The sequence below is a fragment of the Corvus cornix genome, chromosome 2, assembly GCF_000738735.6.
Source record: "Corvus cornix cornix isolate S_Up_H32 chromosome 2, ASM73873v5, whole genome shotgun sequence".
NCBI lineage: Eukaryota > Metazoa > Chordata > Aves > Passeriformes > Corvidae > Corvus > Corvus cornix.
In genome coordinates this window covers 105,449,410-105,592,770 of record NC_046333.1, presented here as the reverse complement: position 1 = coordinate 105,592,770, position 143,361 = coordinate 105,449,410, and the positions used below count along the sequence as shown (strand labels likewise).

General features: G+C 40.0%; 3 protein-coding genes and 1 long non-coding RNA gene across 5 annotated transcripts; 2 read left to right on the top strand and 2 right to left on the bottom strand.

The window, feature by feature from the left end:
* Nucleotides 1-22,322: 22,322 nt before the first annotated feature.
* CLUL1 (clusterin like 1) lies at nt 22,323-37,416 on the top strand. Its single transcript, XM_010396430.2, has 9 exons — nt 22,323-22,416; nt 23,341-23,450; nt 24,759-24,907; nt 26,613-26,780; nt 28,643-29,087; nt 30,354-30,491; nt 33,582-33,796; nt 34,902-35,072; nt 36,884-37,416. The coding sequence occupies exons 2-8, from the start codon at nt 23,348-23,350 to the stop codon at nt 35,067-35,069; spliced, it is 1,386 nt and encodes a 461-aa protein (XP_010394732.2). The 5' UTR covers nt 22,323-22,416; nt 23,341-23,347; the 3' UTR covers nt 35,070-35,072; nt 36,884-37,416.
* A 1,776-nt stretch (nt 37,417-39,192) lies between these two features.
* TYMS (thymidylate synthetase) lies at nt 39,193-47,695 on the top strand. Its single transcript, XM_039550093.1, has 7 exons — nt 39,193-39,403; nt 39,700-39,773; nt 41,009-41,183; nt 43,334-43,435; nt 44,642-44,817; nt 46,136-46,207; nt 47,054-47,695. Exons 1-7 carry the CDS (start codon nt 39,235-39,237, stop codon nt 47,189-47,191), a joined length of 906 nt encoding a protein of 301 aa, XP_039406027.1. The 5' UTR covers nt 39,193-39,234; the 3' UTR covers nt 47,192-47,695.
* A 7,111-nt stretch (nt 47,696-54,806) lies between these two features.
* On the bottom strand, nt 54,807-64,077 carry LOC109144214. Its single transcript, XR_002044823.2, has 5 exons — nt 63,654-64,077; nt 62,621-62,715; nt 58,756-58,929; nt 58,351-58,433; nt 54,807-54,970 (listed from the first exon to the last, which is right to left on the bottom strand). It is a non-coding gene; the product is annotated as an uncharacterized LOC109144214 (long non-coding RNA).
* A 4,611-nt stretch (nt 64,078-68,688) lies between these two features.
* On the bottom strand, nt 68,689-119,745 carry YES1 (YES proto-oncogene 1, Src family tyrosine kinase). Of its 2 annotated transcripts, none has more exons than XM_039548646.1 (12): nt 119,409-119,745; nt 85,747-86,019; nt 81,490-81,589; nt 80,721-80,819; nt 77,592-77,695; nt 77,357-77,506; nt 76,978-77,133; nt 76,524-76,703; nt 74,209-74,285; nt 73,728-73,881; nt 73,059-73,190; nt 68,689-72,271 (listed from the first exon to the last, which is right to left on the bottom strand). In XM_039548646.1, exons 2-12 carry the CDS (start codon nt 86,009-86,011, stop codon nt 72,063-72,065), a joined length of 1,626 nt encoding a protein of 541 aa, XP_039404580.1. In that variant the 5' UTR covers nt 86,012-86,019; nt 119,409-119,745; the 3' UTR covers nt 68,689-72,062. The 2 variants fall into 2 exon arrangements, with proteins under 2 accessions (XP_039404580.1, XP_010394666.1); XM_010396364.4 differs by lacking the exon at nt 119,409-119,745 and adding an exon at nt 107,388-107,477.
* Nucleotides 119,746-143,361: the final 23,616 nt, after the last annotated feature.

Genomic DNA, 143,361 nt, shown 5'->3' with positions numbered 1-143,361 from the left:
GGAACATAATACCGCACCTCCAGAAGCAGGGCTTGTTTTCCGCCTTCACTGATCTGAACTTGTGAAATACTTTGGATCTTCTATATCATATAGCAGGGTCAAGCATTTTAATTTATAGAGGGTCACAGTCGCTACTCCCCTTAAACACCAATGGAATTTTTCAATATCCTTGAAGTAAATCCCTTTTGCAAAACAGTAAATGCTAGTATGACAGTATGTCAAACACGGATTTGTTCTGAGATTATTTACTTACAATTAGACAACTGTGCTGGCTCTCAGAGAGACTAGTCAGCAAAATCAACATTATTTGAAAGAGCAGCGGGATGGCCAGTGTTTTAGAATCCAAGGAATGTGGTTTTCATAAATTCCACAGCCTGGTGAGATGCCACAGAACCAGCTAATTTGTTCTTTAAAGTTTTTGGGGGGGACGGAGGGGGCTATTTTATGCGTATCTACATTTTAAAGGGTTTCCATTTTGTGAGAAAAAAAGCTCTCCATTTTAAACCTTGTGAGATGGGTATTTTCCCATTAAGAACAAAGTATTTTCCATACTTTTTTTTTCCTTTGACATATGTGTATGTATACACCTACACAGCCCTTGGGCAGGGCAGAACAGGGAATCAGCTAGTAGCAGCTGCCAGGAGTGAAATTACTGAACACGAAAGGACAGTCTGTTTGCAGCTCCAACCTGTTTCATGTCACCATTAGGATTTTGGCATCTTGCAGTTCAGACTCTTCTTTGAAACTGCCGTTTCTTAATAAGCATTCCTTGTAAATCCTTGCTGTGTGGTTTGTTCATTCCTGAGCTGAAAACAAAAGGTAGAGCCTATAGTTACGTGCAGGGGGGCAGTTTTTACGCAGACATTCTTCCTGGTGTATGTTTTCAATAAAATTTTAATTATCTCCTTTGCTAAAGTGGCATGTTTCTCTTTGTAGACACAGTGTAATTCAGCACATACTTTTAAAGCAGGGCAGGGACAGCAGAGAAGTTGCAAAGCCCACTTGGGAGTTCAAAAATGGGTGTTTGGACATCTTTTACACACACATTGAAGGGCTGGCTTTTGGTTTAGCACAACCCAACAGAGCAAAGGCAAAACAGACGTTGAGAGCTCTTTTCCAGTGCCAGGGAAAGCAGCAGACAGCAAATGGGAGAGCTATTGGGGCAGAGCATCTGCATGGGAAAATAACAGGGACCACCTGGGTGCCTCCCTTGCCTGGGTCACCACTCAGGACACATGGACTCTCTGCTGCTTCTGCTACAGCCTTCAGAGCAGCAGTTTTGGCAGGGCCAACCTTCCCAGGGATCCCTGGTGAGACCCTTGTCCCTGCCCACCTCTGCTCTGCTGTGTGCTTGCTTCCCACAGCAGCCCTGCTTCTCCTGCCTCCTCTTTGAGGATAGCCCTGGCTTCTCCTCTTTGTGGCCACCTTGCAAAGCCCTCAGCACCTCTGCTGATCTACCCATACCACCATTCTTTAATTTTCTCTGCAGAGTCAGGAGTCTGTATTCAGTGTATGAGAGGCTCCAGATATAAGCAATATTCTGGGCATTGCCACTATTTTTCAGCTTAATCAAAAAAAGTCCTTGAAATCACCCGAGTCTGATTACAGTATCCCAATAAGTTTTATTTGCTCTGTTAAAAATTTGCCTGACACTTAAAATCTAACTTCAAGATAGCTTCAGTATTTTTCATTTACCTCCTAGTGATGAATTCTGTGAGGAACCACATTCTCTTCCTTTGTACATCCATCACAATCAGTGAGGACTTGGCTCCAAATGGAGGAGAGTAGATAAATGTATCAGCCAGCAATGCTTCACACCAGGTGTGTCAGGTAAGGAAGTACAAAAGGGAGAGGAAATCAGAAGTTTTTTATGTATGTTACAAGGTGCTTTTCAAGTTGATCCTAAAGGGTAAAAGGGACAGTGAAAAAGCAGATTTTCTTACAGATTTACACATTTGTATTCACATGATAAGCTAGGTACAGTCTTGCTGAAACATTAAAGAGGTTTTTTGCACTCGGTGTTTGCATAATGATTTGGAAACACATGCCAGAAATGGTCTCAAGGGAGGAAAAAGAAACAGTAAACTAGGAAACCAGGCTCCTGTTAGGGCAGCAAATTAGAATATCTGAAGAGTGACAAAATTCCAGTGCCAAAACAGCTTCATTTCACATCAGGAGGAGGTTTCAGGAAGATGGAATATAACAAAGGCCTAAGAGAATTTCTCCTAGTTTCTGTTAAGCTTTTTACAAGCAGCCCATGCGCTATGAACTGCTTCACCAGCATACTCCCTTCCTTTCTAGTCTTCCCCATTTTCTCAGTTTGTGCCTCCACTACTTTATTAATCCATTCTTCAGAATATGCAGGTAGACATTGTCTACCACCTTGAGCATGTGAAATGTCAGGTGCACCAGAACCAAACCACACACAAGAAGCAGACCCAGACCAGCACCAGAGCTGGCTATAGATGAGAGGGGTTCAACATTGCTGCCTGAGATCCACTCATGCAAGCCGACTGCACTTCACATGAGGAGATCTGGGGGTACAGTAACCATCAGGACAAATTTTCCCTTCAGGAAAATTAGGATCTGCTAGTGCAGATCTCTTCTTTACATTGGTTGGTTAAGGGAAGGGGGAGAAGGAGGCAGATGGCAGCAAGGAGCAGAAAAGCAGGAAAGAACATGGGATGTTTTTTGCTCGGCTCCATCCAGTAGCCCTGCCCTGGTTCATTTGTTGTGCAATTTAAAACTGCCTGTCAGCAACATTATTTATGGCAATGCACAGGCTGAGTCTCAGAATCAGGAAGCCAAATCCAGATGTCATTCCCTGATGACATTCTCCACCCAGGCTATCACATTGTTAGCCTTATTTCTTAGGAAAATGATTCCTACGTGACTTTTGCAGCCTGTTTGTACACAAATCTGGGTGACAACTCTCAAGACCAGTGTGTCATCTTTTCTTAAGAACTTTGCCATGCAATTCACCCATTTCAACCAGATTTAGCATAAAGACACAGGGGCTCAAAGTTGTTGAGTTCCCAAACATTTGGTTGAACCATTTATCCACATAGGAAAACAAGAGCCTGAGGAGCATCTGTTCCTGATGAGAATGCGGACAGAGCTCAGCCTTTGTTCAGTCTGAAGTGGCCATCCAAGCCATCCCCTCATGCACATTAGCTGGCCAGCTGGCATGCAGGCATGTCCTAGCCAGCCACAGCTTGTGCTGCCCAGAAGATTTAGAGACACTGAAACATGCTGGAGGGGATATCCATACTGCAGTGGTGGGAAGCATGTGAGATGTGAGGGGAAGGGAAGGCATGGGGCAGAATGGTCTGTTCATGAAGACACAAAGAGGAACTGGGGTGATTCACCAAGAGGCATAGAGGCTATGGGGTGCAAATCTGAGGTGAAGCCCTTCCAGCCCTTACAGAGCACCTCATCCATTCCATGGCTCCTGGGCTCAGCATGACCTGGCACACATCCAGCTCAAGTGTGAGACAAGTGGCAATACCTCCAGAGCAGAACTGAGCACATTTTGTGACATTTTGTGACATTTTGTGTATTTCATGGCCTGGACAATGCACTGGAGATGATGCATAAATTCACAGATTCAAGAAGATTTAGGAAACAGGACTTTTGATAAAACAAAGGATGCAAAGGAACCTTCAAATTGGAAATAGTAATAGGAAGGGTCCAGAGACATGTTGATAACAGTGAGGATTGCATTCCTTATAATAAACAAGGGGGCTCTGATTTAATCTATGGAATGACCAGACACAAAAGGAATTCAAGAGGAATTTTCTCCCTGCAGAGCAGTGGACAGAGCATGCAGGAAAAACAGTGAAAGTAGAAAAAGGTGTAAGCAAGCATGGACTGAAAACTATTGTGGAATTTATCTAGCAACTCAGAAAGGGGGACACTTTATTAGACAGGACTCCCAGCTTCCTTCTGTCCCAAAATGTCTCTCATTTGCCATTAGCAGCTCAGCAGGTACTGTATGATACAATTACTCATTAGGTAAAGGAATTTCAAACCTTTGCCCTAAGAGGAGGCTAAACTTGTCACTCAAACTCAATCCTGCATCTTTTGATGAGCCTGAGGAATACTCAAACAAGGATCACAGAGCTGGGCTTTAGTTTTGTTTTGTTGCCAAGTGCTCAGGGTTTGAAATGGAGAGTTTGCTCCTGGTTGTAAGTCTGTGTTACACTGCAGCTGTCCTGCATGCACCATCCTCCTGCCTGCTCCATGGGCTGAGACAGACTACTCTTATCTGCCTAAACTAATTTCCCTCATGAAATGCATCAAATACAGCCTCCCCTTTTCTAACAAAATCATTAGCTGTGAGTGTGATAACCATATTTTATATTCTGGGCAGAAGGGAAGATGTGGACAATGAGGTTATAGAGGTTTGTGGCCATGTCTGCACAAATGATTCATCTTTTGTATCATTATACTGGTATTGCTGTAACTTTTGTGGTTTAAGGGTAGTATTTTTTTTTTTTTATTAGACTGAAGGACTTAATTAGAAAAATGGGCAAAGCTTTTAGATTTGTGTCCTTTTTTTCAACTGTGGCAGCTAGACTAATAAAAGATGTTTCCTCCCTCTACAAATCTAACTTTTCTGATTAAATCTCTACAAACTAAATACTACATTGATTTACAGCACATTCAACATTATCCCTATGTGCCACTCTTTTCAATAACTAATAAATAAAAATATCAAGTTAATGTACATCCAAGGCATTTAGAATAAAGTCTTCAGATTAAACAGGAACATATGTAGCTCACATATCTTTATTTGAATAAAGTATATGGAAAAACTAACAAAGGTTACTATTTCAACTGATCTGTTTCCCTCGGAAAACTTTGCTGAGTAAGACACTGAAATGTTAAACTTTGTTTCTCTTTCCACTTCTGTTGCTTAAGGAATTTTCTACAATACTGTGGGGTGTGTGTGTTGGGGAAAAAAACACCGCTTTAACATTTCTTTGTAAGTCACTTTGATTCTCTTTTGTTATGCTGGAGATTTACTGTTTCTTTTGACATCACAGTGGCTGTTTTTGCAAGGGACTGCTTGGGACAGCAGCAAAGCAATTCCACTTGCTTCCATCCACACGTACAGAACAAAAAGCTGACAGACACCAAGTAGTTTTGACAATTGTTTGGTGAATAACAAGGAACTAGCAAAATTGTACAGAATTTTCAGGAAGGGATTAAAAAAAAGAAAAAAAAAGAAGGGGAAAAGTTATCCAGGAAAAACACCACTTAGTTTGTGACCAAACCAAAGAGCAGCATCTCAGGTTTCTTTGGGAGACCACTGTCTGGGATCAGGTGCTCTTACAGGATGTAGTCTGCAAGCCAAGTTTTCTCCCCAAGGCTTGTCAGCAGGACTGTTTGCTTTCCTCAGTGGAAATACCACCCAGAGCATCCAAAACCAGACTGAACTTACCACCTCTGATTTTTCCAAGGGTCCTTCAGTGGGCAGAAGGACTATTTACCCTAGCAAAGCAGGTTATCTGTCAGCAGGCAAGACACCACTCTGCAAATACCTGCCCTTTTACAGCAGGGTTACTTTTGTGCAACTCTATGGTTTCAGATGATTCCCACAGAAATCTCCATCAGGAGATTCCCCAGATACTGAACTAGTAACATTCTCTGCTCAATATATTGAAATCCAAGCCTGAGCCTGGAGAAAGGGTACTTTCCACCTCTAAATACTCCATTTTGTACAACTGGTTAGAGGCATTAGGATTAAAGTCCCTCAAACTTCCCTAAGAGGGTGCTCTAGTTAATGAGACATACACTGAAAAAATGGAAAAGCAGATCCTAGTTTTTGGAAAAGCAGCCCAAAAACTTTCAGAAAAACGTGTATTACCTCTACGATCTAAATAGACAGAAAGCCCATTCAGAAAAGTGGTGAAGCAGGTGGCCTTAAACTTGGACTTATGGAAAATGTGACAATGGGAGCAAATACCTTTATGTCTGGCATGTTAGGCAATGTCAATTTTCCTGTCCTGACTAACTGGGAAGAAGCTAAAATTAAGTGTGAGCTGGGTGTACTAAGCAGTTATTGCTGTATCAGAGTCAATACTCCAGGCAAAGCAGAGCAGGCCTCATCTCTGCAAATATTCTGGGTTACTTGAAGAAGAAACTAAAGGATACAGTGAATGTCTCTGTTCTTCTCCAATTTATGCTTGGTACATCATCAGATAGGAGGAGACATTTACTTAGAATAGGCACTTGCTGATAGGGTATGTTCCTCTAGTCCTTTCTCAGATTTGTTGTGCTTGGTGTTTTGGTTGTGTAGGATTAAATAAAACTAAAATGCAAGATAATGCACCATATATCAAATGCTTTTGAGGGACAAAAAGCATCTACCTTTGTGATCACATTGGCAATGTGCAGACATTGACTGCAGTTTGCTATCATCAACACAAAAGCATTTAGAGACAGGATGGTGAACAAAACACATTGTTTTGGGAAAGAACCCAGAAAGAGCTAGGCAAGAGGGATGCATTTACCTGTATAATGGCATTTGGTCAAAAACTCCTCACCCCTTGTCAAGACAGAGTGCTCCTTCATAGGTGGGAGCGCAGCACAGTCTCTCAGCAGTGGGTAATATCTCTATTGCCATTCAATACCAGGCTGCCACCTTGACTCAAAGCATTCTCTAAGGCCTAGAAAAGGTAGGAGATCCCATATGCACTTCTCCCAGCCCCAGGATTTCCCCAAGGAGTTCTTCCTCCCTGGACAGTCTCATCTTTGCCATACAGACAGGACCAGCACAGCTTCCTTTGGCATGGAGGGGTTACCTGCAGATCTTGGGGTGAATATTCCTGCCAGTGAAACTGCAAGATGATTTATAGAGAACCTTTGTGAAAAACCTTTGATTGGAGAGGCTATGGGGATATCTTGCAAAATCTGCAGTGAAAAATGCAGCCACATAACTGGGTTCCTAATATAAATGACCCCAGTTGCATATGCAAATAGGGTTTTCATATAATCCCAAAATGAGAGCTGTCTGGCAATAAGTCTCTTTCATTTTACTGTCAGTTTCTTGGCTACTTGGAACACAATGAATAAGAAATGGAAGAGAAAGACCTTGGAGGACCCAGCTGCAAAGTAAGAAATAGAAAAATTATGTGCTAAGAACATAGATTTGGTATTTCTGGCAAATGTCCATATTTAAGTAGACTTTTCACATAATATGGATAAGTGTTGTGAGTTGTTGACAAAATTAATTTTTTTCTGTTTTATCCATGACATGAAAAATCCCTTTTCTATTTCTTCAGTAAGTCCAAACACCAAGGATAGCAAATGCTATTTAGCCACAAGCAAACATTACAAACATTGAGTAAAGTACACTGGTTTGTTTGTTTGGGGTTTTTTTTGTGCAAAGAGCAACTGCCTTAAGTGCACATAACTGAGTGAATACAACTGCTTGGTTGCTCCCACTTGGAAGTCTGTTGCTATACATTTCTCTTTAGCATTGACTAGTGTTGAAATAGGTAGATCATAATAGGCTTTATTCTCTAAACTGCTTCCTGCTCTGACAACAGGTGTAAGTCAAGAGATATGAGGGATAAGAGAACACTTTCCATGGCTATTTCAGTCCATGATAATGTTTGTTGAATTTCCAGAGGAGGATGCTTCTGATGAGGTTGCATATGTGAAGATTCTTCTGGCAACAACTCATATTGGTTCCTCACAGCAGAAGTGAAAGCATTTCATTGAAGAAGCTTCTGTTGAAATGTATCTATACTCATTTCTCTGAACAAAAAAAAGAAATATCATGTATTAGCTCTGAAGCTAGAACAGGAAGGAAGCTCTTCCTTGAGCTGAAAGGAATGGAAAGATAACTTCCCCATATAAAACTCACAAGAAGGAGTGAATAGATAGTAGCTATCAGCAAAATTAAGCACATATCTTTCATTTCCAAACTCACTTCTGTTCTTCAAGAAAACTGGAAGTGGGTTTTGGACACAATCTGACAATTAAAACAACCACTATTTTCTAATTCTGCTGTGTCACAGAATAGGACTTCTTATTAAAATTTCTTTGGAAGCTGTTCCATTCTGAATTACATGGGAGTGTGTGCACTTCTCAAGTGACAAAAGGTCCTAAGTCTGTTTGCATAAGTGAGAACTGAAGCCTGTCTTAGACACCACAATCCTTGTCATGTGTAGCAAGAACAGAGATTAGCTGTGATTTCAATAGTGTAAGCCCTTTGCTAACACAATGACCTGTACGAAAAGTAGGGAGCCCCTGCTACTTACTAACATGATAGCATCTTATTAATCCACCATGCCTTTCCACATGCTGCTCTTTTAACATACATGTTTCAGGCAGATGGGGAATTGTAGTCTATTTTTTTTCTCTTAAATGCCCCCATAAATTATGGGACAGATTTGATTTCCTCAAGGTCTCAAGTCATGGCTATTTACACCTGTAAGAAACCATTGCAATAGAAGATTGTACTACTAATGAGAAAGTGGCAACAAAGGACTATGGCAACTCTATTAAATGATTTTATTGAAACAGTGAGATCTGAGTGCCCTATAGCTCCCCAGTATTATGACAGTTGTTGAGAAAATAGGGATCATTTGTCCCTTTGATGCTTCCACATTCCTAACATGAGGCAATGTTTCAGTGATATTGTTAATATTTTGGAGGTATGCAAGCTAAAATACAGGGTTTTCTCTTAGACCCTTGTACTCTGGGTGGTTCACATAGCTCTTACCTAAACCCCAGATACTTGGGACCTTGGGGATGCTTGTCCTACTTGCTTATCTGTATGGTTACAGCAGGATGTAGATAGCAGGTTTCAGTTGCAGTTTGTTGCCTTGGCTGGTGGCTAAAAGCAATGTCTGAAATTAGTGTCAGGCCTTTTTTCTTAGATAAAGATTTCGTTGCATTTTTGTTTGTTGGACTAAAGATTCAGAGATGGAAACATTTTCCTAGGAGAGCTCAGAGGTAGAAACTTCTGCTGGAGAAGAGCTTTCATGAATAAGTGCCTGGATTTTTCAGTACTGCTGATGATCACCTAGAGAAACCATGTGCAGAAATACCTAAACCTTGACTCCCTCTTGGAGCCATAGGCAAACACTTATCCATTAGAGCCGGAGAGGAATCCATCACAAAAAAGAAAATTAGATGCAAATGTTGTCAGTGGATGCCTTAAGTGGATTTAGCTTCTTTACACAAGGCACTGTTAGATTAAGTGACTCATGTTATGGCTGAAGGAAATGGTGGATAATGGCAAAGTGTGAGCTCCCGTCAATCATGGTTTGGATGAGGCTGATAAATTTGCATTTACTTAATCTGAAAATGTAACACCTGATTTTACCTCTCTTGCAATTTTATATCCTTCTACCACAGGACTGACAGAAATCAAAAGTGTATCTGTGTTCCCCAGTAATCTTAATTGCATCAGATTGCATTTAATGTCTCCACTGGCACATAGTTTAACTACAGTTATGGCCATATTCCATGAGAATGTCAACATCACTTCAAATTCCACCTAACCAATCCATAACAAGGTTGTCTGAAAAAGTCTCAGTTTCATTAGCCCTTATTTTTTTTAGCCAGGCACAATACTCCTTCCCAGACTGAAGATATAGAGAGTAAATGACCATTACTGTATTTTCATTTTGGAAAGATTCATCTGCTGTAATGTGTTCTGTATGGAAATATGTACCTGCCCCCAGTATTCCAGACAAAGCTTAATGGAATAATGATGCCACCTTGGCTATTAATAGAATGAGTTCAGCTGATTAGTCAAGCTTAACCTACTTGTTTTGACAAGGTCTTCAAGTTAACTTCTGTTTAAACAAGCATAGAAAGCTTCTCACTGATGTTTCTTAAGTATAAACCCATATTTTTTTGTAATGGCAGTGAAAAGAAATAAATAGCTCAGAGGTGCAAAATAAACATTTAAAAATATATTTTGCAGTACAGGTGACCCCTGTCTGCTTTGTTTCCTCAGATGTAGTGAAAAATATTCAATGCACTTAATAACAGGAGGTGATCCAGCATAAAATTCCTTTGTTGCAAGAGAGCAAGAAATATTATTTTATACATTTATAGGTAAAAGGATGGGTATTATTTAGTCTTAAAAATGCAATTTAATGGAAGGAGCTGCATTACTACCAGGAAACCATGAGCTGCATCTCTATATAGTAAACTTAATTAAATTTTAGATAGTAAATTCAATTAAACTGATCTTGAAGAAACTTAAAGTCTAAATGTTAGCCCAGGTCAGATGCACAGAAGGTACTTAAGAAATCCACCCCTACTGAATTTACCTACTGAATTAAATGTACTGGCCAGATACTTTGTTTTCCATCAGTTTTCCTATGACTCTTTCTCTGCTATATCCCCCTCCCTCAGACAGTGACAGCTACGGAGACAATTAAGCCCTTAACGGAGGAATGTCACAGAGGCAGGAGAGGACAGGAGCCCTTTTATTTGGTAATGTGTAACAGTGGCTGGCAGAACAAGAGTTCCCCTGGAGCTATGGCTCTTAAAAAGCTGCAGATGAGTTCCTGTACAGCTCCTACAGCTGTTCCTCATCTCTCTTGGTCTCATCACCCAATTAGTGAAAGATACATCAAGCCGTGCTTCCCCATGTGTGTTTGAGCTTGCACCTATGCACGGATCTTCAGAGCCAGTACCTTGACCATGTAGGCTCTGTAGGTTGTGCAGGCATGTCAGGGTTGGTTAGACAGGGGAGATGGCTGGCTGATGCACATCAGTGCCTAACATCAATCTGGAAAGAGAGCACAGCCTGTGCCCAGAAACTGGAAGTGAAGACAGCTCTGATAAGTTACATATTGCCTTAGCACCCTCGTCTGCAATGAAATCATTACTCATGAGTCTGAAAGACACAGGGCTCCTTAATGATCCAGTTCTCTTTCAGCCACAGCTCTGGACTGTCAGACTGAATCTTGCCTGTCTTGACTTGTAGTAACAACCAGCCCGCTGGGGTAGCACCAAGGAGCATGGGGTGGCGCCGAGCAGCTTTCAGGTCTGGCGGTACAGGGAGGAGTGCACAGGAGGAGATGTCTGTGCAATCACCCACAGGCAACTCAGCTCCTGGGAGAAGCTTGCTGGAGGTGGTTCCTAACATCTGGATTGAGAAACAGCTGTGATTTGCTGATCTACATAATTGAGATGCCTCCCTGGAACTAACAGTCTCCAGAGGAAAATCTGCATCTGAGCAAGTAAGAAAACCAGGAAGGATGTGGTATTGAGATACGTGGAAGTTGGGTCTCCCATCTCTTTGTCCATGTGCTAAACACCTTTCTTGTGTACCCTGCTTCTTCACAGGGGATTTATAACAGGCAGCATGAGTGCTGCAGTCTCCTGTGATCACCATGTGGAAGTTACTAGCTCATGACCAATCCTGTGTCTCTGGTTATGGTATTTGAGCTGACAGACATGCATCCATCTCCCTGTCAGTGCAGTTCTTGCCCAGGAAGCATTTCAGATCCTATGTCCTGTCTCTATCTTCAAACACCAAACTTGCCCTTTGGATTCTATTCCAGTCCAACAGTGCCAGGATATGATATTTAGGCTAATTTTTTGTTATTTTGAGCTCTTTGTGCTAGCCCACACTGTTCTGCTCTCTCCTCGGCTGCCAGGTCCTATGGCAATGGTCCAGCGTTTCTCTCCACACTCCTGTATCAAATGCTCAATTTCCCCTGCTAAGCCTGTTCTTGAAAAAGCCTGTTCCCCCTGTTCTCTAATCCATATCTATTTGCTATGAAACTCCATGGAAAAGCTTTTTATGTGTATTCCTGATAAATGTCTCTCCCCTCCCAAATGTTACTGTGAGTAGTGAGGGGGAAAGGAGACACAGAGGAGGCAGGGATAAGGAGAAAAGCAAGAAATGATAATGGAAATATTTTACATTCCTCCAAATGCATGAAACTGTGCCTATCATTTCAAAATTAAAAGTGGGATTCAGCTGCCTTTCCCCAGAGTGTTGTGAAATGACAGGCAGCATTTTTACAGTTTAAAGAATACTAAGACATTTCTAAAATATATCATATAGTAAAGGCGGCCTTCACTCGATTTTTTTGCCAAGATAATTTTCTGTGACAGCTAATTTCTTGTTAAAAAGCAAACACATCACTTTTACTTGCCTTGAGTACATGCCTCTTGCATAGATGAAAACTGGTTTTCAACTGTATGTGCCAAAGTTATAACTTTTCAGCAAAATGCAACAATTACAAATAATCTAACTGAAAACAAATGCAAACACAGCACAACTCACAAACAAGCAGAGGAAAAAGAATCCCTGTCTTATGAAAACAGGTCATTATATCAGCCACAAGTAAATTTTCCAGGTTAGTCATCTCTCTCAAACACACAGAGTCCTGCTATCTGCCCAGTTACCACATTTTTAGCTCACATGTACATAATTAGTGTTTCATGTTCTCTAATGCTTCTCTATCACACCCAGTGTCCAGGAATGTAGCCTCCTCTGCTTGACAGTGCTTGAGGCTGAGCCAGACCTTGGGCTCTCACTTGTGCTCTGCATGGGGTCTTTGTTATCATGCCTGGCTAACCATCTACCTCCTAATTTAATATACCCACTTTGAGAAAACAGACCCTAATCTTTATACTCTTCAAAATTTTTGGTCTTGTGGGAATTTTGAATTGCCAAGTAGAACAAGGTTATGTCTCAAGTTACCTTTTGCTCATAAAGTCCTGAGCTTTTATATTCCACAGATGGAAGGTGTAGAAGACAAATCTACCCACAAAGGCACAAACCCACCATATGCAAATCTTCCTTTATGCCTATGCATAAAGATAATAACAATGCCAAGCTGAAGAGGTGTGTTATTGTAACTTGTACAAAGTGAAATATTCCTTATGTCCCAACTAACATTCCTAAATATCTTATTATTTAAATGGGGTTATTTTAATGGCAGGCACATAACTGCTTTTTAAACAACTCTCTTAAGACAATGATGACTTCCATTTATATGCAAAGATGCATCTATTTCTTACTGATTCTATATCACTGCATAAAGAAGAACAGGAAAATCACACCTCAGTATTTAACAAAAAGCCCAACATTTAAACAGGGATCACGTCTCTGCCATGAGAGACTTAGGCATATTAAACGTTGGTATTTAGGGTAAAAGTGCACAGTTAATTGCTCCCAGCACTCTGCCATGTCTAAGGTCTAAAGCTAAGAGATTTCATAGTGAAACTTGCAGAAGCTCTGACTTAAAACTGCAGAAAAATATTACTGCTATGAACTAGATCCTTAGGGCTATACCAGATGTGCTTCTGGCCTAAAGCACGAGTCTTTTCTCATTTAGAACCCAGTAAATTACGTGGGCTGATCTCAGTTTCGTTTTGGGAAATGGACAAACTGTGGTGAAAGAGCTTTTTTCCAGTGGCTGAATCTGTAGGGCCCCATAGCCAATCCCAAATTTCCCCCCCATAAGTAACTATAAATACTTTTAACTTCAGTAGACTTTTCATACAGAAAGCTGAGAAGAATATCTCCTGCTGATACCTACAGCTAATTAAGCTTTCACACATTACATTTCTGTGAGGATGCTGTTACAAGTCCTTTCTGAATAACTCTGCTTGTGGTCATTTAGGTGTAAGTATTTACTGCAAGCTGAGCCGCATTCTTTTTGGACCCCCGTTGACTCAGGCATAGTCTGTACATTGAGTCGAAGTCTTGTTCATGCAGAGTGGAGTCAATACAAGTATTTCCAGGGACTCAGATGGGCTTTGATGGGCCCTAGCCCAGGACAAGAGTTTACAGCATTTGGAGCCAGAAAAAACTGAGCGAGGTCATCTGGTCTGGTCTCTAGCTAACCACAGGATATGCAAGTTTTATCCAGATATGACAGTATTAAAATAACATTTTTTTTTGCCTTAGGAGATTAGAAAGCGTGTGCCATGGAGAGGTGAAATGGAGGTGTCTCTGTCACAGTGTGGCACCCTGGCTGCTGGGACTTGCTCAGGAGAGAAGCTCCTGGATGGCTCCATCTCCACTGACAGCCACTGAGTCACAGAGGACTGTGCAGCGCAGTACTCACTTCCTTCCCAAATCCTGAAGGAAGCACAGGATTGTCCAACTGTGCCATGAAATGTAATGAATGCTGTTTCCTATCAAACTCATGAACAAAAGGGGTAAGCACAAGTCAGGCTGACGTACTTTAGGGCCAGAAAAGACTGCAAATAGCAGCCACCTTAATCCTCTCATGATGGGTGTGTATGTATAGTACAGTATTAAAAAGAAATATGTCCAGACAAGTAGTACTTCCAAAAGCAGCAGATGCTTACAAGAAATACAAAAAGCAGGGAAATATAAAATCATCTGTCTCATAATCACTGGTTTAAGAATCTTTTGAGCTGGAGGTTGGATGTGGACCAGTATGCTGCAATAAACTGGTGGAGGTGTCTCTTCTTCAAGAACTGCCTAATTTTTTATTTTTTAGCTCCTTGAATTTACTCTCAGAATCTGGATTAATCCCCTTTTTCTTTTAATATATTTAATGCCATCATAAGAACTCTGTGTGAGGGTAAATCCACTCCCTTCTCATAAGCTGTCTCAATATTTTCCTCACAGCTACAAGGAAATGTCTTATTTCAAGGCTGGATTTTTCCAACTCTAACTTCCTAGTGCTAGATCTTATCATGCTTTCGTCAGTACTTGAAACAGAGGATGGAAAACAGATTTTTCTCCTTTCCTTTCTGTGTTGTACTGTATCCATTATAAGTAACAGCCATACAGATTTTTAAAATCCTGATCCACTGGACCATTTAATCGCATGATTTACTCAAGTACGTAAGTAATCCCATTGACTTCCATGGGACTGCTCTCAGGTTAAAAGTTAAATGCATGGTTAAGCGCTTTGCTTGAATAGTATTGAAGTTCTTTCTAATTTCTCATTTATTTTCTTTCCTTGCTCATGATACTTGATCTGTACAGTGTTGGAAGCACAGTGTTTGAAGTAAATTATTCAGTATGGGATCACACAGGTTACAACACAGCAATTTCCATTGCAGCTTTTGTCTAGCACTAAAGGAATTCTGACTGATGGATACCAAGGGCTTTTTTTGATGTTATTTTCTCTGAGGAACTAATGCTCTTCATTCCTGCCAATTCCCTCTGCTGCCTAGTTTATTTGTTCAGCAATGCCCCAAACAAGAAAGGTTTCCTTCAAACAATAAGCTGCTTTGCACTCTGTGTGTGTGTGGTTTACTGAATCCAGACCTAGTGAAAATGTACTGGTCTTCAGCTGGTATGAATCAGAGCTGTCTGCAGAGACAAGGGAGCTTCGCTTATTTACATGAGCTAACGATCTGACCTGTTGTCTACTGTCTTAATATATAAATGTGTCTATGTGTGCAGCTAAATGTGTAAGACCCAGGCAGAGGAACAGGCCTTCAACCATCTGCTCTGGGGATATGAGATACAATATTGGAGGCACAAGGGCAAAGGGTAAATGAAAATTCATTTCTTCCTGAGGTCAGGTATGGAAATGCATTATGTGGTATTGTTCCCCAGCACCAATAGCAAAATACTTCTGAATAATATTTGCAACATAAATTGCAATGTACCATGGACCTTTGAAAGTTTTCTAGCACCTAAGGTGTTTCAAAGGCATCTGCACTATTTATGAATTTTTAGTAATGGTCACTGACCATTCCTGTGTCCTACATATACGTGACCAGGGGCTCTGGCTGCTTTTGCAAACAATGTGAAGCAGCTATTTCAGATCAGTCAGGCTTGGAAGTTAAGTGTTACCCAGCTCATGGTTTAAATTACTTTCTGAAGATTTCTATATCTGGTCTGTTGATCAGACGCAGAGACAAACCCCTTCTACAAGGTGCTGAGAATATACAGTGAGATTGCTCCTTAAAATACAGTACTGTCCCAATATTCCAGATTTGCATACCCCAAATATTCTTCCAGCAGGTGAAATTTCATGGATTTCTTCATTTGGACAGAGCTTTTCGTCCATTGTGCTAAATATTCACTATAAGCCTATCTTCTAGGATTTTTCAAAACATACTTTGTCCGCAGGAACAAAATAAAAACATCAGCATAAGAAATCCCTACAAACCACTGTCCACAAAGTAGGATGTGTGATACTGTGCTGGACACTATAATGTAACTGACCCAAAACCTAAGTGAAAATCTAGCATGATTTTGAAGTGTTAAGAGCCTAATGCTAACTATATTATTGTGCTCTGTAGGAGTTTGCCTTCATCTTTTATGAGTTTAACACTTTGATTCAAGTTTACAAAAAGGATGATGACTTAAACGTGGTAGCTGCCAACTCAGCTGACTGCAGGTTGTGGCAGAAAATGGTGGACTTACAATTTGGATTGTAAAAAATGTGGATTTTTTACAACTTGAAATAATTTCTATGTTTGTTGTGCTTTAAGTATGAAGGATCAGACCCTGCCAGCTTCCATGCAGGATAGATGTTGCACAAATCCATATCCAGCAGGATATCCAAGTATCCCATTTTGGCCTGTACCATACATGCCACAGAATCACAGAAATCACAGAAGGTGATTTGGGTGGGAAGGGACCTTCAAAGATCATCTAGTCGAACCTCCCTGTCACAGGTAGGGACACCTTCCTGTAGATCAGGTTGCTTCCTGCTAGCTGAGGTGCATACACTCACTGTGCACACTCAAATCTGGACTGGTGAATTCCACAATTCCTTTCTGTATGTTTAGCATTTCACAGTACCTGCAAATGTATTAAAGTGTGGGGAAATCCCCCCATCTTCCCCAGAATGGCTTCATACCAGAGCAGAAGGAAATATGAAGAACAAGAAAGGATTTCAAGAGTTATATAGTTGTCCTGTTCTGCCACATGTGCACCTTCATGGGCTTCCTACATTCTTTTTGCTGCAATAACTATTTGGCTATTGCTAGAGGATATGGATATGGATTCATATACTTCCAGTTGGAAACACTCTTCTCATCAGTGTCTCCCTTGGTATTTTGTACTTTGTAGTCTTTCTTATTTCACCTTCCTTTTCCTTTCTGCTTTTTTTCTCATTTGCTCTGAACTCAATTTTTCTTTTTTTTATTCTCCTCCCCTTTTTCAGGTCTCTGTAACTGATGTTTTTTCACAGTGCTTTAAAAAGCTTTGAGTACTGAGGCAGATACATGGGGCAGGGTACCAGTTATATAAAAGGACAGCTGTAAAAACATGTGCAACTGCAATTAAGCAACAACTCTTAGAAGCATGAAGTCATTAATCGTAATTGCAATAAGGGTTTTCTTAGAAATTGTCCTTAATATTTTAAATGGAGAAAATGTCAGCTTCAGGCAGCATTCCAGTTTTGCTTCCTCCACTTCATGCTACTGCAACCAAGGGGACAGTGTGTGTCCAACTATGAACTACGTTGAGGAAGCTTTATATTCAGACATCCTTCTTTGGGCTTGCTGTCCCATAGGCACTGGAGCACGTTCCACTTTAAATGCAGCAGAAACAAGAGGCCAAGCTACCAGGCAGATATTATTCCCCAAGAAAGCAATTTCCAGTTTCTTCATTGAATACTATCCTGAGGCCCTATCCTGAGTGCCTTCAATTCCTTTTCAGCAGGTTAGGGCAGCTACCATCTTCAGGAGTTATTCAGCACCTCACAAACTGGTAACTCAGTCCTCTCAATTTCATTGAACTCTGGAGTTGTTTTCAATAATCAGTCACTCTTTTAACTAGGTGATACAGAGCTGAATGACAAAGATGTGCTTAAGCAAACCAGATGAATACACAGAAGGAACCCTGTTCCTTTCAGTTGCAGGCTGAAAGCTGATATATTACATGTCTGCATGCAATAAAATTTTTTTGTTTTAATGTTCCTAGGGAAGCTTGAAACTAAACCCTTGCAAAACATCTGGTTCAAAACTTCAGCATTTTAATATTAAATGCTTCCTGAAATCTGTTTGTGTAACTGTACCATGCAGGTTTGCTTCATAGCTTTCTAATAAATTGTTTCTAACTCATATTGTTATCCTTGCACTGACTTTGGTATCTCCTGCTGATAATATAATGTCAGTAATAGTGCTTCTCCAAGTTCAATAGGTAGCTGATATCCTAAGCACATGTTCTGAAGACAACTGCATAATTTTAGGTTTCAGCTTTGTATTGCCTTTCATTCAACTCTAAGGTTTCAATTTTTTGTTCCTTGAAATGAATTAAATTTTTGTTACAGTTTTGTCTTCCCAAATATAGTCTTCAGTATCACCACAGGTCCCTTTTGCAATGCCTCTGGATAAGGTGGGAAAAAACTTTATATGGCCCTGTGAACAACAGCTGTCATGTTACTGCTGGGGCTGGTATTTAGAACTTTGTGTCAAAGCCCTGAAAGGCTTGGAAAACAAAAAATTTCAGCAGTGAAATGAAGATTTTTTCCACACTGCAGAGTCATCCTTATCATCCATGGATAGACGAGCAAAAGGAAATCAGAAAATGCATTTTAAAGCTAGCTAAGCCTTGTGAAGTTGCTCTTGCTGACCCCAAAAGCTGTAGCTTAATAGTTCCAACTAAAGCCACATTAACACTCAGTGTAATGCTCCAACTTTTGCAGGCTGATTTCTGCCTTCTGCTGGCTTCATGCTTGTGCTGAGCACAGCACAGAGTCCTGACCTGGCATTGCCTGACCCTCCTCCAGACAGGGTAATTGTGTCAGCCTGACTCTGAGCTTCAGGGCTCGTGAACTTTGGGATCCTGTCATGCTAACACAGCTGTGCTACTTAGGGGGCCTGAGCTGGTATTTTTGCAAGATGTGTAGCTTAGACTAACTGTAGATATTCAGCTTAATGCAGCCTCAGCTCCTCTGTCTGAGGCCTTCCAGCATGACTGAGAGCACCCCAGGAACATGCCTCTCTCTCTGGGCTAAAGAAGGAGCCTTGATTCCTAACTCCAAGTAATCAGGTAGAGCTCAAAGACTGAACACTAATTCAAGGGAGCTCCAAGAGCCTTTTAAATACAGGAGAAAGCAGAAGCTGCTCAGGGGCTGCTGAAGCACTGGAAAGGATTAAAACAAAACAAAACAAACGTTTACAGCACAAAAGTACAATTCCATACCCTTAAAACCCATACTAACTTTTAGCAAAGCTTCGTGCATGCTTTAGATTAGCCATGTAATTACACCATAACCGCCCCCCCCCGGATTTAATTTCAATTGAAAGCAGTAGAACTAATAGTGTGCTTACAAATAAAGCTAATTAAGATTTTGTAGAACTAGGGACTATTTCATACAAATACCAAGAGGTTTAATGTCAGTGTATAGCACTTTCCATGACTCATAGAGTCTATAAATATGTACAGGTATTTTCAGCCTGATCATTACATGCCTGGCCTAGCTCAGAAAGAAATGTGTAGGAAATGTGTAGCATAGTAGGAAACAACTCTTATAAACAGAAAATAATAGTGTAAATATCTAACTGGAACAAAATCCTATAGCTGATGTACAACACAGGAAATTCCATTTCAACATATTTCTTGATGCTTAATCCTGCCAGGTGGAATGGATCAACAAAAAGGGAGAAGTCACAGTACATGGTGAAAAAATGTTACACATTTGTGGAGGTCGTCCAACGGGACCTAAGAAAAATCCACAAAGCAGCTACAACTCTCATTGCTCAAGTTCAGCTAGGTTCAAGCTCAACGTCTATATATCTTCTTACAATTATTTACTTTTCAATTTATCAGTATCTTGCAAAAACATCTATTTTAACTGAAATTCCCTTTCAAGCTATTTTCCTATTTTTTTTTTTAATATATACATATTATTTCAATTAAAATAGAGTAGCAGTGAAATAACAGGGGTAGGAAATTGGGGCAGGGAAAAAGGCACTTTTTACAATTAGATCCCATTCTTCAGACTGTCTCTAGTATGATCCAATATTAGAAGAGTACCTTATTAATTTCAACAGCATCAATAAGCACTGAATCATCTGCTTGTATAAGAGTGGGAAAAAATTAAAATGTCAGCACAATGTCATGACATGCTATACTATAGCTGATCAAAGCATTCAAATTCAGAGGAAAATAAAATATTAAGAGGAAACTGTTGAACATGGCAGCTGAGATGAAAAACAGAGATCTCCATAATAGGTCACTGCAAATCAGATTTGGAAAGCTAAAAAAGAAGAGAGTGGATATTTCACATTAAACCTGAAGGTATTATTGATGAGATTTTTTAAAAATTAAATTCAAAACAGAAATGAGAGAGGAAAAGCTTTTCAGAGTAAGCACAATTAACAGCTGCCTTTCAGGAACAGGGTGTTGTGTTCTTAAGTGCACTTCTAAGGTTAAGTTTAAGCCCAAGATTAAATTTAACAGACATACTAGCTCTATCAGTTTTGCCCTTGGGTTCCTCACACCTCCTCTTTTAGCCATCAGATATATATGAAATAACAGGAGAGCAAAGAGCTAGGATTTTGTGGTTTTGTAAAAAGAAATAGATAACATCCAGCAGTGCCTATTTCCATGTGGTTACATAATGTCTAGAATAAAGTGTGAGGAGTAACATCTAAGACGGTGCAAGACACTTTGCAATGTTCAAAATTAACTGAGTTGAGAACAGGAGCCCAACACACACCAGGACTCTACGTCTCAGCATCAGCTTAAGGACTGGCTTTGCAAGGTACAAGTGTGTACTTGACCAGAGACTCCCAAGGAGACCTTCAGAAAGCAGACAATTCTGAAAATAAGTGGTGGGATCTGTGCCAGAGATCCCCCAGCCTCTTCCCCTGGGGCAGGAGTGCTGCTCTCCCTCCCCACAGGGCTGGGGCCACCTGCTTTCTCACAAGCTCCTGTGAACTGTGAGTGACGTGTTGAAATAACCCTTTTTACTCTAGATTGAGTAAAGCTTTCCCTATATAAAGTCAGACTCAGAAAGACCAGCAAACGAATGCTACTAGTAAATGAATATTAGCAAAGAGAAATGTCAAAAATGAGTGGACAAGCCCTTGTACTGAAAGATTGAAGTCTTTGTTAGATTTCATTACACATGTAGGCTAATAGCACACATTTCACAAGTGTCTGTATTAGATTGTCTTCCTTTATGCAAATGTATTTTCCATTTTCACTCTCCTGAGCCAAGCATGAGGTTCAGAGGGAAAGAGAGATTGCCCCTTCTACTTCAGCCCAAGACCCAGGCATCCTTAAGAAACAGTCTGGCCAGGGGATTGCGAGGTCTGCAAGGGTGCCTGCTTGGTATTTCCAGAGAATAGAACTTGAAATGTTTTGGGTAGTGATGAGTCTTGGTCAAGGGGTTAGCAGCAACTCAACGAGCCAGCAATTCATAGAGATCACAACAAAATACATATTCCATTCAATCCATCATATTCAGAAAAAAAACCTGTGGAGCTATCTTAATTTTTAGTGCAAATTGGGGACTTGCAGTTCCCATTAGAGCTAACAGATCCTTCACTCTTCCTGATTATGTGTTTAAAAATAAATCCCTCAAATCTCTTGCCTAAGCAGCATTAATCATGCTAGATCTTAGCCATCAATCATCAATTGGCTTTTATGAATGATTAGGTAAACAGAATAGAATGTTTTAAAGTTGCTGTCACAGACCATGGGCTACAGACACCCACTCTCCCCACCTCCTCTTCGATTACAAGGGAGTAATATTGCTGAGTATCACAAAGTGGGATATCATTTGCTAACAATATCTGTCTGTATTTTATATCAAGCACCTGTTAGTATTTAAATATCTCATTTCAAAGTATCCAAAACTTTGTACAAGTCAGATCTCAGACATATTTCACAGAGATGGAGAAACTGAAGGAAATAGCATTAAGCGGGCAAACCCTCAAAACAAGTATAATGATGTACAAAATGCCAAAAATTGCTTATCTCATTCCAGAATCTGCTCATATGCCAGCCTGCATCTGGATTCCTGACTTTTTTTCAACTGCTGTAGCTTCAGAAGGTGTACAAAGAAGGCCCTTACATAATGCAGTGGTTTTTTTAGCAAGCTAAAACTATGCTGAAGAGATTAAATGTTGAGAGCTATTTTTAGCCAAACTAATGGTATCAATTTCACTAATAACATAAGCTGCAGGTGTCTCCTAAAGTAAAAAGCAAGACGATGGAAGAGCTAGCATGACAAAAGGCTACTGACTACAGAAAAGTAGCAGTTCCAAATTACATTAAATTAGGCAAGTCTGCCCAACACTCCCCCTGGTGGTTTTGCCCACAGAGATGATCATGAAGTCCCAAACATGCAAAATCCTCCAGCCTAATGACTAAATGTCCCGTTAATAGGATTAAGTACCTTCTCATCAGATAAACAGAACATGGCAAAATCCCTGACACTCCCAGAAATTAGATCAGAACACAGGCCAGCCCCTTCCTGACGCAGGGAGCAATTTTACAGAAGAGGTGTTTCAGTATTAATGGTAAATATACTTGTTTTTTTTTACTTTTCTTTGGTCATGTGTTTGTATTTCTTTGCAAAGTTAATTGTTCTTTCGCGATAAATGCAAAGGTATAATATGCAAGTAACTGTAGAAGTAAATCCAGGCTAGAAACAAATCCAGGCTTTTAATTTACATATGCTCTTTCGGCTGATAATTGCATCTCCAAGAAGGCTATATTGGCTAACTACAAGGCACTTGCATACTGTGTTCACTTAATCAGATGAGAACTATAAAGTGCAGTTGCATGGTTTCTGAAAAATAAACCTTTTGCCTCTGCTCTTAGGAGGGAAATAAAGAAAATGGCATTTCTTTCCCTTATTTCGCAGGAATTTCTTTCATTTGTTGATCAGTTTGTTTACAAAACTAATCTAGTTGCCAATTTCTTGGCACACCTATTGCTGCGTCTCTTATATTAAGGCTTATTCTGAAAGAAATTGCATATTTGGACACAAGAAAGCAAACAACATTCCAGAAATTTCCCTCTTTGAAACTGGCAATAGTGTTTAGCATGGATGTATTTATAATATGAACTAAGGACACAATATGAGATCAGTAATTAGTGTGTTTCACAAAGTAGAAAAGGGACAGACTGAGCAGCATAAGCTTTTGGTTTTATATATACATGTCCTGATTCTGTTAATCACTGTGCAAACTCAGTGGAATTCATCTAATTAATCGAAATAGATAATTACAAATGGGGTCAAGCGTCTTACTCGTGTTTTCACCAAGAGTAGCATTTAGGTGCATGCTATACACCTCAGAAACTATAGATAAGACAAAATTAATGGGATCTTGTAAGATACTTAGTATTATATTTAGTATTTATATTTACTTAGTATACCTAGACATTTGAGCTTCCTGACAAGGTTTACATGTAACTGCACTGACCTTTTTCTTTAACAGAAAGAACATGAGGTCCTCTTGGATACTTATAATACATGTGCTGTGTCTGAAGGGTCACCAGTGCGTACCGATGAAGCAGGAGGACATGAATCTCCGGGATAACCTTAAGCGTACGTATGGAAGCCGCTGGGCCCAGGTCTCCAGCTGGGTAATGCATCTTGATTTCCACACTCACTGGCATCAAGAAGTTCCACTTCCATGTGTGGAGCTTAGAAACCACAATAAAGCTGGCTGCATGAATGAATACATGCACACACAACAGGAAGATAAGAACAAGCAGGATGAGAAAGCAAAGGGATTCACAGATAAGTATCACCTGCCAAAAAAAAAAAAAAAAGAGTGTTTACAGGATTTTTATAGGTTATTTGGTTCCTTGCAGATCATCAGAATATAAACCAAACCCATAATTCAATTCAACAGATTTTGAACTATTTTGTTTGTTTAAATTATCTTTGAAAATATTTACTCTACATTTACATACTTCACTGAAAAAGGTGGCTTTACAAACAACTCCAATAAAATTACTTAATTTAGAAAATAGCAGCTGCTCTGCACACACACACACACACACACACACACCTCTAAGCATGGCTTTATGGAGGATCAGCCATTTAACAACCCTGTGCTTCAGTCTATGTTAATAAGATTTCTGTAATAAACAAAAAAAGAGTTAGGGTTAAGGAAGAAAGATATAAGAGAAGAAGTGATCAATGTGTTTTTGGCAGTCTCAAGGTGATGTGATTTTACTTGTTTTCTATAGGTCCAGTGATAGGGTATTTCCACAAAGAAAACAACTACGGATAAAGGATAGGCAGTCATGCAGATCTTCAAGGTGCAACACATGGCCCAGCCCAGGTTTTCACCAAAACTTTATGGTCATTACTTCACAGGAAGTTTAGAAATTGAATTTTTATGAAAACAGGTTGAAGGCACCTGTAATCTGCATTATTAAAATGTAAAGGGAAGCTGTCCCAGGCTTCTACCAGACCAAAGATAAATATAAAGGTTATGTCATTACAAAACTGATGAATGATCCTTGGAGATACCCAAAACCGAGGATGATGACCTGTGCAACCTGCTGTAGCTGACCCTGCTTTGAGTGGGGCGGGGAGGCAGACTCAATGATCTCCAAAGGTGCCTTCTAGCCTCAATTTTTCTGGGATTCAGTAATCAGCAGTGGGACAGCTGAATATATATACTGAGTTACATACAGATGATCCTTGCAAAAGCTCTGGGCCAGATTCTTATCTGATGGAAATTGTCTTGTCTCAGTGTTACTCAGCATTCGCTATCTCAGATTTGGCTCTCCCACTGTAGGGAAACACAGAGCGATTTCACTCTGCTTCAGCATCAGTGCGTGACAATTTGCAATAGTGTTAAAATCTGATTAAGTTACTATATAATTTGGCTTTTTTTAGAATTATCTGAAGTTGGAGAGAAGTATGTAGATGAAGAGGTGAAGAAAGCTTTGATTGGTATTAAGCAGATGAAAATTATGATGGAAAGAAATGAAGATAAGCACATAGATCTGATGAAAACCTTGAAGAAGAGCAGTGAAGAAAAACAGGTAACATAAGTGCATACATGTTTGGTTTGGGTTTTTTTTAATGTTTATTCTGGAAAGAATATAAACCACATTGTATGTACAAAACAAGCAGAGTACATCTCTTTATGCAGTCATGGGATCAAGAGAAAATCTGCTTCTGCCCCTTTGTCTCACTAGCAGAGGAAAATTGCACTTACTGCTTGTTTCTAAAAACCCCTGCTTCACTGAATTCACACCAAGGCAACTGCAGGCCACTGTAGAACAGTGTTTTGTGCAGAAGGTCCAGCAGTTCTGCCTTCCATGTCTCTACACTCCTGAGGACACACGATGTTTTCCAGCTTCCTTTGCAAACTTCAGACCTGCAGGAGAATATCAAAGCCACAAATGATAATGTGCTCTAAAGAAAGTACAGTGAATCAGGGAAATTTCCAGTGTCTCAGTGCAATGCCTGGGCTCAGAGCCACGTGCTCAGATGATCTGAAGAAACAGAAGTTTACTGTATATTTTAAAAAATACAAATATCCTAACTTTGTTTCAACGAGGCTGAAGGAAAATTCCTTTCTGGCCCAACATCTGCTAGTTAGTTTAAACTATTTGTATTAGCAAGCCAAAAAGTACCTGACAGCTTCCTAACATCTTAAGGAACACCAGTGCACTCCCACCATCAACACTTTTGTCAGATCTTAGTGGATGATTTCATTTACACAGGACTTACATCCACAGTGAGAGTTCATAAAACACTGAATAAATGTATTAGAAAGATCAGAAAATAACTAAACATAGATTATGAAAACTGCAGTTACTGTGTCCATCAAGCACATTCTGACAGAAGTTTTCTTTTATGTGAGTCTTTTCCCTATTGGAATGCTGACAAAAAGGAGTAAGCCCCACCAATTAAAAGGCTTTTGTCATACTTAGAGATAACCTGGAACATTGTTTGGAAACCAAAACTATTAAAATATGTTGCAGCTGGAGAGAGAAATTGATGATGTGCATTCTACTTCAATAGGAAGAACTTCTCTCTTTCCATTGTCAAGTCTATTCCAAAAATGCTGCTTCTGACCTGCTCAGCTTTGTGCCCTAGTGGATGAAGTAAATAGAAGCAGCATTGTAAAATGCATCTTGTTTCCCTTCAGTATGGAAGGAGTGCCTCACACTTCCACAAGAGCAGGAAAAAAAGCCCCTCCCTACAGCCTTTTGATTCATACGCTCCCAAACAGCATAAATGCTATACTTCTATATATTTCTGCATTAGAGAAAGACTTTATGTATGGCAAGGACCTAGCCTGAAAATATCAATCCCTTAAGGGTAAGGAAAAGCAACAGCAAAGGACTATTTGTGGGACAGATGAATACTGTTCAGATGATACGGAGAAAAAATAACACAAGTTGAACACATGACCGTGTGGGAGGTTGAATTCTTACACAGAATGATGGGTGAGTTTTTTTCTTAACATCAAAAATCCTGGTAGACTGTAGAGATCTGTTTGTTTCTGTAGGCTGTGCCCCCTGGGAGAACAACATCAGAAAAAACCTATGAGGAAAAGGTTTTCAATTTTCAGTTCCCTCCATATGTGACTGCAGCTGAGAAGACAACCTACCCTAGTGGTTAGAGATTAGCAAAAAGAGGAGCCATAAATAGCCAAAATGAGTGATCAACACTGGGATGAGTACTTAGAATACTCATCTGAAAATTGCCCTCAACTGAATCTTTTTCCTTACTTAGCAAGCCTTGCGACTTATGGATGAAGTAAAGGCGAGATTGGAAGAAGAGGAAAGACAATGTCAAGTATCCTTGAAAAATCTATGGGATGAATGTGAATCTTGTTTAGAAAGTACCTGCATGAGATATTATACGACTTGCAAACATGGTGTGTCAACATTTAAGAGAAAGGTAGGAAGAAACTTTGTATCTGGGGAATACTCTTGAGTTCACCCAAAGTTTGAGAGACAGCACATCTTATTTTCTGAATATCCAGATCTGCCAGTTATATAATCTTACTAAAATTAATTTGATTTGGAGGGTCTGGAAATATGAAGTTATGTGGTAGAGATTACATGTGATTATGGTCATTGAATGCTGAGCCAAAATGAGTTCAGTTGCACCCTGGCAAGACTCCACGGAAACTGATTACTCCCTTGACTCCCAACAGATTCATTCCAGATATACCATATTTTCTCTCACAGTAGGACTTGCATTAAGATGCACGATAACTGTTTGTGAAAAATACCTCATAGATTCTTTATGGTCCGTCCGAAAATCAGTGAAGTTAAAAGTGTAGCTGTAGTTAGCAAAATTACATGGGGAAAAAAACCCACCTACTTATTACAACGTCATTCTTTCCTATATTTATCTTAAATCAACTCTTTAAGTAACAAAACCAGCTTTAAAATGCTTAATGTCTTTTAACAAAGGAACCTGTCAGCAAAGGAGATTCCCCTAATTCTAACAGACAGAAAATAAGCTTTCCTGACTGGCACATTATTATTACTAAAAGACTTAACAAAATTGTAATCACATATTTTTTGTTTGGGCATACGCTTTAAGTGCAATGAACTTCAGAAGCAAAACTGTAATTGCTGCATATTCTTAAAATAATTCAGGTTAAAATGTGGGAGATAATAAATTTAAGACTATTGGTGATACTTTTAGCTTTTTAAATACCACTCTCAGATACCTCATACAGATGTTTTGGACTTTCAAGGGTTTGTGGATGCTGAAATTATTGCAGTAAAAGTTACACACTGCATTGCCACTGTCTTTGACCCTCTTAGTAACTTCCTCCATGAGTTATTTGGTTTATTTGAAGCATTCAAAGTAAGAAATGTGTTGTGACCCAAGTAATTGCGAAAAAAAAAGAAATAGAAAAGAAGACAAAGATGATAGCTGTGGCTGAGTACACACAGACAGCAGGAGCAATACTGGCTTACGCTGTTCCTGCGGTGTTGTTCCACATTTCACCTTCCCTCTGAGCTGCACTAATGGTCAGATCAAGCTGGTGATCTAGTTTTTTTAAAAAAATTAATATGTATAACTGTCTTTATCTATATGTGTATCTGTCTATATCTGTGTATATCCCTCTGTGTGTGTTTTAGCGGGGCACTTCTTAACCCTCACCCATTTCGTAATGCCATGGAGTGTGGCTCAAAATCCACTCCATTGGCTCAGGCCAAATTAGTGCTTGAAAGTAGGGAGCAGGGAACCAGTGGCCAAGACCCAGGAACAGGGAACTCTGTATAGAATTGACACTTGGCCTCTTACATGGTAAAACCACAGACTCAGAGCCACTGCTTTATTGATTTTGCTGGTTTCAGCTTGCACAAGGAGGTGAGGATTTGCCCATTGGTGAGAAAGAGCAGGCTTTTTACAAATCAAAGTGAGAACAATCACCTTCTGCTCCCTACACCGCACATAAGCAGACAGAAATGCATCTCACATCTTTCCAACATAAAGTCCAAATTGTCGGTTGGAAGAAACCCAAATGCTGATAATAACTTTGAGCCTCTACAGATTAAAGGGCAACTGGCAACTTTTTTACTCCAGATCTGATTTGGAACTAATGATTTCGAATGAATGCGCTTCCCCTCTTTGGGGTCTAGTGTCTTAAATTACTTCAGAGAATATGCTGTGTTGGCAGTTATTAAGAGTGCATTGTTTCTATGAGTATTTGAAGGAGAAAAATTAGAGACACTTACCTGAGAAATGAGAAACTGGTAACTTGTCAGGCAGCTGATCTGTCTCCTTCTTACACACAGGTTGAAGATTTTTTGAGGAAAATACCTCCACTCATATTTACTTTTCATGAGGATCAAGGAAGAGAGATCCAGTCTAATGAAAAGCCTGAGAAAGAGGATACCCAGCTAGCAAAGATGGAAGATTTATTTAGCCAGCTATTATCGGATGTAGGCTCAATATTTGACAGAAGTTTCATTTTTTTCATGCACATGCAGAAAGAATTTGACCAGTCTTTTCAGACGTATTTCATGTCTGACCTGGACTTGAGTGAGTCCCCCAGTATGCCAGGGTTACCTGAGGTCACTACCAGAAATGACGGCTCCCAGAGAGGCTGGGGCATGCCTGGCTTCTTACAGATAGTTTTTGATTTCAGTAGGACGGTGTTCGAAGGTGTCAGTGAAGTGATCACCGACGTATTTGATGAATACAGAGATCATAGAAGAGATGTGCCAGAACAAACCAAAGGCAAGTGTTAAAAAATGAAAATTGACTGCACTGTTAGTGACATCAACCTCTTTGGGATGGCTAAACTACAGTGAATGACTCAGTTTCCAGTATGCTAGTGTGAGATACGTAAGGAAGCTCTGGAGGTTACGGGTCAAGAATAACTATCAGTTAAATGCACAAGTAGAAGTCACCTAGAAATCTCATAGAAACGTCGCAGGGGACTTACAGGTCCTACACAGCCTGATTTTCATGGCAATTCTCAAAGAATTTGCAGGAGTTCCTCAGGAGCACTTAAATTCTGGGTGGATGCAGGTTTTCATAAGGGTGACTGACAAATGCAATCTCAGCATTTGTCAGGATGTGATTTGTATCATCTCTTATTGACATGGTCATCAATTCTAAAAAATTAGGGTAATTCTGTGAGATGACAAGGCAGATCCCTGTCCTTGCCAAATGATGTTAAGTTCAGCTTGACAGCTCCAAGTCTTGTTCCAGGCTACAGCAGCAATGTAGTTTGCCAATCAAATACCAGCCAATCAAAGATCAGCCATCAGGTTTTCCGGTGACCAGAAAATTCTGGGCATACCATTGGTGATAACATTCAGTGAAGGAAAAAGACCATAACCAACTTTTAGAATACAAATAAGCCTCATATTTTACTATTGCAAACAGGACAAATACATGCTGGTCCTTGTCTACAAGGAAATCAGAGTGAGAACATGCCATAACTCTGAGTGGCAGGTGACATAAGCATTATGTAATCATCAGAAAATACAAAGTTAAGTGACTCTTGAACAGTGGTTTTTAGTTTTTTCTGCATCATAAGCCATGTTACCTCAGAAATAAGCTTTGGTACTGTGTTGTCATCTAACTGTATGTGATTATGAAACATCCTGACTTCTAAGGGTCAAAAAGATCTTACCAGAACTCACATGTTGTAGAAATAATGTGTAATAATATTAGCAATTGTTTGGATATTAGTGGGGGATATTGGATATTTGGATATTAGTGCCTTTATAAGGGAATATACTACAGCGGCATGAATTCCTTGAAAAGAAACATGATTTGTATCTTCTCCTGACTTCTACTTTTTAATAATTTATTCCTTTTATTTTTGTGGGGCAAGGGGAGGGGAAGAGGAGGAGTAGGGAAGGAGGATTTATGCAAAACACTTTGGATTAAGGGCAAGAAATTATATTCTAGCAGTCAGGCTCGGTAATGAATGCATACTTATAAAGACTCTAAGTTTAATGGCAGTCTAAAAATACTATGACTTCATTCTAGATCCTGACAGAAGTGGCATGTTTTCAAAAATTGTGTCAGGGCGCCAGAGACTTCAGTGCAGTGAGCTTCGGGAGAACTCCTCTGGATGCCCACAGTTTCATGAGAGATGCCAGAAGTGTCAAGACAATCTCCTGCACGGTAAATAACTATTTTGCCGGTTTTTGTTTTTTTTTGTTTTTGTTTTTTTTTTTTTTTCTGTAATGCATTGATCAGTGGTTTATAAATGTTGAAGTTTTAATTTTCTACTTTAATTTTCATATTTTTGGAATTAACATTTAGTCACTGAGTTTTTACTGTAACTACGGGTACAATAACCATTCCTCATTCCAGATGATTTCAATTAGCTTTCCCCACTGTCTCCACAGAGTGTCAGTATAGCTCGGTTGTTAACATACCGCTGGTGTCCCAAAGAGACGACCCACAGTCTCTAACAAAATACCTACATGTTTTGTTAGAGCTGCCATCCTGCAGAGAAGCAAGATGTCAGGCAGCAGTCGATCTTTGCTGGGTGCAGCAGTGCTGAGCAGAAAGTGAGGAGAAGCTCAAACTCCTGACACTCACTTCTCCTGATGACAACCAGGGGTGACCTCAGGTGTCATTCAGCTCCTCGCAAGGAAAGCAAGTGCTGAAGAGCCTGTAATTACTTTTTGTTGAACCCTGTCCACAAAGAGAACTGACAAGAAGGACAAAAAGGGGGCTTCATGTCAGTATGAAAGGAGATGGCAGAGCTCTGTCGGCACCATCCATGGGCACCTGAAAAACCTTCAGACTGATCACCTAGAACTGCTGTCAGGACTCCCACTGCAGGATAACGTACCTGTCTTTCCAGAATTATTTAGATCTTAAAATCCACGGAATATGCTTAAACCTAAATTTCTTCAGAATATCTCCAGTGTGGCAAACATTAATGATACAATGAAGTACTTTTAAAATAATATCATATCATTATAAATATCTTTTTATCTACACCCACATATTGCAGATACCAGTTTGTTACTGTACTATCAGCTTGGAGATGCCCCTTGATAATCCTATTTGACAGAAAAAACCCTGAATTTTTACAGAGCAATTTTTGTATAAAAATTTTTCTTGTTTAAAATCCGTATTTTAGTAAAGAAAAAACCGGCCATCTTCCATTCTGAATTCGTGGCAGATGATACTAGTCTCATACTACTGTCTAGCTATTGCAAGATAAATATTAGGTCTTAACACTCAACAGGAATACAGGCTTCCTTGTAATAACCTCTATCACAGAATCATAGAATAATTTGGGTTTAAAGGGACCTTTACAAGTCATCTAGACAAACTCCCCAGAAAACATGGCAGGGACATCTTCATCTAGATCAGGTTGCTCAGAGCCCCACCAAACCTGACCTTGAATGTTTCCAGGGATGGGACATCTACCACCTCTCTGGGCAACCTGTGCCACTGTTTCACCGCCCTCATTGTAAAAAACTTCTTGCTTACATGCAATCTAAGTCCACCCTCTTTCAGCTTAAAATCATTACCTCTTGTCCCCAGGGCCTGATAAAAAGCTTGTCCCCATCCTTCTTACAGGCACCCTTCAATTGCTGAAGGCCACAAATTATATTCAAAGGCCACAATAAGGTGTCCCCAGAGTCTTTTCTTCAGGCTGAATAACCCCAGCTCTCTCTGCCTGTCCTAATAAATAGGAGAGGTGCTCTCACCCTCTAATAGTTTTTGTGGCCCTCCTCTGGCTTTGCTCAAACAGGTCCATGTCTTTCTGTGCTGAGGAGTGCAGACCTGGATGAAGTACTCCAGGGGTCTTAAGAGAGAAGAGTAGGGGGGCAAAATTACCTCCCTCAACTGCTGGCCACGATTCTTTTGATGCAGCCCAGGATATGTTAGGCTTTTCGGGCTGTGAGCACATATGGCCAGTTCATGTCCAGCTTTTCATCCTCCAGCACCTCCAAGTCCTTCTTGGCAGGGCTGCTCTCGATCTGTTCATCTTTCAGCCTGTGTTGATACCAGGAGTTGCAACAACCAAGGTGCAGCACCTTGCACTTGGCCTTGCTGAACCTCATGAAATTCACCTGGGCCCACTTCATGATCCTGTCCATCTCCCTCTGGATAGCATCCCATCCCCCAGTGTGTCAACCACACCACTCAGCTTGGTGTCATCTGTGAACTTGCTGGCAGATCCCACTGTCCGTGTCATTGATGAACCCATTAAACAGTACTGGTCCCACTACAGACTCCTAAGGGACACCACTTGTCCCTGATGTCTATCTGGGCATTAAACCATTGACCACTACCCTCTGCACAATTCCTCATCTGCCAAACAGTCCACCCAGCAAATCCATATCTCTCCAATTCAGGGAGAAGGATGTTGTGGGGGGCCATGTCAAAGGCCTTACAGAAGTACAGATAAATGACTTCTTTAACCCTTTCCTTCTCCACTGATGGAATCACTCCATCACAGGAAGCGACTGGTTGGCCAGGCAGGACTTGCCCTGGGTGAAGTCGTGCTGGCTGTCTCAAATCACCTCCCTGTCTTCCATGTGCCTGAGCAGAGCTTCTTGGAGGATCTGTTCCATGATCTTTCCAGGCACAGAGCTGAGGCTGACAGGGTGGTAATCCTCAGGGTGCTTCTTACTACCCTTGTTTAAAAATCAGTGAAATATTTCCCTTTTTCCAGCCACCAGAGAATTCAGCTATCTTCCATGACTTCTCAAATATCATGTAGACCAGCTACATCAGCCAATACCCTCAGGACTCATCAAGTCCCACAGCTCAGATACGTTAATGCTCCTCACGTGGACTCAAAACTGATCTCTTACAGTGGAAGGAATTTTGCTCCCTCAGTCCCTGCCTTGCAGTCTATATACCTGGGGCAGATTCAAAATGAAATATAATTAAATATAATTTTAAAAACCCATTATGTGTAAGGAAACTATGAAGTTGCTATATGTAAAATTTACCAGATCTTATTTAGCATTAACAGAAAATCTATTGCCATGAAATACGATATAAACCTTGAACTACTTGGTAAATCACTTTAATACAACAAATGGGATAATGCATCCATTTAATCATTACGAGCCTAAACTAAATCTACCAAAATAAGTCAGAAAAATTATTCTCCTTTTTTCAGCATTATTTAAAGACCAATCCAAACCATGCCCCCTTGCTAGACTCTTTCTGCAGTTTTCATTCCTTCAGACAGAAAAGATGAAGTACAAGACATAACACTGTCTTTTCTAACAGATTGCCCAAATGTTCCTGAGCTGCACATAAAGTTTGATGAAGCCTTTAAGCTAGTTAATCTCTCAGGGGAGCAGTATGAACAGATTCTCCAGGTGGTTCGGCATCACACAGAAGACACTTCCTACTTGTTGAACAAAATGAAAGAAAGATTTGGGTGGGTGTCTGAGTTATCCAACATGACCATTGGACCCGAAAACATTTTCAACATAGTTAAGGTAAGGGTTGTCTTCTGAAGGGAGCTATTGCTGCCTTTAACCTGCATTTTGCTTGTGCTTACACTCCTGTGGGTTGTGGATGTTTGTACATGTGTAATGTTTGGGTTTACAACACAATGTTCCTACTCATCTTGAATTTGTGTATGCTTGGTAATCCCTCAGTGAGCTGAAACTCCTGAGATTAGAAACCATTTTGCTCTAAATCCTTTTAGTCTGATGGATGGCTGACAGGCTAACCTGAATCACTGTCTGATAAGAGTAAATTGACACTAGCAGCTTTGACCGGCCTCAGATTACCTTCACAGATAAATTGCCCTGCAGCAGTCACTAACACATCTATATTGGATTGATGAATGTCTAGCTATATAGCTGTACCTAGATATTCCAAAGTTCAAAGAACGCAAATGTTATACAGCTTGTTGCAGTGGAAGCTGCACGTGCTTGACAGCATTGGTCAATATTTCATAAATACATAATGATTAATTGTATCTCACACACAAGGATACATTCAACGTAAATTCAATCCATTTTCTTTGGGCAAGGGACAAATCTTATTCTCTCTTCTAACTCAGAAATCCACTCACATATAGTGAATTACTACTACTACTACCAGAACTTTATACAAAATGATGGTACAATCCACCAAAAAAAAGCACAAAATAGGAACAGGAGACAGGCACACTTTCCCAACTAAGTCTGAGATACCTGTTCTAGGAAAAAGTCTGATTAAGTCTGATTAAGATAAACACACAGGAGTGAATAAATTCAATCACACAAATGTTGTATTGAACTTAGTGGGACAGCTCAGAAGTTTTCATTAGGAGAAGTTCCTTATAGATGTAGCTCATGGTATAAATATTAACATGCAGTTCTTTAATATGGTCTTGGCAGTGCCATGTCAGCTCTTTCCACCACCTACAATAAGCTTTGGCATAAATTTAGACACCCACTGTCTTTTCAGAAGAAAGCAATTTAAATAAAGTAGGTAAGTCTAAAATATTCCCCTATTTAATTTTCCCCTATTAAAGACAGTGGGCACAGTAGGTATAAACAAAACTGAAAGCACACAGTAGTTTGTAGTGTCTAAAGTACTGATCTCTTCTAGGTGGTACCTGGGGATCCCTCCAGTAAAGACGAAACCGTGGTAGATGTAAACATTCTGACTTCACCTACTTTCACCATTAAAGTTCCTCCCAACTTAGATACAAAGAGTCCTGAGTTCATTGAATACGTAGCTGGGAAAGCACTGCAATTGTATAAGCAGAATTTTTAAGTGGTAAGTTCATTCTTTCTGCTCTCATAGAGAACACACTTCTTCATTAGGGGTGTTTACCTTGCAATAAACTTCAGTTGGAACAAGATTCAGTCATGGTGTACACAAGGCTGTCTTCTCAGAAAGGATACATCGAGAAAAACACAAGCATTATGGAAAACACAAACAAACACTCAATGATCTAGCCTGTAAAACACAGACACAATGATATTAAATGATGTGACTTGTTAAACTGTGAAACCCTCGATCTTTAAGTAACAGCTGGGATGAGGTAATGTGATGATAAATATTCCTTCAGAAAAGAATTGCCTCACAATCACAGTCCAGTGTCTTGGCATTGAAAACCATGTCTTTGTGTTCATTCATCATGAATGGACTGGAATTACCACTATTCATTATGGTTTTTTTATTTTCCGTAATGTTTCAGAGCTTGCTCATATTATTTTTGATGATAATGAAGTACAAAGTGAGAACCACCACCAGGACTTGGAAGAACTGTCTTACTGTAACATTCCTGCATTAGCAGCATTCTGGTCAGATTAACAGTGTTTATTAATAGAGGCTACAGTTCAACTTGCAGGAACATGCACAGAAAGATCCTGCTCATGGGCTTCAACCAGTTTTGTAGAAAGGACACACAAGAAGCCTCTCTCCATGTTTAAGACATTTCAGGAGGAAAGAAAAACTAGACAGAGAGGCAGGGAGGAAAAACGCTTCATATTCTCTACTCCCACAGGGAATTTCCAGGAAAGATGGGATGGTTTTAGGTGGCATCACACTGCTGTGGAACTTGTGAAAAACTTGTGTGTTTCCCTTCCCTGGGGACTCTGGGATGCACAGCTTTAGCGGCCTCCGACGCTCAGAGTTGTCTCTCCCAGGGGAACAGAGCCACAAGACACATGAGACTTTCAGGCAAACCACCGCAGTGTCCCCAGATCTCCTCAGAAGGACCAGATTTGGACACAGTTGCTCTTTAGGTCATAGCTGACTTGCTCAGCTGAGCAATTGAAGCATTACTGGAACACAAAGAGAAGTCTCAGGAGGCAGGGAAAAAGCATTCCACATTAACAAAGTAGATGAAGAAGATTTCAGCATTTTGTATTAAATCTGGCCATTCTTTTGAGGTCAGAGGCACAAGTTTTGAGCCGATGCAAGAAATCACTCCGACCAGAAAGGCTGAAGTGGGCTGCAGAATTTAGACATAATAGAATAAACCTCACCATGTACTTTGCTTAGGTAAATGTTGGTGAAATTATGTGTATATTATATTTAAAGCACAAATATTTTAATATTTATAAACATATAAAATAAAATGCTCTGACACTTTCTCTACAATTTTTCTTCAAAATTCTCTGTAACTTATAAGCAGTTATAAATATAAATAATAAATACTGTTTCAGATCACAGAATACTAATCTTCAGGGCCTAATTATTTCAGGGCAATAATTATTTCTGTAGTCTGATGATGATTTTTAGCCTGAATCTTAGTCTGATTCTCCTGTAGCCATTTCATACCTGAGAAAAGTGGTGTTGATTTCAAAATCACACCACCATTTTACATTCAGTTTGCACAAGACTTAAAGCACATGTAATTGTAATGCATAAAAAAGAGTTAAAACTCTACAAGAAAACTGGACAGATCTATAAGAACAGAAAGAGAGAGAGAAAAAAATCTGTTTGTCTGGTTTTTATGTTATGCATGTTTCTACAGCAGGACACCAATACATTCCACATATACTTATTTTTCTAACATATTTTTCTCCATTCAAAACCAAAATTAATAATCTTTCTTTTTTTGTTTTTTTCCCTCCTAGGAAAGAAGAAGTGTGAAATCTTTCTTCCTGAAATGAAGTATATGCTTTTTAGGTGAAATACCCCTATGCTCAACATAGCTAACTGTTAAATTACTATGGTTAAAATAGCTGCATATAAATAAAATGTTGCTTAGTAAATACTGTGACATATGAGCTATCAACCAAAGACTGTAGACATATTTTAACCCAAACCCAAATCCATTTTAATATTAACTTATTTTAAAAAATGTTATTTATGTTGTCAGTAAGGTAATCTTTGATAACAAGCTATGGCTCTGGTTATGCAAAGATTTAAGGACATAATCAGCTGTAAGCATATAAGTAATTTCTATTTGCATACTTATATTCAAGCATATGCTTAAGCCTTTTCAACACTGATCCCTACAGATGTTGCACATTCAGCTAAGTCTGAATCAACCAGATTTCCATATGCATGTAGCATATTATTTTGCAATGAAAATATTAGATTTCTTCTTCCAGTTGCTTTTGATGCTTATTGTGTACATTAAATGACTTATCTGAATATGAACTAATGAGTAAGTCTTCTGCCTTTGGCATTTCTTACAAACAGCAGTTTGCCTCTGGATTTCATTTTTTAATTAATTAACAGGCTTTATCAGTAAAGAAGTTTGTTTCTCCCTAAATTATACACATCAGCTTTCAATGGTATTTGTAAATTATAATGAAGGTTAAGAACTGATATAGCTCTCAGCTAGAAGCAGAGCTCTAGGTGATTTGGTTTCATTTGCTGTGCCCAGCATTTCTAAGCATTTTCTGCACACAGGTATATGCACAATTTCCAACTTCAGCTCTGCTAAATATATCATATTAATTTCGAAGTGTACAGAAACATCTATGTTAGATATGAGCAGAGAAAAATATCCACACCCTACTTACACTTTGTTTTCCTTTGCTTCTATACATACATGTTAAGTATACAACTTCATACAAGAAAAAAGCCATCTCACTCTTTTTATTAGTGGAAAAGATGATTTTCTGCCTGCTGCAAAGAAAGTCCTCTGTGCTCCTCACCTTCCACATTTCAGGCTCCTAATCACGAGAGATTATCAGTCATAACTCCTGTAAACATACCACTTGTCAGAAAGCTGGGCTTTATCTGAGAGATAAGTGACTTAAAAAATTCTTGACTTCCAAGAGATACTAACAAAGAAATATGCAGAGAACAATCAGTTTCTTCCGACCAGCAGAGATTACACCTAGAAGATTTTCAGAGGACATCACATTGGGAACAGGTGCAATCAGACACGGGTGGGGATGCAAAGTGACAATGGGATGTGGGAAAATCTGACATCAACAGGATGAGACCCAATAAACCCAAGTGACAAGTACTGGCCTTAGTGAGAAAGCAAATGTGCCAATAAAATATGAAGCAGGAAGCTGATGACATGGCATGGCATGAAAGGATCTTGGCTTTAGAAGCGCAGGTCAGGGTGACACTGCTGGAAGTGGAAGGTGAGGTGAGCATGGGGCCTGGCACTGCAGGGGCAACACACCAGGGGAGACAAGGGAGGCTGGCACTGGGCTGCACCCGGGCCTTTTTCAGGATACCCTGGCTGGGGGGATCTAGTGCCAGATGCGTGTGGCCTGCCAGACCCAGCCGAAGGCTTTGGTCTTGTTCAGCTCTGATGTGGGATGCCTGAGGCTGCAGAGAGAGGGAGAAAGATGACAAATGCCAAAAGCACCTTCCAGCATGGGATGAGCCTGCAGAGCAGTTACTGTGCCGCTAGAGCAGAACGAAGTCACAAAATCGCACAATCAACCACGTACGAAAAGACTTCTGGGCTCATCAAGTCCAACCTGTGACCGAACACCCCAGGTCAACTAGACCAGAGCACTACATGCCACCTTTTTTTCCCTTAAACACCTCCAGGCACCACCTCCCTGGGCAGCCCATTCCGATATGTGATCAACCTTTCTGTGAAGAAACTCTTCCGAATATCCAACCTAAACGAGCCGCTATGTTCGGAGCACGGGCTCGGGCCAGGTGCTCGGGCCAGCCCTCCCTCAGGGGGAACAGCTCCGTGCGGGACCAGCCCGGGTGGCGGTGGAAGCGGCGCTGCCGAGACCCCCGGGCACGGGAAGGGGACAGGGAAAGGGAAGGGGCGGGCGAGGGAGGAGGTGGCAGTGGTGCCACTCCGCCCCGCCCGCCCGCCCCTCGGCGCCGCTTGGCGGGAAAGCCGGCTTTGGCGGGAAGTCCGGGCTTTGGCGGGCTCGGGGGAGGCGCGCAGCCGGAGCCCAGCGCTGCCCGCGGGAGCCGCTCGCCCGCCGTGCCCTCCGTGCTCGCCGTGCCCGCCGTGCCCGCCGTGCCCTCCGTGCCCTCCGTGCTCGCCATGCCCGCCGACGGAGAGCTGCTGAGCGCCGCCGCCCGCCCCGAGCCCGGCGAGCAGCAGTACCTGCAGCAGGTGCGGCACATCCTGCAGCACGGCCACCGGCGGGAGGATCGCACCGGCACCGGCACCATCTCCGTGTTCGGCATGCAGGCGCGGTACAGCCTGAGAGGTGGGCACCGCCGGGACCCCCGGCCCCCTGCCCTTGCTCCCTGGCCCTGCTCCCCGGCCCTGCTCCACCCCCTGAGCCGGGCTGAGTGGGGGGGTGTCACAAGCCAGGGCTGTCCCGCTCCGTACCCACCCGAGGGATCTGAATATGGGAATTATACATCCTCTCGCAAATCCTTACTTCATATCCCAGCCTCACAATGTCAGGTGGTGGCGTTGCCCTCTGTGTGGAGAAAAGCCGAAGTCTGTTCACCCTGGGAAATGGCTGGTCCCCGCTGACACTCTGAAACTCTTTTCCAGATCAGTTTCCACTGCTCACAACGAAGAGGGTGTTCTGGAAGGGAGTGCTGGAGGAGCTGCTGTGGTTCATCAAGGTTCGCTATTTGAGTGTCTCTCTGAGTGGTGGGCCCGAGAGTGGCATAAACAGAACGAACTGGTGGGGAGTGGATTAAGGCATTTGGGTAACTGCAGATGCTTCTGTGCCAGTGGCAGAAGAAGTGCAACCCCCTAATACTGTGACCGCACATGGAAGGCCATTATCTTCAAGACATTCTGCATTTTAGTGCAGACTATTGCTACCAGGGCAATCAGAACAGTTTCTCTTCTATTTCTTTTTAAGGGAGAGAATCTGAAATAGTGAGGATTTTGTCTAATTTGAATATATTCCACAGCTATAAAGCCTAATGCAGTCTCTTTTCTTGGTGTTTTAATCAGAAATAATAATATGAAATAGACAGTAGGCAATTTAATGATCTGCTTTTTAATATTGAGATAGCTTGATATGAACAGAAACAAGCAGTGTAGAACCACAGGTGAAGTAAGACTGATGTCAACTCTAGGCTTTTTAGTAGCAAAAAAAATGAGATCTAATGGAGCTAATAGCTGTACCTACTGTAATAAAATTCGACTATAGGTAGTACATTACAATGTAAGTGTTCTTTTATATGTTGTCATATTATGCAGCTGTGGGAGAATCTACATAATCATTTGCTAGATAGCAGGACTCAAATACACATTCATTTTTTGAAAGCTTTTGTTTTTTGGGTTTTTTTGTTAATGTAAAAGACTAGACACTCCCCAAAACAGCATAATTTCTTTGTTGGATTTTTGAGTGTGCTGATTTGGACATCTTGCAGGATTCAGTGACATTTTTCTGGGTTATTTTCTCATTTTTGATTTTTAAGGATCTCATTTAGGATTTTTAAGACCTTAAACTTATTATAGGTGGCTTGGCAAAGACAGTGCCTAGGCCATACATTTTTTGTTAGTTTATTTTCTTTGATCTGTAAAGTAACATCTTGTTACTTTACACAAATGTGCCTAGGAAATGACATTTCACAGTTGACCTTGAGGCTGTACTGTTTGTGCATTCACAAAGTGTGAGAATCCTGAGTTAAACAACAGCAGCATGGCACTTCAAACTCCATCCAATGTGCTGGTCACAAGTTTTGCTCTGTCCATGTGCAGGAACCTCATCCAGTACATTAATTGCACTGTTCATCCTTTATGAGTGGAGAAATACTGTAGACTAGCAAAGCTTAATACAGCTGTTTCAAATCACGTCCTCTATGTTGGAATTAGAATGCAGACTTTTCACTGTGTTTTGTAGGGTTCTACAAATGCCAAAGAGCTCTCCGCAAAAGGTGTGAAGATTTGGGATGCTAATGGGTCCCGTGAGTTTCTGGATAAGCAGGGTTTCAGCACCAGAGAGGAGGGTGATTTGGGACCAGTGTATGGTTTCCAGTGGAGGCATTTTGGAGCAGAATACAAAGATATGCACACAGGTAATCACATCCAAATACAGTCTTGATTGTTCAGTGAGACAGCTGTGACACACCACTTCCACAATTCTACATGGAATGGACTGTTCTTCAGGATCCATTCACAGCAAACTGATAGCCAGAGTAAAGAGTGTTTGAGAGAGTGAACTTCTTTTTCCTTATTCAGTCTTAATTATCCTGAAAGATGTAGCTTTGTGTATTACAGTTGGGTATTTGTGGAACAGATGAGTCACGAGGCACACACTGTTACTCTTTTACCTAGAGCAGATGTGGTTGCTGACAGCTGGAAGGATGTGTGTGCTGCGGTCCAGAAACCTGAGCTAGCTCCATTTGATAACAGTGGAGCACAGGCTGCCATCTCTGTATACCAGTGCAGGGTCCATGAAATTGTTGTGCTAGAAAGAACTGACATCAGTGCACTACATTCACTGGAGGCAGTAGAAGAGAAAGATTTTTCCATTCTGCATCTGGAACAAAGTTGGACGTTTCCATAGGTGATGATGCTGTGGACAGAACAGCTGTGACAAGTTATGATGTGATGCAGTACCTGTTGGTATTTTCAGTGGAACTGGTTTGTGGGGTATGCCTAGCCTCCTGACTCTCAAATGTATTGATTCATCTTTTCTAAGTCACTGAAGGAGAGGATGTAGAAAATGTTTAGAGGACTGCCATTAAGAAAAAGGTTTCAAAAACCAGATTGTCACTATCTGGTGTGATTTTTTAATTTGGATTAACAACATGGTTAGTTATCTAGGTGGGGTTGCTTGTTTGGTTTTTTGGTTTGGTTTTTTTTTTTTTTCAGTACAGCCTCAAATTGAAGCTCACATTAAGTACAGATTTTAGACTTGGTATTGGCATGTTGACCATTAGCAGAATACAGTTTTATGGTAACACAAATGATGCAAATTGTGAACTGACACATCTGAAAACTTACTGATTTTCTCAGCTTAAAAGGTCTAAGGCATAACAGCATGGAAAACCAGAACAAGATAAATTCCCACAGCTTTCCTTACAAATAGATTTCCTTAAGTTGCATTACTAATGGATAGGTAATTAGCTTCAGGAACTAATATAACCATTTGACAAGACTTCTGGCATGGTATTGCTGGCAGAAGAGTTCCCTGAGATGCTAATTGTGTATTACTACCTTGTTTGCCAGCTTGGGTCTCCCTGTAACCATAATTTGGTGTTGCTGCAATAAGAGTTATTAGAAAATATGTAGTTACCAGCCATGCCGATTCACTGGCATGAGTCAGAACAATGATTAACAACTTTTTTATTCTGAAATCCATTCTAATGGTCAGTTAATTTCAGACAGTTTCTTACATAACTGGTATTAAGCCTAAAATTCAGCCAGTGAGTATCATTGGGTGAAATGCAATATCCTGTGCTACACATGATTAAAGTTCTCTTCTGCAGCTAAAGGCTATGGAAATTTAGTTTTCATACATGAAATGTATGAAACTTGTGAAGGCTAGATGGATGCATTTATTCATCTATCAAAAACTTTCTGGTTTTGAGTGTGTAAAGAATTCTGGCACCTGGCACACTGGTCTGGGCATAATTTTTTTTATATATAAGAAGAAGAACTGTAGCATGCAAATTGAATGTCTAGAAAGGCATTTTAGTCCAGAAATGCAATGAGCAAATCAGTATAAATACCATGACTGACTAGGTGGTAACATCTTGTCTATTCCAGTACAGCACTTGTATTATTTAGGTAACAAGTCATCATGAGTGATAAAATATCATGCTTTGTCCAGCCAGATTTTTTGTAACTGTTGTTTCTTGGGATTTAGTGATTATGCATACTTCTTAGTTGGTCTTAAAAAATGTCAAGCTGTTGTGAATGGAATAAATAGGGATGGTCCTATTTCAGTGGGTGCTAAAGGTACTCAAAGCCCACCAAATAGTTGGGGGCACACACGAAAATACCATCATGAGAATTTCTGAAGTTCTAGAGCATCCTAAGAAAGACCAAGAACAACTCATGTTTAGAGGGTGCCAATTTATTAATCACTTTCCAAGTTGCAATAAAACCTTCAGAAGTTGTCATTTGGATATCACTTTTCAGTGGAACAAGGGCTGGGTGTTAAAAAAATACCATGATTTGAATCTGTCTGGTTTAGATCTTATTTGTTATATTTCTTCAGATTATTCCAACCAAGGAGTTGATCAGTTGCAAAAAGTGATTGAAACGATCAAAACCAATCCAGATGACAGAAGAATCATTATGTGTGCTTGGAATCCCAAAGGTATTGAACAGCTGGTGTAAAGTGAATGCAGTTGCACATTATACTGCTGTGTGCTAAATGATGTTCTATTCCTGTGTCACCTGTCAGTTCCATTTGGTGTCCTTGATCATTCTTTATAAAACTACCGTGAGTGCAGTAAAAATGGCCAGGGGTTATAATCCTGATTCTCTTTCTACTTAATCCTTGTGTTCAGACCTCAAAAATAATGAACCGTTTCTTCAGAGTTTTTCTCTCCAGGTTAAAGTGAGGGATATACCAGTGTCTTTGACATACAGTCTATTCAAAGACAGTAACTCTTATTTTAAAAAGGTAAAATAACAAACCATAAAAAGTATACTAAAGCAATGTGTCTGGCTTTTAGCCATGTAATCTATCGTAAAGTTAACAAACCCCTTAAAACTAGAGAACAAAAGTATTATTTATGTTGTAATCTTGTCCTTGAACATAGGTTCATAGATGAACCTGTATCACATGAATGATAGGGTCTATTTATACATAGATATCCATTCACTCTGTAGGACAACTTCTAAACAAGAGCTACTGCAAGAGAATGTTTAACTTCACCAGTGATAGATCTGTGCTCCAAAAAAAACACAAAGTGTTTTCCACTGGTGTCTGAAAGGGTATGCCACATGCTATTGCTGTTATTTTCAAGGTTAAAACATTCTCAGAAGATAACTGGTGAAAGTTTTCCTTGCCACACTGTAGTTTTACTCTCTGCACTTTTTAAGTGTAGAAAAACACTCAAAAGATCTTCTGGTTTCTGATTTTTTTTTTTAATTGATCATTACTTTTATATCTCAACAAGCACATTGCAATGGGAAGAGAGTAAGATGAAGCAGCTGGAATTTGCTTTAGGATACGTGCTTAATTTTACTCTTAATGTCTTCCTTTAGGGAATTCATCTGTCACCAAGGTGAGTAGAAATAAACTGCTGTGCAGCATTATGGCATAAATCTGTTCTGTGGAATATCTCTTTATGACTTTCTGGTCATACAACCCAGGAGACAGCTTGTCATGACCTGGACTTAATTGCCTGGGCAGAAGGTGCTTCTAAACAAGAGAAAAAACAAAAGAGTGACAGTGCAGTTAGCTCTCTACTAGATCTCATTACATGCTTGTTTAGGTTTTGCATCTTCTACATTCATAACACACTAATGCTGTTACTATTTTCTCCCCCCCCACCTTCTGTACCACAATTCCTAGATATTTCCCTGATGGCTTTGCCTCCGTGCCATGCCCTTTGCCAGTTCTATGTTCTGAATGGTGAATTGTCTTGCCAACTCTACCAGAGGTCTGGAGACATGGGACTAGGAGTGCCTTTCAATATTGCCAGCTATTCACTGCTCACGTACATGATAGCCCATGTCACAGGGCTGAAGGTAGGCTATTTAATCATTTATTTAATCTTCTCTGAGAAGTGAGGGACTAAAAGATAAGACTCTTCATGTCATGCCCAAGAAAAACTGGAATGAACATACTGTTTGAAATCTTGCTGAAATATGTGTAAAAAAGGGCCCTGTGAATTTGATGTGAATTCCCTCTGGTTTGTATGGGCAGTTAGAATCAGCAATGTAAGAATTTTTAAATTCAGGTCAAGCAGAAGATGCTTTCAGGTCTTGACAGTGTCAAAACTGACCTGTTCATTAGTCTTAGAAATCTGAACTGAGTGCTTGTCCTTATGAGATGGTAACATGCCAGTGATTAGATTTTGTAGCATGTGTTTATTGCTATCTAATTTGGATATTCTGCCCACCTAACTTCCAGCTATAATTTCAGCTGGGTATTTCTTTGATTTCCTACTGTAGATGATTATGTACAGTGGTAGTATGTGCTCAAATAGCTCCTGCTCTGAGTTCAGAGCTGTATTTTGTAATTTGGAAGAGAAATTTAAATGCATGACAATCTTGTACAAGGGCAACCCCTTTTCTTTAGGGCATGTAAAAATTTGTTCTAGAAAGGCCTTTCTATGCCTAATCCTCCTGCTACCAGCAACAAGAAGGGGAACTTGTTAAAACAGGGCAACGCGGAAGGATCAGGCTTCACAGCAATTGCAGGAATTAATCCAAGGTACTAAAAAAGGTGAAGTTTAATGTTATGTCCAGCTGTTGCCTCTCAGCCACTTCCTCTCCTGGCTTTGGTGGTTTTCAGATCTGAGGGCTGATCAACATTGGTCAGAGGCTGGTAAAAGAGCTGATAAAACTTCCTCACATTAAATTCCATTGCTCAGGGGCTGCTAAGTCACAGAACTTGCAAGCTTGCAAACCCCATCTGGGTGCTTGCCTGTGCCTGACACCTCCATGGCTGTTTAGTAGTGGCCGAGGCAACTGCTCTGAAGCCAGCTTTGGTGAGTTGTACTTACTATAAGTGGAGTGGAAAAGCTGGATGTCACCGCTGCACCTGTTTGTGTCTCAGTGAGTAGATCAGTGTTGCTCCATTCATTTACCAAAGCTACTGTTATAGCAGGATTTCAAAGATAAAATTTTTGGTAAGCTAGTGGAAATTTCATTATATTTTCCATTAACTATGCATTAGTAAGAGAAGCTTGTGCCCTTCGAAGCTTTCAAGGATACAATCCAGTACAGAAGCTGCAATTCCACATTAGCCAGATGCTGAGAATCAATACTGTAAGCACTGTAATGTTCTGTTTTCTTGGAACCTGTCTGTTCGAAAACCACATGTATTCTTCATTCTTTTCAGCCTGGAGAGTTCATCCACACCTTAGGGGATGCTCACATATATCTGAACCATGTGGAACCTCTGAAAGTCCAAGTAAGTACTTTTTCTGTATTCTTTTATCCTTTTATCTTCCACAATGCTTATTCAATGCAAAATTATCTCAATATTTTAATTATCCTTTTGCAGATGTTAATTTGTGCAGCTTTCATTTCTACCCTAATAATTGCAGTACCTTAACATCTGCTCATTTTAGGTTGCAAACAGAAATACAATACAAGCATGATTGAAATGTTCATCAGTGTACTACTCTAGAACCAAGTTAGAGATCCAAATCCACTTTAGACTTTGAAAATAATTCCACCTAATCCCAGTAACACAAAATAAGATGTCTTTGTAATATATCAGAAAAGGATAACTTAAAATTCTTAATAAAGAGTTAATCAGTAATACTATTTGGCTGAGAAAGGCTACATTTTCTTCAGGAAGTAATTTGTTGCAGTAGGATAAAATCAGAATTTGATTTGATCAGACTGAATGTCTTCGCTACTAGTATGGTTTAAAACCATCCAGAGAACTAGTTATTGCTTCAGACCCAAAGGGTCCTGTGAGAAAAATGCATTTTTGGGTCAGATTTTCTTAGTTTCCTCTGGAAGAAATATAATCTGTAACCACCAGGATTGCTTTGCCAACTGAAAGTGCTTGCAATGCATTTGGATGATCAGGGAATTCACTTGAAAATGATGCTACTGCTCCCTCTGAAAATACTAAGGCAGATTCTACCTAACTATATTGGAATTTTCTTTAATTGTTTTTTTCTTAGTATAAATCTTCTCGGTGGGGAGGGAAAGCCTACATGGTGTAATCTGATTTGAGACTGAGAACACAAAAGTCTCTGCTTTAAAGTATTAGCTTTATACAGTAAACTTGCTTTTATTTCAGCTTCAGAGGGAGCCAAGACCTTTCCCCAAACTCAGAATTCTTCGTGAGATTAAAGACATCAGCGACTTTAAGGCAGAAGACTTTCAGATTGAAGATTATAATCCTCATCCACCTATTAAAATGGAGATGGCTGTCTAATGCTGTAAACCAGCATTAAATACTAATGTGGAAATGTACCTAAGATAGTTTCTCTAACGTGGTGGTGCTTTTATATACTTCAAAAGATATCTGCTTTATTGTTAGAAAGAAATAGGTACTCGCGGACCAGAACTGCCTTCGCTGCTACCCTGTAGCTGTACAGCAGAGATGGTTATTCCTGATATGCTATGCAGATGTTAATCCAGTTTTAAGTTGTTAGAGAGCTCCTTTTCTTGTTGTTTCAAGAAAAGGAAGTTTGAAGAAGTTGTTTCAAGAAAGGAAGTTGTTTTCTTGTTGTTTCAGTTACCAGTGGCCCTTTCTGTCACCATTCAGTTGCTATGTGTGAGTAGCACGTGCTTACGTGCTTGACTGGGTACTGAAAATAAGAACTTGTATGTGCGATAGAGGATTCCTTCAAGGTGGGAGAAATCGTTAAATATATTCTAAAGAGTGTATGTTTAATAAAGCTTTTCGTAAAAAATCCTCTGGATAATGCATATTTAATTTTGGTGTGGTTTTTTATAGTTAGTAGTAAAATAGGGTTGGAAAGCAAAGTGTCTTGGAGGGTAACATCTGGCAAGGAAAAACAAACTTCCCGTAGTCTTCACAGATGAACCATCAGGAAGGCAAAAGATTTTCATGGAACCTTGCTGGAAATGCAATCTCTGCACAGTGTCTCTGTAGCAGCAATTTTTTTATTCCCCAGCCCTACAGGAATGACTGATATAAATTAAACAGAGCTGTAGTTAAAGAGAGGTTACCAGATAATATTAGTCATCAGCTGTCTGTCACCATTTAAAACCAGATCCCACAAACATATGGACTAATTTTGCAGCCTGAAGCAGTAAAACCTAGAGATCATAGTATTTGTAGGAATGGAGTTCCTTAATTAAATTGTAGCAGAATTCAGCTTTCACTCTCCTCATCCTTGTAACTTCTGCAATAACTTATAAAATTCCTCTTCAGGAATTTAATTGTGAGTGGATCTGTGGTTAATATTCTGACATAGGATATTCAATACATACTTAAACATGTGGAAAAATGCATAGTAATTTTTTAAATTAAATTTTAAAGTCAATAAACTGATAAATATTGGAAAAGTGTACAATTTCAGATAATTCTAAGAATTTAATAATCTGTGTGCTTTCATTCAGGGTCCTGCAAAAGAGGACCATTGAATCTTAAACCAAACTAATCAGAACTTTGAAAAGCATACTTTGTATAAAAATTATTTGCATATGTCATTATACTGATTTTCCTTATACTGATCACTGATGTTCAGACTAATTTTTTGTAGCACAAAAAGTTGTTCTCTTTTCCTGACATTTAGCCCAACACAAGATTGCACAAAAAAAAATCTCTGCCTGTTGTAAGCACACCAAATGTAAAGAGACCACTGCTGATTAGAAAGGTTCTTAATACACACTGTAGCCCATCATTCTTGAAGAGAGATGATCAGACTATGTGCTATTTCAGCTTAGATCCTGTGAGAAGCTTGGAATGGTCAAACCTCATCCTTTTCTGAGGCTGCATTAAATGGACACTTAGTAGCCAACCTGCCGTTGAACTTCTCTCAAATTACTGAACTCAAAGGTAGTTCCAGCACTCTTGTCACCACACCTGAGAGCTGTGTCACGTGCTCCTCCTAATAAACTTCATCTCAGCTCTACTAGTCTCATATTCTAAAATCACCTAGCTCAGATAGTCCAGTAGTCATCTTTTCATTAATGGGATGTCCCAGCTGTGGGCTGTCAGCCACTTCTTACCATGTGCATACTTTTACAAGTTAAAGGTTCTTGAGTGTTCCAACAGTCCTCTAAAAGTACAAGGAAATAGATTAAGCTGCAAATTCATTTAACAGGTCTGCCTACACTTAACAAGTTAAGTTCCTTTTGCTGGAAACCACTTTATGTAACACTGCAGATAAGGTGGATTCTGCAGGACATTTTAGCAAATATAGCCAGAGAGGATGTGAAATAAAGTTGGCCTCAGGGCCTGACTAGTGGGAATTAGCAGTCTCAGTGGTTATCCAGGACAGGAATACCTAGCCAAGAGACAAATTCAGAATGGGAGTCTTTACTTTTCTTCCTAAATTGCTCAGGAGTTAGGTGTATGGACATACATAGCATGCATAAGCAGACCAGTCTCTATAGCTCTGGAAGAGTATATAGAGTAGCTCTGAAGTGTATTCTTAGTTTTAGTATAGGAATTAATTACAACTTGACTGTTTCCCTTTATCAGCACAATTTACTACAAAGAGCAGTTGAAGTGATACTTGTACCTTGAAGACCAAGAAGGTTTATGGTGCTCAAAAGATCAGAAAGATGTAAAAAGCATTTACACAGCATCCTTTTAATGTGAGTAAAAGTAAAAATACATTTTAAAATTTGTAGGTATGAGACTTCTAGGAGCTCTTGTGCAAAAATATGATTATTTGAAGAATTTTAATATATAAACAGGAGGTACTTAAGGAATTTTGATTTACAAAATATGAACACTGTTCATGCTGCAAAGATGACTACTATGACTGCAGGCCATATTCAGAGCAGTATTTTAGACAAAACATGGGACATTGCTAGATACTTTCAAGAGATGCATCCTTGTATCATTTCTCCACTTTCCAAGGGCCATTCAGCAACCTGGAGATAGCAATGAAATTTCTTACCACTTTGGTCAAGTATCAACTTCTACATTCCACCTTTTTAGATGAGCTTTTGTAACCCATACTGTTTCTGACGTGTTATGGTATGTTGCAAAATTGGCCTTACTGCAATACTACAAAGAATATTAGTTACCTGATTAAGGTAGATAAAGGGTCAGAAAAGAAAGAACTGCTGAATTTTTGAGACAAACATCTATCTGATCAGCCATCAAAATCAAGTCTTCTAATGAGCCTGGCTTGGTCAATTTGTCACCATAGTGACTGGCACCTGTGAAGTGTCTGAGTATGGAATGCAGCCCAGGTTTCAAGTGCCTTTATTAAAACCACAAACGGTTCATACTCACCTGCTTGAAGTTTAACCCACCCTTCTAACTTCCCTTTGCAGCCCACAGGAAGGTGGGCTTGTGGGGTAGCGACACAAGCGTATGCTGTGACCACCATGTAGCAACATATATGTTAAGAAATAAAAGAGCAACCACCATAGCCACTTCTTACTGGAATTTTTTTATATAACTAACCTGTTTTCAAGCGTTTCAGATACTTGGATATGATCAAACATTATCAAGCACTAGACTAATTGACAGAGGCCCCCAAATCCATCCTAGAGATGACAGTGCCACACCAAGACATCCAAAGTCTTTTGGTGCATGACATGAAACAATGAAAATTACAGCAGTGTGTGCAAGCTTATGCTCAGAAATCACAAGCATGACAGCTGAAGAAACTAATCAGACTGCCTTGAAGGATGGGGAGAGAAAGATTTTTTCATTGCTGTTGCATTTTGCAGAGCCTTTCTCTGGAACTTTTTGGCCATCAGCAGCACAGACAAGCTTTCATTCACACTTCCCAGCCTGCAGCTGTCAATTTGGAGATAACTCAAGGCCTTGGCTTGTAGAAGATGTTCAAATATCACTCTGTTGTGTCAGTGTAAGGGAAAAAATGGAAAGTTAAGACCTGGAGACTCCCAAATTAACATAGTATAAGAGCTGCTGGCAACTCATACAAAAGCATTTGTACAGTGTCCCTCCTGTGTGTGTCTCAATAAATCCAAATTATTTAAATTTAAATGAGAGATCACACGAGAATTTGGATGAACTTCAAGGATGTTGTCAGTATTAAAAATCAGCTTATACCTGTAACGTCAAGGACACTACACCTGACACAATGAACTGAGGTACACTGAATAAAAATCAATGTGTGCCAAAGGGCATAGTTGTACTGGACTGAGTTTGGAAATAACTGCCACTTAATTGGATGTTGAATCTCGTAAGTGAAAGTGAAAATGGCTGCTCCATTCCAGGCCAAGGACATGGGTTTAACGTGCACAAAGGCACACTGAGTTTGTAATGAGACTATTCTGTAATGCTTACACAAACTGATTGGGCAGCTCTGCCAAATAATTGCCTCACACACTGCCTCAAAATCTTTTTAGTATTTAGGCTCCTTTGGGAGCCAACTCACACCACTTTGGTCACCTAACTGTGTCCACAGGCAGGAGCTTGGGGCACTCTGGGGACAGGATTCAGCATGCTTGGGATTGCAGAGCTTTGGGATGTGCTTGCCTATGTGAATGAGCAGCTATTCCAATTTTGAGGCAGCTAAAGTGAAAATAGCACTGATTCTGCTGTAGGAAATATTTCTTCCTCCTGGAGACCAGTCAGGATGAGAGATGGCCTTGTAGCTGAGATACACTTGGATAAGAGTTAGGATTCAATTTCTATCTGTGCTACAGATTTCCTGTCTCGAGCTTGACTAAGTTGTTCAGTCAGATCAGGCCTCATGTTAATTTTCCATGTTTCTAGTACAGATAATTGTATTCCCCTTATTCACATGGGAATTCTGCAGATAAATACATTAAATGCTATGTGGTTTTCAGATGCTATAGTAAAAAGAGAAAGGTTATATAAAACATCAAGTAAAGCCAGAATTCAGGACTGGCCTTTAATTTGTAAAGCAAGGCTATACTAATGGGTAATTCAAACCCATCCTACTAGACATTCATTATAGAACATCCCCCTCTGCAAGTAAAGTGTCTTATCTACTGGTAGACAAGAGCTGAGAGGGAGAAGTACAATTAAATATGTTTATAGCAGGGCTTGGCATGAGAAACTGGCAGAAGAGAAATTATGCTAATGTCATCACTGTTGTTTCCAGTTGCTGCAGAGAACCAAGAATTTGTTAATTCACATTGTTTGGCTCTGTAGATTTGGTGTCAATACTTGGCAAAAAGATGGGCACAATAAAAACCAATTTACTTTAATCTGGAGACTGGTATTCTAAAAAGTACCAGCCTGTCTGCTGACACCTGGCTATTTATGATATCTCTAGGAGTCAGTTCTGATCTTTGGACTCATTAAAAATATTTTATGCAAAAAGTATTTAAATATAGCTGATGGCAGTGACTTACTACTAATGCTAGCAATGAGATTCCCTGGGGGAAAGGACAGGTTTCAACCTTTTAAAATAGCTGCAGATATACCGGACAAATTCCTCCTAAGGTCAGACAGGGCACTGAGTGCACTGACAGACCTCACCACGACCAGTCTCACCTGGGGCTCACCCCCTCTGCCCACAGGCCTTAGTTTCTGCCTGGGTTGCATGGCAGGTGTGCCTGCCTCCAGCTGTGCTACAGCTGTGGACACGTCTGGCCGTGGAACAACATCCCATCCCTGGGCCATGTCTGACCATGGTTCTCCTCACTGCCTGGCCTCTGCTCATCCCCGTCCCCAGGGAGGTGCTCAGCGCTGGAGGCTGGGGCCACCTCCCTGCTCCCTGTCACCCCTGCTCCTGAATGGAGGTGGGACAAGCCTGGCTGGGAGGACTCTGCCCTGCTGCCCCCGTGGGGCTCCCCGACTACAGCCAATCTGCACGTGCTAGCTCCAAGAGAAGCCCGGAGGTCCAGCTGCGGACCCTCTGAGTAACAGCGGCACACAAAGGGGGCAGAGGGGGGACGAGCTCCTCACCCAAGGGAGCTGTCTCTGAGCCTGATGGGAGAGCACACAGGTGGAGGCCAAGAAGAAGAGAGGGGACTCCTCATATCGCATCCACACAGACAATCACCCACACGAAAGGAGACGGACAAAGAGCCAAGGATCGGAGGGTTTCCAGGGGTTTTATAGTGGGGATAGCAAAGGCGGGATAAGGGACACAGCCAATAGGATACGGGATAGGAGGCAGGGTTGAGAGCAAGGGAACCAATGGGAACAACACATAGGAGGGATTTAGGGAAGGAGCCAATGGGGTGTTGAGTAGCGTAGAACTTTCCAGAACTAATACATATTAACTTAAGGGAAATGAATATACATGGCCTTGTACATAAAATAAGAAGGGGAAAACGTTAACCAGCCATACAAAAGTATGCAAACCACCGAACTGGGGAATTGTGGGTTCTCACCCTGACTGGAGTGGGTTGTTAAACCTCGGTGCCTGACCACCACAGTTTGGTATTGGTTGGCTTCTCAGGGGTGGGCGTGGTTGCAGCCAGTTGCACCATTACACCCAACAGTTCCCAGTTCTTGGAAGCAGCTGGCCCCCGTGGCATCCTGCCTGTGAGGGATCTCAGGCTACCTCAAGCCCTGAGCAGTGCAGAGTTAGGCCTGCAGCTGCATGAGACTTTTTCCTACAGGTCTGGCCTGACTCGTGGTTTAACCCTAGCCAACAGCCCAGCCCTGTGCACCAGGTCACTCATGCCCCACCTGATCACTCATGCCCCACCAGCAGGAGAAGGGAAAACACTGGAAAATGCACGGTTTGAGATACAGACAGTTTAATGGGGATAGCAAAAGCTGCATACACAAACAAAGCAAAACAAGGAATGAATTCACTGCTTCTCATGGGCAGGCAGGTGTTCAGCCATCTCCAGGAGAGCAGGGCCCCATTACACCTCCATGTTCTCCAAGTAATGGTTACTTAGGAAGACAAATGCCATCACTCCAAACATCCCCCTTCCTCCTACTGGCCCTGCCCAGCTTTACTGGAAGCCCTTCCCCATCAATCCTGCCCTGGTAACACAGCCCCAGTCCCTGCCTGAGCTACCCCAGATGTGATCACACCTGTGCAGAGCCATGGACCTCACTGATCCAGACCCTGAACCATAGGCTGAGCCCTGCTTGACCTGGGTCTAACTTCATCACTATGGGCAGGCTGGCAGTCCCTGGGCTCTGTCTCACCCTGGTCCCTGTCACTGGGACAGAGCTTGCCCTCAGAGCCATCTTCGCACCATAAACCTTGTCTGGTAACCTTCTCAGTTCTGGCTGTTCCCTCACACCTGCCCTGCCAGCTATGCTCCCGGCCCACCTGCACCTCTGGCAGTGCCACTGGTGCCACCGAGAGGATGACTTGCAACATGCTAACAGCATGATTTCCTGGAATTTTGATATTTACAGCTGAGTTAGGGCAGCACAAATAGAAGTGGTACAATTAGAGGAGCCTGGAACCTCTCCCCTCTAAACCCCACTCCTTCATACAGCTACTGCAGGGTCATGTCTACACATGCACTGCTGTGCTGAGCAAAACACTGGCTGAAGCACCAAACCCACAGAGCAAAATGAACATGGGAGCTGGATAATTATCCTTGGGCAACAAGGGTTCTGAGCTTCATCAGGCCTTCAGTGCTCTACAGACCACATTGTCTGCCTGCACTGTTCCGCACAGATGTTATCCAAGCTGTCTCAAGGACCTGCAGTGTGCTCCCCAGAGCAGCATGGACTTAATCTTGTACCTTGCCGCTCTACCCTTCGTATGGGCAATCACAATCACAGGGTGCATTCTTTCATATTTCTCACTGATGCAGGAATATGAAATCTTAGCAATTGCTTTCATAATAATAGTGAAAAAAAGATCAGATATTTCCAGGTTGTTCACAGAAATTGCATGTGGGAAGAATGAACCAGGGAGATAAGGGGAAGAGAGGCAACCTTGGTAGGGAAAAGCTGAAATAGAGACCAAGAAATTTTCAGCTTTAGTGTTTAATTTCATGCAAAGGAGTTTTGGCACCTGCTCCAAAGGTTATGTAGTAGATTCATTAAACAAACAGTAATTAGAAAAAAGCCCAAAGCACTTATACATATACTCACATGTTCCCTGGTTGCTGCACCAGTTTCTAGCATTGTTAAGGCCTGCAGGGAAATAACAAACATTCAAGACTTGCTTCTGGTTTTCTGAATTCCCAGTGGAGTTACTCAGTAGCACAAAGGATGGAATAACAGTACACTGTTTTCTATGTATTTTATAGAAAATGTAACATATAAAACTTTTTAACTGATTTTTTTTCTTGCTCTCTCTTGTCCACAAGCAATGTAAAGAATTATGTAACAGGGTGTGCAGAGCAGTAAAGAAATGCACATACAGTACATCTGGGGTTTTAACAGTGCTGCTAAGTGCAACATGTTGGGAGCACACATTCTGAACCAAATTTCCAATTTCACTGGAAACCACATATTTTTTAAAAAAAGTCCATTCCCATTTCCTACTAAATGTTGGCTGCCTTCTTTGTGCAAGCATTGCAGTCCTTTTACGTATTTTTTTTAAGAAAGAAACAATTTGTTTAGTTTCTTAAGGGAATACAGGTGCAGAATATGTATCAAGATCCTGTAGTGAATACATGTAATAGTATTCTGAATCACTAGTTCAAACTGAGCTCTGAACATGAGAAGGAACAGTGTCAACATTACATCAGTACTGACTGGAGTCACTGTAGTATTAGTGAAGTAAAATATTAAACCTCCAAGCTTTGAAACAGTTGCATGTTCCGTCTGGATATGCATATCCTCATCTGGAAAAGTTGCCTCCTTAATCCATGAGGATTTAAACTCAGCTGGTTTAGTGACCCACTCTATTGCTTCCTTTATTTCCCATTTTTGCTTTGCATTCAGCATCTGGGATAAGGAAAATAAGACTCAAATACAGTGAAGGTTTCTAGAGAGTTATTTTTTCTGTCAAACTGCAAAATTTTTATGAAGTGGTAGAAATTCAGGAAATAGAAAGCAAATGAAAAGTTGGAATTGCTGTTCTGTCTGTATTGTACTTTTGGCTATGCTTATGCACAGTTGCAATGACTGTGTCAATATCCAGACTAGGTTCAAACCAAGCAGATCAGGACTTGTAGGAAGTAGAGCAGTCTTCTGTGGGAATGAGTATATCTTGGCAGCACATACTTAAGTACAGCACCCTAAAACATGGACATGGCTGCCTGAAATTTTCAGCAGAAAAGCTTCTTGACAAAAAAAAAAAAAAAAAAAAAAAGTGCAGTAGTTTAAATAAGATGAGTTTTTGAAGCAGAATTTCTCTCCCACACAAGGGAGAAATTTTCTGTCTATAAAAAATGAATCATCTGAAAATTACATCATAATTCCTCTGCAGGCTCTTCAGGTCTTTGCCATCCTGTATTCACAGAGTTCCTGGTTCATGATTTATGGCATCCCATGAAAGCTTTGTGCTGCACTGCAGCACCCAGAGTAGGTCAGCAGCTGTGGTGTGCCAGTGAACATGTGGGGCAAAAGAATCTGACCCAAAGCAGTCAACAGAGAAGCATTTCAAAACAAAAATGAGTGACTTCCATCTACTTCTTCATTTTCATTCAAATATTTTAGTTTGAATAACTTATTTTCCAGCTTATTTTTGGCCAAATACACATTAAAAATTATTAACAGGCTTTACTCTGGAAGCCTCCCTGGATATAAAAACCACTTTAAATCCTCTAGAAGAAAATCCTGGTAGTGGGGTTCTGCTGCAGACTCGAATTTCTGGCACAGAAATACAGGATAAAATTCTTAGTAATACAACTACTTCGGTCATATTCAATACTGCTCTTCATTGAAATAGATCAACATCTGTTGACATTATTCAGGATTTGAAGAAGGAAAGAGACAATATTTGTTCAATAAATGCATATAAGAGCTATTTCATCTAATGGCTTTAAATAGAAAATAACATAGTATAGTAGCAAAAAGGTGATATTCATAGTTATTTTGTCTGGGCCAATCATTTCTTGCATAAATCTCAATCTGCAAATATCATCCTGTAGATAAGTGCCCACTTTTACTTTGAACGTATATGCATACTTGGAACATGGAATAGATCACTTCTGAATGATTAACGGGGCCATAAACTGGAATCCATAAACTAGATTTTAGAATTTTAGCATCACTGTCTTACAGAAGGAACTTTCTTGTTACTTCTCCTCCCTTGTGAGTAAGCTTCATCCTACTCTGAAAATCAAGCAGCGATGGCGTTTCATAAATCAATGGAAACACGTCTATCTTCACTTGTGATCAGCCCTCAGCTTTCCCACACCACTCCCGTTCTCCTGCAATGCAGCATTATGCAGTAGTGGAAGGGGGGAGTGTCTGGGAAGAGATACAGAAGCAGAGTCATCACTGCCCATACCACAGACCTGCACGAGTTAGACCTGGCCCAGTTTGTCCTTTCAAAGCATAAGACACAGAAGAGTAACACTCAATACAGGCGTTTACAATACATTATCCAGCCTTCTCTCAGGGCCTATGTGTGCAACTGCAAGCAAAACTACATCAGTTAGTTATACGTCTCCAAATAACTCCACCACACTGCATCTAGAATATTAATTTACACAAAATTAGAATAAGCTTTTTATTTCTTCCTCACAAGTAGCTAGAAGAAACCATCAGAAAATGAGATCAGATGTATCAGTAACATACAGCTGAACCAAACTCCTCAACCCAGCTAACTGTAAGAAACAATAAATTTTTCTAATCCTGATGTGAACATCCCATAACTTGGCAACATTATTTCTAGGTATACCAAGTTGTATATTTTCTGAAAGAAAAATACCAGCTGTATTAATTTGATCTGACACCAATAAACTGAGACAGAAAGGCACATGCAGCTCTCTCTGGCAATAGGGATCCTGTTTATGAAGGAAGCCAAGAGCCCTCTGCTACTGACAGTTCCAGAGTACCCCTCGAAGTGACAGCAACTAGAATTTCTAGAAGAAACCATCATTTATCACATTTTGAGGTTCATGTTGACTCTGAAGAAGACATCCCCATTTCTCATCCGTGAAGTTACCACAGGTTAAGGGTACTGTGCTTCTCAGCTATCCAAGCACAGATTTTATGTATTTTCATTAACACTCTTAATGATCATATTTTTGGTTAATTCATAGCACTCCCCTCAGAAGCCCCATGTGCATAAGCCCCTTGCTTAAACCAACAACAGCTCTACCCATGCAAACTCATTGTTACACACAATATACCAGCAAAGAAACTTGCATTTCTATGTTAGTTCCTTGGGTATATTCTCATTCATAAACACTCTGCCTTACTGGGAAAATCACTGAAATGGTATTAGGCCCACTTTTTTACCTCCCCAAATGGACCTGCAATGATACCTTTTCAGTCAGTCCAGCAAAACTTCTAAGTGTTTAGGAGCAAGCAGTGAGAATTGATCATCATCTGTTAGCATTTCCCACTTCACATACTATTTAAAATCTTACTGCTATAAAATTGAACATTCAAACCTGATTTAACTGGTGATCTGAGAAGCCCAGCCAGGAAGAGGATCCTGAATAAGCCAGATATCCATACTTTAACATTTTCTGTTCTGAAGCAGATAAGAACAATTACAAGTCAGGCTGTGTTTTAGTCAACAGCACATAATTTTGTTAAATAATACATCAAAGAATGTTCTTTGGGAAAACTGAAGGATTGGAGGCATTTTTACTTCTTTATTTTCCCCCAAACCCATCACTTTAATCAAATAGACCAATTTTGCCAGATAAGCCCTTCCCTCTTCTCCCTAGCTATTTCATTGCAAGACAACTGCAAAGCAGATAAATCCTTGGCAGCAGCAGAGAACAGCACAAGCTCCTCGCTAACCCAGTGCAAAGAGTTACATGGCAAAACATCACCAGTGTGGCACAAACCTGAGTTTTGACATTGCTCTCCTGGTACACACAAGAAGATGCCAACAAACAGCAGGCTTCATCTCACACAGTCCCCTTCCCACTCTCTAAGAGATGCAAACTGTTTTCATCAGGTACAGATGTATTTAAGCTCACACCTTTCTTTTTTCCCAAGCAGACCATTTTGGAGTATTTCTGTAGGGGAACAAGAATGAATATCAAATTAGACTGAACTGAACTAAATTCTCCTCACACTCTAGAGGTGATCATTACATTTCCTCCAGCCTGTCAGTCTCACAGGCTGGTGGTGTATTCCTGACAGAGTTACTCCCATCAAAACTAATGACACAAGGCCAGGATTAGGAAAATGGAGGGTACCAAAACTCCAGCTTTGAAGGAAAGATGACTTACCACAAGCTTCCCCTTCTGCTAGCACACCAGTAATGTATATGTATTCCATGCAGAATAGCAAATGCTTGGCAGCCTGCTTCAAGCATGACATATAAAATAAAAAACCCCATAGCATGATAAAACAGTATGATGAAAAAAAGATTAAGTAATGTTAGTCAGTTGAGGAATGGCTGTCAATCTTTTCCCTATTTTTCTGAAGCAAGCAGGGAGTTGAAACAGCAGATATTCTAAACCTTCACAACCCCCTTCCTCATCAGCTTGTGTTGCACTGCCAAATGCATGTTTGCCTAATTTCATGGCTGTGAGTACTTGATAATAAGCCATTTTCAGCTTCTTTTTAAACTCTATCCAAGCAGGAGTAAGAGATTAAACAGGAAAGCCAAGTCACACTATTTTAGCTGTCAAATTAAAACAGAGAAGCAACCCTATTCTCATACCTCCTGCTCTCAGAAAAGGAAATAGCAAGTTATTTTAGAACAGGATCTTTTAGATCTTAATACTGAAGGGAATTTCCCCCAAAATGACTGATCACTCCAGCAAACAGATCAACACATTAAGCCCAAGCATTTGCTAGCAGACAATGGTAGCACAGGCAATTCAATTACCAAATTTTTAGTTTTCAGCAAGGAGGTTTTTTGTGAAAAAGCTCCCAACCATTTAAAAAACTAAGCCAAACTCCCAATTATCCAGACTTAAAGAAAAGCAGCTTCTTGTCCAACTCCTAAACAAAGACCTACAGATTAAAGCATGGTCTTTAAGTACACAGCTTCCTATAGCTTTAGCCATCAGTCCCCACTGCCAGCTGTGATGTGAGAGTGGGCAAGACAAGCTGTACAGCTTCCCCAGGAGAGGGGATAATTTGCATCTCTGCTTGAGAGCAGACACGTGAAGAGGGTCTGTTGGGAGGCAAGGACTTCTCTGGGCAGAAAGCAACACTCCCCACCAGGGACACAGCTTCTGTCTGAAATGAGCTGTAAGACCATTTTAGTCTGGACACCAGCTAAAACATGTACTCTTCTAATAGAGCCTAGTTGCCTTTAGACTTTCTGACCATGTCAACCTGTAACTTTCACATAAAGTAGGAAACAAAACAAATCAAATAACTCGGACCACAGTGATGCCATAACACACAGGTGCTTTTGTCTTTATGATGAAATGTCACAAAGTGCAAGTAACATTTACATTTGGCACACAAAATGAATTCCTGACACCAAAGCAAAGTGGTTAACAACAGTGAACAAGAACATTTGACACTTTCTATTGAAAATCATTAAGGATGAAACATTATTTTTGACCTGCTTTCATTATGGAAGCAGTATTGGTAGAGTGATTATTGGAAAAGGTGTGGAGAGATAATGACTGTGGGTTTGTGAGAGTCTGTAATACACAAGTAAGTGAAAGCTTTGCCCTCTAAATTTCTCTTCTTTAGTACAGATTACCACCAATACCACAAAAACTTCCACTACAAAACATTTCTATGGTTAATAAAATGAATATGAATGAATATATATCAAGTTATTACAAATTACTCTCTGCCATCAATAATATATGTTATCAAACAACAGCATGTTATCAATCAATAATAACATCAATCAGTACTGTGGTACAGCCAATGACAGGAGCAGCCAAGTAGTTCTGTATTATTTTAGATAACTACTATTTATCATGAATGAAGCAAATTTATCAACAACATAACAGCAGATATTTTTATGATTACTTATATTAATATTTATGCTATTGACATGAAGTGAATTAGATTTCAAAAGCAACCAAACCATCTCAAAAGGCAGGAAAAACCTGGGGGACCAACCCTTCCTGAAAGAGAGGAGGACAGACCCAGACAGTAAGAGAACTGGTAAAGTCCCAATTCCAAAATAATCCATATCACAGACTCTTTTTTTAGCCAGGTGTCCCTAGGGAGAGCCTAAATGCTCATAGAAAGGTTGTGTGGGATTCAGCCAAGAAGTTCTCAGGCTCATTTTTGGATAAACATTAAGTGTTTTTTATATCACATAGTTGTAAGAGGGTGTCTTGGGGTGACTTTATGCTGTGTATCCCCTACCGCTGCTCTATGCCCAGAAATTAATTTTGTGCCTTTCCGTGCCTTTAAATGGAGCCTGAGAGGGGGGGAGAAGAAAAAACCAAGTGAACTTTTCAAAGCAGTTGTTCAAGGACACAGATACACTCTTCTCTGCGTTCTTCCGCTGCAGTAGCAAGAGCAGAGGAAGCACCATGCTTGCTTTTCAGCCAGCTTTTGGCTCCTTTTCTCCGGAGGGAGACGGAGAGTTGAACTTTGTTTTCCTGTGACTTCCGTTTTTTTCCTTCTTCTCTTCTGGACTGTTTCAACATCAGAACACATTGGGAGAATTTTCCACTGAGGCCCTGGAGGTGGGCCCACGACCCAGCTCCAAGGAGAAGGAAAGAGATTACACCTACAGAAGGACTCTGAAATTTCCCCAGGTTTCTCTCCACAGCGAGAGGTTTTATTATTTAGCATTATTATCCTTTTCCTGTGTTTTTGTTAAATAAATAGTTTTTATCTCTTTCACTTTCATCCAATGGAAATTTATTTTTTTTCCCGAACCTGGTGGGGGAGGGATGGTTGTAACCTGCTTTCTATCAGGGAATATTTTCCTCCAAATTTGTCCAAACTGGCACAGAGGGAGTGGGGCATTGAGCAGCCAATAGATCCTGTTTAATTTCTATTTTTCACAGCCAATTGGGGATGGTGTTTTCTGTTCCTTCAGAGCTATTTTATTTCTTCAGACTGTTTTTCACCTTCACACGACAAATTGCTGTTAGTGTCTCCTTGTTTGGTGTCTGTGGATGTCTCTGGTTTCTAGGTACCTCAGCTGCACTTCAAAGAGACCAGCTGCCGTTTTAAAGGATGTTTTTCACTAGTTCACAGGGCTGGTCCCCAGGCTCACAGTTCCAGGCTGGCAGACCTTTCTCTGTCAGTTTTCTTGACTGGACAATATCTTTCGTTCACTAATTTTCCTTTCTAACCAGGCCGTCTTTATGACCTCACATCTCTGCCTAAAAAGGCTATTTTTAATAAATAGTAACATGCTAAGTATGCAAGATTTGGCTCCCAGATCAAGAGCATATTCAGTAGGGAAGCAGCTAAAAAGTGAAAATCTCAGATTAAAATATGCGAGTAAGAAAGATGAAATCAAGGGAAGGGTATATGAAGAAACAGGACTAGGCAAAAATATTTTCTTTCAGAAATGCCAGAGTTCCACAAATTTACTCTGTAATGTTCCGACCAATTTCACCACTAAGCGCTGTGCAGCGGCTACAGTTTTCCATCCTGCAAAAATTAAGCATGGGCAGAGTGTCCCAGAACTCAGCAATGCTGTACTTTATTTGATACTTTAAAGCCAATAGTATGTATAGATTACTTCAAAATCAAGACCACATGCAAATAAGAGCAACCAGGAGCAGGGAATCTCTCTGAATTAATGAGCATACTTACACTGAGGTCCCATGGGTGTCACCTTTCCTTCTGGCTCACAGAGCTTTCAGGACAGCAGCTATAGCCAAGTGCACAGTGCCCTTCTCTGGTCCAATCTGTTGAACAAAAAAATGGAGACCCCTCAGTGTCATCCACAGTGGTTTGATACTCACCTATGTCTCAGTTTCTGTTAAATGATATTTTGTTTGCCGTGGTTTCAAAGACAGCACTGTTGATAACACAGCAAGGGAAAAAGTCACTGATAGTGGGGGAGGGGGGGGGGAAGAACAATTCACATTGGTTAAAAATTATGAAAAACAGAAGATGCAGAAATGTGCAACTTGCATCAAATACCCCCCTGGAATTCTGACTGGTCGCTTTCACACTGGCTTGGCTGAGAACCACATGTATTCCCAATTTCCAAGAAGGCAAATGGAACTATTTTGTGAAAATTCACACCTTGCATGTTTGTTACTACCGTTTTCACAACAGCACCCTCAAATGTGTCTTACCCAACTAAGCTGCCTGTTGCTGGTAAGCTCTCTGGAGAAGCCTCCAAAGTTGTTGACAATTTCTCCCATGTCTCTATTGACCACATGAATAAAGAAAGCCTTGACAGCACATATGACTGCCAAGCATAGCCGAATTTACTGCCTCATTACATCCAAATGCCTATAACAGAAGGACTGTGGGCCCTTTCCTCAGCTGATACTTTGAGAATTAACCTTTTCAGACAGCCTGTGAATTTGAAGTACCAGCATGGAACCATTCATTTTGCGCCCAGACCTGGGTGGCCACTGTCAATTTAGCTGAGTGGCCATGTTGCATTTTATACTTGCCTGTTTCCAGGTGCTGATCCCTTCCTCATAAAAATTAATAATCACAAAGGGCTTTCAAGATGAAAGTTACTCTGTATCACCTCCCACTCCACAGAAGAAGAAAACAGCCACCCTAGACTGGCAGTCCAAAACACGGTTAAGGACACAGAGGCCGTCAGATCCCATTATCCTCTGAGGAAAACAGCATTTCTCCAAATTAGACAGCCTTTACATACCATCCCTTTGAAGCAACTGCTGCATTTCCCTGAGTTGTTTTGCTACTTGCAGTCACGTTCAGGTTGTCATTTCCTCATGAGGCATTCTGTTTCTGGCAGTGAGATAATGGCAGTTGGGCTCCAGCTGTTTCCGGTCCCCAAGACTCAGGCTGCAGCTGAATTGGTTTTTTCCAATACCACTAGTCAATGTCAACATATATTCCAAGCAAACGTTTTTGCCAGGGTAAACCACATGCCGATCTTCTTTAGCAAACTGCAGAGTGTCAGAGAAAGGACAGACACAGCATAAGCCTGGTGCCAACCATCATTTTCTTCAGCAGCATGGAATAAACAGTCTTGAGAGTTGAGACAGTGATTCCAGTTCTCTGAGTTCTCCCCTGCTTGGGGTATTTGCTTGAGATATGAGGAACCGGTGTCTGAAACACTGTTTTGTAAGAACTCCTTTGCGTGGTTCTGCCTAAGACATTTTCCTTGCCTGTGTCTCAGTTCCTATGCTGTTCCCACCTGCATTGTGGGAATGACATCCCATCCCGCTTTTCTTGGATGTGATGAGTCAGTCATGTACTACAGTGCCTGAGGTCATTTATGTATCTAGGCAGGTTGTACTACGCGCATTTCACCCATGACGACGGGGAGGGTTTTCAGCTTCTTAGAACAAACCAGGTGACACACAGATTCCAATTTGAGGCTGACTAAAGATAATGGTTTATTCCTAAAGAAGGTTAAAATAACTGAGTATGTACCTGCCAGATTGCTAAGTGATTAAAAAAAAAACCAAACCCAAACAAAGGAGACGTTTCTGTGAGAAACAATTGCAAAGGTAGATTGAAGGAGGAAAAGGCATGATATCGTCAAGTCAGAGGTTTTGTGGGTGTTCAGCTGAGTGCTTAGAGGGTTTTGATATATTCATAGTGTCAGTGAAACAGACTGGAATGGCAAAGAAGGAAGTGTTCATTCTCTGGTCTAGGGGTGAAAGGGCACTGCTGCAAACCAGTGATGTCTGGAAGTTACACCAAAGTACAAGAAGGGAGCAATGAGAACTGTAGGGGAACTCATGGATGTGCTCACTGGGCAGTGCTTGTGGAACAGTCACAGAAGCTGTGTCCTGTCCAAACTGCCTAACAAAGCCTCCTGCCCCCCTGGCCATGTGTCTGAGATGTGGCAGCTCAGGGACCTGGGAAGGCAGATCCCACTGACAGTCACTGCCGTTCTCAGAGGCCAAGGTCCGGCACTCACCCACATGTGGGCTGTCTGAAAGGTGATTTGCTGCATCCCTAGGCCCCCTGGGCAAGCCTCAGGCTAGAGATCCGTGCTCCATGCCATCTGTATGACATAATTGGTACACTGGCTGTGTGGCAGTCAAATTGCTGCACAGGGCCCACAGGTTTTACACAAGTTTTTATCTTTTTTTTTTTTCTGAGTAGCTCAGGTGCCCGTTGTAAGGAATAATGGGAAATTGCTACAGCTTTTCTTCTCTAAGCTCAAGACCAGGGGTCAAGGTTGGTAGGTGATGCTAAAAGTTGCCCATCTGAAAGGAAATGTTCAGTTGGCCAAATGCTAGATTCTGGCTGCTGCTTGATCATGGTCTTCAACTTGACCCTGGATGAGTCAAAATACCTCTTCTCCCTTTGACAGAGGATAATGACAGAGATAATGACACATCTCATTTGTTTGAGAGTGTGTGAGAAATGCTATGTATTAGGCAATAAGGTTGTTGGGCAAGATGGTAAATGCCTTGGAAACCCCTGGGAGAGATGCTGCCTATCAGTAGATTTCTGTTTATTGCATGGCATAACAGCGTCTGTCTTGGAACAAATGAAGTCCAGGCTATTTTGTCAATAGATCAAGAGCATTTCCACAAGATAGGCTGGCCTGGCATAGTGGATGTGTATCCCACTAACCTCCTGAATGCTCTTTGTCATCCCCAGGTTACAGGAAGGGTCATTCCTTCCTACCTTAATGATCAATTGAATTTAGGGACATATCTATTGCTAAGTATATACGGCCTTGCTCTTCAAAACACTTAGTAGCAGTCTGAAAAGGCTGGGGCCATTCTAATGACAGTGGAGCCAGAGCTTATATTTAGCCTACTAATCTGCTCATTATAACTTTAATTCACTGAAGCAATTGATTGAACTTCAGTTCCATGGGGGGAAGAAAAATCTCTCCTTGCAAATGGCAGTTCTTCGATAAAGATGTCAAGAAAATGAAATGGACAGATTTTGATGCAGTCACTTTAACAAGTAACACTAGACTAAAATGTAAATATGGAAATTGTTTCTATTGTACTTCTAGTCTTTTAGCACAATGGAAATAACATACATTGATGGTAGTCATAAGCCACTTCGAAAGACAGAATCATTCCAGAAGTGAAGAGGGTAGAGCAAAATCAAAACTCCAGTGAAAGTAGTACAGATCTGACCTTGCTCTAATAAAGCTGCTTAATTTTCCAGGCACATTCCACTTAAAAATTCCTGTTAATTGTCATATGTGTTTGTGCTATTACTGCACAGCTACATGATGGAGAAATAAAAGCTGATCAGTTGTGAACACCCCAGCTAGAACTGGGAGGAGAGGAAGGTGGGTAGAGGGATGTAAGGAACCAAAGTTATCTAGTCACCAGCTTTCACTCTTAGGAATGTGAACCAACACTCTTGCCTTTTCTTGGGAACTCTCCAGAACGACAGAATCACAGAATTGGCCTCCTTGGCAGGACTGAACAGGGGCTGCAGTCTAGCACAGTCATTCACTGTTCACAGCACACCATGAGCATCTCCCTGAGTGGCATTTTCTACACTTGCTGGAGAAGCAGTGAGCAGTGTTCACTGTTCTCATGATGAAGCAGTCAAATGATTAGATGTTCTCCTCATGTGTGACACTTTTATAATAGGAGTCATGCTGAACTGAGATTTATCATATTTTTGGTTTTGAAAGAGCAGAAATGCTTCCTTACCCTTCCTTACTGCAGCAAATACACCCCTGGCACTTCCAAACACTGAAGCCAAGAGAAGAATCAACAGCCATTTAGCCCCGGGAAGGCTGCCCCAAATGTGAAAAAATGTGTGTGTGGGAATTAATGAATGGTGAATCCAGCAGCTGGCACCTGTGGAGGTGCAGGAAAAAAGGGCGACTCGTTAGCATGCCTGGGATGGATTTTCAGGGCTAAAGGTAAAATGCACGGATCTGTCTGTTTCCCAGTGTGTACTTAGCAGCAGCCTCAGCTAGAGACTCAATAACCTAGCAGCAGGGCACAAAGGAGAGGGGTGAAGTGCTCCTACTGGGAGCAGCTTTTTGATTAAAGAAAGGAATGCTTTCACAGCAGTCAGCTTTCCAGTTGGTACATGACTAATTCATCAAGACTGCTTGTATTCAGGTTTCCCTTTTCGATTTCCAGTCTGTTTCTCAGACCCTGCTGGGTTTACCTAGGTACCTGTCCTATCTTCTTTAAGGACAAAACAAAAACAACACAATGGCCAACATGTTTCTGCTTGCCTTCAGTAAATGAAATACCAAGAGAAGATGGACAGTGTTCTGTAAAAATACACAGTGCTATAAATACTTTGATCGCCTAACAAGAGTGGTTGTTAGTTTGACAAAAACTGTCCCCTTAAAGAGAATGTTAAAAAATATAATCAATGTGCTACCTACAGAAAGCACGTTTGCATGCAGAACTATCAAGGGGAATAAGCTCAAAGAGTAGGACCAGAGAAGAACATGGGTCCCATGGGTAATGCCTGAACTCTGTGAAGTTCCTAGACACACCGTATCCATACATGGAGAGGAGGGAAACCTGACACAAAATCCTGCATCCACACACATTCACCAGGAAAGAAATGCTAAGCTACTTCCCAGAGTCTGATATGCTCTCTATTTGGGATGCAGGGACCAGTAACACTCTGGTCAGGCTCTCAGTATCTTTTTTTTGTTTGTTTTTTTAATTTCCTAACAGCTGATGAAGGTTCATTCTTAGAAATGAGAGCAAACCAATGCTTGGGACTCCCCAACTACTATGAAGGGGCTCTGCAAGAAGCCAGTCAGGGTGAGCTGCCCAGAACCACCACAGAGAACAGAAGCAGCACTTGGCATTAGCCTTGCTCCATTTCCACTGTGCACAAGGGAACAGATGCTCTTCAGTTCCCCTGCATTTCTACCTCCTTTTCAAAATATGACAGAGAGGAGAACATATGACATCTGCCATGCTCAGCCTGCTTCCCTCTGCCCAGTGACGAAGTGTGGTACCTCAGCCGCTTGCCTCCATCCTTCTATCCCACTCTTCCCCTTTCCTCCCCTATGCTAAGGAAGAAGCAGGGAAGCTGTTGCTGTTTCTGCAGCTAACACTCTCTCTGTGTCACTAAGAAAAAGTGCAGAGAAAATAATCTGGTCCTTGAGGAAATGTTAAAGTCTGCAGCTGAGGGTGAAGTTCTGCAGTAGGTTCTGCTTCCAACTCCCAACAATCTCAAAACAGTCTCTCACAGCTAACACCCAGCTAGCCAGCATTCTTGATCAGAACCCAGGTTTTATACTCAAGGCTGTTACATCAAAAAATAGATACAACCACCTCATTTCCATCTCCTGACTCTTCCCATCCTGTCTTGGAAGGGTGTCTGTCAGAGACATGTATTCGGGGGGGAGGGGGCTCCCAGCCCCACACCGCAGTGCCTGGAAGGTCAAAGGCAGTGTTGTCCCTGTACTACGATGAGGCTGAAGTGGGAGCAACGTGTGTGGCTATGAAGGCACCTGCACTTTCACACGCTTGCACAGAGCCCAGGTACTGACTGCACAAGACAATAGTTACTGGGTGAATCACAGTTCTGGACTTCAGCAGTTACCTACCCAGACCTGCTTCTGGTGCCCAGATCAGCTGTTCCAATCTAGCCCTAAATTCCTTAAGCCAGGTGTGACAATTTGAGTCTCCTGCTTGCAACCTACTGCTTAGCTTACGCTGAGTGCTCCTGTGGTTTAAACCCAATGTGACCGTGTAGCTCTAAGTGAATGTTGGGGGAAAGTTGGCACAAATACAAACATCTACAGCATCTCCATGGAAAACTTAAAAACTGAGTTTATTGAATAGATGAAAATAAATAACAGAAGTGGGGGCTCATTAAGTTTACTTCTTTATACTCATTTATACTTATTCCAGCTGTAGATAATGTGTTTTAGAATAAACAGTATTGTAGATGACTGTGGATAAGACAGCATTCCGCTTTGTTTCAGCCCATCAGCAAACTCTAGAAGTCTTTCTTTAAACAAAAAAAACCCCCAATCAACCAAAATAACCCACCAAACCCAAAACCCCTCCAAACCTTTTCAAGGCTACTTTTCAGTTGTAAGAGCTACTCACAAGCCTGGTGAAATGACAATTCAGTGGTTTCAAGGATAAGAACACGTAAGGTTCTTTTCATAATGCTTTATGCTAAAGTAGGAATGTACTTTATCTAAATAGTAGGATCGTACACATGTTTTATGTTTGGAATTTTACTCAAAAATACTATGAAAATATTCTTAAAATACTACAACTTGAAACAATGCATGACAAACAGTCTGCAGGCCTAGCATGCAGAATGGGAATCACAAGGCTCGGATGGACAACAGGGAGGAGTACAGATTACCAGAAATTACATGATTGTTCTCATTAAAAGTAGTAAAACATTAATTACATTACAGGAAATACTAAAAATACAGTAAACTTTGCAGTTTGTAGGTTCTGTAAGAAGAATGGTTTTTAGTGCTGCATTAGTTATTACTGAAACTCAAACAGTACTAGCCCCTTGATCTACAGTGGCACTGTATATACATGCCAGGATCTGCACTTTGAGTCGTTTGTTGAGACAGGTAACATTCAATGAGGTTGAGATAAAACATTGGCTATCACAAGAACAAATGTATAAAGTTCCCTGAAAAATTGGACAGAAGTGAACAGTGGCTGCTAATCCCACACAAAGCAAGAGGAAGGATATGTGCTTGCCTTACAGCGTGGCAGTGACTGCCAGCTGAGAGTTTAAGTTGGACGTGCTCTCACAAGAATCCCAAGTCTGTCTGTCTGTCTGTCCACCACGGGGGTTTGTTTTAAGCCCAGGCAGAACTGTTCTAACCCATTCCTGCCAAGGACCTGTGAACCAGTCTAGAAAATATCTCCCTTTTAACAGCAATAATGCACCATGAACTCACAATCCTGCATGGAAGTACATTAAAACAATTTACAGAGGATAAAAAAAACCTCATGAATCTTTTATTCCTGTCCTTCTCCCCTCAATGTGAAGGCTACTCTGCTTTTGGCCCCCTCCCACCTTCTCCCCTCCCCCACCTCAAATAAGCAGATGCAATCAAGGTGAAATTTATTTTGAACCAATTCTGCAAAACAGTTCAACAATGTCATACTTTATAAAAATACTTAGTTACATAATTAAACTTATTACTATTTATATAAAAAGTGTGAATGTGAATTTTAAACTCTGTTAGGGTAAGAACCACATCAAGGTCTTCAGGTGAAACAAATAAATTTTCATAAACATACAAACTCTTTTGGAGAAGTTTTATAATACACAACCATTTACAATGAACATGTTCATTAAGTTAGTGTTTTATTCCTTTACTATACAAGTGTTATTACAATGAACTGTTCCATTCAGTAATTAAAAATCCATACAATGCCAGTGTCATTTTTGGCATTTTTTTGTTATGACTGTATTAATACATAAACTCATATGATTGTGTTATTAATTTTAAAATATTTAGAAAAATTAAAATTTCATAATATTTTTGGGTTTTTTGATTATTTTCTCTGTGTGTTTTTTTGTTTTGTTTTTGTTTTTCTTACAGAAAGCCCTTTTAAAATTTGATAACCACAGATGTATAGTTGATGAGCAATGATGAGGGAAAATGAAAAATCATGGCACTGTTCCTACACAGATCTGTTTGGTAGTTGGATTCAATGTAGTGTAAACGCATGAACGTTAAGTTTAGTACCAGAACTATATTACCAGCTTTTCTGAATTCTTTTGTTGGATAGCTTTACAATGATAATATGAATTCCAAGCTGGTAACTAAGTAAGAGTGTTTCAAAATTAAAGTATGTAAGCTTGATCAGAAATTCAAGAACCTCATGCAAATTGTTGCGTTAAAGACATGACGTTATTGCTTGATATGTCAGTAGCCAAAGAAAATAAATCTAGATGTAGTGTCAGCTGGGCTGAATGCCAGCAAGTTTCATCACTTGGACAATATTAAATATAGTTTAACCCTTTAGTTTTTAAACTTTCACATTTTCTTTTGTTTATTTTTAGTTAAATAATTCTGTAGGAAGGGCAGAAGTGGGAAGAGCAACTGCATGTAAGTGTGTCTTAATAGCCAAGACAAGCAAAAGTGCAATCAAATCCCTGAACTAGTGACAGATAGCACTTGTGGCACCCACCCTCATTAACACTTACAAGCCACATACAACAGTACCAAACCTCTCTGAAAAAGGACTAAAAAGTGGCCATTTACCAGCTTCAGTCTTGCTTTCCCAGTGAACTTTGTTCAGGTAGTCTTCCCATACAAAATCTTGCTGTTGCACTGGAGCTTTAAAGATTAAAGGCTTTCCCCCGTGATTGTATTACATAGCTTCAAGTTCAAATATCATCATACTTAACACAATTTTATAAAATATTGCCTCATTTTCTAGTTACCTTCATTATTCTTAATTAGCTATGCAGAAAGAAAAAAGGAAAAATCTCTCATGCTACTTTCCAGTTATATTAATACAAGTATTAACACAGTGCATTATGCTCTCTAATCTCACTATTGAGGTCTACCATTTAGATCAAGTTTCTCATTCACTGTTCCAATTTCTCTTTTTACCTGCCTACCCTAATTAAGTCCATGAAAGCGGAAGCTTAAAGATCAATACTATAAATCAAGTACAGTTGTACCATCTTTTGTTTTGTGGGGGTGGGGGCACACACATGTAGTTTTAAACACAGGGAGTTTTACGGAACTGGAATAGAATTGCTTGGTCCCACAAAGTTCTTCTGCTTTAACAATGCCTTATCCCAAGATCACTAATTCCAGACAATTCTCTCATTAGTAGAATGATTAGCAAATATTGGGAGAATAAAGGATTTGAAACATTGTTTTTTCTGCTATTGTTCACACCAACACTTATTTTTTCTGCCCCGTATTTTCAGTAAGCTTCCTTTGGACCCTGAAAATAAGTTGGGAAAGAGGAAAAAATAAAAACATGTCATTGGTAAATCAGAGTATAACACTTTAAAAGTGGTTTTGTGCAACTGCATTATGAAATTCCAGTTTGCCATTAAGAGCATGCAAAGTAGCGAAGATTTTCTTTCCTGTGATTCCTTAGAGACTTCAGGAATTCTTTGCAAGTCTTTTAGATTTGGCAGATTTGTGCATGTTATATAGACTGTTGGCTTATAAATTGTCTCCAGGCTGGTACTGTGGTTCTGTAGCAGTAAAGTAGTCCTCCAAGAAAGACTGTATATACTCAAATGTTGGTCTCTCATCAGGGTCCTTCTTCCAACACAGTTTCATTAACTCGTGGAGAGACTCTGGGCAGCCTTGTGGACAAGGCATCCTGTATCCACGTTCCACTTGTTCCAGAACTTCTCGATTCACCATTCCTAAAGGGAAAGCATATTAGCTCTGAATGACATTATGCAAAGAACAGGTTCCCAAAGTTTTTCTTCAAGAATCTCTTCAGCTGCAAGGCATGTGGTTCTGTGAGAACAGAACCTTTAATGAAAATGCTTTGTAGTGAATGAATTTTTTACAATTTTGCATTAAATAAGTTTTCTGAAAATTACTTTGGTACACTGGTAATTCCTCAATACCTGGTCCTTATTCCGTATGTACGCTTTCTCCCTTTCCCACTGCCTTGGACCTGTCCTTTTAGAAAGGAGACTCAAGCACAAATAGCTTCTCCCTGCCTTAGGTTCCACTCAAGGACCACTTAATTTGAAACCAGGCCAAGAAAAACGCTTTATATATCCCTAACAGAACTGCCTTACAAATTCCAGACCCAGCAAAGTATCTGTTGAAATATGTTTAGTTTCAAAAAACTGGTTTAGCAGGTTCAGTGTACTGATGCTCTCTGTTGCCTGGGAAAATGTCAAAAGTAGAAATATCAGGAACAGACAGATAGGAAACATAAGGATACCCACTAATCTGAAATAAACTGTCAGTCACATTTAGAAGTGCTATTATCTTAAAACACTTTAAAATATGCAATATTTAATCTGAAAATAAAACAAAGTATCTTTGTGAACAAAGGAACAAGTGAGGTGTGCCTAAGTTTTTGTCTCTGCTTGTCAACTGTGGGCTCTGAATGAAAGCAAAAAGTACAAAAGGTAACTTCAGAGGCACAGAATACAACAAAGAAAAGAAAAATCCATTAAATTTTCCTGTTACCTGGATATGGCACTCTCCCCTTAGTTACCAGCTCTGTCAGTAAAATTCCAAATGACCACACATCCGACTTGATTGTAAACCGACCATACAATGCTGCTTCTGGAGCGGTCCATTTAATTGGAAATTTAGCTCCTACAAACATTGGAAAGAGATTCTCAGTCTTCCCTTACTAATCCATAATTTGCTTACACTTCAAAATATTTTGAAAATAATACTGCACTAAAAACAGTTTTATACTTTGCTTTATTGATAAAATTCAAGGTGGTATTGGTGTTTTAATATTTCTCAAACTAGGGCATAAACTACTGGCTACAATATCTGGAACCACTAAAGACACCTGAGAATGTGTTAAATATGTTTCAAAAAGTGAACCTGATGAGCAACTTCTCTGGAATCTCATTTCTCTTCGAACTGTAGCATGTTTATCCCCCAAAAATAATTAAAAATGCTTTTTGAAAACACAAACAAACCGCCACATAACTTTGAACAAAAGAAGTTTACTAGGACTGCACTTAGGTGAGGGGGTCACCTAAACATAGCTGTGAAAGGACACTTACATGCATGATATTTATTCATGAAGACACAATACACAGGCATGTTCTGCTAAATGTAATAGTTCTAAGCAATTAAAAGGCAACCGGTCTTATTAATTAAATTAATTGGCCTTACCTTGTCTTGCAGTGTACTCATTGTCCTCTATTAACCTTGCTAAACCAAAATCTGCTATTTTACACACGAGATTGTCTCCTACAAGAATGTTAGCTGCCCGGAGGTCCCTGTGGATGTAGTTCATTCTTTCAATGTAAGCCATGCCATCTGCAATCTTAAAAAGAAAGTGTTATGAAAGGTTATTTTTCATGACTATATACATTTATCCCAAGCACTGAGCTGCACCCCTTTACTTTAGCTCCATTCCCATTGTGAAAGTATAGAAGTATAGCATTGCAACCCAGAGCTCTGCACTGATTAGTGTGTCTGGCTAAAGAGTATCTGCTAATTGCAAACCAGACTGTTTCCTTTCTGACAAATTAAAACCTGCAACAGAAGGTGTAAGACAGAGCAGCATACAATAGCCAGAGCATTCGATATTTATGTTTAGTTGATATCTGATATCTCTTCTCTAAGCACAAAATACAGGTTTTTTTGGTACCTGAGCAGCCATGTCAACCAGCTGTGGGAGTTTTAAGTATTTCCCTTCCCCTTCTTTAAGGAAGTCTAGCAAGCTGCCTGTAAAACATGACACATTTGGGGGGGAAGGGGGAGAAGGAAGAAAAAACCAAAACATTAATTTGACCTGAAAACACAAATGAGATTTTTTTCCTAGACATTATAATTGACACATTTATCTCATGAAATCCGTATTTGAAAATCCATAATTTACCAGAATAAGTGACCCAGTAACGAAGCCCATGGTTACCTCCATGCTGGTAACTGGTTAGTGCAACTCTATCCAAGTGGTTTGGAATCCACTTCGATAATGCAGATAACTAAACAGTAATAAATCAGACTGCTGTTTTTGGCAATACATTAGAATTTTTCCAATGTTGCTGGTATCAGTGCTCCTCCTAGCTGGACTTTCTTCCACTGTACGATTTATAATTACAGAACATAAAAACCTCTATGCCTTACTTACATTTTTCTGCCACCCCCTATCATATACTAGAGAAATTATTCTGAAATTGTTGCATTTTCTTTCTTACAGGGGAAAACAAAACTATCTTCCATTCTTTATGATACCTTATTTTCTCTCATTTATATAATGCAATTGTACCCAGAACATTACATGAGCAGCATCTGAAATCAGTTCCAAGGACCTGTGCTTCTGTTAAGACAGCAACCTTTACGTGTGCAGTAAAGCTTTGTCTCTACACAACAGCTTTCCCTACAGGTGGCATTATGTCATGAGATGAATGCACATGACCTCTTTCCTAAGAAACTGCTGAAGATTGGTAACTAATCAGCCTTGTCACAGTCAAAATTACAGCAACAAAATTACAAGTGTGGCCATGATGGGGAAAGAAACCACTTGATTGCATATCCTGAAGTGGATTCATAGCAGTAACTCTGAGTTAGATTCCTCCAACATGACTTTAGCGACTTGCTGTACTTTTGCATAGTGAAAGTGAAAATGTGGCAGACTCCCACTGCTGCTGCTGTTTGCTGTGTGTGTTTGCACAGACTTTTTCTGACCTTGGTTCATGAGATCAAAGGACTGAAGAGGAGCAAAGATTTCACACTGATCTCTAGTAACCTGTCCACGTTGCAAAAAAAAAAAAAAGTTGGATACTTTGCAGTTTTTACCTGTTTCTTTTCCTTGTAAAAGGGGAAATACAAATAAAAATAAATTGTTCTACTGCCTTAGAACAAAGCAGTTCTATGTTTTTTTTTGTAAAATGTGAGAAGTTTGTCAAAGGTAAGCAATAAGAAGCTTCCAATGGCATTTAAAATCCATAATTTAGACAAATTACAATTCTTTACTTCTGCTTTTGCAAGGTATCCAATTCTGGTAGTAAACTTTGCTTTTCTTTAGACAGACAGTTATAAATTTCTTTTTTCCTTACTGCCTTGCTGAAACCTGACAATGAAAACTGATTTTGCATGGCAGGTTTAGATCTAAGAGACTGTCTAGTGTTATTTAGGAACAACAATAACACAGGAGAACTTTTTATATTTTCTGTTCCTTTTTACATTTTTAAACTAATACAACCCTTTAAAAACCCCATCCAAGCAGGAAAAAGCAAACCCATACATTTGTGGCGCCATACTGAACACAACTAGCCATTCCCTTGCTTCTGTATCTTATGACGACAATAAAATTTCTCTATGAGTTGGAAGTCTGCATTTTATAAAAAACTGAATAATTGACTTGAAAATCTGCTGCTTCTTAACACTAATATGCTTATGATGTTTATTTCTACATTCTGCCTAGATCTCTAAAGCTCTGTTTCAGCAGCAGGGGGAGGGGGAAATGATATGGAGCAAAGGAAGAAGGATGAAAGACTGAAAACAAGGGGATAAAGGAGGGAGTCTGCAAAAAAAACCCACTCAACCTTTTTAAAATTTACTATTACACTGCTGGGAAAGAAACATTAAAAACCCCAAAGCCCAACGTGTTTTGTTGATAGCATGTCTACAGGCAGGCATAATCCCACAATGATATTCCCACCTATACTGTTCCATTTAAATGTGACTGACTGTACACACTAAAAATGACGAGAAAAAAACCCCCAGTCTTATACTTGGAAGATTGGCAAGGGTGACACAGATGTGCAAAAAATCATGCCTCTGCCCATGATCTAAATCAGAACTGCTCCAAGTAGGTCAAGCGTTGTTCATTTTCATTTAATCAAAATTAACACTTATACTCCAGTTATCTTATACCTAGCATTAATTAAACATTTGATTTACTGCTGAGGTCTTAAATAACCTTTTAAGTGTAGTATTTCTAACTGTCCTGTCACACACCTTTTGTCATGAATTCAGTGACGATGTAGATTGGTTCCTCAGAAACGACTGCGTACAGTGGCACAAGCTTGTCGTGTCGTAGTTTCTTCATGATCTGAGCCTCCTGCAGGAAAGCTTCTGGCATCATAGTACCAGGTTTTAGTGTCTTGATTGCTACTTTTGTGGTTCCATTCCAGGTTCCTAAAGAAACAGATCAGGTTTTATTCCCCACTGTAATAGTGAAGAGATTTTCTGCTGAAACTATTTCTTTGCTTCTGTTTTTTTCGCTAACAGAATAATCATAAACTAGAACTATACTGAATATTAATTTTACAATTACGTGCATGATCATAACTGGTATTCTTGCCCTTCATTTCTTTATGATATTATCTTTTCAGATCCCAATACTGATTTACTTAAAACACTATTAAAACTTTCACAGAAACAACCGAAATGTGTCACATTAAGCTCTTACCCATCCACACTTCACCAAAACATCCTTGGCCCAACTTAACTTCCAGCCTCAAAGATTCTCTAGGAATCTCCCAGGCATCTTTTGCTAGTCCCTGTGTTTGTGGTTTCACAGTGGGACACACAGTTGTTAGCTTATGACACAGCCCATCAGCATGTTCTGAAAAAACAGAAAAAATAGTTAACAGCTTCACAGTTAAGCAGGGGTAAGACTGTAACAAAAGCAACATCCTAAAGTTGATAAAAAGAACTAGTCCATTTACTTTTTATTGAAATCAGAAATAAATTTTATAGTTGTGAATTTTAAGAATAAGTTATGTACACAGTCCTTTTTCCTCACAGTAGGCACAGGGTAACATTGGGACACTGGAACTTGGGCTTACCTCTGTAGTGTTTCACCAACTTCTGTAGAGATTCAAATTGTGCTCTGGTTGTGATATAGTATCCACCATTGTCAAGTTTCCTGATTTTGTAGTGTTTTACATTATCACCTCTGACCTCATCCCAGTCACGTATAGAAAGGGAATAAGCACCTAGGAAACAAGGCACATCTGGTTCTTCAACAAAATATAAAATCACATTTAATGTATCTCGCCAACATAACAGACACATACATACCTTTAGTGGTTTCACTCTCTCTTACTAAGAAAATACCACGCTGGTTCCCAGGATTTAAAAGTAGCCTTTCTGCATCCTTCCTGCCCATCTTACCAAAATACCACCTAGAAAATTTAAAAGGAAATGTGTAAATAAAAGCTTCCTATACTTTGGTACTCATACAAGCAAAAGATTTAGAAATCTCAAGCATTGACTGGACTACTAATATTCCAAAACAGTTACTGGGCTACAAGTATCCCAAAGATCAGCAAAAGCAATGACATCCATATAATCAAAAGATGAAGATGACCTATTTCTACATGACTCTCGTTTCTACAATTTACAAAATACATGTAAAGAGGCCTATATCTGCAAATACTATGGTTTTCTGCTGGTTTAACAATGGAGATCAACATTGAAATGAACACCCTCCTCAGGTTAAGTTTATAGGCCAAGATGAATCAGATGACACACTTTGGCAGCACATTCAATGCTGCAGCAGCTAAAACTCTCTTCTTTAAGCAGTTCTGGCTTTGTTAGAAAACAATATTTAATGCAAAGTGGGTGTGCATAAATATCATTGGATGACAGGTTCATTGAGGCTGGAAGGGGCCCTTGAAGTTCTCTGGTCCAGCCCCCTGCTGCAAGCAGGGTCAGCAGTGAGATCAGACCTAGTAGCTCAAGATGTCGTCCACTTCAGGCTTGAAAACCTTGAAGGACAGACCATCAACCTGGTGCAACCTGTACCCCTTCCTGGCTGTCCTCAGGATGAAAAAGTTTCTTAGATTCAGCTGGAAACTCTCCTGTTTCAGTATCTGTTGCTTCCCATCTTTTTCTACCTCGGTAGAGGGAGCACTTTTTTCTACCGATCATTTAGGAGCAACCCTATGGTAGGTGTCATTTACTTCTCTATGAGTAACATTTCAAATTGCTGAATCATTCTGATATCAAAAAGAACACAGATGTTTTAAGACTTGCATTTTTTCTTGCCTTCAGTTCTTTCACAAAAGGAGTTTTTTCTTCTACACTCCCACAGCATGCTCATCCTGATGAACAGCCTGCACACAGCACTGTCCTGAGCCAGTGATAATTTTAAGGTCCATCTTCATATCAATCCCCAGACTCAGGAATAACACTTATTTCTAACCACATTTTATTTTGATTAGGTGCCTCAGAAGTTACAAAGTGATGCTAAGTGTAAATTTTTGTCTGTCACTGTCTTATCATCAAGCTAATTTGGCTTCATGAGTGATGGGAAAAGTAGTATTGAAAACTGCTGCAAAACAATGGCTTTGTGGGTGAAACATTTTCTGGGGAAAAAATGTAGATAAAGATGGATCACTTTGTTGGCCATGAACAGAATGGCCTGTGCAATCACATGGGAATTTGAAACTTATTCTTACATTTTGTTGTATTTGCAGTTTGACTGTTGAAGGAGATGTGCAAAGTTAGAAATGGGTATGAGAGTATACATGCTGAAGACAATTTGGATGTAACCTATAATCTTACAGAAGCAAACTTGAATCCTAGTTCATAACTCCACATGAAAATGCCTCTTCCCTAGACTACTACAACAATTTACAAACTACATTGCAAAGTGCTGTTTTATTTCACTACCTATAAAGTAATAGTAGGGTTGAATTGCTTTCTTTTTTAGAGACAATTAAATGTTTATATTATGGTGTCATTGAAAAAGCACACAAATAATATGGATCCTGTCACAAGCAGTTTCTGCTACAAATGCCTTCAGGCTTAGAAAAAGCCACTTAGACAAAATCCTAGCAACTTGGGGCTCTGTACTGCTTTTGCACTGATAACTCTAATTGCAGTCACAACACAAAATCTACAAACACTATCAAAGCATAGGGCTAACAAACTCTAAAAGAAATGAACTGTATTCCAAATGCTGTGGGGATATTTCCTAAAATTAGCACTGGCTCTTTAAAATAAAGACTTTTTAAAAGCTTCCTTATTCATCACCCTTCACTCTCACCTCTAGTCATCGCATAAACCCATTACAAATCCCACCACTCTGTTCTGTCAGTGTTTAGGAGCCATACTTTCTTTGTAAAGGGCTATCATTTCCATTTTATCAGCACTGCAGTTGTAATGACATAAGCTTTTATTGCATAGTTTAAAAAAAGGAAACCTTTGCCTTTTTTTTCCAAAAAATAAACAAGAGTTAGTAATTTTAAAACCAGATTAAACTCAAGGGTGTAAAATAACGGAGCATCTTTGATGTAATCATATTTTAATAGCAAAGAACCAAGTGAGAGCAGCAGCAGCAGCATGCTAAAGTCTCAGCTTGAGATTCAGGAAACATTTGAACATCAGGCACTTTTCCCAGACGTGCAGTAGCAAACAGAGAAGTGCACAGATCATGTGTCAGAGAACTGTTATTGGCACTATCATGCCTGTATATTGAAGCAAGAGCTGTATACAAAGCAACTTTGTATTTCTAGTACAACAAATACAATCCCTTGGAACAAGCCTAACTAAACTAAAACTGTACTCCAACCTACAGGTTCCACAGTCATTTCATGTGATTGTCGAAGCACTCCAGGATGTTAGTAAATAAATGTTAGTAAATAAATGTAGGAAGTACTGGTACACAAAGCAGTGTAATTTTCCAAATTCATAGCAGTCCTTAGCATATAAAAAAATTTTGTCACCAGAAAGTTATTACAGATTAATAGATTAGCAGTAATTGTGCATGCAAATGCTTTTTTAGAATGTAAGGTTAGCTCAGACCAAGGATACAGCTGATCTTGACTCAGGGTTTGGCAAGCAAAAATAAGGATAAAAACCTAGAGTTGATGGTGTGTGAACTCTTTAGCTAAAACCCATCCATTTTTGCTTTACATGATACACCAGGTGTGTCCTTCAATTTTTATCACTCTTGAATTCTCCCATCCTTTCTCCTTTAGCCCTGCATGTAAGCAAGCAGGCATAAAACATCCGCATGAGTGTCCACCTCATGCTTACTAATAATTATACATTTGACATAATCCAAGTAGCATTGCTTTCCCTTCATTAGTAGTATTCTCCTCCTTTACCCTGAAATGTTACATATAATGAATTAAAAAATAGTATCACCGCAGGGTACAAAGTGTAGAAGGACAGTAAGATTGACAAGATACAGCGTCTTACTCTTCTGCTTGAATGGAGTCTGCAGGAGCTACATAATTGCTTGGGATGTAGCCTGTCTTTCCTGTAGCAATGGACCTTGCTTCCCACCAGTCTCCTTCCCTGCAATGAAACATTAATTACCTCTTCCACATACAAACAACACATAATTCCGTAGCACCTGTAATGTACTCACATATGAAAGGCAGGTAAATTTAGGCAACATGTTATTTTAATTATGAAGGCATCTAAAATAGTTTGTGCTGCACCTACATACCTCTCATGTTGTGAGCAACACAAATACCTCTTAGTGGAATTTAATATTTTAAAGGTTTGGGGCTTTTTTTTTTTTTAATGTAAAACCAAAATGCTTTATGGCAGAGACGTGTAAATAAACATCTGAGTTGTCTAGTCTTCATCTGCCTCTCCAGATCAGAGAGCAACTCCAGGGGCAGAGTTTGGGATGGAGAAGTACATGCCCCCACCTTTGCTGCCCCGAAGGGGCAGCTGTGCCTTGCTAGGGCAGGGAGGGGAAGGAAGTCACACAACCAAGAAGAGGCCACAGTTGCTACAGTTCTACATCTGCACCCAAACCCTGATCTCAGGCTGAAAAGTTACTGTCTTAGCAGTATTATACATTGCAACCCCATGCTTGTTGAATATTGAATGCCTTAAAAAAACAAAAACCAAACCAATCTACTCTTCACTGAAATAGGATATACAGATCTCCAAAAGAACTGAGGATCTAATTATTCCCAACAATGCAGTGAAGTCTGTGAATGAGAACACTTACGTGTTATTTATTATCTGGAACCGTTCGCCTTTCTTAAATGAAAGGTCATCTGTAGTTCTAGCTTCATAATCATATAAGGCCACAAATACAGTAACACCACCTTAGAAAAAAGAAAAAAAATCCCATAGGATACAGCAGTAATGTTCCAACACTTGATTTAAGGACTTGTGTGTAAAATAATTGATCATTTTTGATTTGGAAGCAGCAAACACTCTGAGTTGTATCTCATTTTGGAAGCCAGATCAATAATCTGCTCTTTTCTTAAGGCAGAGCAATGCCTATAAACAGATATTCTGAAAATATGCTTCCACACCACAAAAGGCCACTAGACACATCACTGGAACTACATTAATAATTACAGCACTTATATACAGAAACCTGCATGATGCATCATCAGTAAAAAAAAACCCCATAGCTTCTTTATTAAGCTTGCTTCTTGTTAAGAAATGCAATTCTGGAAGAACCCACACCACCACAATGGTGAACCATCAGCCACTAATTTTCACAGAAGTTTCTGTTGAATTTAGCCATAAATAACTGATGCATTCCCAACTTTTTGAGGTTACACATCAAGACCTACTCAAGGAACTGAACCAGAAATAAAAGTATTCTCCTGGGGACAAAGACATTTCTCTGCTTTAGCACTAATGATTTTTTTGATTCCACCAGGTCTCCCCACTAGTGATGCAGACCCTTGCTGAGGATGATCCATCAGAGAACAAGGACCAAGACAAGTCATGTGAGGAACAGCTGCACTCCATCAACCCTAAGGAATATGCTTTCCCATCCCACTTCTGGTATAGGGCACGCTGTTGAACATGTCCCCCAGATAGGACAGATGTGAGAGAGGTGGATGGTAGGAAGGCTTCTACACTTACCAAGAGGAAACCTTTTTCTATACTTTAAAGAACTAATCTATAAAACTGGGCTAAAAGAGGAAGAGGGAAAGGAGAACAGGCTGTTTGAGATGTACAAGCTACTAGCAAAAATAAAGAACTATGTACCATAACTAGGAGAAAGTTAAAATAGAAAACCGCAAATAGACAATTCAGGAAGATTTTTTTAAGCCCTAGAAATGCTATTTCTCATCTAATGAACATTTAAGAAGCTTAACGATGGTCCAAGCAATAACACATTTTTAAATACATAACACTACATCTCTAATACGCACATATATATGTACCAGGATATACATGTCCACCAAGAGAAACATGTTCCATCTAATTTTAGATCTCACAGTTAATATGGCAGTGATCAGAAAGGAAGAATACATAATGCAATGGGGATAAGTCTATATGCAATATTCTTTTGCAATGTACACTGTCTTAAGAGCTCCTGATCACCTAAATATTTTCATTCGATTTGGCATCTTCCTGTGATTACAGTCTCTCAGCAGGCCTCAGCTGGAAATGAATTTACAGTTCCACTAGGAAAAACAGAACAAAAATCCCCACAGGGGGTTAGAGTAATTGAAGGCTTTTTTTAAAGTGTGATTTATAAACTGAAAATGAATTAAAATATTCCTTAGAAGTTAGCAGCTCCTAATTTAAGTTAAAAATCAAAACAGTTCTACAAATTTTTGCCTTTATTACTATATTATTTTGATGACACAAACTGATATGTGGAGCAAGAAAATTGTGAGGATACAAACATACTCACACAAACAGAAAGCAAGTGTTATGGAAATAAACCATCCCCAGAGAGTTCTTCTGCAGATGAACACAATCAATACTCTCAAGTCACAATATCACAAAAATTTTTAACTGCATATAAAGAAACTGGGAGACTCCATGAGCCTCAAAAAACTTCAGCTACCATAAAACCTCTTTTTGTTCTCAGTCACAAGCGTTGTTTTTTCATAGCAAAGAATAATAAAATACTTGAAGAGAACAGTATCAGCATAGAATGATTTAAGCAAAGATACTGTCAAATGATTTTTCAACTCTCTTGCAGCTGTTTTCTTTGTGAACCACTGTGAGGTGATCTAGTTTAGCTGCTCAAGCTATCTGTAGCCACAAGACTTTCCTTAAGGATTTTCCTTTCATTAGGTCAGTATTCCCATCCTCTAATCTATGACTGGTTTTGGAGAGAAGACTTTACCCTCTTGTTCAGCATGGGGATTACAGAGCACTAGTACTTGCACAGCTTCATGGAAGGCAAGAACAGCAGCCCATTTTTCTGTTTTCATTTTCAGCAATATTCTATGAATTCAAAGCATCTGAAGACAGACCATGTGTAATACAGGAGCAGTGTGACTAACTCAGATTTCTTCTTTTCTGCTCTAGAGGAATAAAAGATGGCTCAACTCTATTCAGCCTCACTACAGGCCACGATGACAACCATATCATCCTCTTGTCACACATCACTGATCAACTGCGTAAGTACTACTGACACTTACATCCTGTTTGACAAGCCCATCTATTCTCCTCTCTCATGAAGCAAAGGGCGACAGAATGTGATCCAGTGTTTTACTGGTCACAAACACAAAAAGCTTACAGCCAGATGAAGGTTGTCATCTCATTCACTCACAAAAACACCCAATTTCGACTGATCTGAAAAGCAGTACTGAATTTACCAAATAATTGTTAGCGCAATTTTATCTATGTATATACTTATTTTTTTTATTTAAAATATGTGGTTTTTTTGTGGATAGGCTGATTTTACAGAACGAGGAGGAATAATTTAATATGCAGTATCATTTTATCTAATTGCAAAACAATGGGAGCATTCACACAAATCAGCCTGCCTGCTGATAACCGATTTCACACTGATGAGATATTAGACTCTCTTTTCAGGAGAAATCTCTCTTGTTGACTCTGGTTCAAGATATAACATGCTTAACTACCAGCAGGAACAAGAACAGGGAACAGAACATCCTGTCTGGTCTCTGCAGAAAAGGATTTGTGGTACCTGGTGTGGGGCCACATCCCTGATGTCTGGTTATGCCCAGGAGTGCCTGCATGCACTGCTGGAGATTCCTACATGACCAAAGAACCAGATCTAGTAAGAGGTTCTTGGAGGAGATGAAATACAATAAACTTTCCTCAGCAGAGCTAATGAATATGAAGAAATGCTGCCCTTATTTAATTTCTGCATGTTCATGCAAAACAGGGATTCAGAGCTGACTCATAAATGATACAGGCTAGATGTTCATTTTAATTATTTGGCTTTTAATGTATTCCCAAGAAAAGGACTACAAGGTGATCACCATTACCTGACAATTCATACTTGGTTTCCTGAATTGCTTAATGTCAAGGTCAGAATGCATCTTCACAGATCTCAAATTTCTCGCGTTTAAAAGACTTTAAATGCCACAGTAACATTGCAAACATTTAAGCACCGTAATTGTGCCAACATTAGAGGTTTGTGGGAAAACTAGAAGTAGACTAATAAGAAATTATTTACTCTGTTTTGTGAAGTGTCTGTGCAGAGCTTCTGGAATAAATGTCTTTCTTTCTTGTGCCTCTCAAAAAAAGAATAAATCACAGCTTCCTCTCAAAAATATCCATCTAAACTGTGAAATTAGCTATGTGGACAAAATCAATATTTTTGTGTGTTTTAAGATTTTGATATAATGGTGAGTTTATAATACCAAATGTGCATGTTGCCTTAAAATGCTGTATCCTCTATACCTCAGCCAAGAAGGTCTCTGTGCGTTGCAAATTCTATTTTTACATTGCCCATTTTGGTTTTAATATGACCACCAACAATGAGAATTCTGCTCTTTCATTTCATACGTATTGTTCCCATAGTAAAATACACAGAATATAATGCAAATCCTGTTTAGCTTTATAAATTGATTCAATGTTGTACTAATATAACTTAAAGTAATCAGACTTGAAACCAGTTTAAAATATCAATTTCCTGAATCTGAAGTGTTTTTCATTTTGTACATCTCTAAGTTTAAAGCCATTATCCCATATGCATCCCTTCAATAGCTTAGAACTTCTAACGTAACTTCATCAACTATTGCCATTATTGTCTTTAGTAAAATTTCTCTGTGCTGTGATCCTAATTGTCTCCACAAAAATAAAAGCCTAAACACCCAACCTCCACGCCCCAGTCACTAGTGAATACAGGCTGCATTATTATCTGAGCAGTAAAGATACTGAAAATCAGGAACCTCTAAAAGACAATTTATTTTAAATTTGCAATTTATTTCTGCACAGTGAGGTGTCATAGTACTTTTTTGGCTATGACTGTCAAGCAGCTATAATAATAAACAATAATAATAGCATCATTTTATGTAACACTCACCTGTTAAAGTACTAGGATATGGACTTGGCACAGCTGAAAATGAAGATGATGCTCCTCCAAAGGGTGTCATTCCTGAAGGCCCTCCAAAAGGAGTCATGGAATGACTATTAAAATTAACTGCTGATCCCTTTATTGACGGTGACTGTGTTGCTTGGCTGGAATCTGATCCATAATGACTGACATGGGAAATAACAGGTTCTGGAGCATTTTCAGTTCTGTATTTCATGGCTGGGCCTTTACCTTCTTTGCTTTTAATGCACCCCATGGTTGCTTCTGTGAGAACGAGAGAGGGGAAAAAAAAAAAAAGAGTTCACCTTCATGTTGTGTTTTTTGATAGTTAACACAGAATATTCCCAAAAAGTTAACCCAAATGCTAATATATTACTGTTAAACCCCATGCAGAGTGTAAACACTGATGAAAAAGTGTTCTGGAGTAAAATTGAAACCATTACCAGACCAGGGAAGCCCTAATTATTTTCCCTTACAACTTGACATACTAACAGCACACTTGGATTATTCTTCATCCCAGTTACTTGATTGACTGTAAATGGCAACAAAGAAAAAAAAAGGAGAATCAGGCAACAGATGAGGAAAAGACACTGGAGTCTTCTACAGCAGGGTGGAGGGCGAAACAGATGTGACAAACCCAGAGTCAATTATAGGAAGTAAATCCAAAGCAATTGTACAAAGAAAACGAATGGGGCATTCCTGCTTTCTTTTTTAAGCATCTGTGCAATCAAGTCTTGACCAACTGGTGACAACTAACATTTTTAAAGACATAGAGAAGTTTTCATCCATTGCCAGCCCCCCAAATACATCTCACAAACAAACTTCAGATATTCACAGCCACAGGATAGGGTTAAGCTCTAGAGTAACTAAAATTGCAAAAAATTAAGAGTAATTACAATATCCTTAGGGGTTTAGAAACTGAACTGTGCCCAGAGAGGTGACAATTTATATCCCTGATGGCCCAGGACTGCCACCAGCTCCCACTACAGGCAGACAGCGCCAGTGCTGTTTACCGTGGGGACACCTATTACCTGCTGCTGAAGGGAATCAGAGAGGAGACCTGTCGCCAGCAATTAACACTGACTGAGCCTTAAGAAGTCACCACCTGCCATTTTTCAGGTGGTCACAACCGGTAGCAGGCATTTTCTGGCTTACCCCAGCTGGGAAACAAATCAGGAAGAAAAGCAGTGTCTATTAGATGCAGCACTAGTCTGGCATTAAAATTCCTGCATTATTCGCAGGACGGGGTTTAAAAATCTACTCTAACTTCAAAAGTAAAACCTCGACAGACATAGGAAATCAGCTGCTCCACATTCTCTAATGAATCAATTGAAAAAATAAACAGCAGGAGTCTGAAAGCATGAAAACCACGTATTTTGGTAAGTACAACAACAATTTCATGGACTCCAACTAACAATTAGGGAAACACCGTATTTCCCAATGTGTGTCTAATTATATTTTTTCCTTCTCAATTCCTTCTTGCCTTGTTAACTGTTAGACAGAAAAATGGAATAAAGTAAATTTTACTAAACAAATACTGCCTTAATAGAGTCACACTGAGAGAAACTAATACCCCCATATAACTAACAGTACAATAATAAAGGTACTGCAATTTCCTCAAGAACCATGATTCAGAGTTCCTGAAAAGAACAAGGTCCACAGACAGTGAAACACCCTATAAAATTTACTGCTCAAAAAGGTTAAGTATATTCACCTTGTCATTTCAGCCCCTAATACTGCAACATAATACAATTACTGATGCAGAAACAAGCAGCAACAAAGTCAAATAACTGCCCTTTTACAAATCACATTTGAGGTTTTCCACAGAATAATGAATCATCATAAACCACACCTTTTCAATTATTTTTACTTCTCATACTATTATTGCCAACTTATTAATTATGAACAAATGTTAATATAGCAATGTTGAGCAAAGCTCAAATACGTGCATAAGAATGCAATGTGCCTAAATACTTTACAAAAGACACCTTACCATCCACAGTAGAAAAGCCAGTTATTAATTCACAATAGAAGTGAAACATCCAGAATCACACCATTTTAATTTCCCTGCCACTGCAAATAGACACTGTAATCCAAAACATTTTCTTTTGGCCACGTGGCTGCCTATTGTGAATTCTTGTCTTCCTCTGAGGCTTACTTGATTCTTTTTAAAAAACTTGAATCAGTGTTTTCTCCTAGCATTGAATAATACTACAATCACCTTTACAAAAACGTCTTTTCTAATAGCGCTGATTCCTTGCCTTTGGCTGGAAGTTAAGCACACAATTCAAAAGTCCAGCATACTATTAATGTTAATCAAGTAGATTAAAAGGGAAGCATACAGACATCCGTCCAAATGTCCACAAATATTTTTTCTTCCTTCTGGCATTTGCCGAACTTCAAGATAAGACCTCAAGATTAAAAAAAAGAAAAAAAAATATATAGCAAACAATTTACCAAGTCTGGTAAAACTGCTGGATTCTGCCCAAGGAATTGCTCATTCGATCAAATGGATGGTAACTACTATGACCCGTGCGTGCTCACACCCACTTAGGCTGTGTTAGGAGCAAGAACTTACTATTGGTACACTTGAGCATCACAAAGAAAAGCCCTTATTGAAGACCTGAATTCATTCTAGAAAAACAGAATCAGTCTCCCTTGCTTCTCCCCTCCCCAGCCACTTCACTGTTAAGGTAATCTTCTTTCAGGGGTTAAAGAGATTAACAACAGAGATTCAATCAGCACTTCAAAGAGAAAGACATTCAGAAATAAGCAGACAAAAATGTAAACTACTTTTATAACTGCATACCCACAAAAAAAATTTGAGCAAGCAAGCTCCTTAGCTTTTGAAAGCAAAAAATATAGGTGCGAACTGCACTAAAATACTGTATAGTATTTGTGAGGAGGAATTAGAGGCATGAGGGGAGGGAAGATGACACATACAAGGAGCGAGTACTAAAAAAACCCTGACTGCCCATCCTGTGGGGGGAAACCCCCAACGACTTAGTACTGTTTAGTCCTGTAATAAATTACTGGATAAAGAACAAAAAATCCCTAAGCAGCTGGTGTGCAACATTGGATTTGATTATTCTGGTACTGCATTTGTTATCAAAAATGTATGTAACTGAAATAACTTCACAACTATTTTTATCGACCTTTGCCTGGCCGGCAAAAACATATTATGGAATACATTTTTGTCATAAAAACCTAACAGCTCTCTTTCTGACGCACTGAGCTCTTTAGAAATAGATTCAGATGGGAAATTCCTATTTGCACTGCAGAAGTCCATCTATTTAAAGAAATGCTGGCCCAAGGTATGTTGTCCACAAGCTACTGATTTCCCATTAGTTAGATTGTTATTTTAGACAAGACTGGTGTCTGGGGCAATCTACTTGAGCAACTTCAGCTTCTTGTTCTTTCTCTGAAACAAACATTCACCTATTGATTCTGATCACTGTGCCCACATGGTTTGGGTGGGGGAGGGTGGCAGTCAGCTTGCTGGACGTCTATCAGGAAACCATGTTCAGAAAAGCATGGACTACAAGCCCAGCTGTCTTGTTCCGTCTTTGAGATGAAAACAAACCTATGTTAGAATGTTTTCAAGTAGAAAACAGAAGCTAAAATGATCTGTGTTAATAAGACAGCTGAATGTTAACAGGATGCCCACAGAAATCAACAGAAGAACGAGAGTACTCCAGGAAGTAGGAATCAAATGAGATTTTAGTAGCATCTCACTGGATTTGCGTTTTGGAGAAGTCATATAAAGGACAACGGTTAATTGTCGTTCAATACTCTACAAACATCTCAGACAATGAAGAAGACCCTTAATAAACACTCTGACAAGATGAGAGCTCCAAGAAAGTCAATGCTGCCCTCTTATCTTCCCAGCTCCTTTTTATAGCAGAGTGCCAGATCATGAGGAAACCTTTGTTCAACAACAACTGAAAAGTGTGGCCAGTAAAGTCGTTGTGTTGGCTTCTTTTTATCTGCTTTCCTTTAAGGATGAGCTACCAGACCAAGAAAAACAAGTTTTTCTTCTAAAGCCATTATATCTTGGGATACTGACAAATTCCCTCAGGGTGTCTGCAGCCTTGTCCATCCCGCCCAGAGGTGGTTGTCACACGGAAACTACTTGTCTATCCAACATGTCTTTGCTCCTTCCACTTGGTAGTTACAGAAGTTACTGCTTGGTTCCTTGGGACACAAGATTGTCAGGAGTGCTTCAGGAAAGGTCTCCTATTGGCATGAAGGAAGATTAGATAGAGTTTTCATTGAAAGAGATGATTTCAACTCTGGTGGATACACTCACAGTCTGTTCCAGCCACACACCTTAGAGAAAAGTTGCCTGCAAATGCCTCTAAACACTGCGTTCCCTTCCCCCCATACTCTACCCATCAGCACCAAGACTTTAAAGGCTAGGTGTTAGCATCTGAAACCCTGAAGACCAAGGGCTGGGAGAGTCTTACGTTTGTTTCACTTGCTGTAATGCATTTGATAACAAACTCATTCACTATAAAAAAACCCTCAACAAAACAACCAAACAAAAAACACCCAAGAAAATTGGGGTGTTTCCTTTTTGGGGCCAATGGAATACTCTTCCAATCTTGCACTTCTGTTACAATGCAGCATGTCCTAGTTGCATTCTGGAGACTTCGTAATGAGGTAAGGCCAGGAGTGACAGTCACATGCAGTAGTTTCAATGTGCCACAACGGGAAAGATGCCCTATGGACTTCCTCTCTTTTCAGCCTCTCATATAAACTGGGTACTAACTAAGAGGTACAGCAAAGAAAAATCACTAAAGGAAGGGCAGTTTGCAACATTTTGATTTCATTCCTTTTGATTACTGAAATTGTTCATACAGCTAAAAAAGAGCACATAAGTGATTTTTAACTACAAAGAGTGAGTCAAGTTAGAAGAAAAAGCAAATCAAGTCTCCTTCCAAAACGGTAAGGCAAGACTGCAAATATTTTCCCACCTAAAACAAACAAAAATTCCTCCAAATAAAAAATAACTCCCCATGTTACCTAACATAGAAAAATAATTTAATTTGAGGTTCACAAATGGCTAATAAAAAGATGAAAACAACATTGAAGATTTCCACTGCTACTCTACCTTCACTTCTCAGTGTTAGCATAAAAAAATTGTTTCTGTCAAGAAAAGACACGCCTTCACTTCTGTGAAACAAATGTCTTACAGAAAGGTCTTACAAATAGGTCTTCTTAACTTTCAACTAAAGTAATGATTTAAAGTTATTAAAATTTCATGCAGTGATAAAGACAGGATATTCTGTGGGAAGTTTGCTAATGGATCCATTAGCTGGCAGCTGTCTATTTGCTCAAACAAGTGTAGAGCTGATTCCACATGTCACCAGAGACACAGAACCTATACTGGCTTTTTGTACACTGGGCAAACAGCATGGAGCATCTGCCAAACAGCTGGTTTCAGCTGGTGGTATTGAAAAATCATTTATTAGATGTGACATAGACTGAAAAAAATGAAAACCACTAGTAAAGAAGCTAATGAGCTCTTTGGCCAATACTATAACATCCTGCTAATTCAGTCCATCTTTAACAGGTCACTGCTTTGGTATGAAAACAGGAGTGGGCTTTCTTGTCTGCAAAACAACCTGCCTTGTTTGTAAAGGACAGTAAACTAAAGAATTGCCCTGTGTTCTTTGCAGTGTATAGGCAATTAAAAAAAATTACGCAGCTTTTATCATGGGATATAATTTATCTTTTATGAGCTGTCATAAATTGTAGGGCTTGCTTATTTTACCATGAACAATCCATGACATTTCAAAGAATGATGTTCTACTGTATTCAGTTTTATAATTAGCAGTAACATTAGTGTAATGAGACCTTAGAGAGTCTGCATCATTATGCATTTGAAGTGCAACTGACATGACCTTGCAATTAACGATCTAATAAGGAGCAAAAAGTGAAGATGAAGAAGCATTAAAAAAAACCCCACTGAAGGAAGGATTTATGTCACTTGATTTTCAATGTTTACCACACATCTTTGTGCAGTTCTACACCAAAAAATAACTATAAACCAGTGCTATTAGACCTCAGCTTGCCCATACACTAAAATGTGTATTTAAAACCATCCTCTTTATTACTAAGGCAGTCTGAACTTTTGAATCCTAATGGTTGTACAGACCTAGTCCTTCTTGGATCATGACTATACAAACATATTAAAGCAAAAAAAAATCTGGGGCTGGTGTGGTGATGATTTTGATTTCATAGCAGCAGAACAAACCCCAGATTATTTTCTAATAAAGCTACAGCTATCAAACACAGTGTAGAAAACAGAGGATTCTGTACAGAGAAAAAACAATGAGTATAAAAATGTTTTTTAGGTGGACATTTTGTATTTCAGAGTCAAAAGCTATAGGAAATATTACATATTTCTATTCTGGTTAATGTTTTTTACAGGACTCAAAATTTTAAATTTGCTTTAAATTAATGATTGATACTGATCCTTCTACTGGAGGAGCCAGTTAACTGGCTTGCAAGATCACAACAACCATGCTCTGAAGGAGTACCGGATTCCAAAATGCTACCTGAAAAATTAGGATAAGCAGAAATTGCTAAAAGAATAAGGTCTTTCAATCCTTCATGTCCTTCCCTGATTTCCTGACTTTTTTTTGGAATGGAAGAAGTTCGATGGAAGTTTGTCTCCTCTGAGGTTTGAATGGCTTAGACATGGGAGATTTCCTCAGATGTATCAGACTTTGAACACCGTATCTATGCAGGAGTCTTAAGGATTTACAGTCCTCCCATTTGGATCGTCCCAGACAAAGGCTCCTCTACTGAAGAAACACCTACTGTCCTTGTTGGAACAGGTAGAAGATGGAACTGCCCCAGCAGGTGGTACAACTCTCATACCAGTGCACAACAGGCCCTAACAATCCAACTGCAAAGTCCCTTTGGATGCCAGGTTACAAAGCTGAAGAAAAAATTGACTATGGCAACCTAAAGTTCTAAGAACAAAAGTGGAATTAAGGATTATCAGAGAAGAAAAGTTAGGAGACATGTGAACACTTATATTTTCCCTCTCAGTTACATTCTTCCTTTCATCTGGGCCAAACATGTACGATCTCCTCCCACTCACTCTGTACCTGGACAGCTGAATCTGTAAAGTTAAAGATTTGTGTACCTTTAAAGTGTCTTTCACTTTAAAGACAGGCAAAGGCTCTAGGAGCATACTGGAGACAATGACCATGTCATGGATGATATGTGGCTGGCTCTGCAAAACATACTCATAAATTACTACTTATTTACAGTCAGTTTCACCTACATTATCTAGGACAGTAGGTTTTCTTTGATCAGATGTTATATGCAGGAAAAGATGGCTTTTCCAATCAGACTAGGGAGTGGCCAAGAATGACAGACTAGAGGTGGAAGAAAGCAAGCCTACTGTAATTTTAAACATGCTTCTAGTCAAAGACCACCTAGTTCATTATTCTGTCTTCAACAGTGGCCTTTGCCTCTAACCAGGAGTTCTACCTTCACCACAGGTCTGAACTGTAACAAAAAATAAGGCTCTCTCTTTTTATAAAGAGCCATCAGCAGGAGATGCCTTGGAACAAGAGAAGCAGGATTAGTGAAGACTGCTCTGACCTCCACCAATCTGTATCTCAGAAATTCCATACAGATAAAGATTAAAGATTAATTTTCTTCAGCTACCTGAAGAAAACTTCAATAGGTATGTCCCAGCTTATAAATTTAAACTAATGTACTTATGTTGATGCAACATCTGCACAGGATTTGCATTCCAGTATGTCTTCACTTGAATTGTTTTACACTAACTGGTTTAAGTCAGAATAATCTTATCCAAGAAAATAAAAGTAGTTATTACTATAATGGCATTGACTTAAACGTTGCAAACATTCCTATCTAGACACAGCTTAGGAAAACCCACAGGGGATGAATGCTACAGCCAAGACCAGGACTAAGATATTACAAGTGCAACTGTAGTGGCCTGACTTTTAGTCTGATACACCAGGACAAGGCTTCCTCATCCAAACTGCTCAAGCATCTGAAAAAGCACACTCCCATCGTCAACCTCCTTGTCTTCCAGCTGCTCACATGAGCAATCTCTGCTTCAGATGGATGCTGCCTAACTTGTGTGCAAGACAATGGAAAGCACAAAAGAAAGAAGTTGCTGGGTGGGGAAAAGCCCCAAGCAAACAAAGAAAATACCTAACACCCCAAACCCGCCTGCAGCAGGCACAGAGGCTAGCTGGGGGTACCTCACTGACATCCAGACGGAGCTGCTTCTAACTTCCAAAGCAGAGAAAATACGTCAAACTTAAAGAGTTAAAATAAAATTTTGAACCCTCTATCAACTGCTTAATAGAGCTTCTAGATAAAGTTTGTTTTCAGGATGTATTCTGAATTTTGAGTGAAGTCAACATATCTTTCACGTTCAGAAAGGGTGAAAAATAATTTGTGCTTTTCTACATCCAACAAAAAACCTGCTGACAAACCTAAGGCAGATGATGCAAAATAACGTTAACACTGATTGATTAATTTTCTTTATTCCAGTAGTCAAGATCACAAGGGAGAGACTAACTAAAATATCAGAATTGCGAAAATAGTTTTATGTGATGAGATATATAATACATATACATAAGACCATTTTTAAAATTTAGAGTTACAATGTCTAGCTATACAATTTCAAGCCCTTACCACACAAAGACATTTTCTCTGATAACAGATGATACCACAGACAAAACAACCAATATATTGTCTAGACAATATTACTGTTGCTCCATTGTCTTGAACATTTAAGTACATAGTCAATAAGTAAATGCATAAAAGGACAATTATGATGGGGTTTTTTTAATAGTGTAATGGCTATTTTTATTAATTTGCAAATAATTACAAGTATCTTAAAAGCTAAAAGTCTGGTATGTTTCCAAAAGATTGTTTCAGATACTAAGGCATGTCATACCTTGTCAAAGATATCTAGGATATTTCAAACAGGATGTAGGAATCAATTTATAAATAGAAATATTTTGTTTTCATTGAATTCTATTTTGAAAACAACAAACCTATGCCTGGTATCATAGACCGTTTTCATACACTCAGTTTTCAGCCATTCTATTTAAGTATATTAAAAATAAAAAGAAGTATCCAAAAGTTATTTATTAAGCCACTTTAAAATTTTGTTTACTAAAGTAAACTAACATTGCTTTCCAGGTCTCACAGCATGAAGCATGCAAAATACCTTCCCAAGACACATCTGCCTTACAGAAAAAGCGACATAAAACTTCATGGTAGAAGAACAAATTGCAGCATTTTTGTTCTGAAAAGACAATTTAAGAAGCAATTTCTTTCAATGTTCAACTATGAACTACATATGAAAAATGGACTACAACATTTGCAAGCTCCCAGAAACTCAGAGATACTGAAATTCTTATGAATCATTTTCATCATCTCAGCTGGGCATATTTTAAGATGACAGAGGAATTCAGTATTAGCAAGAATCCTCTTTCAAGTTCATTAGTCAACTTAGAAATATAAAGGAAAGGAACCGTTGCAGCAACTTAAAGAGATCAATCAATGAAACACCAATCCACCCAAATTATAGCACAAGGTCACAGATAAGGAATCTTGTGGAACTTAAGACATTATTTATTTGCTGTGTGTTTGATACACTGTACATTACATTTGCACATTCCTGCTTTGCAGACATGAATTTCCCATCTACTCTTTGCCAAACTTCACCTGAAGCTGAAAGTAAATTATTCTTTCTTCTCAATGCTATTTTATCCTGATATACTTGACATGATTACCATGTTAAGAAAAATCACTAATTAAAGTATTTAAGTCCAATTACTGACAAAATGTTGCAGCTCATTTATTCAAGGACCATATACCCAGACCTCCTGCAACAATTAGCTCTTTGCTGAACTACAGGATTTCAAGAAGACAGCTGGAAAATATCAACCTTTGGACTAACACAAAAAGTAAAAGTATGTATAAACAATTACAAACACACATATACATTGTTCTTCATGAATCAATAGCTTGTGTTTTTCCTTTGTACATAAAAAAAGTAAAAAGTACAATTAAATTGTAAAGAAATTCAAAATTAAACAAACAAACAAACAAATGATACGTGCGAAATAACAACCTTATGAAAAGGAAGGCTGGATGATGTTCTAACTAAACAAGAATTATTACCCTCATAGCTATCATTACTGCAGTTCTATTGTTTCTCTACTGACATATATAACAGCATTCATAGGCAAGAAGACCAGGATAAATTATCTTAATTAGCTAGTCAGGCATCTTGCACAATAGAGGCCATAGGGCTGCCCTAAATTAATTTTTCCTTTTATGGTCTTGAATGTACACACATGCTCAAACTCATTTGAAGTGACTGTTATGGAAAGTTCACCCACAGTCTGGACAAGTCCTAATTTGAAATTTTGAATACAGTAACCACTAAAAGTACATGCCTCACATCCCATCTGAGTTTAGTGCCAACACCCAGAAAACACCTTTGCCTTGGAGCCTTACCACTACCCTGTTCCTGTTTCCTGTATAAGAAAGATCACAGCTATCTTAGACCTTCCCTTTGACAAGACTCATGCAGTCCACTAGACTCCAGTCTATTAAGTGACTCTTCAGTCACTCAATCACCTCATTTTCTCCAAGACCCCTCAGTTTTTTCAGAACCTCCCATTAACAGTGATCACGAGGAAGAGACATGGCATCCAAGGCAGGGGATATTCCTTAATCCTTTTTTCACTTAATCACTGAATGTTTTGGATTGGAAAGGATCTTCAAAGATCACCTAGTTCCGGCCCACATGACCTTGAGCAGGGATATCTTTCAGGTTGTGTGGGCCCCATGCAACTTGGCCATGAACACTTCCAGGGATGAGGCATCCACAACAACTCTGAGCAATTTGTTACACTGTCTCACCATCCTCATCCGGAAAGACTTCTTACTTGTATCTGGTACCATGCTACCGTCTTTCAGTTTAAAACCTTGGTCTGTCACTACAGGCCCTGATAAAAGTCTCTCTCCACGCTTCTTACATGCTCCATTTATACACTCACAAGTCCACAATAACTCTTCCTGGAGCCACTCCAGACTGAACAATCTGAACTCTCTCAGCCTGTCCTCATAGCAGAGGTGCCCCAGCCTTCTGCATCTTCGTGGTCTCCTCTGGACCTGCTCCAACTCTTTTTACACTGTTCTTATGTTTGGGGCCCCAGAGCTGGATGCAGCACTCCAGGTGGGGTCTCACCAGACCAGAGCAGAGGGGCAGAATCACCCCCCCTGACCTACTGGCCACACTTCTTCTGATGCTGGCAAGAATACGGTCATCTCATGTTCAATTTTTCATCCACCAATATCTATGTTCTTCTTTGCAGGGCTGCTCTCAATTAATTCCTCCAGTCTCTGTTGCTACTGGGGATTTCCCTGATCCAGGAGCAGGACCTTGCACTTGACCTTGTGGAAAATTATAATGATCCCTGGGCCCACTTGAGATCTTTAGTATTTATTTGAACAGCAGCCTTAGGATTCTTAGGTCTTTTTCAGCACTGCTCTTGAACAGAAATATCCACATCCTGAAAGCATGGTGCACGTACCTCTTGCTAAAAGTACAATAATAATTTTTCTGTATTAAACAGGCATGACTCTCAGTTAATCCAGATAACTCCAATCCTGGAGCTGTGAGACAAATTTGGAAAAAAAAAATTTGAAAGTCTCCCACTCATCTGAAAGTGGACACAACAGGACACGGTAAGAGTCTCACCATTACCCTACCCAGCATTTCTTACTATTATCTCCAACACTCCATCACCTTGTTCATCATCTGCCCTGCAAGCACCTGTGTTTTGCAATGTGCATGGATCTCAGTTATGCAGCAGTTCTACCTTTCAAGTTCATCTGCTTCTGCAGGACGAAGAGATTTCTGCTGCACCTCAGCAAGCACACCGCCACAGGAAAGCAAGCACTCACATTCTTCCTGTCTTCGTAAGCAGGACTGGCTTATTTGTAGGCTGTAGAGCCACTTGTCCTAAACAAGGGTTGGTTCCTGCAAAGTAGGTGTATCCTCTGTCTCCAACAGAAAAGTTTTGTTCCAAATGTGGGCATTTCACTAGTCATTTCAAAAACTTGCTACTGAAAAAAAAAGAATATTCATTCTTTGCTTTCTAAAACTAGGGTACTACCTTCCCTTACATTCACGTTGTTTCATTTGCTTACGGGATCAAAATACTCAACCCTTTCCAGCTCCAGACTAGCAATTAGTGACTTGTACCAAGTACACCAAGCCTGCAATGATGGCCTGTAACATGAAACTACACAGCGTTTGCTTGCCGTTCCTTGTTCGCTCCTGTTTCGACTCACCTTCTGCTGATTTTCCCTCTACCACTTAAAATTGCTGAAAGGGCTTTAAACACAGTGCATAAAAGCATTTCTGCAAAAGATGTCAAAGACACTTTTCCTGAGAGTGTTCTTATTTGACGGAGTGAAACAAAGGGAAACCATCTTAGTATTTCCTGTATGTATCAACATACAGCTCAAAAAAAAAAAAGTTGAAGTCTTCAAACATCTTCTAAAGACATTTTAGAGATGACATCAGTTTTCTGTTTCTCTTTTTAAAAGGTTTTCCATATTAGTCAATGGGCCTTCCCTCTAATTTAGATGTTCCAAGCGTGAACTACCCAACAACATGTAAAATACATCATCAGTCTCTACTCTCTGAACATGAGCAAAGTGAACACAACAGATAAATTTGGTAAGTTTTAGCCATGGTACAGGATACCAAATAAAACAGTAATAGATGAGAGAAGGGTAGTAAAGGAGAGTGAAGGGATGCTGGAACAACAACTAGAGGGCTGTAAATTATCTTTAAAAGAGAAACAGACCACTAATAATCAAAGAGCAATAGAAAATAGTTTTGACACATTTCATGTAGGTAAATACTGTTCACTCCCAAAAGGATACACCACAGCACAAAGACACCATTCAGTTTTTATTGACCAGTTCAGGCAATGCTCTTCTAAATAAGTAAGTAAAAGCCTTGGCCATTTTGTGTTCTCAATCACTCTGGTACCTTGTTTTAGCAGGACACAATGCATGTTTAAGGATTCTCTTCAGGCTAAGTAACTGCTGTTTAGTAACAAATTTTCTTGTTCCTAACCAGTAAGCAAGGCTTGTAGCAATATTCTTCTGACTCAGAAGTATTGCCAAAAGGAGGACAATTTCCATTTCAATTAAATGTTAAATTGAATGGTGGAGGGAAGATGTTAGGGATTTAGCAGAAGCATGCACATCAAACAACTTACTCCTCACTAACCTGCGTGAGTTTTTAAAATTTTGGTCACAGGTCAGAAGGATTGCAGTCATGAGTAATAGGGAAACAACAAATTTACACTATTTGAAAAGAATTAATGTTGCCTGATAGAGATATTTCAATGACAGAACTGCTGATCTTCAAAAATAAGCAGCATGATTAAAACAGCTTAAATTAAAACCGCCTTGCTGCAGATTTGACAGCCTCCGAAAATTTCAATAAACCCAAGTATTTATTGAAAACAAAATAAAAAATACAAGCATTTAAAATAATTCCATTTTATCATGTCACCATAAAACAAGAAAAAGAAAACAGTCTTGTCATTATTCTATGTCTCTCCTGGAAGGTGGGGGAGATGTATTTTAAGTCCTTTTATGTAGTTTTCTTACTCATTTCAGTGTTTTGGTTCTTCTTATACTGATGGTTTAGAGATATGTAAAAACCTGTATTTCTCATAAGTTCAAATAGGAAGATGTATCTGAGAGAAAGCTACATGTCATCCCTACACAGCAGAAATGGGATTTCTTTGCTAAGCTCCTAAACTTCCAAAATTCTTTAAGTCCTTACCAGCTTTATAAACTTAATACTTCTAAATGTCATCTTTCCAGCAATGCAGGAAAGCAGGAAGCAAAGCAATACTATCATTCCACAGGTTAGCTTTAAGAATCAATTTTGCATATTTTTGAACACTGTCTTTAGACTAAACACAAAATCAATCTGCTGAAAAATGGGCTCAGCTGTTTGGAGCAATCTGTGGACTGCCTGCCAGAACCTACTGCTATTCACAGAGTACTACTAAGAGGGATAACTGAGCCTGAGCAGAATTAGAGGTAAATTCCTGTACCTGCAGCCACAAAGGAATGGCACAGTTCATTGGTGACTGCTCTAAGGTAAGATCTGCACAATACAACACTAAACCCCAAATACACAGTAAGAAGAAAGGAGAAATACACAGAAGGGAGTTACTCCTTTGGAACTGTCTACACGGAAGAAGAAGCACTTCATATTTCTACCAAGTACTGGCTGTAACTCAACAGGAAGAAGCTATATTGTCCCCAAGCAAAGTCCTATTTGACATCAAATGGAGAGCTCAGCAATTGCTCCTTATCACACAAGCTGACAGGTTTGCATTTTCTGCTCATATAACACCCAGCATTAAACTGCCAGGCTAGGAATGGGGAGAATTATCCAGCCACTCCCAACCAGTAGACTAATGGGGTTTTTTTATGTCCCCTCTTTGAGGGAAGATTTTTTTTTTCTAAAAGTGCCTGGCAATTTTTATTTGATAAATTCTCTGCTAGTGCTAAGGGCTCATGATGTGTTTTACCTGCCCTCATATCTTTCCATAGCCTGACATAGCTATTACTTCTGACTTTTGTTATTTTTGTTAAGAGAGTTGAGAACTGCTTTACATCCTTGTCAGTACAAGTAACGAGCCCACACAGTATCTGTACAACATCCAGTTCTCCCAGTTAGGAACCCCAATAACCTTTTGGGTCCAAGTTTCCAACCACTGATTTCCCCATAGCTCCTAGTGAGGAACTGCTTGCCCCACCATGATTGTATCTGGCAGAGTAAAATGTTCAAAGGATACAGTTTTCCATTATATACATAACCTCAAATGTTCTTGTGAATTATTTTGTAACCCCAAACTACTTTTATAGAATGTTCAGGCTGATGTAGGAACTAAAGAAAAAAAAATAAAAAATACTCATTTCAATACAAAAAAAAAAAAAAACACCCTGACAGAACTCTACCATCCTCGATATATAACTGAACATAAGTATAATAAATGGTACAGAAAAACAGAAGTGGTACAATAGCAATTGGATTGTAGTAATTTCTTATTTTTGATTCAAGCATCAGGACAGAATCTGATGGCAGGATCAGATTGATCAGTACAAGCTGCCACAAATCATGACATAAAAAGCAGAGTATCCAAAAGGGAAAAAAAAAAAGAAAAAAATAGGAGATTGCCTGTGACAGGAATCAAGACCTATAAACAGGAAAAATAAAGGAGCGGGGGGGGTTGTGTGTATGTGAGCATGGCACAGCATGAAAAGTACTTTAAAAGGATACCAGTCATTCCAAGTGTCTGTTCCAACGAACAAAAAAGGTATCTGCACTGCCTACCTTTTGTACCTGAATATTTGAAGGCTGGATCACCTCACAGAGACTTTGTTTATAACCATTGTAGAGACACAGGCTCCTGTAGAGGAGCAGTGATTTTGAGGACACTGAAATATTTTTTTTTTAATTCCTAACATTGAGCAGAAACTTTAGAGCAGAAAGACATCTTTCTGACACTAGGGACTAGCATAACGAGAAGAGCAGGGCATATAACCCTGTTGTCATCCCCTCACCCCAGCAATCAAACCGGTTGTCAGGAAGAGCCAGATAGCCTGGCAGAGTTAGATACTTGGAAATTAAGCAATGTGAATATATCCCACTTGTTAACTTTCAAACCTGCTGTAAAGGCAGAGCAGCTCCAAACAATACAAAATATGAAACAGGCTACAGAGTGCTGATTTTAAATCTCTGAAACACAATTCATGGAAGAAAACAAAAGACTTCTACTCAGCTGCTGTGCCAGTCAAACTAGTGTCCTTTTAAAATAATTCCTAGTTTAACTAATGACATTTATATTTGGTAATGGACTTCAGGTGGAATTCATCTTCCAAATTTAGACATCCATCTGGGGGTGAGATGAATCATGCAGTGAAAGTTCTTATTTCTCTCTACTGACTATAACGGGAGCCTACAGAACCAGCTCATGTATAGGCAGCCAAAGCTGGCATTCACCAACCTGTCTCCTGACAGCTAACGCACAAGCTTAAGTGGCATGGCATGCCTAATGGTCATTTTCTTCCACTGACTCAAAAAATCAGGCTAGAAAAGTTGTCTTTCAACAGGGTGAGAAGCAGCACTGCCACAAATAAGCAACTGGAATTAGCTTAAGTTGTATGTAAATATTAGCATTCATTATTTTCCCCCTGCACAACAAATAGATGTCTGTTCATGGAAGAATAAGCACACCTTTCAGATAAAACCACACATGCTTCTGACATCTTTGTACAAATCTTGACATCTTTGAATATGAAATAAATATTTTAAAATAATGCAACCACATAAGGAAAGCTATCAAGAAGTTCACATCCTCAGAAAAAGATGTGTAACTGGATGAAAATACTTTACAAAAAGTCTACTAATTCCTTAACCTCAGCCTAAACTTCAAAAATATTTCTACAGAAAGCAGGAACTAAGGATTCAACAATCAGTGACAGACTAAAGTATACTACTAAATCAAAATAATCTATTATGATTGAACCAAACAATTAAAACCTGTTATTTGCAGAGCTGTCACCTTCACAAAAGGAACAGGGCAGCTATACTAAATAGCAGTCTCTCGTTTCAAATAGTGTGAAGAGTCTCATATAGAATACTGCTGTTCAACACAATATTACTTCTTAATTTACAAGTAGAGAGGTCTCTTGATTATTTCAGTAGTCATTAGAGACACAGAGAAGTATATTTTTATCAATAAGCATGTCTGGAGGAGGAAGTGCAATACAAAATCACTGCAAAAGAGTCAGAAGGGAAAGCAGAAATAATCTGCCTACATTCAGCCCAGGCCATGCATTTGTTCAACCTCTACACACTCAAAACCACCTCTTCCTTAGAACATCCACTACATGACCAAAATGTACTATGCACCAGTAAGAGGAAAAAGTCTTATGAAATTAAGCCATTCACTGACACGTACCTGCAGTCCTATCCCTGGTCTGAATACGATCAGATTTTAGATTTTGGAGATTTTATATTTTGGTGGCACGCACCAGGTCTCGCAAAGAAAAGAATATGTAACCAGAGGCCCTAAAACACCCCTTAAATATCTTAGTATCCCAGTGTGGGCCAAAGTTTGAGCGCTACTGCTAGAAAGGATTACAGAAAACTGGTAGCAGAGAAATAAAAAAGGGGCAGGTTTTGAAACAAAGTAATGGCTGTACTTAGCAAGATCCAGAGGTCCGCGTCCATTCCAATATCCTCTCACTAACAGCAGCCAAGAACGAAGCATGTAAGAATACAATAACTACATAGCAATGCTTCCCCAGAATATTCCTTGATCCCCCAACAGTTTGCAGAAGCAGGATTTCCTGAACAAGAATAGGTAGGTATTTGATGATTCTTCCACAAAACAGCAGTTTCCCTCTCCACTGATGTAATGTTTAGACTCCTTAAATTCCTGGGGCAAGAAATTCTATAGCTTAATTACACGTTCTGTTGGGAACCACCTCCTTTTGTCTGTTTTCAATTCATCAGCTGCTATTTTCATTAGATACCTCTTAGTGTGTGTGCACTAAAATAGACAGTGAATAAACACCCCCTATTTTTGTCCCATTGGTTGCTGAACACTTAACAGGATTCTGTCACACCACTTTCTGGTCACCTTTTCTACCTTAACAAATTCATGCTGCTCCTCTTACAGAAATTGTTCCATATTTCAGATTTTCTCTTCCTTAAAACTTCAACTACGTTCTTTTTGTGGTGATTACAGGGCTAGGTGTAAGCAGGGCAAAACTGTGTAAGATGATTAAATTTCTTAAAAGTTATAATCATTATTCTCCCTTTCTTTCCTAACCATTTCTAGTGGCAGTAGTCAGCTTTGAGCTCAACTTTTTAGATGAGAAGGCAAGCTTGTTCCTCCCCAACTCCAAATAGAACACATGAAGCAATTTATGAGAAATTTCATCTGCCATTTTAATGTCTGGTTGCTGAGCAATGTTGAGTCCCTGTGTAATGCTAGGGTCTGCCTTTGCATCTGCTACCCATCAGTGAAGTCTGTGAGCTCACTTTTCTTCTATACACCTTATTAACTTGAACATGCTCTGTTAACATAACCCTGGACAATTGTTACCTGGAGCTCCGCTATACTCTATTCACTACCAACTTTTCCTCTTACATTTTAGTCATTAATTTAGCCACATAAAATCCTTTCCCACTATCCTGTGGCTGCTTAGTTTCTTCAAAATTCTTTGGTGGATGTCCTAGTCAAATGCTTGTTGGACATCCAAGGAAATTCCTTCTGTCAGATCTTTATTTATGTACTTGCCTTCAAAAAACCTCCAGCGAGTTTGCAAAACATGACATCCCTTCACAGCAAGGTCTTAACTCTTCCTCAATACATCATGTTTATCCACGTTGCTTTCATTATTATTATTTTGACTGATTTACTTGGAACAGATGTCAGGCTTAGTAATCTGTAGTTCCCCAGATCTGTCCTGAAGCCTTTTTTCCAAGTAGTGTCACATACAGATTAGGACACTATAGATCACACACACATGAATTTATATCTTAGCTAAAGCTATCTTAGGTGTCGTATTTGTTGCTCACTGTCTACAATACAATGATCCTTGCTTGCTTGCTGTTTGGAAAGCTGCACTTCTAAATGCAAAGCAGGCCTCTCTAAAGACATGAAAGTGGTTTTCATTTTTTCACAGAAGGTTTAAGCATTATCTTTAGGAAGATCAGTACATGATAAAGATTTACTGTAACAGTAATACTACAAACATTTGATTGCATCAAAAAGCCTCTCTTATCTTTCCAGTCTGTAAATAATACTTCCATAAATATATGTTCCTGTGCAGCAGTAGCCATTCAACTATGTAATAGCTGTCCTAATTACCAGAAAACACAAATAAGCTTGTGAAGACAGTTATTCATTTGCAAATGAGACAGCATTCAAAGAGAAGTAAAACTTTTAACATCTTTCTGGAATTGAGAACTTCTGTAGAAATTACAACCAATAAGCAGGCAACTTGAGATATGGACTAAAACAATGTGCACAAGTATTTTTAGGCTCATCAATTGTGTGAAGTTGCAGTTTTATAACACAAAGTTTTTAAGTACCATCTAAGTTTCAGGTTTAAATTCACACAATTTTTCTTCAACACAGTGCCAACTTTCATCTCTTTTAACTCACAAGTCCAAAGACAAAGAGTTGAAAATTAGTCTTACAAACTGATCAAGTGCTTTTCTGTGGTGCAGGCTCAAATGCTAGATTCATTGTGACTGTATTTCTACTGGCAGGATGTTAAGGTTAAACCTAACAGTGTGTTTAAATCCACATGCAACTGCTCCAGCTCCTTTTTCACCTTTGTATTTTCCATGAGTCTAATAGAAGCTTGTAGTTCTAATACCAGCGGAAGAGCAGCACAGATTCGTCAATTCAGTCTGTTTAAGTCAAACGGAGGGAGAAGATTAAAAAAGCCATATTATCAAGATTGGTAAAAAGACCATTGGAGCAAGCACAGTGTTCACATCCTATGTTTTTACAGCACTAAGAAGAAAAAAAAAATTACCCTAATTATAGATGTTGAAAAAAACACCTTTCCAAATATGAGATGAAAACATTTCCTTGTCTTAAAGCTTCTGGTGCTGCCCAGTCTTCCAGGCAGCAGGAAAGTTAACAGTAGTCTCACTGCTACTGCTGCAGGAGTGAGAGGACACAGCTGACAATAAAGCCATACACAGCCTTGATATTAATAGCAGAAGGCTAAGACAAGCAAGAGAACAATGCAGTTGAAGAGAGTTTTCTCCCCTCTTCCCAAACTGGCATAAGAAAGCTGGGAGGAACAAACAAATTTGTCTGCAAAAACAAACAAAAATATTCTGCCTTTTCAACACCTGTATTTTGTTTAATTTCAACTGCCACACTTATTGTTTTGGCCCTCTTAAATCATTCAATGAAAATCACAGAACAGCTGAAACTGGAAGGGACATCTGGAGGATGCCTACCCCAACCCCCCTGCTCAAAGCATGTCAATGACAGCAAGTTGCTCAGGGCTGTGTCCAGCTGGGTTTTGAGTTCTTGCCAAGGATGGAGAATCCACAACATTTTTTTGGACCACCTGTTTCAGCGATCTATCACCCCTACCATAAAAAAAACCTCCTTTTTTTTTTATGTTTAAATAGAATTTCCTGTATTAAAATTTGTGCCCATTACTTTGTGCCATCAGTGGAAACTACTGAGAGCAGCCTGGCTCTGTCTTCTTTATTCCACCCCATTAGGTTATTTACACACATAGGGTGCTCCCGAGCATTCTCCTCTCCAGGCTGAGCAATCCTAGCTTTCTCAGCTTCTCCTCATAAGAGAAATTCTCCAGAGCCTTAGTCATCTTAGTGGCCCTTTGTTGGACTCTCTCCAGTCTGGCTATGTCTCTCTTGTACTGGGGAGCCCAGAAGCACACAGCACTTGAAGTGGGGCCTTATCAGCGCAGAGTACGGGGAAAGGATCACTACCTTGATCTGTTGGTAACTTTTCCTAATGCATCCAGAACACTTCTGACCTTCTTTGTTGCAAGTGTACATTGATGGCTCACATACATCTTTCCCACCAGGATCCCTGTGCCCTTTTCTGCACTTTCTTTTCAGCTGATTGGACCCTACCACAGACTGGAACCTGGAGCTGTTCCTCCCCAGGATCACTGAATTTCCTTTTACTGAACTTCTGGAGGTTCCCATCAGACAATTCCTCTGTCGATGTCCCTCTGGATGTCAGCACAACCCTCTTTGGTCTGTCAGCTCATCCTACAAGCTTGCTGAGGGTGTACCTCTGTGTGACCCCCAGGTCAGTAACAAAGGTGTTAAACAGGACTGGCTCTGGTACTGAGCCCCAGGGTACACTGCTAGTGACCGGCCACCAGCTTTTCAGCCACTTGAGACATTGTGCCACTGATGCCAACCCTTTGAGCCCATCAGGTCAGACAGTTTCCAGTCACTTTCACTGTTCACCCACCTGGCGTGCACTTCATTGGTTTGTTTATAAGGATGCTATGGGAGACCGCACTGAAAACCTCACTGAAGTCAACATAAACAATGTTCACTGCTCTGCTCTCATCTACCCAGCAATCTCATCACACAAGGTGGTTGAACATGATTTCTTCTCCATGCTATGTTGACAGATCCAAATCAACAGCTTGTCTTTCACTTTTGAAAGTTATTCTAGCGTCTGTTCATCTTCTCCAATCTAAGCTTATGTTTCGGTTTTTTTCTTTGGATGTCTACAATACACTTACTAATAGCTGCACGTCTACTAATGGAAATGTCCCTAAAACAACTAACAATCTCACAGCACTGCTTAACAAACTACTTATTCCAGCCAGGCACTGAAATAACAATGCTTCTTTTTTTCTCCACAAATGTATGTAAACTAGTAGCAATGTTGTTGCAGCTGTAATGGCCTAATGACCTCAGAGAAGCAAGGAAAACACCCTCCTCCCTGCCCCCAAATACACTCACTACTTACCACCATGCCCGTAAGAAATTTTCTCTCCTTTAAACTGAGTATTTTGTTAACAGCATCCTTTCTACACATTTAGGATAATAGCCATATTTTGTCAGGCTTTTGACAGAAATAACTTCTTTTCTCAGATTTCCTGGCCTCCCTGAAACAGAAACATCAGAAATTTCAGGGAGCATCTTCTCCACATGCTTTTTTCTTAACATTTTTCACCTTCTCTCTTCCCTTCAGAAGTGCAGTGAAGAAATCTCAGACTCAAACTATGCTTAGAAAAGGTCCATCCTTACACTCAGGGATGAAAGAAAGCACAGCACTAAACCCTCTGCACTCAAGTGATGGTGTACTTAGAAGGTAAGCATCCTTTCAATCTCCACTAAAACTAAAGATGCATCAAAACATTTTGGCCAGCAAAGAAGCGATGCAATTTTCATAAATTCTGTCCACTTTTAAACAATTCCAGGTAATGGATAATCCAGTAGCTGGCTTGGCTAAATGGTAGCTCAACTCTGTAAGCACTGCAGTAATGACAGGCTACAGTTGTGGTTTTACACTGTATTATACATCCAACTAAGTGTTTCAAACACATGCTGTGGCATTAAATGGAACTGGAAGAGCAGATTACAACATGAATCCTGTATTCTTTCACCAATTTAGTGATGTACTGCCAAAAAGGAGTCCATTTTAAAAGCCGTGTTGTACGTTTGGCCAGGACACGTCTGCTGTAGTTCCGACAGACCATGGACAATTGTCTGACAACCACTTCTGGGGTACTAATGCTCTCTGCAGCCCAGTGATTGACTAAAATATTTGAAACAAATTTTGACATAATCCAAATCAGATTATAACAATTTTCAAGCAGCTGATGCTCTGGGCCAATGCTAGTTGACAGCACCCATTTAAAAACTCTTTCACACCCCTACAAAGTTAAATCAACTTGGCACTCTCTCTGGTAGGCAATTGTCTCCTTAAAGTATGAGCACTATTTATTCAAGTGAATTGCTGCATTAAGGGGGCAGTTGGCTGGCATGGGGAGGACCGGACTGACTGACAATGCGCCTTAGTCACAAAGAAATTGCAGCAAGAGTTTCTAAAAACCAAAAAGCAGTTAGGACTGTGAATAGATGAAGCAGGCTGAAGACACAAAAGTACAGGATGTGTCCAGGAAGATGCCAGTGCTTCAATAAGCTTCCTAACTATGACTAATCTTAAAACAGTTCTTATGTCGTGTTTTGTAAATTTAGCATCTCAAGTGTTTCAGAGAATTTCAGTTTACTACTTAACCCCTTAATACCAGCTAAATATTGCAACAACAGTTATTTGTGGAGGGTTTTTTTTTTCCACAGCTATGTATGCTAAACAGCTAAGAGCTCTGTGAAGCTTCCTAGAGAGGGGATTTTATTTCACCTCTGAAATGTTACCAAAGAAATGCAGGGCAGCATTTAAAGGCTCATTCTCAAATTATTCTAAGGAGATTACAATATTCCCATCCCCCTTCCCCTTGTGAAATTTCAAGGATAAAGTACAAGAAAGCCATACAGAAAGTGCTTAGGTCATAATAATCACACAGGCAGTTGAATTAATTCATGATTCCAACAGACACCAGAAGCACTGAAAGAAAAACTTGATACGCAAGAGTGCAAATGATAGATTTTACAAGAAGTATAGCAGAGTATTACGTAAGTAATCAAATCACTACATTTGAGCTCATTTGTCAAGTATGATTACTTCATCATTTGTGTACACAATGCAGATACTGTTGTGTAAAGCATTAGTGAAAGATGCCAAAGGCACTACTGTCTACTGTGGAACTCAACAGGATAACGCCGGACACCACCACCAAACACATGGGATAACATCCAGACCAATTTTTGGTGTAAATGAATTACCCTCTTCTCACCTCAGTAAGACTACATAAAGCCACTCAGGATGCCAGCCCGAGGCAGAAAATACAAACAAGGCTCCCCAAACGTCACAAAACTTGTCATGTAAAGCCTACTAGATTAAACAGCAATTCAAACAGATTCCTTTCATCTACTTAAGGATAAACTGCTCCAAAGTTTGCTGACAGTTTACCAAGTGTTTGTTTTCTCATGATAATTCTTAGGCTGCACAGACAAAAAAGTTTATAAAGAGATTCTAGTTTCTGAAAAATATTTGTAGTCAATGTTAAGTGACACGTGTTATTCACTGCTCAATGCAGTGAACTAATATAACTGTACTATCTAATTGAAAAAGGGAAAAAATCTTTGATTCAACTGCTAAATTAGTCTAGCTGTTTGAGCTAGATCCAATTTCACTGCCTGTTAAGGCAAGCAACACTTTTTTTGTCTTCATTTTATACTCTAATGAAGTCTACTTCAATAGAGTTGCCTCCACTTATCCCAGAGGACAATTTAGTCCTTTTGTGTAAAGCTAATCCAGCTCTCCCTGAAGTCAAGGGGAATTTTGCACTTGACTTCAGTGTGAAAAAGGATCACATCCTAGAATAGCAATGCTAAAATATCTGTGAATAAAAAGAGGTTCAGATTTTCCAGTTCCTAATTAGCCAAAAAACTGCCACAAACAAACAAACTACCCTGCAACAAATCTTTCTCAAGTGAAAAAAAGTCTAATTTCCATTTCAGTTTAAAGCATGTGAGAAGTTATTCTACATGGCAATGTTTTAAAAGGGAATGATCCCACTCAGATATTCTGGCTGTAAAACTGTACTATCTGCATCTGCTTTGGCTTTCAGTTTCAGGGGAGCTCAAGGGAAAAGTCAAAATCCATCAAATCTAGGAAATACTTTAAGAGAAGCAACAGTTAATTGGCATGGCTTCCAAGCTGTAGAAATCCTGCAGCAGTAACACTTGCAAAGTTTTCAAATTTTCCATCAGAGCGCTCAGGGTTTCCTCAAGAACATCTCAGGCTGTGATCAATCCACTGGCTCAGAAGTTTTTGCAGGTTTCTCTGTTGGCCTAAATATGATTTGATTCCATCACATAGACTGCCTGGTTACCTGGCTACACTGTACTGCACATAATGCAGTAAACAATGTTTACTTCTAACTATCTGTATAACAGCAAAAGTAAAGTACAACAGACTTATGAAGCCAAATTAAGTAATATGCTGACTGACCATGTCATACATAGTTATAATACTAAGTTACCCTTCTGATGGGATTTTTTAAATATTTAAAGTGGAGAAAGAAATAATTTTTTTAAACTGAAATTTCTATAAAGACACAGATTTATTTTTAAGATAACCTATACTGAATTTAAAAAAATATTCAAATTACATTGTTAGCTACCAAAACTTAAAACAAATTTAAATCACCAGACTGGCAGAGCTCATTCCTAACCACCTGAAATCAGAATTTGAATACCCAAATATCTAAAGTAACATAAGCTGTTGCAAGTGTAAAGAATATTCCACCCCTCAATATTATGTAGATACTGGTTGACTAGAATCTTAGAAACATCTGGGGAAGACAAAGTTAAATGACAGAGGAGAGATTTTTTTTTTGTTTCTATTTTCAAAGAAAACAAAACCTTCAAGGTATGAGATCTATCCATTCTAATGCCTTATAGGTTGTGGTCACCAAAAATTATTCACAAACTAAAGCTAATATTCCCTTTTGCAAATAAATCTATCAGATTTAAAACAAAATGTGGTTTGCACCAGAATTATTGCCCTCTATAGCCTTATCTAAGAAGCAACACATTAACTTGTACTTTAAAATGTAACACTGGTTATTTATATGCATTTCAATCAAAATTTCCATTCAAATACCACTGAATGCAAACTAGGAAGAAAACAAATTGTCTTGCATAGAAATTGCACTTTCATTGCTTAAATAATTATATATATAGCTTAAGAGAATTATTAAGACACTTTATTATTACATTAAATATACGCATGTAAAATCCATGCCCCTGGCAAAAAGCTAACAGGATTAGTGTAAACCTAATATGTAAGAGTCAATATATTTTACCAACTGGTCAGGCTCAATCTCTTTCTTTGGGAAAAGACCGAAGAAGCCCAAGTGTAAATCTGAGGTAAAATAGTAATTTAAAATAACCATATAAAATAAAAGTGTCATGCTTGTTAATGTAAGTCATGTATTAACTTGGCTATGATTTCACCATGTATGCACCAGATTTAAATAGTATTCTGATGGTACGTCAGACCTAAGCGAAAGGGAAGGGGAGGTAATCAAAGAGCCCTAGATTTAATAACCAATGCAAATGAATTCCAGAATATTTAAATACACCTACTATGCATGAACAAGTCAAACGTTTCCAGGGAAATAATTTTTCATCTATAAACTAACACTTGTCTCATTTTATGTACATCATGATAGCCTGAATCAATCAGATCTACGGTTTCTACAGTGTATAAGCTAAGAAATAATTCCTAAAATGAAAAAGAAGATAGATATCTTTAGCAAATTACATAATGTGCAGCTATTCAGCAAGATATTTTGAAAGCTCATCACTTTAAATAGCCTCAATCACTATGATTTATGAATTGTGTTCTAAGTGTGTAACTACTTAAAATACAGTACAGAATTGTACTTGAAAGTAAAAAAAAGGTATCCATATTACTATTGCATCCTAGCCTCTAAAGCCATATACAGTTAGAGTTTAATTTTTGTGTGTTCTGAAGTTGAGAATTTTGTGCTTGAATTTTGCTCTCTCACTTAAGAGCCACAGAAAAACAACAAAAAACCCCCACCAAACCAAAACAAATAACCCTTTTTTTCCCCACCAACTACAGAACATTAATACAATGCCTACTTCTTGGGCTTGAAAAAAACAAATGCTACTCAAGAAAATTTCCCCAACTGACCAGCAGTAACAACTCAGGGAATATCCTTGTTTTCCCTTCTCTTTTCTTCATGGGTAATTGTATTCAAAAGGAATAGTATTTTGCCCTATGCTGTAAGTGTTCCTGAATAGAATATTTAGCTTTACTATGAAAACAGAATTCAACATGGCTGCCTACAGTGAGACTAATACACTCTTTTTCTCTCCCCATTGAATGTTTTTCAGTTAGGTATGGATAAACTGATCTGGCCAATAGTATTATAACCTTTAATCGTCCTTTAAACAAATATTTAACACCAGTATCAGCTAAGCAAACCCATCCCTCTCTTTGCTTTCAGGACTTTGTCATTCTATTCATGCAATTTCTGTTCTAAAATATATGGCGATGGAATCTCAAAAAAACAAAATCAAGGAATATACCTTGGCAAAAATCCCATATATCACGTCTCACAAGCCAGAGAGCACACTTACATTTTAAGATATTACTGCTGAAAGAAAACTGGAATACTTTTTATTTAGGACAGGCAGAAGCAGACGTGCTATCTGTTGCTCAAAGAACCCATACTGAAAATTTCCCTCTAACTAAACTTCCAAGAACTTTTACTTGAGACATTCAGAATTTATCCTGAATGGAGTGGATTAAAAAAAAAAAAAAAAAAAAAAAAAGTCAAGACAACAGATATTTGCCTAGATAGACTTCTGGTCTGATTTATAACAACTGCTCTTTTAGTATGCTTTAGTTAAAGAACATGTGCATCAAAGAGAAGCTCTGTTCAGATTTAGGATAAAAAACCCCAAACGATCAATAAAAATACATGTCTTCCGTCCCCATACAGTAAGGGACAGCCTTCTTACAAGAATGATACACAACTCACCTGGGGTAGTCATCACACAAAGCAGAGAATGGTCTCTTAATGTGGAACTTAAATGCATAAATTTGCATTAGGAAAAAGAAAACAAAAATCTGTATTTTCAGGTTCACCTGTCACTGAAGTATTGCAGGATCTCCTGTTAGGAGACATTACCTACAAGCTCATAAGATGTATTACTAAGCACGTTCACAGCTTCATCAGAGCATCGCTGCAAGTTCACAGCTCCAAGGAAATGAGGAGTATTTCAACTGAACTACTGTAATCAGAGCTGGTCACAAACACCAAATACTAGCTATCAACAAAACACCAGAAGTCGCAAAATGTTCTGCTGGCATGTTCTGTTTTCAGCTCAAGAAGGTACAGGAGGAAGGACACAAACCACTTGCTTTTATCACCGTAAGCTTTCCTCCCATTTCATCTCACCCTTGCTTAGTCCTCACATGAATACAAATGCCGTGTCTTTACAGATTTTTAAAATGGAAACTTTGCTACTAGGTTTGGTGCAGATCTGTAATTTTTAAGATGTTTGGAGACCCCTATTTTATGCAAAGTTCAGAGCTAAATGTCACACTTAATTCTGTGTTTCTCACAGGCTAATTCTGATCAACTTCTAACTGAAGCACTACACATTTTTTCTGTTAATATTCTTCTGAAGACCTCAGTTTGGGAATCAGTAATGTAAGGTTTTTATCTCAAACTTCAAACCTCCAGAAAAACAGATCAAAATCAAGGCGAAGAAAGGAGATACAAGAGAACTAAAAAGATGTATGACTAATCTTGGTGATTTGTTTTAAACACTTTACAATGAAATACAGAACTTTTGTGTTTATTTTAAAATTTCCTCCCTCAACCTCAGCTTTGATAATGTTTTCTTCCCTAAGTCTGGCAAACAAATGCTAGTTTCAGATAAATGTGTGCTTTGAAAACAAGAATATTTTCTAGACATTAATTCTATATTCATTTTTCAGTGAAGCATACTTTGACCAAAACCTTAAAAGTGTTTTCATCTGTGAGGCACGTGTTAAGCTAAGCCTACTGAAAGGACAGTTTTTATGAATTAGACCAGAAGTCCATCAAGCCCAAAACACCTCTGAGTCAGACCAGAAGTTCACTACCATCTGAAATGCTGGGCAATACTGGATGGTAAAAAGGGAGCCTAGGAGCCAGAAGAGCCTGTGGCCATGCTACCCTTGGTGCAGTCTTTTAGCTTCTGGACTTTGGGGTACTATCACTGGCAAAATAAAGTATTTATGTTGAACAAGATGAGCTGGTAAAAATCAACCAGAAAAAGGAGGAGTATGTAAAGAAAGAGAAGGACTTTGGAGGGATTTTCTTCTCTTCTGTGTTTACAAGTGTCAGTCATGATTTTAGTTTCCAATAAAATGTTCTTGAAAAGCAAGAAGATACACATAACAACTGAGACCTGTTTTATCTTTGCCACATTTTAAGCATAAATATTAATGTTGTTATCTAACCACACTTAAAATAACTTCTTAAAACTGGATTATTCACTATTAATTTGTTTTAAGTCTCCCTTTCCTGGCTGACTGCCAAAACAGTTATAATGCTACACAATAGCAATACACAAGAGATCCATAGCACCCTCTAATTACTCTTTAAATACCTCCCACAAGCACTGCCTTTTCTTACAATTGGGAGGCCATTAGGTAGGGTTGAAAATTTCAAAACCTTTAGCCCAGATACTTTATTTTATTTCCGAAGTTTGCATGTACCACCAAAACGTTTGCCTGAACTATGGGCAAACATGTGGTACAGGAATACCATCCTCCATTCTGACCCTTCTTTGCTACAGGGCTGTCAGTCCTGGGAAGCACACCTGAGACCTGACTGCACTTATACTCCATAATTCACATCATGAATAAAACACTATTACTGCCTCGGTTTTGCAACACTAGAAAGTGCTTTGGGCATGTGCAAAGGAAATTAACCCTACTAAATCAAACTCCTCCAATACGAAGACTGAGTTTAAATGTCTGATTAATGCCATAAAACTCTCCTGAAAGTTTCTCCAAAACAAAGTTAGAGGCCCTGATCTACAAAGATTTACTGATGTGGGTGTGTTTACTCAACTCTCAACTTCACTGTCAATGGAATTAAATAAAGGTATTGTTATAAGCCTGGTCTAGCTAACCCTAAAATTTGAGCTAAAAGGGTTCATCACTGCTGAAGAATCATTTAGTTTTCCCAGACTCCTCTAGACTTCTGGTGTGAAGAAAGCCACAGAAACATCTTAAGCCATAGAAGCTTTTCATCTCCCTGAACTCGAAAGACAAATTATGTGATGTTCAGTAGCACTATCAGAATTCAAAATTTACATAAACATTTAAGATATAGGTGCAGTCAATATTGATACTTATTAGAATCTCATGTAACACTACTATAAAAGCATTTGCCTTCCAAAAATACTAAGATAAAATACAGCCAAGTTAGCAAAAAAAGTTATCTATTTCCCTACACAACAACTAAGAGTGTTCAAGAAGCTAAAATACAAATTATTCCAGTCTGAGGTTTTACTTCCTCAGCATTCTCCAACCATGCTCTATAACATTACCTAATACTACAGTCAAGAAAAATCAAAACAAAACCCCACTCTTGGCCACAACAGTCAACACAGCCTTAAACACAGCTAGTGATGATGTCTACAGCAGTATTCCACTGAGCTGTGGGGCTCGGATGCAAGCCAGGGCTAGCTACAAGTCCAGCTCAAGGGCTTGATTTCAGCTGTGCATGGCTTTGGTCCACTGACTTATGGGACACAGCATGAAACCCAGTGCTCTATGCGGTGCCAACCCAAAATGACAACAGAGAGCATTTCCCATCCTATTTCCAGGTATCCTTTACATTTTCAAACAATATGTGGTTAAATCTAAAGAGAAGAAAACTCATGCATAAGTGATAGTGTTTACTTACTCAATTTCTAGCATTAACATTACTGTCATCTTGATCTCTGATCCTGCAATCAGCCGTGCATGTTAACTTTACCTAAGGGGGCAGTCCCACTCATTTCAATAACTTACTTTGGTGCCAGTTTCTGTTCTGATGCACTGGCATCAATGATAAACTCCCATAAGTGGAAAAGGCAGTAAGAACGACCTCTTATAACCTAAAATTAAACTTGTCCTACAATTAGTTGACAGCATCTTTTCAATATGACTTCTTCCCTACTAAACTCAGCATACACATGGCATGTTGTCCAGGTTTACCTTTGAAACCTGGCACTTGGTGATACAATCTGGAACCCTACAGCTCTAATCACTGGTGCGAATGCAGCCAGGGACTGTAATGATTGAAAGAAGTTCCCATATGGCAACTGTAAAGCAGTTCATATTTTAAAAAATTATTAAAAAAAGTGGTTGCCATATCATAAAATCCATCACTATAAAACAGCCTCCTACTGGCACTCTCAAGGAGAACAAAATGAAATAAATCCTGAGACTGAGTTATTTACTTGTATTTGGAGGTGGTTCCTCCAGGACAAAAATTAACCTATTCTGCTACAGTAGTTAGAAAAACTGCAGTTCTCCCCCATGGATCAATCTGTTCCATCAACAGACACAGGACTTTCAGTACTAGAAGCCTGAAACCTTTCAGGAGGACTTCACAGAAACCACAGGCTGTGTATGTACACACAGAAGGTGTCCTACCTGAAAAAGGCTGCTTGATGCAACACAGCAGAATAAGGACACATTCCTAAAGTCGTTTTTGTGTTAGTACTGACACCAATTTTTAAATTAACATCAAGGTATCTTACTCAAACTGTGATCAAAGCATGTGGCAAAACAGTTGGATGCAAGTAGGGAATATGGATGAAAGAACGTATTTCTTTTAACTAAGGAATTATCTACTGAAAATACACAGCTTTTGTCCACAGGCAGCACATATGGAAAAGTAAAACCATGCAGCCAGTTTGTTCATAAAGTAAACTTTGACCACATAATCTGACATGTGCCACACTGCAGACTTTCGCATCGCTGTCACATGACGGCCATGATTTATCAGACCAAACAGAGTGACGATTTCACTCTTCAGGAGCCGCAGAAGTGCACAAAGCTCAAAATGAAGAGCATTTCTTTAGTGCAGAAGAATAGTTCTCTGCTCTGTTGCACAAATATTGATAAAAACCCCTAAAAATTGTGAAGTTTTTAAATAATTCTGTTACACAGTATGCAGCACACCAAAAATGTATTAAGTATTTTTCCAGCTATTTCAAAATAATGCAACAATTTAAGTATACTTTCAATTCCATTCATTAGTTTCGTAGCCAAAGAACTGTTGTTGAGTAACAAATATTTCCCTGAAAACCTCTCTTTATAATACAGAATATAGACTAAACCTGCCTTGGGCTCACCACTCTCATTCCAGATGGAATGGTACTGGGGTTGAGGTATTAAATAACTAGTAGCTCTGCAAGCAGCAAAAACAGGGAGGCCCCATTTCCTGCATCAATTTCCAGCCTGAGGTAAGCGTTGCCATGAACTCCTGGCGTGCAGGTTAAGAGCTCCGCTCTACCTGGCTTCCTTACTTTCACAAATTTTCTAGAAACTGCTCACCTGGGAGACCTCTGCTGCCAAATTTATTTGAAATCAGCTAAGAGCCAGAAGAGTTACTAGAGGGACTGAAGGCACACAGAGATTACAGTTCTATTTGAGCCGCACCTGCTAAGGAAATAAAGCTAACAAAGCACATGGAATAATTAATTACTGGCAATTCCTGCTACTAACTACTGTCACAGCTGGTATCACTGGATCTTTTTCTTTGTAATTCCGCACAAGCAGAGTGCCCATGCTGCTGTCTCTGTTCCCATCACAGATGCTACCTTGTCCCAAAATTAACCACAACACCCTGGCTGTGCAAAATACACACAGTCTCCACTCTATGCCTATGCTCAACAGGAAGCTCCTATAGCTAAATTTACAGCCAGACATCAGAAACAAGAGTGGAAGGGCAAGGTTTTGTTGTTTGGAAAGGAAAGGTTCTTACTTCCATGAAGCCTACAAAAACATGGTTATGGCTGAACTGTACCACCTACCAACAGAGATACTGCAAAGGTGACTGACAAGGCAATGCTATCCCTCTTCAAGGTCTGAAGTAAACTTTTGCATCTGGCCCTCCTGCCTAAAGATCAATTTCACTTGCAAAATTTGCCTGAAATATCATTCAGCTGTCTATGAATTATTAACTGCAAACCAATACACTTTCTTTGTCAACATACTCCAAGTTTCAAAACTGGTTTTGGAACATTCTGCCACTTTAAGAAAACCCAAACATCTAATTTTTAATTCATGACCGGCCTCTGCCTAGGGTTAAATCCAGCAGGTACATCTGAATACACCTTAACAACATGAGCTTCAGCAATATTTCTGTCCTACTTTTCCCAGTGCCAAGTGGACCATACCCACATGCATGCAAGAAACCTAGAACCCCATATATTAATATAATAAATAACCGTATCATAAACTTCACATATTTGTAATACTGAATATTGGAGAAGTCATCACACTAGCCCTTGGCCTGAGCACACAACTTTAAGCACATCAAACCTGCAGGTCCACACAGAGCAGAAAGTTACGTGCAGAGTCCGCAGGAACAGGGGCCTGTGTGTGTCCAATACATTTTATTTTAACCGTGAGGAAGACAAGGAGCCTTAATGAAGTGTGATGATTGAACATTTAAATTAATAACTCAGAAATGTTAAGCAGTCGTGTCCCAAGCTCGATAAAGGGATATAAACTAGAACAGTGGGGCGGGGATGGGGGGGGGGGAGGGGGGGAAGGAAGGGGGGGATGTGTTAGAAAAATTATTAGAAAATAAAAGCACGCAGGCCAAGCTACAGGCGACTCCCGAACGTTGCCCTTTTACATCCTCCGGCCCCGCACCGGGAGCGGCGCCGGGAGCAGCTCACGCCGAGCACCAGCCCGGGCGGTGAACGCCGCCACCGCCGGGGGACGAGCAGCCGCCCCGCAGCGCCCGCGGCAGCCCGGCGGGAAGGGGCCGCGGGGGGAACCGGGCCAAGGAGAGGTCACGGGGCCCTCCCCCCACAAACTTACTCCCCGCAGCCCGCCCCACGCAGCCCGCCCAGCCCAGCCCGGCTCCCGCCCGCCCGACCCCTCGGCCCCACGGGCAGGGGCTCGGGCCCGGGAGAAAGTTGCCGAGAAAGTTTCTGCAGAGGAGAAGGGGCCAGGGGTGCGGGACGCCCCCCGCCCCGGGGCGCGGCGGCGGGGCGAGGCCGGGGGCAGGGCGGCCGGGGCCTAGCGCCTCCATCGCCGCCGCCATCGCGGCCGCCGTTCCCGTGGGGCGGCGGAGCAGGGACGCGGCCGGGGCCTCACCTGCCTCTCCTCGGCGTGGCGGGTGGGAGAAGGAGGGGGGGAGGGAAGGAAGCGGGGGCCCCCCCGCTCCTCCCGGAGCCGCGGCGACCCGGGGAGGGAAGCGGGGAGGAGGGGGAGGGAGGAGGGACGAGGAGGAGGGAGCCGAGCGCTCCGGTGCGTGCGGGGAGCTGGAGCCTCGCTGCGGGAGGAGGAGGAGGAGGAGACACCCCGCCCCTACGGCCGGGATCTCCGGCGGGCACCGCGGCCCCTCCTCCGCACCGTGCTTCCCTCCATGCGCTCCGGACCGGGATCGCCGCGCCTCCCGGCCGGGGCAGCGCCTCCACGCCCGAACCGGAGGCCGCGGGGAGGAGCCGGGCGGCCCCCGCGGAGCCGGGCAGGCGGCGGCGGTCCCTCCTCCGCGCCGCCCCGCGCACCGAAACAACATGGTGGAGGCGTGCGGGGTGGCGCGGGGGCGGCGGGGAGGGAGCCGGGGCTTGCCCTGCCCCGTGGCTCGCCCCAGCGCGGCCGCCTACTCCCGGGCTTGGGTTGCAGGGACCCTCGTCGGGGTAGATCCGGGGGAGCTGCTCCGCCCGCCGTGCTGGGCTGGTGAGCTCGGCAAGCCTCTCTTGGCAGAGAAGCTGAACCTGAAACGTTCCAGCAGCGGAGCCCTTCGGCGTGGCGCGTGAAAGGCGAACAAAAATAACTTTTAAAACTCCTCGCCTAGGCATCTTCAGGTGGGCCACGGCTTAGGCTCGGTACATTTAATTTCTTGTGGGTCAAACAGAAGCAGAACGACCCTCCGGCAGTGCGGCTGCTGCAGCGGCCGGCGGGGAGCAGCGCCGGCAGCTCGGGAATGCCCAGGGCGGCACCACGGAACAGACCTGTCGCCCAAACACCGAGCAAACAAAGAGCGAGCCTGTAAATTACGCACCAGTAACTCCGGGGAATTTTATGTTACGGGTTTCCCCACTCATCGCGGTTCCATAAGTCAGCGTTTCCTATCTTAAGAAATAAAAAATCGGATTCGTGTCAAGCTGGGTTTCGTGAAAAAAGGTGGTTCAAATGCATCTATCGTTCAGAGGTGCAGACTGCGGGAAAAAGCGAAAGAAGAGAAAAAAAATCAACCTGAAGAGCCAAAGTTACTGAAACTTGCATGGACAAATCGGCGGTTCTCATTCAGCATTATCTTTTATTGTTTTCATCTCTCTAGTAGTCAAATCTACATCTCTCTCCACTTCATTTTCTTTAAAGGCTGATCATAAAACAGTAATTGTATTGATCACTAATGATAACCTAATATAGTTTAGTCCTAAAAAAAAGAATTGAGACAGGAGATCAAATTTATCTTGAAGGCAATGCTGCAGAATAAAGCCATTTGTATTTTTGAATTTCAGATAAAGCAAATACATGTATTTGGTTTTAGAGCACCATAGATACACTTAAGCTGTTAACAAAATACAAAAACCCAAAAGTGTTTTAGATTCGGAGACTCCATGCTGCAAATCGTTCTCATGTAACCCTGTTAGAGTGGTGGAGTTTATAATTTCCTGTTCAGCCAGAAATTTGACTCACATTATACAGAATTGATTTTTAATTTAAAAATCAAGAGTGAGTTTTACAAATTGGCCTGGGCAATGAATTACTTAACAGTTTGCAGACTGGTTGAAGCTGTAGGTCTGCCATGGCTTCACAACTCCAGCTGGGCTTATGGTAGTCTTGAGTGAGCAAGGTTTGAACTCCCATACCATTTGAGGGGTTTTGTATACACAGGCAAGCGTTGCTGATTGGTTAATTTTCCAGCACAATGGTAAAACCTGCGTATCTGAAAAACACAAGACCTTGTTGTCTTATCATCATTATGTTTCAAAATTACTCACTAAAGAAATTTTGCCTCATTGGGCTAAAGCTTCATAGTTAGAGACATACTAGCTCTTGCCAGCTGTCGCTGTAATTTGACTTCTGGGTTTCAGGTTTGGTCTTGATGGATGGGATTACATAGTAGTCCTTTCTCGTGGCACCTGGCTCTGCCTGTGTGGCACTGAAAGGTTTGTTGGGATTCTCAGTTCATCACACCTCTCCTGTTGCTTTGTCTCCTAAAGACCAATGTAAGGAATGAATTGGTGGGTTTCTGAAAGGCTGAGCTATTAACTGTGTCCTGTACTTGCTGTCTTATGTGTATGTGTGCTATTGGCTGCCACAGACAGTACTGGGGCTGCACCAGTGATTGACTCTGCCGGTAGTGGAGAGACTGTCACGCTTAATTTCAAGCACAGTGTGATTAAAATAGCAGAGCAGTTGGGGAGAAGACGAGCTGACCAGTCCCATAGCTGAGAGCAAGCTCAGACTCACAGCATATGGGCGTGAAAGAATAGATGAGGGTTTGAGTCAGGAGTCTTGGAGGCTAGACATGCTTTCATTGCAGTGGAAAAATTGGCTGCTTCTTAAATTGTCATGCACTTGTCACTGATAGTCTGAGTGTTCCTCAGAGTGTTCCTTTTATAAGGAAATGTTGAACAGGTGACTTTAAAAGATCAAACTGTTGGTGGTTCAGCCTGATTAATCCTGCACAGGATGGGACTCAGGGTGTCATTGCTATCTTTTGCCTGCCAGCCAGGCAGCCTGCAACCTGTCTGCCACATGTTACCTGGGTAAAGCTCCCTCACTGCTGCTGTTGCTGAGTGGGCTCTCAAATGTGTTGCAGTGCAGGTGGGCTGACACTGCTTGGTATTCACTCAGGAGACATCAGCTGAAACTAGCACAAGTCTCAGCTGCTAGTCAGGCGAGGCCAGTGCCTGCTTCTAGGAGTTTCCCCTTCTTTTATTCTTTTGCTTTAAATGAATATTTTTGACCTTGTTCAGGAAGGAGGAGGGAGGAGCTGCCCTCGCATGGTTTAGCATGGCTGGAATAAAGTGTAAGAAGCTACTGATGCAGGGGTTCATTGCTGCCATTTGCTGGATACTGTTTCCCAAATAACCCTTCAGACAGGTTCAGCATTCAGTAACTCCTCATCTGTGTTGTGTAGTTAGTTGACATTAACTTAAATTTGAAGATTTGTGCAAATAGCCTACGTTTAGGAAGGCATTCTCCGTGTACTAGCTTTGAAAATTCTTATATATTTGAATTACTTTCTAAAGTGATAATTTATATTTATACAATCCTTAATGTGTTTGAGTAATTTGAAAAAAAACCAAAACTGTATGATAGGATCAAGTAGATGTTATGCCAAATAAATTATTTCAGGGTGATATAGAGGAATACAGGTGTAAGAACAGAAAGAAAGAAGGAGAAATAGAGGTGGAGAAAGGCAGACTAAGATATCTCAAGCACTGATGTGGGTTTGGTGGTTTGTAATTGGGGAATACAGAACTTGTATCCTGAGATATTGAGGGAGATGGACAGATTGATTCTCTGAAGAGCTTTAACAGTACATGCCAAAAGTTAATCTGTGGTACACATGGTAGTAACCCGGAAACATCGAGACATTCTTGAAAACACTTGGTGGGATTGCTTTCTAACAATTCGGAATAAATGGAAAAACACTATAGTGATTCATGGACGAACAATTTTTTCTTTTAAAGGAAATAAAAACTTTTGCTGGACCTAAATTAATTCCCTCCTTTTGAGAAATAACTGAGGTAGTCAAGGCCTCATCCTAGCTATTGCTTTTTAAAAGTGTGGAAAACAATGGTATTTTATAGCAGCACCTCTTAAAATTCATGTGCAAAGTTCCCATTGCTCATTGTACTGTGTGATCATATTACAAAAAAGCAGTTCATCTTGGAATTAGTCAATTGCTTACTTTGAAGCTCTTGGATCAATATTTTAAGAACAGGGTGTTTAGCAAAACATAGATATTCCTTTTTAATCTCAAATATATTTCTTTTGAATCTGATTATTCTAAGCATTAGTCGAGTAAGTGGGTAGTTTTTGTCATGTTAATTTCTATTTAATATTCCAGAAGCTATTAATAGAATCATTGATGTTTAAAAGTGAAACATTTTCCTTGGATATAATGCAAATTACATACCAGTATAGTAGTTCGGTACGGAAATGGAGTGCTAAGTAGCTGTGTGGTGGATCGGTAATTGTTTCCTATTCTGAAGCAAGTATCCTATTTAAGCCTCATATTAAACTTCAAAATTTTAAGATGTCACATTTTGCCTTAAAATACATCTGCATCTCCAAATGGCCAGGATCTTTGTGTTTGGTGCCCGCATCTGTTTATGAGGTTTAGTATTCTGTTCTTTCTCAAATAGCGCTTCTGTTTGATCTTGCATAATAATATCTAATTATTTATGCATATTATACTTCTAGCAAGTATGTGGAGGGTTCTTTTTGAAAAACATTGTTTCAAAGATTGTTTTTGAACTTACTAAAAGTTGTGCTTGAAAGCATGTTAGACTTGGAAAACCCTTTATTCCCAAACCTGTTGCTATTTACATTTGTGTCACATCCAGTTACATCAGACACGCTGGATTACATTGTATAATGAAAGCCGTATTGCTGTACTCTAATCTTTATCTCTTTATATCCGATCTCCTTTGAATTGCACATGAGTATTGCTTATGGTTACTTAAAATAACTACTGCTTTTGTTTCAAGGGCAGTGCTATATATGATGAACACTTAACACTCAACCCTGCTTTGGCAGCAACTACACATCCTGTGTCTTTGGTTCTTGCATGATTTAATTGGGAAGCTTGCACGCGTTCTTTTTTTATTTTTCATTTAAATTTCATATTTGAAAAATCTGAATCCTGTGAAATCATACATGTTCAGAAAAAAATAATACATTTACTTGTGCCACTGCTCTTCTGAGAGATTTGGAATGTGTGCCTTGCTCCTCACAAAGCAGGTCATATACTCGTAGGCAGAATGGAAAGGGACAAGGAGTAGGAGGAAAAGAAGTTTGTGCAGTAAAGCTGACCTGAACTGGGGTTGGTTTTGACATCACTGCCGGAGTCATTCATAGCCTTTAAGAGACCTCATTTGATAACCACTATAAAGAAGCAATTTCTGCTGATTTTAGGAGACTTGCACATGTACATACTGGTTATATGTATTTTGTTTTTCTTGTACCTAAGACATTACTGTGGGAGTAATGCTTAATAATGCTAGTAGCTGCAGAATCCAATATAATATGGCTTTTAGAGAGCACTGGAAGGGTATTCTTCATCAAAATGTCCTCTTTTCCAGGGCATCCTGAATTTTTCCTGTTGAACAGACATGCTGGTGTGGTGCTTTTATACATGACTTCATAAAACAAAGCCAAGTAAAATAGAATTAAAAAAAAAAAAGAAATCTTATTCTCCTATCATCAGTAGCTAAACCTTGTTTGAGACTCTGTGTGGTCTTTTCCTCTGAGCTACCACCTTGCTTAAAGATGAACAAATTCCTCAGGCTGTGTGAGTGCCCTTTATTATACTTTGATGCTTAACAGATCTTTTGAACTCTCTGTGACAGGCTGTTTTTCCTGCCCTAATGTTTTGAGGATAATTGTTGGTCATAACCCTGAGGATCAGAAAGCCTTCCTTCTAATTTAGAGATGAATGTGATGAAATTTATTACTTTGGGAATAGTTCCAGGAGAATAATCATCCCCTCAATCTGTGATGTCAGGCAAATCCTTAGAATGGAACTTGGATCAGGATGGGGCTGTTCACTCTCATGGTGTTCACCATTACAGGTGGACATAGCTGTTGTGCACCATTTAGAGATCTGAGAAAACTGGACAGCTATCAGACATGTGGGCTCGTTTTCTCAGCATGCCCTCTATTTCTATTGTTTTCCTCATGACTTTAGTTTTCTCACCACCATTCCTTCAGGTGGAGGTTACAGTCCCCTCAGGTCTGCTGGCGTAACTACAACTGTAGTTTTTTTCCTATAGTTTCTCAGCTCTGCCAACATGATCTTAGTTTATGTCTCCTAGTAGTTTTCTATAAACCAAGAACACATAGAGGCAATTTTGCTAGGGAATGATATATATACATTGTTATGCTCACTGGCATAACAATGGAAAGAGGTAATAACGTAGGGAGGCCAGTGACTTCTTATGCCACCTACAGCCAGAACAGCCTGAATTTTCTGAAATTTCAGAATTTAGGAAAATACAATTTGATTGCCTTAGTAGATGAGGAAAGAGCAATGGTGGTGAATAGGGAAGACTAGCTGACTCTCTTTTCCTGATGTTTGACTGTTACATGGTTCTGCATGGATATTTTTCAGTTCTTACCTCACTCCAGGTAAATACCCTTTGGTTTCCTTATCATTATCTGCTTTGTTTCTGTGAAGCAGCCACGGCTTCTTCCATTCTTCCCTGAGAATCTGTGTCAGGGTTGAATGAAGGAGTCATGGAGCCAGCCAAGGTAACAACTACTCAAGAGGCAGCACTTGTAGAAAGCTTGATTCTTAATATCTGGAAAAGACGTGAAGAGATGGAAGAAGCCTGGGTTTATTGTAAGCAGAGCTTGTATCGTTTCCTGTTGTTAATGACTGTTGGTACTGTGTGTGAGAGTTTTCAGTTGCCTGTAACCACCCAGCTTCCACTTTTTCTAGGCAAAGATTGTTCTTGGCAATTGCCTGCCTCACTGCTCTGACATTTGGAAAGTGAAAATCTGCTGCTTTCTCATGTTAGAAGGAAGCAACTTTGCCAGCTAAGTTGTAGAGCAGTACCTCTGCTTCCAAACTGGACACAGCCATTTGAAATGTCTCAAGTCTCCCATGCAGATTAGGGATATGCATTTTGCAATAGGTGTTAATAGTACATCTGCTCCTGACCCAACAGCAAGTAAGCCTCTGCACAGTTTCACTTCTCATGTACAGGCTTAGTAGATCAAAGGTGAGTTCTCCAAAAACTTTATCTGCATTTCCTCTCACAAGCCAAGGAGGTTGGACATGCTCTGTTCCAAAGCTTCAGAGGCTAAGCCAGCATTTCTTTGCAGTTAGGTAGGAACACAGAGCTGGAACAGACCTCCCACCATGCAACAACTGTTGTGGGAAGATATTAGCAGCTTAACCTTCTCCACCCCTTGCTCAAAAAGAAAAAATATATAGGAATTAATAAAGAAGAAAAATTGGTTTTGAGTTACTCTCTCTTTGTTCTGCAGGTTCCTGATTTGTCCTGATGTTTTATCACTGTGCTTCTTTGGCATCTGGCTTTCAGGAGAAAAAAAAAGGAGCAAAATCGAACCAAACCTGAGCCTCCCGTCATGAGTGCTGAAGCTGGTGATGGTACATCACAGCTGCCCAGAACCTTTTTGTTCATATTCTTCAAAAGAAAAAAAAAAGAGATTGCTATAAAGGTTCAGAAAAACTAAGTATATACCATGAATTCAGAACTGCAAGCTATAAACATGACAAATTTATTTACAAAGGAGACATTTTATCAACATATTTTCATACAAATTTTGAGTTATTCTAAGAAGGGCAGCTGGCAAGTAGCCCTTTCTCCCCCTCCTTTTCTTTGAATATGCAAGTAATTGATCCTGTTGTTTCAGATAACTGTAAAACTTCTGACGGAATGTAAAAAATCTTTGCTTTTTTTTTTAAAGTAACATCATATTTCACTATTTTCTTTTGTTTTGTACATTTCATCTGGTTTGTTGAAGCCAGATACCATTGCACGTTGGTATTTCATTCCTCACGGAATAAATTGTAAATGATGGGATAAAGAGATACCTTTATAATTCTCATAATGGGCAATGCTAGTTATTAATATGAAGAAAAATGTAGCTAACTGAAAGAAGAAAAATACCAGCTAAAGAAAAATACATTAAATTAAGGATTACGTTAGTATGGTTCATATGCTGCTTTCTTTTGCTTATTTTTCTTTTCACTTTTGGTTAAAATGGGATTTTCCAAAGCACAAGAATTTCCTTATCCTACTCCTCTTTCCTTCAAAAGAGCCTATTGAAATCAGACTGTGTGTTCAAAATTGTCCCACATTTTTGCTTTTGTTTTCTAATTGGGAAGAAAAACAAAACACAGAAAGTTCCAAAGTATTTTGGTTTTAAAATGTGGGCTTGGACATCTTTGATGCATCATCATAACAGCTAGAAGGGACACTGTTGTTCTTAAAGGAAAATGCAATCCATTCAGGAACCCCAGATGATGGGGGAATATGAAGGACCTAAACCATGACAAACCTATGATGAGTAATGACAAACCATCCTGAAGCCAGGCATTTAGATTTGCTTGGACACTTCAAAACATTTTGGATTCTTTTTTTATTTTCCCAAAGGGACATTACATTGTTTTGGCACAACCAACTTTTTCCTGTGGAAAAAATATTACAGAAACCACTTTTCTATTAAAAACTGTGAACAGAAAATTCTGGAGCAGCAATAGAGGGAAAAAAGGCCTAAGCCAAAACCAAGTATATTTGAAAATGTCCTCTCAGGAGAATCTTATGACTAGCAATAAGAATTTTATTTGAAGGTAAGTGTATTTCCTAGACAACAAACATAACCTGATGAAATCCATGTAGCATAACTTGGTGTGTTTCAACACATTTGAAATATGATGTTTCACAGAGGGACTTGAAAACTATAAAAATGTGAAAGAGCTCTGGTCAAAGGCTTGGGCCTTTGACATGAAAAATCACATCTGAGATTTCACAACTGCTTTGCTAGGACTGGGCATTTTTAGAAAACTTAACACTGCTTTTTTAAAAAAAAGTCTCAGTCCACCAAGCAAACATTTTTATGTTTAGAAACATACTTCTAGCTTTAAAAATATGTGGCTGAATTCATCATTATTTAATATTTAGAGGCATACTCCTAAATTTGTTTTTTAAAAATGGGCACAAACCTCTTTTTATCGACAGCAAAGTATTTTTGAGAGTGGTAAGGGTTGCCATACTCTTACTGAATTTTTAGAATACCGGTAGTTAGGATGACCTGCCAGGACATTTTATATCCTTGTAAAAGTTACCATGAGTCGCTCACTTGCGAGGACTGATGGGTATCTCGATGCTTATTTGTCAAGGCAACCTGTGGTTTAAAGGTGACAAACTGTGTTCTGGCTTCTTCTGCATCAGGGCAAGCTTCATCTTGTCAACAGTGGGTAGGAGACAGAGCCTGTTATTCCCTATTACCCAAGTTAATCACATGCTTTTCTGAGTATAAACAGGTGATTCACCAAGTTTAAGAGCGGAAGTGACCAACAGACCAGCCAGTGTCAAGCACTCTGAATATCAATCACCACTTCTCAGATTTCACCCACCGGGACCCCATCTCTTGTGCTAGGCTGAAGTATCCCATATGGATAGAAGACTTTTGGAGGTGGGGATTGCAGAGCTTTGGGCAGAACAGGCATAAGGGACCAACAAGCAAGGAAAGCAGAGCAACATCAAAAGCCTGATGGGCATTTGAAGATGACTGTTGGTATCATGCCTGTTGGTACATGGATCATTTGGTCAGTGAAGTTAGTGAGCTTTCACCTGGTTCTTGCAGGAGTGTGTGATTTTTTATGTTCTTTGTGTGTGCAGTTTTCACAATGAGGTGCTGGTCCTTATGGCAGGTCTGTTAGGGGCTTTCATAATAAAAAGTACAGTAAAATAAACAACCTTTGCTAGTACATTATGCAAAATGTCCACTGACAACTGAACTTCACCACATCGCAGTGAACGCAGGATGAGCTATTGAAGGGCCCAGGATCACTGCAGATTTATCCTGGTAAAATCAGTAAATGCTCTGTTTGCTTCATGATATTTCTGGGAATGTCTGGGAAGTCAAATTAAAATGGAAGAGTGGATATCATAGCCGGGGGCTTCCCCCTGGTTCTTCACTAGCACAAGGAAAACAAATTACAAATGGATCCCGCCAAGGTTTGAAAGGCCGGGTTTTTTATTCAACATCACCTGACAGTGCTGTTTGTTAATACATTCAGTGTGTTTTAATATAATTTTTCTCATCTTTCACCACACTCGATGATTTTCTTCTATAATTGTTTCGTTAGTCATTTCTGTAGGCAGCCTGGCAGCTGTTGCTGCAAATCCGTTTATGAATTGTGGTTGGCTCTGGATTTAACAAAATGCAACTGCACCCTCTTGTGGAAGCTGCTAAGTAAATTATTTTTGTTTCCTGGTACCACCTGGTTAATTTTTTTCTGAACTAGTCAAAAGAAAACAAATAGCAGAAGTGTCCTAAGGCCACACAGCAACAAAGCTTCCTGGAGAACTTCAAAAGAATAAGCTGCAACTTTGGAATGTCTGAACTCAGAAAACCATTGAAGACAAACTTCTGTGGAGAAGACCTTCAAAGGCACCCTGGGAGACCTTCCTGCCAGTGGCTTTTGTGGGAATCTCTGTCATAATATATTTTTCAAGAGAAACAGTTGGTATGGCTATATGCATAGAAATGGTACATTTACAAGTAAGTCTAAGGACAATAATTAAATATAAGTATCCAGCATGGACCTGAAAAATAGTTTATGTTCATTCTCTATTTGTGCAAATCCATGAATACAGATGTCAATCTCTCTGTATGTGCTAATGGAAATAGTGTTTGTTTTTGAAGGCAAATACACTTGTGAAGGGAGTGGGTTAGGTTGCACAAAGAAGGTTTAACATTGAACTCTTGTAAATCTCAAAATGTAATTTTTTTCCTGCAACCGCTGTGGACACTTTGGATAAAAGAAGTGCCTTTAAACTCATGAATGCATTTGTACTCTGGTCTATGAGGAGTAGGGGCAGGGGAAGCAAGAATTCCTTTAACTGCTGAAGCAAATATATTGCCGCCTCCTACTCTGCATTATATGGGCTTGCACAGAGTCTCATACAATGTTTACCTTAGTTAAAAAAGAGAAAAATTGTTTACAGGAAAAAGATTTTCCTGAAAAAAAGCCTCAAAACTTTTTGTTTTTCACTGTTATTGTGGACATAAGGGCTTTCTGACTAAGATAAAATGAAGGGAAAATGATTTAAAAAAAATTTTTACAGCAGAGACACTCACTGACAAAAGAGTAAAAATACCCCAAAAGTAACAAGGTATTTGTGAAATTATCACTTTCCATGAGTAATTAAAAAAAAATGGTACTGAAAAATTTTTATATTGTTTCTAATACACAATGTATTCAAATACATTAAAGTCCAACGTGAGCAGCAGCTGGTTTTTATGGGCCACAACCTAGCTACTCTTTCTCAGAGCAAAGAATTAACCCATAGTCTGCTTTGGTGTCAGTTAGAAAGATGGAAGAATTTGTCTTGCTCTCTGCAAAGGGCTAGTTAAAAAAAAAAAAAAAAAGAAAAAAGTAACTGTCATAGAGCATGCATGTATATATCCCCTATGTAGAATTTAATGAGGTGAGTTGATTTGCATTTTTATGTCTGAACTTGTTCTTGCACTGCCAGCCTGTCTCACTGGGCGGTGAAATACAACCTATTGACACCTCTGGGTGGGGTAGCTCAATTCAAGATGATGATCTGAAGTCGAGTTTTGGGAGTCCTGATCTGATACTAACATTGTCTTACCTGTGACACGGCTTCTGCACTTTTTGAAGTTTCACAGTGTTTAAAATTTGTATTTCTGCTTGTTTCTCCACTGCACTTTTGCTCTTTTGCTCTGTGCTTTAAAGGACCCTTTGCCATCCTCGGATGGTACAAGTTTCTGCACTCAGTAATACAGTACTTTACCCCAGACGAGGGTAAAGCCTCATTTTACTCTCTCTGTTGGGTATCTGCTGCACTTTATGTATTTCTGGCAGAACAGTGGTAAGCCTGACACTGTGCCAGCTGACCCAGGAGGAGCAGCTGTGGTTGCAGTCTCCAGAGGGGGTGGCTCACACAGCCTGGCTGACTTTGGTCTCTGTGGGCTATCAGAAAGGGAAAGACACTGGCCAAGTACCCTCATGATTGTTGCATCTTTCACAGGGCATGGAAATACACACAGGTTGATGGGAAAAAGAACTAACAAGCATCCTCACGTGAAAAAGCTGCTTTTTGGACCTCTGTGTGCGCTCCTTGTGCCGCCAAACTCAGAAGGAATCCTCTTAGCACACTTCAACCGCAGGAGCTTGCTCCTTCCCTAGAGCAAGTATGGATGTGAAGTTTATGCAGCTGCATCCCTCTTTCAAGTTAATTATATCACTCTGAGCAGTTCAGCTATGATCCCACACCGCAGTGTCTTGCACTTGAACCAGCCTGCCTATTTCCTTGGGTGCCTGCCACGGAGGTTGCCTCCCCGCTGAAATCCTGGCACATCACCTAGTGCTCTGTAATCCAAGTTTCTTTCAAGCTCAAGTACCCAGAATTCACCACTGTAGCCATGCCTCATGTCTCTACATGACTTCAGCTGATTTCCAAGTCTCCCTTGGGGAAAGGTGTATATTCAGCCTCATTTAAAAAGAAACCCATTGCTGAAAACCAGGGATCTACAACCTACAATACAATGTACTACCTAAACCAGTTCCTGCATGGCTAATAAATAATATAAAGCCATTTCCAACTCCTAGTATTGATCCTCCATGTTATAATCCTGAGCATCTGTAACAGATACAACCCCACATCCCTGGCATTGGCCCCTTATCCCACTCTTCAAGTGTACTGAAAACAGTGTTGATAACACAGAGAGGTCTTAGCTGTTGCTGAGCAGTGCTTAAATCAGAGTCAAGGCATTTTGTACTCCTCACACCCCACCAGTGAGCAGGCTGGGGGTGCACAAGGAGCTGAACGGGGACACAGCCGGTACAGGTGACCCCATGTATCCAGAGGAATATTCCATACCATAAGGCATCATGCTCAGCATATAGAGCTGGGGGAAGAAGAAGGAAGCAGGAGAGCATTCAGAGTGATGGAGTTTGTGTTCCCAAGTCACTGTTAAGTGTGATAGTGCCTGTGTTTCTTGGAGTTGGCTGGACACCTGCCTACCCGTGGGGAATGGTGAATGAATTCCTTGTTTTGCTTTGCTTGTGTGCACAACTTTTGCGTTACCTATTAAACTGTCTTTTTTCTCAACCTATGAGCTTTCTCACTTCTACTCTTCCAATTCTCTCTCCCAGCCCACTGTGGGGAAGTGAGCAAGCTGCTGTGTGGAACTTAGTTGCCAGCTGGTGTCCATCCACCACATCCGGTTAGGATGATTGGGTGCTCCTAGTATGAGGCTTTTCAAGTCTCAACAGTCAGCAAAACCCCTCCTCAGCTCATTTCTTCTGAAACACTAACTTGAGTATTAAACATTCTCTGCTAGATGCAGCCTACCAAATCTTGCAGGCATCACTCATTCCTCACAGCAGAAGATCTTACCTAACACTATGCACCTTGCAGGGACTAGGAATGTATGTTCCTCATTAGTCTCAGCATTGCTGGTGAATTTTAGCTCTAATTGTAGTCGTGCATCATGGGCCCCAAGTCACTCACTCCTTACACCTAAACAATCTCCTTTCCAACAGTAACCCCAGCCCTCTCCACATGGATGCTGCAGGATCTTGTTGAATTTCTTCATTCCTTGCTGTCACAGAAATGGGACATGTCTGGGGGTGGCAGGGATGAACTGAGAAGGTTCAGTTCTGAGCCTAGTGTTAGGATTGGGGTAAAGATGTGGTTTTTTGCAAAAGAAAGCTTGAAAAATCTGTGGTTTATTGTGCTTTCCTACAAGAACATTAAAGCTAGAATGGGGACTATGGCTGGTAGGGACAATTTCAGGGTAACAGGGCAGGATAGGATATGAGTCCTTTCAGTGAAGGCTGGAGTTGCAGCTAGAGGTTCAGATGGAAAGGGCTGATCCAGAGAGGTAGCAGGGGATAGAGATGCTAGTCACAACTGCAGATTAAACTCTGGGTTCTGATTAAAACTAGAGTTAGAGTTTGACCCTAATCCAGGGTTTAAGAGGGCTGAAGAGTCAAATGACTGCTGGATTGAAGAGATGTGTTGAGTCAGGCTGCAGATGACCCTGGCAGGGGAAAGTAACTCACTGTTTTGGCTGGGGGATTGCTAGGAGGGGATTGGTAGGATACATGTAAACTCTGTGGCTGGGTTAGAGTTAATGTTAGAGCTTGATTCACAGAGTCTGAAGAATTCAGGAAAATGCAGGAACTTCTAAGACCTGCAGGATTTTGATGAGGTTTAGTTTCTTGATGAACTTGGTAAGTGTAAATGCTAAGATGGGGAGGAGGTTAGAGTAGTTCAAGCTTGTTTTGGGTAGTGCTTGCTTCTGGCTATATTGCCTCTGTTAAAGGAGGCAGGGGCCTCCTAATGAAAGTTCTAATGAAAATATTGTATTTTTGGGGGAAGAATAGAATTGATTAGGTTGGACAAATTTTGGTGAGTTTAAAGTTAGAGTTAGTTCTGAGTAAACATAGTTTGACTCCACCAATAAATAACACTTGAGAGTTCAAAGGTTTTACACAGGTGTCAGGTATGCTGGCTAAGAGCAGCAGGCAAAACAAACACACTTATATAAAAAGTGTTTGTACAGATCAAACATTAACTGGTGTTCTCAGTGTCCCATACAGGAAATGCACACACACATACTTGGTTAAATGTATGGGCTCTAAGAAAATTGAGGAATTGAGGCATCACTGTGGGAAGGTTTCAGAAAAACAGAATACTTCAGCTCAAAGCCTAGCTATCAATTTTACCAAAGATGGTGGCTGCCACTCAAATTCTCATTAGGTCCAGTAGTTACCATTGTAGAACTCAGACAGTAGTATTTATAAATTTTCCACAGTTAATTTGAAACTAAACCATTCACCCATTTTTCTAAGTCTTCTGAGTTACATCTCCTTTGAGAATCACAGTATCACAGAATATTCTGAGTTGGAAGGGATCCATAAGGATTGTCGAGTCCAACAAGTTAGTAGCCCATATGGGCATCAAATATACAACCTTAGTGTTATGAACACCATGCTCTAATCAAGTGAGCTCATCTCAGATTATTCATGATGGATAAGGAGTAACATACATAAATAATAAATTGCATAATGCACATTGCATAGTGGAATGCAGTAGCCTATGCACTCATACAATAAATTTTATGAGTAGCTTGGTTCGGTATTTATAGAAAATCATAGTGGTTCTTCAAAACTGTTGAATCAATATTTCAAGAATAGAAATTTACAAAAGTGCTCAGAGTGATCTTTCGTACTAGAATATTTAATAATATACTTTGGAAGTATATATTCAATTTCACATGAAAACCACAAGTCAGTTTATGTATTATACCTCAGAACAGCCTCTGGTATCATTTAGATGTCTCATAAAACCTTATTCAAAAGCCAGGAGGATTTTCCACTTGTCTTTTCTGGGTTATATTCATCAACAGATAAATCCTACAGCCTGTAAAGCAGTCTTACTGACCTCAGTGGAGCTGCTCATGAGAGAAAATGCTGTTGGGAAGAGGGAGGAGGAAGGGAAGAGAATATCCTTTAATAAAAATGAACATGGAAGGTATTGAGGTTAAGTTACACCCTTCTCCTTCTCATTGCAACAGACACTTTTGCCTTCAAATACCCCATTACATGTATCAAATGCTTGCTCTAAAGAGCTAAATGGCAGACAAGGGCATAGAAGAGAGGGGGCCTTTGGCCTCTTTAAATGTGGAGTTAAAAAAAAGCCAGTTGCTAGGCTGGGCACTCTAATACTGGGTTCCAGGGCCTAGAAGGAGGGGAAACAAGTTAGCCTCCTGTCTGTCTGTAGTGGCTCTATTTTTAAGCACAGCTTTTGGGCATTAGGCTGCAGGCCACCATTCCCAACATCTGATTATTCCTTAAGGCTCCTTTCCTGCACTTTGTGGCTTGAGGAAGTACTGTGACGACCACCCTGACACTGATTTCAGGTGGGAAATCTGATTCAGAAGTCTGTGCAGGTCTGTTGGTCTGCTACACCACTGGTAATCCCGAAAGCAGGGTTTCCTCCATTTCTGTGATTTGCTTAAGTCATGGGAGTTCTCCTATCAGTCCGAATAAAGCAATTAATATTACTTAATGTTGTTTTGCACGCTTTTGTGCCTTACAAGTTGCAATTATAAATTATAAATTGAATTACATACTTAAAAGAGTGTATCATTTAATATGACAGATACTTTCAATTATAAGCCCTTGTTTCGGTATGAGTTTCTTCCAGCAAACAATAATTGATGAGGGCAAAAATATTTGTCAGGAGATTTGTAAAGGTATGTCTAGTTTCTTTTAAAAATTCCCCAAATTTCAAGCTGAAAAAACACTGATAGAGAAAAAGTCTGGTGGTTTGGGTTTTTAGGGTTTTTTTAAACAGTGTGCTAAATTTCTAAATACATGAGGGTTTTTTCTCCTTCCTTTTTAATGGAAACTTATATTCTCAAGCATTCTGACTAGCTCTAACTTCCAAGTGGAAAATCCAGTTACATTACATGTTACAGGCAATTACATTCCTAAAAGGAGATCCTACACTAGAAGCAGAGCAGTCCAAGGGCAAGTCTGCTCTTTAGTGTGACATTAGAGGATGGATGAAGAAAGACACTAACCAAAACTCTGTTACATGCTGCGGGCCTGCCTGGAAATGAAGGGAATCGATGACTGCAGGCTGCGCACAGCGCTGCTCCACTCTGGAGCAATAACCAACATTGGACAAGCCCAAACAATAAGTCAGCGAAAAGTAAAGCCTCAGACTTGCTATGTTTGCCCAAACCAATTCACGATGGTTCTTGAAGCTTCTGTCCTGGAAATATTGCAGTTCAAGGAAGCTCTTGTTTCTGTGCACATTGTTGTATTTCACAGACGTTTCTCAGCACTTTGTCAGTCTTTTGGTTTCTCCTTGCACGCAGGGTGCTTATAAACTGTGAATGTTTACAGGTTGTTTCGGTTAGTCTGTTGCTTCAAGGAGAAGTTTAATCAGATTTTCCTTCTCTTTTCAAAGCGGATCATTTCTCTCTGGGATGCTCTTCTCTTGGGGATGGGACATGCAACGGCGAGCTCCCCTCAGGCGTTTCCTGGAGGCTGCTCCCTTTTTTTCCTATGTGTCCGCCTCCCCAGTCTGTCTGCCAGCCTTTCACTATTTCCATGGATTGCAGGAGACATCTTGTGGTCATGAAGTAAAATCACGGAGCATGCAGAGTGAAGTCTGCGAGGGCTGAGTAGTGATAGACTTCCGCTGCGTCCCAAGCGTTTCGTTTTCGTTTCCCTGATAGGGAAAAAGGGAAGTTGGAGTCGTCCATCTGTCTGAAGGGGCCTTTTGAACTAGGGCAGGCTGGTTGAGCTAGGACAGAACGAAGATTTGAGGCTGTGGAGGTGACATATGGGACATTGTCAGCCTTGTAGGTGAGTGACCTATGAAATCTGCTGCAGCTTGCTGAGGCAGAGGTTTCTTAGCTGAGGCCTTGCTAGCAGCGTGTCTCCTTGCTTGCAGCCACCTCTCTCCTGGAAGGAACGCTAATGCAGTTTGCTGCAGAGCATGGGAAATGAGGAAAAGCACAACAAACAAGAGTGCATTTGTATTTAACTTCAGCAAAGTAATATTTCTGTGACACCATGGGAATGGACATCATTCAGTCACCTAAACCTCACATATGACAGTCTGTGGAATTTGGATGCTCTCAGCATTCTTACCAGATCAATGCAGAGGGAGAGTTCCGTTGAGGTAGCCTGTTATTTGAAGGTGTCTGTTCAGAGAAAGAAAGTGGATTAAAAAAAGTGTAAAGAAAAGCAAGAAGGAAAATAAGAACACAACAGGGAAGCAGAAAGAGAAGGCAAAATGTTTTTATGATTAGTAACAGGCATCTGTCTCTGATGATAATTACAATTATTGGGCAATTATGTAACAGCATTTCTCAGCTGGCCTGGACTTTTACTGTGGTTGGTGCCATGCCCCTACATTTGGAAAATGACAGTACATGCCTCAAAGAGAGCCTCAGCTATGACACAAGATAGAGAAGATGAAGGAGAAAAATTTGTGGATTGTGAAAGGGTGATGGAAGACATGATAACTACCAGTAATAAAAGGATGGGGGCAGTTCTAAACTTACCACCATACCATGCTGTGCTATTTAAAAACCTTGTGAGAGAGCAGAGCAATAATGAGTAATGAGCAGCAGCAAAAGGTAACTCCTAGAAGATGCATAACAAAAACTGACTCAGAAATCATTCAGTAGAACTTATGTCAGGCCAAGCAATCTGGTATTGAGACCGTATAGCAATCATTTGTCCCCAAGCTGCTATTATCCATGGTGAGGAAATGATACTTGCAAGTGTGCAGTGAAAAAGAACATGATCTTTCAGACCCCATGGAGTCACAGTTTATTAGTAGAGACTTGCAGAAGATGGAAATTCTATCTGGCAAAAGACTGCCCACTCATCCTCATTAGCTATGGCACCAGTAACTCCACAAGTTCTATGCAGAAGAGTATTTCATAAAGGATTAGTGTCAAGTCAACCTGCATACTTCATTTTGTGATGTGAAAATTCAATATTTTATAATAAAATGTAAAATTAAATGAACAGTCATTTTGGGGGAGAAAAATAAAAGAAAAAGCAAAAAGCACTTCAGAATGTTTCTACAAGTGACAAAAGAACATTTTACAAAATTTTCACAACTCCTCTCCCTTTTCTTTCCCCTTTGTTGAATGAAATTACTGAGAAAATTATGCTATTTTGCAAATGTGTCAATGATAAAGAATGTGAATTCTCTGTTCTAACACTGTTTTCCTAACAAGCTCAATTAACCAGTTCACTTGTCTTTCAGAGGTAAATTTTGTCCCCTTCCTTGAAAATTCTGTACAATTAATGCTTGGCCCAGTTGTAACAGCCCTGCACAAGCTGCCTCAAAATAGAGCAGCACTTCTGCTACCAAATGCCAGCCCCATTGTGGGGGCCCGTGCATCTCGGGCAAGATGTCCTCTTGGAGGAAGACTGGGGAAATGGCACAAACACAGTCTGGTCCTTCTAATCTCCTTGGAGCTTGTTGTGGCCCTATGTGCAGTGTACACCTGCCCTAACTTATATCATAGAATCACAGAACCATGGAACAGCCCAGGTTGGAGGGGACCTCGAAAATTCATCTGGCCCAACTTTTCATCTTTCCCAACTTTTTGGGAAAGGGAGCCTCGAAGAAATCATGTAGCAACCTGACCAGTCTCAAATTGAAAACCTTCTGTGATGGGGACCATTTTCCTGGTAAGGTTGTTCCACTGAGTTAATATTCTCACTGTGAAAAATTTCTTTCTTATATCAAGGTGAAATGTCTCCTAGTACAACTTGTACCCATTTCCTCTTGTCTTTTCTGTGTGTCTCCTTGTGAAGAAGGAGCCTCTGCCCTCCTTGTATCTGCCCTCTAAGCACTGGAATAGTGTGATGAGGTCCCAGTAAGCCGTCTCTTCTCCATGGATGGAAGATCTACCTCCTTCAGTCTTTCCTCATGGGGGAGGTTCTCCAGCCCTTTGACCATCTTTGCAGCCTTCATTTGAACCCTCTCCAGTCTGTTTCTGTCTTTCTTGAATTGTAGTAACCAGAATTGGACACAACATTCCAGATGCAACCTCACCAACCCTGAGTGGAATGATCACATCTCCAGCCTGCCAGTAATGCTCCTGTGGCTGCAGCCCAGGATCCAGTTTGACTTTGTTGCTGCAGCTGTGCTCTGCTGACTCATGTTCAGCTTCTGTTGTGTACCAGGACCCTCAGGTACTTTTCAGCAAGGCTGCTCCCCAGCCACACAGATCCTAACCTGTACTGGGCTCTTCAGTAATTTTTAATCTCTACTGCATTTGCCTTTCTTGGCTGCTGAAATAGCTGGGAATGGCTGACATAAGAGAAACACCTGTACAACCCAAAATCTGTCTCCTCTGAACTGTTCCTTGTGCTAGGGTCTCCAGGAGAGGACAGGATATGGCCTGAGGGCTTTTCATTAGTTTTGTTCCTTGTGCCTCTTGGCCATGATCTTTTTTCTAGCCAGCACTGACATTGAAATGGCTGGCCTAATACATCTGAAAAATGTTATTCAACCCTCATCCTTACCTACACTACAGTGGGTAGATCCAGATCAACTCTGGGCTTTCCAAGGACTCTTCACAAATTGCAAGCAGGGAATTCCTGTGTCTCAGAGATGCCTGTATGTGCTCCAGGGTGGCAGACTTGTCAGCATAGAGCAGGCACCATGTACTGCTCTGATGTAATAATTGAGATGCAGTACTTTGCCATTTGTATAGCTGGCTAGTTCAGAACTAACATTATAAGATACAATATTGAATGAATTTTGCTTATAAACAGGTATTACTGACAAAGTACTATCTGAGAATGCTAAGCCTGATCAAACAATTAGCTTATCTCTTTGTCTTGCGTGATAAGGTAAGTGTAACCACCATCAGTGTGGAATGCTTGGACATACCACACTCTGGTATTTCACATCTGCCTCACTTGCAAAGCTGTAGTTTAAGTTAAACCTGCTTGTCAATAAGCACTGAGCAGGTACCCTTTTGCAGTACCCAGCTTTTGCAGTACTCATCCTCCAAACTCCACCATGGACTCTGGTTATGTTTAAGGGACAAGCCAGTAATGTTAGTATGTAGATGAAGCATATGGCTGTCATCCAAAGAGTGCAATTTTGAATTGCCCTGTATACCAGTGTCACAGCAAAAGGATTACATGGGCAGAAGTTCTCATTTATTAAGTGTTGAATTTTGAAATTCTAGTCCCACAAGATTTTGGTGTGGCAGGAGGGGAGGGAGAGGACAGAAACCTTGAAGTCCAATCCAGAATAGAGACTTGATTAGGCACAAGTCCTAATTAAGGTGTGAAACTCGTTTCACACAGCTGATGCAAGTCAAAGGTATAAAACTGTTCAAAATGCAATTAGACACATTCATAGGGAAGAGTCAAACAAGGACAGAACATCAGACTGAGGATACACTTAATATCTCAGTAATTCCTTAAGCCACAAACATCCAGAAGCTGTAAGTGCTTGGGGAAAAAGTGTCAATATAGGCATGTGCTGTTCTTGTGGTCTTTCCTAAGCATCTATTAGCAGCTGCTGTTGGAGGTAGGCAAGCAGTTTTGATGGACCACTGGTCTGAGACAATACAACAGTTTTTATGCTTTTACACCTCCGACTCTGCTCACTACAATTCCTAGGTCCTGCAGACACTTCCATTCGAGTGTCCTGCATTGCAAAAAGCCACCTCAAATGTGGGGCTCTATGCTTCCTCAACCAAGTATTCTAAGCAGAGCAGTTTTCATAAAAGATAAAACAAAAAACCCACAGAAAGTTATAGCATCTATAAGGTCTTGTGCATTTCCTCCTGTGTCTGTACAAGCAAACGCCGGAGTGCTCCTAGAAAATCAGAGCAGGGTATCAAACTTACATCTCAGCAAACTGCTATTCATGTCTGCTATTGTTTCTGCAATAAATTCCTCTCACCAGAACTTTGGCTTAGAGTAGGGGAAAGCCTAGATTTTGTCAGCTGCCACTTTCTGTTGATGATTCCTTGAACACTTTAATTGGAAACACACCTGATAGTTCCTTCCAAACACGTGGTGAACAGCTGTCACATGAGCACAGTAAATTTCTGCACCGTAGTTTTCTCACAAGGGACCCATGGCTAATATAGCAAAAATACTGCTACAACTGTAGGCCTTGGGCCATGTAGATTGTACTAATATTGGTGAAAATTAGTTTTATGGGCTTATGTCTAATAATACCAACAAAGAGTGAATCCAAAAATGGGATAAATGCTAAATACAAACTCTGCAAAGTAACAGCAATATGGTATGTGTTATGTGTGCATGGAAAAGAAGCCAGCTGATTATTGGTATTGTGCCTGAAAAAGAGGCTGTTGAGGGACTAATTTCTGGTAACATTAATCATATCTTAAGTATATTTGACCCCCACAGATCAATTGCTGTTTTCAGGAACTGAATGCCACATGACATAAAAGCATTCCCAAAGGAAATCTATTCTTCTCTACCCAAATGTCATTATCTAAAAGTGGATAAAGATTATTTGCATAGAGAATGTGAAAAAGATATTTTTCAGCTATTACAATGCCTCTGGGATTAGCACTTTCAGAAGAGATAATTCCTTCTTCCTTTTATTATTTCTTTTTAAATGGAAGAATAAGTCAAATTCTCATTCTGAATTTTATTTTGTTTTTATTTTCCTGCAGGTAACCACTGGCAAAACCTCCTCCTTTCCACAATTTTATTTGAATGCAAGGTATCGAAGACAATCTTTCTTTTAGCAGTGGCAGGAGCAAAACATAGTTTTGTTCCTTTGTTTTCCATTTCTTTGGACTACCAGAGGCTCATACTGCAGAAGACACAGGTGGTTAGATGCTATGTAAGAAATATGGATAAGATACTGTTCATAACTCTACAGAGCAAAAATACCTTGCTCCTAGCAGTAGTAGAAATAGGAATCATAGAAATCTAATGTGTTAAGGATTTAAATAAATCTTCTAATCTAATTCTTTGGTGAAAGGCATCAGGTGTATCTAGGCCACTGGCAAAGATGTTTGTCAAATAATTTGTAAATGCCTTGAATGAAGGGGGTCTCTCAGAATTTCTCTACCCCTTGGTCCTGAGGCTGATTGGCTTTACAATGAGAAAATTCACCACATATCTAACATTGTTAACATTTGCTGAAAACCAAAATTATTTCTTTTTGTCCTACTTCTAGCTGGTCAACAGCACTCTTGTTTCACCAAACAGTAGTTCATAGCTTGTCCCACACTCCTCTTGCAAATCCTAGAATGGTTTGGTTTGGAAGGGACCTTAAAAATCATCTAGTTCCAAATTCCGGCCATGGCCAGGGTTATCTTCCAACAGACCAGATTGCTCAGAGCCCCATCCAGTCTGGCCTTGAACACTTCCAGGGATGGAGCATCCACAGTTTCTCTGTCAACTCATTCCAGTGCCTCACCACTCTCACAATAAACAATTTTTTCCTAATATCAAAATCTAAACATACTCTCTTTCAGTTTGAAGCCATTCCCCCTTGTTTTATCACCACACGACCTTGTAACAAGTCCCTCTCCATCTCTCTTGTAGTCCCTACTGAAAGGCCACAAAAAGGTCTCTCCAGAGCCTTCTCTTCTCCGAGTGGAATGATTCCAATTCTCTCAGACTTTCCTCATAGGAGAGGTGTTCCACCCTTCTCAATAAAGCCAGAAATATGGCTCTGCAGTCACTTCACATCAACACACTGACACTACCACGGTGCCACCAGCACCATGAAAGTTTTTCCAGCCAGGACACACTTCAGCCCTTGCAGAAGCACCTGTGGGGACCAGAGAAAACTCCCTGAACTCCATCGCTGCTTCTCATTCCTGATGCGGCCTCAAGATCCCTGTGTGTTTTAATCAAAACAATTGTTAAAGAGTATTTGCAAAAAAATCCAGGAAAAGCTCAAAATGAACTTGTTCAAGGGGGTCTGAAAAGGGTGGAAGAAGCAGGACTGGGCTTGGAGGGGCTCCAGCTGCAGCAGATGTTGAGCTGCTGCTGGGGCATGCTGTTGAAGTGGCAGCACAGGGACGCCTCAAAAGCATATATCTAGAGTAGTATTGCAGCTTTCCTCAAGGAAAACTGTTGGAAAATCCAGTGGGATTTTTGCATGTTGGAAAATCCAGCTCATCTGACTGGAGCTGTACAATTTATCTCTCATCCCATCAGGGCACTGCCGGTCCCTGGGGACCATGGGAGCTCCCTGCTGGGTCTGTCAGGGCAGGTTCTGGCAGCTGGGGCTCATCCCACACCACAGCCGGGAGCATTGGGCTCCTCCCTGGGGCTGGGGACAGGCCAAGATGTGGACCTGCAGGTGGAGGCAGGGAACCTGGGTGCTGGAGACTGGCACTGCTGTGGTGTTGGGGCAGGGGGCTGATGGCCCTGGCAGGTTGACATGAAGTTCTGGGCTGTAGGCAGGGTACTGGGAGTTCTGGAGGGGGTGGACAGGGACAGGTAGGGCTGGCAGTGCCTCAGGGCTATGACACTACTTGAATTTTCATTTCATGCTTTCCCTCCTCTGCCTCCTTCTCAATTAGTTGCACTTATGGCACTAAAATCTGGTGGATATGAGGTGCT

What these genes read in the sequence shown, in the direction of transcription:
- CLUL1 (XM_010396430.2), top strand. Translation starts at nt 23,348, where the DNA reads ATGAGGTCCTCTTGGATACTTATAATACATGTGCTGTGTCTGAAGGGT. An exon ending in TGTCAACATTTAAGAGAAAG is followed by an intron (nt 26,781 to 28,642) that starts GTAGGAAGAAAC and finishes TCTTACACACAG; the next exon opens with GTTGAAGATTTTTTGAGGAA. An exon ending in TCAAGACAATCTCCTGCACG is followed by an intron (nt 30,492 to 33,581) that starts GTAAATAACTAT and finishes CTTTTCTAACAG; the next exon opens with ATTGCCCAAATGTTCCTGAG.
- TYMS (XM_039550093.1), top strand. Translation starts at nt 39,235, where the DNA reads ATGCCCGCCGACGGAGAGCTGCTGAGCGCCGCCGCCCGCCCCGAGCCC. An exon ending in GGCGCGGTACAGCCTGAGAG is followed by an intron (nt 39,404 to 39,699) that starts GTGGGCACCGCC and finishes ACTCTTTTCCAG; the next exon opens with ATCAGTTTCCACTGCTCACA. An exon ending in TGGAACCTCTGAAAGTCCAA is followed by an intron (nt 46,208 to 47,053) that starts GTAAGTACTTTT and finishes CTTTTATTTCAG; the next exon opens with CTTCAGAGGGAGCCAAGACC.
- YES1 (XM_039548646.1), bottom strand. Translation starts at nt 86,011, where the DNA reads ATGGGGTGCATTAAAAGCAAAGAAGGTAAAGGCCCAGCCATGAAATAC. An exon ending in GACTCCATTCAAGCAGAAGA is followed by an intron (nt 77,696 to 80,720) that starts GTAAGACGCTGT and finishes TAAATTTTCTAG; the next exon opens with GTGGTATTTTGGTAAGATGG. An exon ending in AGAGAGTGAAACCACTAAAG is followed by an intron (nt 77,507 to 77,591) that starts GTATGTATGTGT and finishes CTTGTTTCCTAG; the next exon opens with GTGCTTATTCCCTTTCTATA.